This window comes from Silurus meridionalis, chromosome 1 (genome assembly GCF_014805685.1).
Source record: "Silurus meridionalis isolate SWU-2019-XX chromosome 1, ASM1480568v1, whole genome shotgun sequence".
Taxonomy (NCBI): Eukaryota; Metazoa; Chordata; class Actinopteri; order Siluriformes; family Siluridae; genus Silurus; species Silurus meridionalis.
In genome coordinates, this window is record NC_060884.1 from 31,223,488 (window position 1) to 31,367,666 (window position 144,179).

General features: G+C 38.2%; 6 protein-coding genes and 1 non-coding gene across 20 annotated transcripts in view; 2 read left to right on the forward strand and 5 right to left on the reverse strand.

Annotated features, from left to right (window-relative positions):
• The window catches only part of sema5bb (sema domain, seven thrombospondin repeats (type 1 and type 1-like), transmembrane domain (TM) and short cytoplasmic domain, (semaphorin) 5Bb), a 74,456-nt gene extending 45,246 nt beyond the window's left edge, over positions 1-29,210 (reverse strand). The window contains exons 1-2 of one of the 5 annotated variants that reach the window (XM_046851930.1): positions 29,141-29,210; positions 5,600-5,658 (exon numbers count right to left, since the gene is read on the reverse strand). The gene's annotated coding sequence lies outside the window, so the exon portion shown is untranslated. Of the gene's footprint in view, positions 1-3,942; positions 3,962-5,284; positions 5,304-5,599; positions 5,659-11,158; positions 11,181-29,140 lie in introns of those variants that run through there. The other 4 variants (XM_046851936.1, XM_046851942.1, XM_046851949.1 and 1 more) reach the window with 4 other exon arrangements.
• A 15,509-nt stretch (positions 29,211-44,719) lies between these two features.
• On the forward strand, positions 44,720-53,981 carry unc50 (unc-50 homolog (C. elegans)). 2 transcript variants are annotated; one of them, XM_046852391.1, is made up of 7 exons: positions 44,720-44,881; positions 45,055-45,148; positions 46,711-46,991; positions 48,499-48,619; positions 49,955-50,094; positions 53,058-53,165; positions 53,535-53,981. In XM_046852391.1, the coding sequence occupies exons 3-7, from the start codon at positions 46,712-46,714 to the stop codon at positions 53,669-53,671; spliced, it is 786 nt and encodes a 261-aa protein (XP_046708347.1). In that variant the 5' UTR covers positions 44,720-44,881; positions 45,055-45,148; position 46,711; the 3' UTR covers positions 53,672-53,981. The 2 variants fall into 2 exon arrangements, with proteins under 2 accessions (XP_046708347.1, XP_046708339.1); XM_046852383.1 differs by lacking the exon at positions 45,055-45,148 and having other exon boundaries at positions 44,722-44,881.
• trnag-ccc lies at positions 50,525-50,597 on the reverse strand. The gene has a single exon. It is a non-coding gene; the product is annotated as a tRNA-Gly (tRNA).
• A 5,131-nt stretch (positions 53,982-59,112) lies between the features above and the next one.
• Positions 59,113-85,001, reverse strand: LOC124387561 (GTPase IMAP family member 8-like). The gene is made up of 5 exons (XM_046851973.1): positions 84,801-85,001; positions 76,644-76,694; positions 68,760-69,425; positions 60,492-61,118; positions 59,113-60,022 (listed from the first exon to the last, which is right to left on the reverse strand). The coding sequence occupies exons 1-5, from the start codon at positions 84,814-84,816 to the stop codon at positions 59,226-59,228; spliced, it is 2,157 nt and encodes a 718-aa protein (XP_046707929.1). The 5' UTR covers positions 84,817-85,001; the 3' UTR covers positions 59,113-59,225.
• Positions 85,002-96,281: 11,280 nt separating this feature from the next.
• Positions 96,282-110,420, reverse strand: LOC124382772 (GTPase IMAP family member 8-like). Its single transcript, XM_046845007.1, is given in 8 exon segments — positions 96,282-97,373; positions 97,376-97,547; positions 98,184-98,307; positions 98,309-98,972; positions 99,721-100,361; positions 101,936-102,545; positions 103,983-104,033; positions 110,260-110,420. Coding segments are annotated over 8 exon segments (2,538 nt in total). The 5' UTR covers positions 110,276-110,420; the 3' UTR covers positions 96,282-97,113.
• Positions 110,421-115,786: 5,366 nt separating this feature from the next.
• On the forward strand, positions 115,787-136,041 carry slc25a12 (solute carrier family 25 member 12). 4 transcript variants are annotated; one of them, XM_046851996.1, is made up of 18 exons: positions 115,787-115,842; positions 116,519-116,572; positions 124,900-125,045; positions 126,477-126,592; positions 126,882-127,021; positions 128,239-128,385; positions 129,159-129,297; positions 129,520-129,613; positions 130,237-130,321; positions 130,554-130,635; positions 130,778-130,936; positions 131,228-131,280; positions 131,745-131,825; positions 132,526-132,666; positions 132,793-132,931; positions 133,218-133,376; positions 133,643-133,733; positions 134,164-136,041. In XM_046851996.1, the coding sequence occupies exons 1-18, from the start codon at positions 115,831-115,833 to the stop codon at positions 134,357-134,359; spliced, it is 2,034 nt and encodes a 677-aa protein (XP_046707952.1). In that variant the 5' UTR covers positions 115,787-115,830; the 3' UTR covers positions 134,360-136,041. The 4 variants fall into 4 exon arrangements, with proteins under 4 accessions (XP_046707952.1, XP_046707944.1, XP_046707960.1 ...); XM_046851988.1 differs by lacking the exon at positions 116,519-116,572 and adding an exon at positions 119,682-119,735 and having other exon boundaries at positions 115,825-115,842; XM_046852004.1 differs by lacking the exon at positions 115,787-115,842 and adding an exon at positions 116,394-116,414.
• A 2,338-nt stretch (positions 136,042-138,379) lies between these two features.
• Positions 138,380-144,179, reverse strand: part of dync1i2b (dynein, cytoplasmic 1, intermediate chain 2b) — a 14,740-nt gene continuing 8,940 nt past the window's right edge. For all 6 annotated transcript variants that reach the window (XM_046852052.1, XM_046852043.1, XM_046852048.1 and 3 more), the window contains 7 exons: positions 143,641-143,787; positions 142,856-142,969; positions 142,555-142,688; positions 141,741-141,885; positions 141,450-141,590; positions 140,927-141,052; positions 138,380-140,628 (listed from right to left, as the gene is read on the reverse strand). In XM_046852052.1, coding sequence (XP_046708008.1) covers positions 140,515-140,628; positions 140,927-141,052; positions 141,450-141,590; positions 141,741-141,885; positions 142,555-142,688; positions 142,856-142,969; positions 143,641-143,787 — 921 coding nt within the window. In that variant the 3' untranslated portion in view covers positions 138,380-140,514. The remainder of the gene's footprint in view (positions 140,629-140,926; positions 141,053-141,449; positions 141,591-141,740; positions 141,886-142,554; positions 142,689-142,855; positions 142,970-143,640; positions 143,788-144,179) is intronic.

Below are 144,179 nucleotides of genomic sequence, written 5' to 3' on the forward strand. Positions count from 1 at the left end.
GTTGTTATTGATAAATTACAGAAATACCCCACAGAAGGCCATGCCCCCAAAGCATTCTCCATGCAAGCAGGCTATCCATGTTCAACATCACTCAACATACAATTCAATTACTGTTCAATAGATACAGTTTTACTTGAATAGCGCTTTCAGTATTGGGCACTGTATGAAGGTGTTCACATAGACATCCTAAAGATCAATAAGATTACTGTGGAGAGTTAAATGCAAGAACCATGAAGATGGTTTGGGACATAAAATAATATAAACAGTCTGCAACAATGGCTCAGGACTACCATGATTACCCTGAAAGTTTTGCACTTAGTGTTCATCAGTGAACAGTTGATCACCTCAGCAGTGATGGAATATGGATAGCCAGCAATGAATGGATATTTGATGCCACACAGATGAGAATGGGTTCCTTTTTGAGTCTGGTTGCTTTCTGGTTCATCTTCCTCATACCATCTCAGCACGTTTTTACTTGCCACTGTCACTACTGCCTCAATCATTAGGGACTTATTTATTTTCATAGTCTATTTAATTATGTAAAGATGCTTTGAGACAATGTCTGTTGTATAATTGAATTCAATTCAGTTGAATTGTCACAAAGCCACTATACAGAAATAAACAAATTGAAATACACCTCCTTGTTTTTGATTGGTTGGATTGTATTTCTTATCTTTTTCTTTTTTTTACCTCATATTTATGGATCCTGATACAGGCAGAGACCAAAGGTTTAAATTAAAACTTATTTATCTCTGAACAGACATTTAATTAAATTTATGTAATTTTAATTAGCACATTAAACATAAATGATTAGCGTTCCCAAATCAGATTGTATACTGTCATTTCATAAAAAAGGATTTTATTTGAAAATAAAGTTTATCATTTGAGCAGTTAATTGTTTTAAACTCATGGGACAGAAACCTGAGTTAAATACATTAAGTAATATAGTATTACAGCTCTGGTGAAAAAGCTGTTATTGTATTGATGGAAAGAGCTAAGTACATAATTCAGCAATTCAGTATTAAATATAATTGATAATGAAGAATTATTGTTTGAATTTTTTTCCCCCGAGTGTATTACACACTGGATATGGTTCTTCATCTTCATCCTACATGCAACAATAGATTAAAAATCTATTTATTTGCAAGTAATATCTAATCGGATCTGAAGGCAGGCACATGTGAAAAGTGGTTTCTAGCATCACCCAGGACCATCAAAGAAATTTTAATGGTATACACCAGAAAAACATTACAAACCATCAACCATTAATGGTTTAGATTATGTAATCTGTTTGTGTACATCATTAAATCGTCATCAGAACAAAAAAAGCAATATAGAAACATATTTGATGCTTAATGCCCTATTGGACCTTACTGGTATCCATTAGATACCAGCAGGCCATCTATAAGCTTCCCAGTGTGTTCTGAGTTTCTTCTACGGTATCCACTAGACATAGCATGCCCCTAATAGACCAGTAAAGGCCCACTGGTTTACACCATCATAGTTTCCATTAAAACCAATATAATTTCCAATAAAGCCATTACAAATTACATTTTATTCTTTTTTAGCCTTTTAGGGCATTGTTCCAGATCAATGAGAAGCTTATGAGTAGCTAACATTAGATTGATGTTTCAGCCATGTTTTCATTCACCTTTATCCTTGAATGATATCCAATTCAATCATAGGTATGATGGTAGCTTAGTGGTTAAAGGCATCTGACTTTGAAAGTGAAGGTCCTGAGTTCAAATCCCAGCCACACCAAACTGTCACTCCTGAGCCCCTGAGCAATGCTCTTAACCCCACAGCTGCTTAGTTAAATGAATGAGATAAATGTAAGTTGCTCTGGAGAAGGGCATCTGCCTAATGTCATAAATGTAAATGATATATTAAAATGTCCTCACAGTTACACCAATAAGTTTCGCTGGCATAAGTAGGTTCATTCTGTTTGGGTTTGACTTGCTGTTGGGATTATTAACTAGAAATTAGAGCACATTAGTACACAGTTAATGTGTGTTTCAGATCTGCACCAATGTAAAACACTGTGTTATTTCTGCAGAGTAAGCATGAGCACAGAAGTGTTATCTCCTTACCAACAGAGCATTATCAATGAACGTGTAACTGATGATAATCTTTAAAAAAAAAAAAGGAGACCATGCTTGCAGTCTGTTTTGATAACAGAGAAACTGCGATTGCCTTGAAGCTAATTCATTACATTTCCACACCTATATTCCTAAACACAAGTCAAGAAGCTTTTTATTGTCATTTCAACCATATACACCTGCCGCAGTACACAGTGAAATGAGACAACGTTTCTCCAGAACTCTGGTGCTCCATAAAACAACATTAAGCTACATAACAGAAATCACAGAGCTTCTCGAGGAACAATCAATGTTTTACTTAGTGCAGTTCATGGGGAAGTGGGAGCTCAGTGGTTAAGAATCTGGGTAACTAATCAGAATATCAGGGTTCAATCACCAGATATGCCCAACTGTCCACTGTTAGACCCTTGAGCAAGGCCTTAACCCTCTGTGCTCCATGGGTGCTGTATCATGCCTGACTCTGTGCTCTGCCCCTAGCTTCCTATCACCACTGGAATATGCAAAAGAAGAATTGCTGCAATGTAAATGTGACAAATATAAAGCAGTTTTGGTTTTAGATTATCTGTAGTTTCTACATAGTGTAAGTCATGTGATTTACACTCCTTGAGTCAGTGAACATTTCAGTCATGGCCAAGATTTGCTACGGTCTCATCCAGAAAATCAGTTAAGTCAACAAGTCTTTCACTCCTGGTCATATTCGCTTCTGTCTCGTGCTAAATGATAGGTGAATTGTTAGAAACATGATGTGAATCTTTTAGTCATGGCTGAGATTTGCTTTTCTCTAACAGGGAAGTGGTAGCTCAGTGGTGAAAGCTCTGGGTTAATGATCGGAAGGTTGGGGGTTAAAGCCCCCTACCTCTCTTTGCTCTAGCTGAATCATAGCTGACACTGTGCTCTGCCAAGCTAGAAGGATAGATGAAGAAAGCGTTTCACTGTGCTATAATGTACATATGACAAATAAAAGCCCTACTCTAATTTACCAAGTCGGTGAATCTTTGCATATTTACTCAGTAACTCCTTTCCAATTCAGCGAATCAGTTAAATAGGTGACTCTTTCAGCCTCATCCAAGAGTGAATCAGTTGAGTCAATAAACCTTCCAGTACCCTCTCATTGAGCAAATCTTTCAATTATAGCCAATATTTGCTCCTGCCTCATTTATTTAATTATTCGAAACAACAAATCTTTATGTAATTGAGTTTGATTTTAGTCTGCATTTGCGAATCAGTCGAGTCTGTGACTCTTTTTGTCCTAAGTTATAGTTGCTCCTATTACATTCAACGATTTACCTGAGTCAGTGAAACTTTCAGTTCTAGCCAAGATTCTCTGCACTATTCTTCAGTAAATCAGTTAAATTACACTAATGGCTCAGACCTGCTCCTTTCTCATTCAGCAAAACAGTTGAGTCATTCAAGCTTTCGGTCGAGGCGGAAAGTATTTCCGCAACACACTGAGTCAGTGAGTTTATTTTAAATCAGATTGGGGTCAGGCAATCAGAGCTGACATTATTCCCAGTGACTGGCATGATGTTAAAATAATTCTTCTAAATATGAACCTGTCGTAAATTAAATCAAATACAAAATCATTTTTAAATAAAATATCTTATACAACTGAGGGACTCAGTGAACAAACCTGACCCAAACATCCCAAACACACGACAGGGTTAAACATATAACTAAGCAAAATAATGTGCCTATTATATAACTATTATATACATAATGTGATTTAATTATTAATTTCTAATTCTTCTTTCGGCTCCTCCCCACAGCGAATCATCCGTCTCCATACTCTCCTGTCCTCTACATCTGCCTCTTTCAAAACAACTACCTGCATGTCTTCACTCACCACATCCATAAACCTCCTCCTTGGACTTCCTCTTTTCTTCCTGCCTGGCAGCTCAATCCAGCATTCATCTAAAGATTAATTAAATTATTATTTAATTATTAATTTAAATGATTGCATATCTCACAAAAGTGAGTACACATCTCACATTTTAGCAACCACTGTAGTATATTTTCTCAAGGGAGGGACAATACCACGTGTGTGTGTGTGTGTGTGTGTGTGTGTGTGTGTGTGTGTGTGTGTGTGTATCAATGCATGGAAAAAATATGTGGCTGAAAGTTGCTTTATACTTGTCACATGTACTTTACAGAGCAGTAAAATTCGTTCTTCGCACATCCCAGCGATGTTCGGAAGCAGGGGTCATCCATGATAGAGCACCCCTGGGGCACTGAGAGTTGAGGGCTTTGTTCAGGTGTGCCAAGGGTAGCAGCTTAGTGATACCAGGGCTTGAACCCAGATCCTTTACCACTAAGCTACAAGTGCAAGAAATTAGTGTAGGTGGAAGTGGTCATCTTTCAAAATATGCAAAAGTCCGTCAAATGGAAAAAAATAAGAATTAAAAAGCTTCTCTCTCTCTGTGCAGTCTGGGACCAAAACAATACAGAACGTGGTTCCAGTCCACGGCCCGGTGGTTGAGGAACCCTGATTTACCTGGACTCAAATCCAGGTCTCTAATCTGTCTCTCAGGGTCCATAGGTATTATTCGATAATCACATGAAGTTCAATGTGATTAATGTGCAAAAGATATTCATTTGCATGTCTTGTTTTTTTAAACCCTGTCACCAGTCATCTGTTGTTTTTTAATATGATGAATTGTCCTGCTTGTGTATAGGACTTTTTTATTCTTCGATATAAATTGTACATCCATTATGTCATGCATTTCTGCTTGCTTGATGGATAGAGCTATTGAAAGTGACATAATACATAATTCACTTTGCTTGACTAGGACAGGGATTTTTTTTTTTATGCTAGCATATTGAACAACAATAGACTAGACTCTGTATTCCTCTCAAGATATACTCTAGCTTTCTTTACTTTCCCCGTTTTCTTTTGTGCACATGTAGAGAGAAAACACTTGCATGAAGAACACAGGTTTAAAGTTCAGCCGTTTTTTTTTTTTACATTATATGATGTAGTATGCTTTTTTTGCTTGAGTAATGTGGACAGAGTGAGAACTGACAAAATCAAATATGATCAGGTGTTTCGTTTACAGAGAGAGAGAGAGCGAGAGAGAGAGAGAGAGAGAGAGGGAGAGAGAGAAAATGAATGCCGTGAGACCACATGGACAACACTGATTCATTCTTAAACAGTGTTTCTGTCAATTCAAACACACACACTCACTCACACCATCCAAATGGGCACACACAGGAGAGAACAAAGAGAACCAGACACAATGGGGACGAGTCGAAGACCAATCTACATAAACATAGAGAGTAAAAGATAGAAAAACAAAAAAGACAGAAAAAATAAATGACAGAGAGAGAGAAAGAGAGAGAAGCATATAACTGAGGAAGAATGCAAGGCATCAAAAGAAGCTTTTGAATGATACAAAGAGGTAAAAAGGCGGGAGAGAGACTGAAAGCAGAAGAAACAGACAGGAGAAAGAAAAGCAGGGAAAAACTGAACAGATGAGTGAGGAAAAACAAAACAGTGCACTCACCAGCCGAGCATCAGCATGGACTCGTTCCAGTGGACAGCGTCCAGCACACATCAACACCTCTGTGGGGGAGAGGGAGAGAGAGAGGGGAGATAGAGTGAGAGAGAGAGAGAGAGAGAGAGAGAGAGAGAGAGAGAGAGAGAGAGAGAGAAAAGATGGTGATATTTTACTCTGCCTTGTGTGTGTGTGTGTGTGTGTGTGTGTGTGTGTGTGTGTGTGTGTGTGTGTGTGTGTGTGTGTGTTCACTGAAGCACTAAGTCTCATGAAAGACAAAATGTTAACTTTTTATCCTAGAGGGGGTTAGGTGGCCTGGGGGATTTGTTAATCAATGCACATGAACTCTGTATGTGTGTGTGTGTGTGTGTGTGTGTGTGTGTGTGTGTGTGTGTGTGTGTGTGTAGAGAAAACACATGTTTCTTTTTAAGATTATCTGTTGCATTAATAATGTTTAAATGGAAGGATTTAAAGCATCAAAGACATTAAACCTCCCTCACTTGAACCAAAGGACATGCAGAGAGGTCACGCCTCCTTTCTGTTGCCACACCTATTTTTAAAATGACAGAAGGTGTTCAGAAGCTCCGCCTCCTTCCCTTGAACTGGCAGAATATACACAGAAGCCATGCCTCCTTCTCTTGAAAGGATATGACAGGATATGCACTAAGGCCGTGCCCCCTTCTCTGGTACTGTCAGGACATACACCTAAGTCACACCTCCTTTATTTGACTGACAGAACATACACAGAGGCCACGCTCCCTTCCTTTAAACTGAACTGAACTAAAACTCCTTTTTTTTTAATTGACAAGACATACACAGAAGTCATGTCTTCTTCTCTTGAAAGGATATGACAAGATACGCACTAAGGCCATGCCCCCTTTTCTTGAACTGACAGGACTAGACAAAAACCACGCCTTCTTCTCTTTAAATGACAGGACAGGCACAGAGGCCATACCTCCTTCACTTTAACTGGCAGAACATGCACAGAACCCACGTCTCCTTCTCTTGAAAGGATAAGACAGGATATGCACTAAGGCCACGCCGCCTTCTCTTGAACTGACGGGACATACACAGAAGCCACGCCTCCCTTTTTTGACTGACAGGACAGAGGGCTCTGTGTTTACTGGTAAACAAAAAACACACATGTTATGCATATAAAGGGTTAAAATTCTTCTGGCCTTTTCTGGGCACTGCTGGCAGCCAATAAGTATCTGTGTGTGTGTGTGTGTGTGTGTGTGTGTGTGTGTGTGTGTGTCTGTGTGTGTGTGTGTGTGTCTTCTCAGTGAGTGAGATCTTTGCTTGCTCATTAGCTAGAAGTACAACTGAAATCCTTGGCTGACCTTGTTTCTTTCTGTCCCTCTCTCTCTTTTACACACACAAGCCTGTCAATCATACACTTAAAAATTCTTAGATTTAAAATAGCTTCTACTCATTTAATGTAAGATAATAATATGCCAGAACACACACACACACACACACACACACACACACACATAAATTGACATTACAGCTTTGATCTAACCAACACAGAGAGCTCTTTAGCTAACAGTGAGTGTACAGTTTTCTTTTACTATTTGCATGGGATTCCTCCTGGTTTTCCAGTTTTCTCCAACCTCCCGAAACATACAACAGAAGGTTACTAGGTTCAAATCGAGTTCCTGTAGCTGACCCTTGGTTTTACCAAGTCAGATTTTGGGGACTTTTTAGGACCTTTGTAAGACCATTAAGAATTAAATTTAAGACCTACTGTATATCATGATATAAAACACACACACACAAACTCTTTGCTAGCAACTGTAACCAATCCCTAAACAAATTTCTTTCAAGGCAAGCATTGCTTAACTTGCACTTCGCCATAGCTAAAAAATAAAATATAATAAAATCCGTTTTACGCCTGTGGAACAATTAGCGCCAACAACAGAAAGCTGATTGGCTGTTGGTTTCATTTGTAGTCATGATACAGTGAATTACACGGAAACGTACGAACAAAAACAATTTAAAGTGCTGCCTAAGACCTGTTTAAAATTATTTAAGACCTAGAACTAAACATTTAAGAATTTTTAAGCGTGAAATCTTTTTACACTTTTAAAGACCCAGCAGAAATCCTGTAATATTATATGTCTATTATAACTGGCAAAGTTGACTAAGTGCTACAGTACACAGCTTCTCTGAAACAATTTCTGCCTATAGACTGCTTTTCTGTATGAACATGAATGAAAGCTGACACAGGAGTCGCCTAACCTTCACCTGGTGTTGCCCTAAGGCCAACACCATGAGCCCTGCGGGCTTCAGTATAAACTTTGTGTTGCCTGAAGCTGTTGCTTTTTGACCATGATGAGGCCCCGACACAGCCGTCCAAAAACATCTGCATTTTCATGTCCTTTAATTAGATGGTCAGAGAGTGTGCCAATCAGAGCTCGCAAGCCACATCTGGAGCAAACTGCACAAGCTCAAATATATTTGTGCGGATTTATTAGCTGTTTTTTTTTCCATTCCACAACAACTGACAAAGGAGAAGAAATAAATTTGGTCACTGATACTGTACAAGGACATTTACAAGACACTGGACATCGTGAGAAAAGGTCAGTAAAAACAGTGCGCAAAAGTCCTTACGCTTTTTCATGAACCGATTATAGAATTTGCATAAAAAACACGATTTGCCTGAATTTCAAATCCCCAGGAAAACTGCAAAAACTCATGGTCATTTCATGATCTAGTCTCTGCTAAAGGGGAGGGTGGCCCAGTTGTGGCTGCAGTGAAAGGAGATTTGTTGAATTGTGTTCATTGGTTTTCTTGCTGTAGTAATGACATTCATTCTCGCTGTATAAAATTTCTTTCTGTTATACTGCGTTTCTCTATAATACTGATGGTTTATGTAGCTGTGGCATCATAACGATGATATTAGGAGGTGCATCGATTCAGGCAGGACACCACTGAAGGCCTGTGTGTGAAATGAACGGCTTGCCACTGATCCTGAGAAATAACAACGGGACAGAACATAACCTCAAATTTGAATTAACTGACAGCCAAGAGACGATGGCAAGCATCTTTATTCTGTATCCCGTCTGTCTTGTACTTCTTTACATGTTGATAGAATTCGACAGCGCATGTAGGACGTTTTGGAGACAAGGTGAGGGAGGTGAGATTGAGATGGTTGGAGCCGCCGGGAAGGAGGAAAGGCCAAGGAGGAGGTTTAGGGATGTAGTGAGGGAAGACATGCAGGTAGTTGGTTTGAAAGAGGCAGATGTAGAGGACAGGGGTGGTATGGAGATGGATGATCTGGTGTGGCGCCCCCTAATGGGAGAGGTCGAAAGAGGTAGAAGAAGAAGAAGTCGTCTTCGGCACTCTACTTAGCCCCGTATTTCATTCTGGCCCCCTTCATGAGTGTGTTTGAGTGAATATATGTGTGCACCGTATCCACCACGTCTCCGAACATTATTTAGTAATAAAAATGAATTTGTTCATGCAGTCACCCTTCTGAATATGAATTTAGCATTGACTTAAATATACACCCTAGAAAAAGATAGCATAAAAGTATAAAATAATAGGATTTGCACATAAAACACTGCATGCAGCCTAATTAATTGTCAGGCTTTGTATCAAAAGCATTAATTCAGAACTGTGTTAGAATGTTTTAAGTTGAATTCCACTGCATTTATGATGACATTTTCATCAAAACGGTTTAATTAGAGCTTTAGCTTTTAACTTTTTTTGCGAAATCAAGTGACGTTTATCTCAAAGGTATACGAGAAGGAGTGCGTGGAAACATAATTATGAACAGATCCAAGAAATAAAAATTTTTATGTATGAAATGAAAGAAATAAAATAAATAACGTAAACTGCCTTCCGTGTTGCTCCCTCCCTGCTTTTACAAACTCTAGGTAAGTTTAAGGCAATATGTTACAGTTTTCGGTGTGTGTGTGTTTGTGTGTGTGTATAAAACTACTGTGAGAGTGAGACATACAGAAAAGTTATTCTCGGTGAACAGATCTGCGAGCTGTCAATCAGAGATTCTCGAAGAACACACGAGACTCTTTGGCTTGGGTCACATGGCGGGTCTGATACAGTGCGTCTCCACGAGTGGCGCGTAATCGCACGGGAAAGGTGGAAAGATATTTGGCAGAGTAAACAGGTTTGTTTTAGAAACTGTGAAAAACACCGAGGAGCATGTGGAACATTCACACAGAGGTGAGCTTCACTCCGCACAGCTCGCTCGCTGTCTCGTTTTTCACGTCTTACATCGCACATTTCCAAAGAATTATGGAGTGTACGAAGATTGGAAATCGGCCAATAAATTTAAAATGCAAGAAATTTTTTTTTGGTATTTCATAGAAATAAATTGGAATGTAATCTTTTCATGCAATTTTCTTCGATCACATCATCCAGATAACACACATCTATTTCAGCTTTCCTCATACCATTCTGCTTTATCAAACCGTGCAACCAAACAGCCCCAAGGCACCACAAAGCCAAATAATAAAAGGAGGATGTCTTTTCCTCTTAGAAAAATAAGAAGAGAGAATGAAAGAAGCCCTGGTCTGCTCTCAAGCTGGAAATAAGACGAGCATAAGAGCATCCAAGGCTGCATTACAGAGCAGAGACAAGCTACGATCATCTCTCAAACTCCTGTGTTCATGTTTCATCATTATCTCTTTCTTTGAGCTTTTGTTATCGCCTGCTTTAAGAGCAAGCTGACTAACGCTGCTACCTGAAGTGGAACACAATACCACTGTCCATATCTGTATCTGTTTAGGTCTTTTTATTACAATCCTGTTTGCACAGATATCATTTTTTCAGATCTACCCGAAACAATATCTAAGAGATATATAAAAAAAAAATAGATAGATAGATAGATAGATAGATAGATAGATAGATAGATAGATAGATAGATAGATAGATAGATAGATAGATAGATAGATAGACAGATAGATGGGTGGATGAGTGGTGAACTGACAGATCTATCTATCTGTCTGTCTGTCCGTCCGTCCGTCCGTCCGTCCTTCCATCCAAATATTCTACATTTGATTATAAAGGTTATCTAAGTTGTCTAACAGACAGACAGACAGACAGACAGACAGACAGACAGACAGATAGATAGATAGATAGATAGATAGATAGATAGATAGATAGATAGATAGATAGATAGATAGATAGATAGATAGAAGGATGGGTATTTACAAACTAAAATATTCAGCATTTGATTATCATGGTTATGTTCATGGTAATGAAAATGTTAGATAGACAGACTGATCTATTTATCTGCAAACTAAAACATTTTACATTTACATGAAACATTACACATATTTACTTTTTTGTTACTGTACAAATCTCTCCAACCTTTTTTTTAGACTCGTGTCTATTTTTGACTCTACAAAGTTCTTCTGTAAGTCTGCTATGAATAAGGGTGTCTGCTAAATGCTATAAATGTAACTCTAAATGTACCTGTAAATGTTTACATGCTATTGACTTTACTATGCTGACGTTGCAGACTAAATTGACAACAGAAATCTTTGTGTGACCTAAAAAAGTGCCTAGTTGAGCAAAGAAAAACAATTCAACCACACTCACAGCATGGAGTCACAGTCCTGCGAGACGGGTAGATGGAGGAGATAATATGAACCAGTGACCCTGCCATGGCAGAAAGTAAGAGTGGTGAGTGACACTTACTGAGCAGCAACACAGGCCAGGCTTGTAGATTGAAATATAGATAATTAATTAGACTTTGCTAATTACCTCGGCTAACAAGGGAATACCAGCTTCAAGCTAGCAGGCACCACTTTGTTATAGAGTTTCACTGGAGCAAGCCACTCACAATGTACAGTGAGGAAAATAAGTATTTGAACACCCTGCTATTTTGCAAGTTCTCTCACTTAGAAATCATGGAGGGGTCTGAAATGGTCAACGTAGGTTCATGTCCACTGTGAGAGACATAATCTAAAAAAAAAAATCCAGAAATCACAATATATGATTTTTAAACTATTTATTTGTATTATACAGCTGCAAATAAGTATTTGAACACCTGTCTATCAGCTAGAATTCTGACCCTCAAAGACCTGTTAGTCTGCCTTAAAAATGTCCACCTCCACTACATTTATTATCCTAAATTAGATGCACCTGTTTGAGGTCGTTAGCTGCATAAAGACACCTGTCCACTCCATACAATCAGTAAGAATCCAACTACTAACATGGCCAAGACCAAAGAGCTGTCCAAAGACACTAGAGACAAAATTGTACACCTCCACAAGGCTGGAAAGGGCTACTGGGAATTTGCCAAGCAGCTTGGTGAAAAAAGGTCCACTGTTGGAGCAATCATTAGAAAATAAAAGAAGCTAAACATGACTGTCAATCTCCCTCGGACTGGGGCTCCATGCAAAATTTCACCTCGTGGGGTCTCAATGATCCTAAGGAAGGTGAGAAATCAGCCCAGAACTACACAGGAGGAGCTGGTCAATGACCTGAAAAGAGCTGGGACCACCGTTTCCAAGGTTACTGTTGGTAATACACTAAGACGTCATGGTTTGAAATCATGCATGGCACGGAAGGTTCTCCTGCTTAAACCAGCACATGTCCAGGCACGTCTTAAGTTTGCCAATGAACATTTGGATGATCCAGAGGAGTCATGGGAGAAAGTCATGTGGTCAGATGATACCAAAATATAACTTTTGGGTCATAATTCCACTAAACGTGTTTGGAGGAAGAAGAATGATGAGTACCATCCAAGAACACCATCCCTACTGTGAAGCATGGGGTGGTAGCATCATCTTTGGGGTGTTTTTCTGCACATGGGACAGGCGACTGCACTGTATTAAGGAGAGGATGACCGGGGCCATGTATTGCGAGATTTTGGGGAACAACCTCCTTCCCTCAGTTAGAGCATTGAAGATGGGTCGAGGCTGGGTCTTCCAACATGACAATGACCCGAAGCACACAGCCAGGATAACCAAGGAGTGGCTCTGTAAGAAGCATATCAAGGTTCTGGCGTGGCCTAGCCAGTCTCAGACCTAAACCCAATAGAGAATCTTTGGAAGGGAGCTCAAACTCCGTGTTTCTCAGCAACAGGCCAGAAACCTGACTGATCTAGAGAAGATCTGTGTGGAGAAGAGGCCAAAATCCTACCTGCAGTGTGCGCAAACCTGGTGAAAAACTACAGGAAACGTTTGACCTCTGTAATTGCAAACAAAGGCTACTGTACCACATATTAACATTGACTTTCTCAGGTGTTCAAATACTTATTTGCAGCTGTATCATACAAATAAATAGTTAAAAAATCATACATTGTGATTTCTGGATTCTTTTTTTAGATTATGTCTCTCACAGTGGACATGCACCTACGATGACAATTTCAGACCCCTCCATGATTTCTAAGTGAGAGAACTTGCAAAATAGCAGGGTGTTCAAATACTTATTTTCCTCACTGTATAAAAATACACTCACTGAGACAAAAAGAGGACATTACCAAACAAATCTATTAGTGGAATATGGTGATACATGTCTGCAAATGGATCATTTTAGGCATAAAACTCAACACTTATCTAAACTTTTTTCCTTTTAACAGCCAAAGACCTGACATTGTCTGGACCAAAATCTCAGAATGGCCCGGTAATACACACATCTAACAGAATAACAGCCCAGCATGGCATGTGGGGTTAATTTAGGCGGTTAGATTGTTTCATATTGATTAGCATAAATAGATTGCTAGTAGTGCAACAACAATACAGTTTATAATGAGCTGCCACAATTATGCCATGGGCTTAGTTTGATTTGCAAAACACTTTTGGCACATAACCAGACTCATCAGACTGTTTCAGGAACATTTCTCAGGGGGATATCCTAATTTACGATTCTTTAACCCCTCCTCTTTCTGATAAATGTTTTCAGAGACATTGGGAATGTGCATGCTAGGTAATCTAAGTAGTAATCAGTGCAGATTGGACATTTAACCAAATGACTATATATGGACACATGTTGTACTCGAACGTTGTTTCCAAGAAGATTTCACATTTGTCTTATAAGCCAGACCACCAGAGAGCCTGATATATTCGCTGGTATGTTTCATCAATAAACACAGCCAAGAACCGCCTGCTTCTTGCAGATTGTTGGCAAACATGAAGAATAATGTGTTCTCTCACCAATAAGTGCCTAAATACAACTCTTGAAAAAACTCTGGCTGATGAAACTCCATCAAAGTTTTCTAATCAAGATGTGACTCCATCGTGCTGGGAAAGGCTTGTAGTAATGCAGTGTTTTCCTGTTCTGACCTGGCCCACAATAGTGTGTGTGTACACAGAAGACTCAAAGGGTCATATAAGTCAACATTCTAAAGTTTGTTTCCAGAAAAGTGTACAAAATATATCAGACGTTCCACACAATGTAGACGGATCCTAATGTAGCATTTAGTACTTTGAATTTCATAACTTTTCTACTGATGTGATGTAAGAACAAACATCCCTCATTTCCCAGAAGTCCAGGGAGTCTGCTGTATATTGGCAGCTGCTGCTTGACAATTATAAACAATTTCAATGGAATCGAGAGATATCAGATAATTCATAATAATAGGTAGAGGTCGATCGATTTGTCGGTTTTGCAGATTAATTGGCATCGATAATTGATTGTTGGAGATATCGGCTATCAGAAAAAAATTCATACCGATCGTTTTTCCGGGTAGCATCCGTTGCTGGAACGGCTGAGAAAGTCTGTTGTCAATAGGAAAGTGGCCTCTAGAGGTAAATCACTGACAACACATGCTGTTTGTTGCACAGCTGTGTGAGCACAGTGCACAGAGAGCACTATATAATATTCATTAATTAACATTTATTATTTATATAGTTATATTTTTATATAATTTATATATTTATATTTATTTCATGTAGCACATTTTTTTTTTGATTCAGTCCTTTTTTATTTTTGTAACAAAGTTAATACTTTATTACTTTATTTAAAAGACAGGAGGTGGAGCTGAAGGTAGCATACCTGAAGTTGCTGAGATTTTAATTGAGTAACAACGATGGACAGGATTGGAAACAGTGCATTAGGGACAGCATATATAGGACGTTTTGGTGACAAAGTGAGAGAGGCCCGATTGGACATGTGCAGAGGAGGGACATGGGGTATATCTGTAGGAGAATGCTGAGGATGGAGCCACCAGGAAGGAGGAAAAGAGAAAGACCAAGGAGGAGGTTTTAATTATGTGGTGAAGGAAGACGTGCAGATAGTTTGTTGGAAAGAGGCAGATGTAGAGGACAGAGTAGTATGAAGACGGATGATCTGCTGTGGCGACCCCTAATAGGAGCAGCCAAAAGAGGAAAAAGAAGAAAGTTCTGTATTATTTTACATGCAGCAATTTTTTTTATACAGTATCAATTTTAAAAACTACCGGTTGATTTATCGGTTATCGGCATGTCCAACCTAGAAATCGGTATTAGTAAAATCCACTAAAACTCTAATAAAAGGTGTGTTTGGAAAGAGCGAGTCACAAAGCATAGCAAGAGACTGGTAGAGAAAAAGTGTATGCTAATTCCTGCTACAACAGTTATGAGTTTTCTCTCTGAGGTGGGCTTTACAGGTGACCTCTTTCTGTCTTCATCTATCAGTTCAGTGTACCATTGTAGTGTCCTGCACTGCTGTGGCAGAGTGTCCGAAAAAATTTAAATACAAAATATCACAGACTACATTTAAGTGGATCACTGCTTATAGGTTCCAGCTGGGTGGGACGGCTGTAATGATTTTCAACATGGTCTAAGTTCAAGGTAGAAGTACAGTACCATTGTCATTTTAGCAACATAGAACCTTAGCATAGTATTCTACCAACTGGTTTCTGAGAAATGTTGACCTTCTTCTTGCGTATGTACTGTATTTACATTTATTACATTCGGCAGATGCCCTTATCCAGAGCAAATTTAAAATTCATTCATGGAACTGAGAAGTTAAGGGCCTTGCTCAACATCAACACTTCAAAATACTCCCACTTCACTACCATTACCATTTCGTTATTTCTAGTGCCCCAGAGCAAAAAAATAACCTTAATGGTTAGCTAGCTAGTTAGTTTATCAGTATCTAGCTAGCAATGTGAAAGAATGTAAATTCCAAGAGACTAGCTAGTTACCAAGCAGAATTTTTACTTGCTATAAAACTTAAACCCACACAATGACTAAATACATAGTTATTGTTTTTTTACATTACCTTTTATTCACAAACACTGGAAGCTAACCATTTATTTTGAATCAATTCAAGTTTATTTGTGTAGCCCTTGTAACACTGCACATTGTCCCAAAGCAGAATTATAGAAGTAAAAAAAGTTTATCTCTAATGAGTGAGTCAGTGGCAACAATGGCAAGGAAAAACTCCCTGAGATGGTATGAGGAAGAAACCTTGAGAGAAACCAGACTCAGAAAAGACCTAAGCTAAGCTACAAAAAGCAAAGGAAAAAAACAAGCGTTTGTTTTATTACTTCTCTCATTCAACTTTCAGTCAAAAAGTTGCTAAAATTACATTAAAAATAAAGTTCTCGCCTGGTTTAGAATGCAAAAGAAAGAAGGTACTGTATGTGTCCTAGACATAAACTGTTCTGTCATTCAAAGTGAAACATTGCACAAACTGCTTTCCCATAATAAATTGAATCTCAGTGTGGAATCAATGTTCCAGTTTCACTAAAAGACATGTCCTGGTGTCACTTAGAGCATGTCCGAGCAACAGAATGAGATGCCAGTCTTCATCTGCAAAAAAAACCTGACAGAAAAAAAAAAAAACAGGAGCGAGATGGCCAGGCTGACCCAGCAGGCAGCAGTAAACATGATGGCAATTACACGCTTACATCCTTCACCACACATCATTAAAATACGACACGGATGCAGTGGAGCGCAGGACAGGAGCAGCCTGGCATTATGGCATTCCGCTAACCTTTCGAGCCTCAAGTCGCAGCTTAATTCATCTTTCTCAGGAGCAATGTGCTTCAGACGCCGAGGCCCAGAGATGCGTGGGTGGCGAGGGTAAAGGGTGACATGTGTGAGTTTTATAGCAAATAAGAGAATGGTGTAAATGCAATGATATTTCCATGCACCTGACATGGGTCTAGCAAAATTTTCAAAACAGTTGCCATTTTTCATATCAATTTGTTTAGATGATCTCATGTTGTTCTTCATTGGTGACTTAATACCAGTTCAAAACAAAATTCAAAGGAGGAAAGTAATGAGGAAACCAACACACACCAATTTAAACTCTCAAGGGTACCAGAGGTACCAGTAGGTTAAAAGTTGACCGAAAGTGGATTTTGCTGACACCGATAGCAAGGTTGGATCATATTTGCCAGTTTAATCCACCAAAAAATAAAAACAATCATAACACTCTATGTAAAATATTACTGAACATTATTATTAAAATGACAAATTTAAAACAGTACTAAATCATGAAAATGTGCTAAATGAAAATGAAATAAATATCTCTATATATTTATTAATAAATATTATTGTATAATTAATAAATTACAATTGATAAATATAATATAGTTTCATATGTAAAAACAAACAACACAGTAAATCGCCTCTAGAGGCCGCTCTTCTAATGACAGCAGACTGGAAGCCGGAAAAACTATCGATATGGATTTTTGCTCATAGCCGATAGTTTCAGCAATGAAATATCAGTGCCAATTGAATGGGATAAAACTGGTTAAATGGTCAACCTCTAGAGTAGGATTCCATGAATTTTCTAGGTCATCATAATATGTTTTTAATGTCACTTTTATATATAAATATGCTTATCTTAAAATAAATTTTAATAACATTTATAATTTTCAGTACATAGGACTATAATTACCATTTAAAGGTCTGACATATACCTTCGTAGGTAAAAGATACAGTATACAAAAAGTGTACTCTTTGGCTTACCACATCACTGGCAAAGGAAAGTCATGTTAAGTATTGAAATTGAAACAACCCACCAATTTAATTAAAGTCTCAGATGACTGACTACCAGGATAAAGTTGGTCTAAAGGTGCACTGGGTAGTATTTAGGTTTCTGTGGTTATAAGGCAGGGCAGTCTCACCCCACAGCGTCACATATCGACGCTGTGGATGTTGCGTCGAAGGGTTTCCCGTCCCTCTACGTCGAAAAGCGATGCGAAGGGGGTACCCTCGACGTCGGATGTGGACGCCGTCCGACGCAACATCCACAGCGTCGATATGTGACGATGTGGGGTGAGACTGTGTTGTATAAGGATGTTCAGCAGGCAGCGCTGCAGTCTCACAGCTTCAGAGTCAATGGTTCAATCCTGAGCTTTCTGTGTATAAGTCCACCAGGTTTTCTGATTTCCCTGACCTCCTAAAACATGCCGAATGATGGACTGACGACAATAAACTGCCCAAAAGTGTGCATGTGAACCCACATGGTATCCTGCGATGGACTGGTCACATTTGTAAGGCCCTTATCCAGAGCAATTTATACTGTGCAGCAAACAACTAACATAAATGCTGTGTAACAAACTGCATCCCAAACATTCAACTAGATTAAAAAAGGGAAAGAAAAGGAAAAAAACATCTGTCTTTATGTACAGGTGGTCTGTATGAATGAGCGCAGTCATCTAAGGGTATGCGCGTTCATTACAGCCGGCTTTGATCAGATCGCGTTAAGTGTTCGGGTTCATTTCCTAGGAAAAATATGTGCAAGCTGAGACAACTAATTCAATCAAAAAATACGTGGAGGAAGAGAGGAAACACAAATGAACATGCTACAATGCACACAGATGTGCTGCCATGCCAAAACACACAAACACACACACTCACACACATTCATAGCTTTAACATATGCCATGGAAAAACATGTCTATGTGTTTATTCTGAAACATTGCAGGGTTTCCAGTCCACTCAATACTTACCTTGTTCCTCACACACCATCCCTCTCTCTCTCTCTCTCTCTCTCTCTCTCTCTCTCTCTCTCTCTATACACACTTTAGAATTTACTGTAAAAACATTTAGCTTAACTCATACTCAGCACCATCAGTCTCTCTCTTACACACACACACACACACACACACACACACACACACACACACACACACACGATTTTTCCTCAGTTTTTCAGTAAATCACTGTATTAGAGCTACACACTACTCTGTAAAGGAGGCATGGCTTTGAAGCATGTCACTCACAGATATGTGGGCGTGGCCTCTGAGATGGAGTGAATGTTATGAAAAGGTCAACTGTGGTTCACCACTCCTAACCCCTCCACACGTTTTACCTTTTTCCATAAGAAGAACACCATTACCATGAATAAGCTTCTCCACTTCCTGACCGCAGACCCTAAATGGGTCTCTCTCTCTCTTAAACACACACAGACACAAAGCTGCTAGTGTGCTACTGAATGTGAAGTGACCAGTGAAGTTAGAATGAGGAGCTCTGTAGCCTTGACCACCATAGCTATCCATATTGTCATGTCGGAAAATGAATCCATGATCCCAACAACCTGAAAAGTGTATTGCGAGTGGAAAACCGGCTTTTTTTTTTTTTTTGGACCGGTGCATAATTGTGTCAATACCAGACTACCGACAAGCTTCAGGATAATCGATACTGTTATCGTTTTAGTTTTAACTTTGGTTTAATGGTGAATTAGAAGACACTGCCTGCCAATTTTCCACTCCTGAATGATGTCATCACATGGCCAACGTTTGCTCGACGTACTTGTGATATGCGTACGCATGTGCGGTGTGTGTTCGTGCTGTCAGTCATGGCAGCAACGTTAAAACGTTCAAAAGTCGCAAAACTAGGCGACACCAGTGTCAGCAGCGGTGTAATAGTGAACAAAGGAGGCAATGCTAGTAATATAATGTAACAATTACAAACAAAACACCGCATCTACCTCAAGCAATGCGCTGTATTTACTATGTCTCTATCATCTCCAACTCAAACTCTCCTGCCTCAGCCTATAGAGAAGGTAACATTCATTATAAAATAAGTCTTTGGTTAGTACTAGTCGTCTTTTGGGACACCACGTTGGTTTTAAAATGTAAATCTAAATATGAATAACCCCACAAGAAACGCTAAGCTAGAAAAAGTTTCAGGTTCAACTTTGAGGAAAGAGACACGATCTCGTTGAGACACCCAGAAGCAGCTCATTCTCCAAAGCGATGTGTGGGAAGATGAATCCAGAAAAAAATGGAAGCATGTCGTAGGGCTGTTACTAAATTAATAGTGAAAGATTTATTGCCTACAGTGGAGTCAAGTTGGTTCAGGTATAGTAGGCAATAGATAAGTTAGCCTAATTGCTAGAGATGCCAGAATTCACTATTACATTCTGCTGGGCTTCTTTACACATGCTGTTTAAACATGTTGTTCTGTGGTGTGCTGAGGAAATCTCTCGCTCTCTTTCTCTTATTTCAAAAATGTGCTTTGTTGTGTGCCTTTTTCTGTTTGCTAAGAGGCATTTGTAGACTGCAGTACTAAAGTTCAGCAGTAATAATATAACCTGATCACATCATGTTGGATGAAATTATAGAGAGTAGTATTGATAACGGTATGATAACAGCCAAATGTTTACATGGACTGTATTTATTTTTTATTTGCATATGGATAATCCATTTTGCACAACCTGCTGTACTGTACTAGTTGACGCTATCCCCTTTATGCACTAAATGTTGCACATGTGCACTTTGTGTTGTCAGTTTAGAGTTCTGTGTAGTTCTGTGTTCATTGTGTTCCTTTAGTTTATTTATGTTGTTTGCTGTAGCACCTTGGTCCGGGGGAAAAGTTTTGCTTTACAGTGTACTGAACTGTATATGGTGGAAATGACAATAAACACTTGAACTTGAACTTGAGTACCAGTATCAATAAGCAGTATCGTTATCGGGACCAGTATCGACAAAATGTAAACACTACCCATTTGTAATTATTGGTGTTCTACATTCATTTGGACACTAGTTTGGACATTGCAGTGCACAGTGGGAGTTCAATATTTTGCTAAATGTCTAAACACTACTCCACTTCACTTTTTAGTGATTGATTATACAAACGCTCCACACTTTACAAGCATTCACTTTACAAACTTTTGCGGATACAAACAAACCTGTGTTCGAAATTTGTTCGTAGTCGGAAAAAAGAGCCGCCGCAAGCTAGTCATCAACCGTAACGAGTCTACACGATGCGCACTGAACTCGGGCGAATTCATTTTTGTTAGCAATTTTATTACTTAATTCAACATATTGTATATAGTATTGCGATTATTACGATTTGTTTTAGTATATTTAATTGTTTATTTAATAGTATTTATAGCTCATCCATCATCAGGAGACATGCGTAGTGAATAACAAACACAGTAACCGCTTACGAACAAATTCATGGTACGAACAGTCGTTCAGCACATAACTCGTTCGTAAGGTGAAAAGCGTCTGTATTTACGGTTGTACACGTGACCTCGTGCTACAGGAATCAATGTTTTTTTCTCACCAAATGTAGTGAAAGCAGAGTTTCTTGTGACTAGATCTCAAAATGTCAATAACGCTGCACCTTTAAAACCTCAATTTTGCAATATGTTACCATGCCATTTTTAGCCATGAGTGGATGATGATGATGATGATGATGATGATGATGATGATAATTTAAAGGTGCTTTCTTTCGGATGCTGAATTTAACAAGGTGTAAACACAGCCTGACTATGGAACTGATTAATGATGAATATACATGGCCTGCACTCAGGGAGGTTTACATGTAGCAGCAAGTCGTCCCAAATAGATGTGGGATTGATTTGTCATTTAACCACCATTACCACCAAAACATTAGTCATGCTCTCGAGTTCTTCACACACACTTTTCCCCTCGAAGTGTGTTGCTTTATTGCGTTCCTGTCTAAGTGATGATGAATGACATTACAGTAAGAGGGCAGCGTTGGGGTAAAAAAAAATACCACATAGTTCATTAGTGCACTGAGAACAGACATCTGCTGGAAGTTTTACACACTGTCTATTCTAAACTTGGACACAGCAGCCTGTGTGGTACTCTGGGAACATTTTAACAGATTTTTCTGGGTCTACTTTGATTAGACTGTAATAATACAGTAAAACACAGTCTTTTATGGCTTTTGAGGGACACATGCAGCTCCTTTTGTTTCTTTGCAAAAAACTCAGTCATTTAATAGTATAAAGATTTACAAAGCAAATATATAAATGTACAGATTTTCAGCATATTTTGTTTGAAAAATGCTTTTTAGCATGAATAACAGCTTTACATATGGATATACATATGTAATACATATTATATATTATAGATAGTTATATTTATATATTTTCATGCCACACATGGGATCAATAAAGTATTTTGATTCTGATTCTGATGATTTACACTCTCTCACTCTCTTATCCTTTGCTATGCCTCTTGTACAACTTGCCAAAGTTGTTCTTCACCAGTTGGAGATTACTTTCTTGCAATCCAGATCATCCTAGAGCAGGTCAATAGGATTTATGTGTGGTGAATTTCCATGATAGATATCACTCCAGATGACTGTTTGCTCTCTAAATAACTCTTACAGAGCTCAGACGTACGCTTCGGATCTTTGTCTTGTTGTATAGTGAAGTCGGTTCCATTAAACCGCAGTCCAGATACAATTGTATGGTGTTGAAGCCTGGAATAATGAAATATGTCTCCAGCCTTCCCTGCTAGAATAAGTCTCCCCGAATAAGTCTCCAGCCTCCAAAAAACAAACCCAAACCATTAAGCTTCTACCTCCATGTTTGACTTGTGTTTGGGGTATGAGGCAGTCTAATCACATCTTCTCTCCTGTTCTCTATCTTACACAAGTTCTTGTTTTTGCCTACCAAATTTGTTGTACAGAAACAAAAGGAGCATGCATGTGTCTCATAAATAATAAGATATTAGGTGTTTCCAAACTTTTGACAGCCACTGCATTATTTTATCATGCTAAGTTATTAAAAAAAAAAAATCTCAGTAAGTGCAACAGGTTCAATTCAAACCTGTGATAAACCCGGAAACTAAGACGCGTCACCAATATTTCATTCACATAACTTTTTTTTTTTTCCGTGGTGACCTGCTGATCCTGTCACCGTGTAATTTACAACTCGTGAAGGGTAGTGCGTAAACTCAGCGTGGTATTTATTATAGCTAATCCAAAAATCACTGTTGGAGTTTGTACTGGGGGTCAGAACACAAGCAGACAGCAGCAAACCAGATTAATCCGTAATCAACACACGAACATGGGGCTTGAAACAAAGCTCGGCACAGAGTATGATAAGACCTTGCAAGGAGGAAGAGAAACAACAAGGTATATGAAGAATAGAACTAATCATAGACTGGGGGGTGCATGAGTCCATTAAATGTGCACACAGTAAGAGGAATTAATGCCTGAGATGAGAAGATGAACACAGTAAACACAGGAGCTTAAAGCAAAAACAAATGGCTATAACATTACAAAAGCATGTGACAGACAAATACCCCACTGTTTTTCTTCTTCACCACAGCTACAGCGGATCATTCGTCTCCATACCCCCCTGTCCTCTACATCTGCCTCTTTCAAACCAACTACCTACATGTCTTCCCTCACCACATCTATAAACCTTCTACTTGGTATTTATTTTTCCTCCTTCCTGGTGGCTTCATCCTCAGCATTCTCTACCGATATACTCCATGTCCCTCCTCTGCACATGTCCAAATCATCTCAATCACACCTCCCTCACTTTGTCTACAAAACGTCCTACATGCGCTGTCCCTCTAATAACCTCACTGTTCATATTGTAAATTGTAGCAGTTTTTATTGCATAATATTTTATTTCAAAATTTTTTGAATTAATTAAAAGGTCATTGTGTAAGATTTTTTAAAGGAGTTAATTAGTTAGTTAGATTTTGAAAAATGTAATCATATTTTATTCGCTCCACTTTTCCTCCCACATACATAAAGCCCTCCTAAACTACAGTTACCATTAGCACTAATAGTGTGCAGGACTCAAACTCATTTCCCATCAGACACCACATCCTTTAAAAATGGTCACCCTGAAATACATCTCCCAACACACACTTTACAATCACACTCATACTGATTGGTCACACCTGTTTCCACTCACACTTTCCCTCACAGTTTAAAAGTACTTGGATAATTTTTTTTTTTTTTTTTTTTTTTTTTTTCATTTTTAGATATGATGCAATAAAGTTACAAATCCAAAATAATTTCTCAGAACAATCCTGTGGTCCAAAGGGTTGGACTTCTGATTGAAAGAACCACCAAGTAGCCACTGTTTGGCCCTTGAGCAAGGCCCTTGACTCTCATGTAACTTAGTCTAGATAAGGGTGTCTGCCAAATACCATAAATGTAAAAAAAGTCTATTTCTTTGATTTCCCACAAACTTTAGTTCCTACCTGCAATTAGTAGGTATTTGAAGTGGAGTGAAAAGCATATCTTATCTTCTCCTGACATACAAAGCTCTCATTAAAGGTTTATATAAAGAAAAATTAAGTTTGCTAGAAATTAGCAAAGATCCTCAAAGTGTACATAGTTAGTACAATAATGTAAGTGATAGCTCGTTGGTTAAGGCTCTGTGTTACAAATTGTGAGGTCAGGGGTTCCAACCGGAGTACTGCCAAGATGCCGCTTTAGCTGCCAAGGCCCTTAACCCTCTTTACTTTACGGATGCTGTACCAAAGCTGCCCCTGAGCTCTGACAACAGTTTTCCAACAAGCTGGTATAAAAATTCTTTTTTCTTCACAAAAGTGATGTCTATAAAATGACAAGTGAGAGATGAGCAGCTTGAGTGAATGCAGAGTCAATCTACATAATACTCGAAATAAAACACTGAATGCTAAACAATTTATGCTGACCCAGCATCCTACGAAGCTAACTCCACACCACTAAAAATTCATCCTCATCCGCTGTTCAATCATGAATGACTTTTTTTTTCTCAGAGGAAAAAAGCGCCACATTGTTTTTTTTTCATATCTAATCCCGTATTTAACACCAAATGTATAATAACCACCACACCTCCGATTACGAACGAGCGTAGTGTCGGATTAGCACATGAAAAGCAACGCCAGCAACAAGCTGAACCAGGAGCGAGTGTGGATGTGTAAATATTCATGACCCCATGAGGTGAATTTTTGCACTCGGGGCAATATTAGGCCTGGACTACATCAGTAGGATAAGTGTGAAGAGTGATGTGACTTCTGGCTAGCAAATAGCATTCTATAAAGATTAGCATGACCGATTCATGTTTTAATGTCTCAAGGAATAAATGTAAGAACCAGGAGGTGTGTGTGTGTGTGTGTGTGTGTGTGTGTGTGTGTGTGTATTTAGCAATAAGAAATGCACGTTTCCTTCATCTTTTCAGAGTAGAAAAGAATCCATTCTGTCTGTGTGTGTTAGAGAAATGTCCGGAATGCTAATACTGACAAATACAGATTCACTATATTCACTCGTCTGCCTTCAGATGCAAATGAACTTGAGTAACATCTGATTCATAATCCATAGGGTTTAATATGATATTGGCTCCTTTGCAGTTATAACAGCTTCAACTCTTCTGGGAAGGCGTTAATGAGACTTTTTGACCATTCTTCCAGAAGCGCATTAGTGAGGCCAGACACTGATGTTGGACGAGAAGAACCTGGATCACTGTCTCTGCTCTAATTCATCCCAAAGGTGTTCTATCGGGTTGAGGTCAGGACTGTGTTCAGGCGAGTCAAGTTCTTCAACACCAAATTTACTCATCCTTGTCTTTATAACCCACAAGGAAGTCCCCAAATTGTTCCCATAAATCTGAGAGCATGAAAAATGTCTTGGTATGCTGAAGCATTAAAAGTGCTTTCACTGGAACCAAGGGGCCAAACCCAACTCCTGAAAAACAAGTCCACATCATAATCCTGGCAACCGCCAAAGCCAGACTCGTCCTCATGAAGTCTGGAGGTCTGTAGATGTTGACTCTGCAGAAAGTCGGTGGCCTCGGCATCCACTGACCCACTCTGTGATTTTATGTAGAAGAACACTTCGTGGCTGAGCTGCTGTCGTTTTTCAATCGCTTTCACTTTGTTATAATAGCCCTAACAGTTGACTGTGGACTTTATATTTCTTTCAGTGCCTCCAATACGCTCTCTTCCCTTTTTCTTTTCTTCCTCTCTCTTTCTTATTTTTTTCTGCTTGTCATCTTTGTTCTCTGGTTCCTTTTTCTTCCCTTCATTTTCTTCACTCTTTTTTTTCTTTTCCTCTTCTTCTCTTAATTTTTCTTTCTTGGTCTTCCTTCTCTGTCTCCTGTCTATTGTTTCCATTCTTTCTTCTGTCCATTCTTTCTTTGCATTCTGTTCTTTTCCTGTCTTTCTTTCTCATCTGTTCCTTCTCTTATCTTCTCTTCCTTTCTCTTTTCTTCTAAACCTTTCTCTTTCTTGGTGTTCCTTTATCACTCTTATCTCTTACTTCCTTTCTGTTTCTTTTATTCTCCTCTCAGACACTGGCTCTTCCTTTCTCTCTTCTCTTCCTTTGTCTTCTCTATCATTCTCCTGTCTTACTTTTCTTCTCTTATCTTCTCTTCCTTTGTCTTCTCTTTTGTTCTAATATATTCTCTTCTCTTCCTTCCTCTTCTCTTATCTTCTTAGCTATTCTGTTCCTCTTCTTCTTCTGTCTTGTATTATTTCCTCTCCTCTTCAGTTATTTTTCTTTTCACCATGTGGTCATGTGACTACATAATAAAACATGCCTAATAGATTCCGTAAGTCACCTGACTTCCATTTTAAACTTTCAAGTTTCGATATTTCTAAAACAAATCACACACACACACGCACACACACACACACACACACACACACACACACACACACACACACACTACTGGATTATTATTATTTTTTCTATTCAGTAAGCGCTTCATCCTAGTCAGGGTCTTGGTAAATCCAGAGCCTTTTCCAGGAATACTGGGTGTGCGCACACACTCTCACACAAACACACACGCACACACACACACACACACACACACACACACACACACACACACACACACACACTTACTCACAGGGCCAAATCAGAGTAGCCAGTCCACTCACCAAAAGTAGAAGGAAACCAATGAACCCAATGGAGAACATGTTTACGTAAAACTAATAACAGAAGGTGAAACAGAAGAAGAAAACTTTCATAAAGTTTTCTCGAACTTTGTACTTCCTTTACTTTCTTTGCACGTCTTAATATATTTGCACTTTTTAAAAATACCTCTTATCATTATATAATATATTTTCTCATATCTTCTCTTACTTTTATTTCCTTTATTCTTTTATATTTATAGACCTTTTACTTAATGCATGATTTCTGAGCGGCCGATCGGGTTTGTATTCGGCATGAATTAAAAAATCTTGAAAACTAAAACTCTTATAATGAGCTGCATAATGAGCAAAGAGTCATAGGGCTATAAACAGAGTGAACATAGGAGCATCTGTTCCCATCAACATCATTCAGCTCTGAAAATACACACACACACACACACACACACACATACACACACACTCACACACTTACACACTTCAAAACAGCTCCATGCCTATTTTACAAGTAATTCCCCTGTTCACATACATCCTATTTTTATGATGCTTATCTTCAACCCTTTGTCTTTTTCTCTTTCACTAATTCTATCCCTTCTTTTATTCTTCTTTCTTGTTTAACACTGTAGTTTTTTCCCCTTCTTCTTGATTTCTCTTTCGCTTTCCTTCCCCTTCCTTTTCCACATCTTTATCATGTCTTATAATGTATTTTCATTTCTTTCATTTTATATTTTGCATTGCACTACATTTACATGGTTATATTATATTATATAGTGGCAGCTTATAGTGCTATATATATATATATATAGTGGCAGCTTGGTGATGCTGGGATCTGAATTCACGACCTTCCAATCACAATTCCAACATCTTAACCACTGAGCACCACTTTCTATTTTCTCTTTTCTTTTTTTTTTTCCCTTTAATATTGTAGTCATGAATATTAAATGTCAATTATGTAAATATTAATCCTTAGCATTTTTTTATATTCGCCATTAATAATTCAATTAAAAAGCATTAAACATAAATGTGATTTTTAGTCTTTTTTCCTTTCTGTAAAAGAGTGAGGTCTTTTACAGCACCATCACAGCTTTTTATTGAGTCAGCAATTCTTTGCCATAAATATAAAATAAGAATGTAAAAAATATATAATATAATATAATATAATATAATATAATATAATATAATATAATATAATAAATTGGTTTATAATAATGACATTTATAAAAAAAAAAAGGTTTCTCTTGCATATTGAAATAAATGCTAAAAAAAGGATTAATACCTTACAAAAAAAAAAATAATAGAAAACACACATGTTGCAAAGCTGCTTTCTGTTTCAGACTCACTGCCACCTAGCGGTCATAAGTGGAAGTGAACAATACATCTATTTTTGATTAGTTTATTGATTAGTTTGATTAGTTTATTGTATATAATTTAGAGTCTCATCTAAAGCACTATAACAAACAGTTTTGTGTGATAAACTAGGATTGAACAACTTCCAGTAATCTAATACAATAAAAATGTATTCATTTATCTTCAGAGTCATTTGTCCTGATTCTACAAACATATAAACATGCAGCCGAGTGCAAGAAACATACAGATTTTTCTCCAAAAGTCAGTCATCATTTTGCATCACTGATAACATTGTCAACTCTTGAAGAAACAGTTGGGACATATATACTATATATAGTGCATTATCCTGGTCAGTGTGGCAAATAAATGTAAATCCAATCTATATAAATCACACCAGTCCATCACAGAACTGTACAGAATATTATATATGCAATATAATATGGCAAGGATCAATTAAAAACTCAGACTGACATATTAAAGATTGTAAAAAAAAAAAAAAAAAAGCTTACCTGATCCATTTTCCAATCTTTAACTGTAGTGTTATGGAATGCTTTTCTGCTCACCACTATTGTAAAGAGTGATTATCTCAGTCACCTTAGTTTTTTTCTGCCAGCTTGAGAACTTATACTGAAGCTTTTGTCCTGCATCCGTTATCATCAACTGCTGACACCTGATTCTTTTTTTTTTTTTTTTAATGGATAATGGCCCGAATGCACAGATATACAGGTGTTCCTAATATAGTGGACGGAGTGCATGTACTAAAGCAGTAATACTCATGTTACATAGGATATGCTGCATGTTGGACTCTAAGGAGTGTGTGTGTGTAAAGGAAGTGAGAACTAAACTCTTTTTGCATTGCCTTTTGCATTTCACATAAGCAAACCTAAATGCAAAAAAAAAAAAAAGAAAAAAAAAGAAAAATAAATTAAATAAATAAATAAATTTTATATATATATATATATATATATATATATATATATATATATATATATATATATATATATATATATATGATGTATACATTTTTATTTTGCATTTATGTAAATTGGACAGTTTTTAAATTTCCATTTTGTAAAATATGGATATTTATAAACTGAGAAAAACCTGTAAAAAGTTGCTAAAGATTTCTTAGTAAACCCCGGACCCAGAAAAAGTGCGCCCTCACCTGTAAGAATAAAATAAATTATATAAAATATATACATTACCTGTGTATGAGCAGCTCCAGGACTCGGCTCAGTCTCTGCACAACACAACACGGTCATGCGAACTCCGCGCGCTCCCGACGCCAGTGTGCGCGCACAATGAACCAAACCAACATCACTAAAAGCGGGGGGAGAGAGAAAAATCCCCATGGACTGGAATACTGGTTAAACCCTCCAGGTTGCAGCTTTATAATAAAACAAGGACTGTCTTAATAATCAATACACGTTAATTGTAGTTTAATCGCTCGGACGGACACGTGTCACACCCCTTTGTGCGGTCATGGTCTCTTCCTAGTCATTAAACACACTGGGACAGGAGTTTCTCTGGAGGTTATGATGAGCAATAACCTTCTTATGAATGATGGATGAAAAAATGTATGAAATGGATAAAAAATGTAGATGCCCACAGCTTTACATGGCTTCTCGAAATGATATGCATTATGTAGTGTTTTTCTCCATCACTGTAGGAATAATAAATGAGAATTAGACTGTAATCCATACATTTTTGGAGGAAACACTGGGAAGGATAACAAACACTGACAGAATAGACAGAATAAACTGTGACAAAAACTGTCTCTTCTGTGTTCCTTTACTAATTATTACACACAGGCTTATATATATATATATATATATATATATATATATATATATATATATATATATATATATATATATATATATATATATATATATATATTTATTTATTTATTTATTTATATTTATATATCCACTTAGGTGAAGAAAATCAATTTCACTTTCAACTGAGCAGTTAAGGATTAGGGGCCTTGCTTAAGGGCCCAGCAGCAGCAGCAGTTTGTTAGTTTAATGCTTTCAACTATTACTTGATTAGTTTATAGCTAAAGCTAAGACCATTTGAATCTAACAATCAATACAAATACAAAAGAAATCTACTTGATATTTCTTTTTCTCTTTCCTTCCCCTTCCTTTTCCACATCTTTATCTTTATCATATATTTTACTGTCTTTTCATTTCTTTAATATTAAAATTTTATATTTTGCATTGCAAAACATTTACAGGGTGACTTACAATTATCTTATTTATACAGCTGAGCAGGTCAGTGTTAAGGGCCTTTCTCAGGGGCCCAGCAGTGGCCGCTTGGTGATGTTGGGATCTGAACTCAAGACATCACATTTCCAACATTTAACCACTGAGCCACCACTTTCTATTTTCAAAATGTTTTATTTAAATTTTTTCCTTTAGTATATTAGTCATGAATATTAAATGTTAATTATGTAAATGTTAATTCTTAAAAAGGTTTTTTTAATGTTTTGCCATGAATATTGATATTAAAAAGCATTAAATATAAAAGTGATTTAAAAAAAAAATTAACATGATTAAATGGCGAAAACTTTTTATTTTTAATGCTTTGAACTGAGTGGTAGTGGGGGAGTGAGGGGAGTGGTAGCTCAGTGGTTAAGGCGCTGGGTTACTGATCGGAAGGTCGGGGAATCAAGCCCCGGTATCGCCAAAACCTGTCACTCTTGGGCCCTTGAGCAAGGCCTTTAACCCTCTGTGCTCCAGGGGCGCCATATCATGACTGACCCAGCGCTCTGACCCCAGCTTATGATCAAGCTGGGATATGCGAAGAACAAATTTCACTGTGCTGTAATGTATATGTGACGAATAAAGGCTAATCTATCTATCTATTATTAGTTTATGGTTAAAGTTATGACCATTTGAAATGGTCCACCAACATAAGACACAAGTACAAAGATACTAAGGATATAACAGGAAAAGAACAGATTTGTATTTGCTCTTTCAACATCCAATTCCACGTTTATTCCCCATCTGCTTTTATATTAACCTCCACTCCTCTACATTGATATTCTCCTAGATTTTGGAGTTGCTTTTGGAGGCTTGCGCTTATTCAGTCACAAGAATGTTAATAAACTCAGGTAGTGATGTAGGTGAGGTGAAGATGCCTGGGGTTCAGTCAGCGTTCACATTGATCCCAAAGGTGTTCAATAGGGTTGGGGGTCAAAGCTTTATAGCAGGAGATCTTCCACTTTAAACCATGTAAATTATATTTTCCTGGAGCTGTATTTGTGCAACCGGTTGTTTCTACTGCATCTGAAGACGTCCTATACAATTGTGTGCCTCCAACTTTGTGGTAACATCTTGCGGAAGCACCACATACGTCTGGAAAAGACTTTTTGGCTTTTGGCTTTTGTAGTGTGGAAAAAAAAGACAGAATTATAAGGTATGAAATTGCATTTGAAAAAAATTCAAACTGAGTTAGAAGGTCAGGGTCACACAATTCATACTAAAGGTACAAAAAGTGAGATTGTTCAAAATAAAGGATTAGTATGTCAAAGTAATGGTTTAACAACATACAGTATGTAAGTCCAACTTTGGGTTTTCATGCTTGTGTAGTCATTAGACCAGAGAGCGTGAATCCAAATCAATTCTGAATAGCGCTTTTAACAATGGACATTGTTAAAATTATTTCTATGTTACTGCCTATATGTTTAGTGCCTATAAGGTTACCTATTAGGAGTTTATTCCCAATGAGTGAGCCAGTTGTGACAGTGGCAAGGAAAAACTCCCTGAGACATCATGAGGAAGAAACCTTGAGAGGAACCAGACTCAAAAGGAAACCCATCCTCATCTGGGTGGCACCAATTGTTCCATTATTGCTGAGGTGTTCACTGTCCAGTGAACTGTTCCTCAGCCATTGTAGTAGACTGTTTATATTAATAACAGTCCAAATCCATCACATAGTCTAAATACATTAAAAAAAATAATAAATTATGTCGTCAACCCTGTAACTGTAGCAGCCATTTTTTTTTTCAGTGGTACTTCTGCAGTATTTTGGAAATGCTTTGCAAGATCGACATCCAGGCTGCAGCCCCTCAGTGAACAACCCCTGGCCTGAGCTAACATTTTACTACCATTTCACAAGTGCAAAAGAATGCTGCTTTCTGGATTTACAGGAAATTTGACTGACAGGTGAGTATGTGCCTCCATGGTCTGATTGATTGGACATCGTTGGTTTAGCTTATAAGGTTTTTTCTCCTTTGGAAAGCCCGAGGCAGTGCAGAGGCCACGGATTCTCTTCTGAAATAATATTTTATTGTAGTCGACTGAGTAGAAATATTGCACACACCAGGTTCAGACTGTAAATAAGTTAGAATCCCATTCTGCGAGCTGTAGAAAGTGCAGGCAGTGTAAAGATTACGGCAAACAGAGTTCTGGGACCATGTTGAGCAAATTTCCTCTGCACATATTGTGCTGTCCTGATGGTGTGATTGCGTAATGCATGAATTTTTCACTCCGCCCTGCTGAGATCCGAGAGGCCAGCAGTCCTTCATCCATCACACTCTGCACACGCTGTGTATGTGTGTGTATATGTGTGTGTGTGTTTAAACTCCTTTACAGTATAAGATGAGCACAGCGGAGCAGAGCACAAATGGCGACCATATGTTCATCAGCTCTCCATCTGGCCGATCCAACATCAAACATGTCAGTGTATTTAACGTGTGCTTAGTGTAACTCACTTTAAGTTTGTTCAGTGAACCGCTGAGGTGTAAAAACTTTTTTTTTCACGTGATGGGGAAAAAAAAACTTCCCCAAAATAAAACATGATAAAAAAATACCTCAGGAAAAAAATACAACTGCAGCTCAGCTTTACTAAGACATTTTCGCTTTCTTCCCCTCATTTAAGTCAAGTTCAGTTCAACTGTAACAGTATCCTATGACGTAACACGGTGTTGCAAAATACAACACATCTGTGCACATCTGGGGACACCGTAGTTACATGTATTTATGTGAGCAAAATTGGTAATGAACGATTCGTTCATTTTAAACGAGTCTTTAATGTGACTTAGTAGAACGAGTCGTTTTGAAGATCGATTCGTTTATTTTCTAGCGCACAAGTTAAGCTTCGCAAAATCTCCGTTGGTTATTTACAGTAAACAAAATTAATTAGTTAACCTCTCGATTCCTCTAATTTGTGTCGTTTGTTTTCCCATAGACACTATAAAGGTGATTAGAGGAATAATGAAACAAAATGAACTGAATGACACAAAAAAGATTCCTTCATTTTGATGAACGAGATTCAAAGAACCGAGTCACTAAAATGATCCGATCTTCTCATTACTAGAGCAAACACTTTTAATGAGAGTTGAAAAAGGCAACAAGTTACAAACTACTGAAGCTCGTTTTCTTTTAATCACAATTTTTTTCCCACTATGACGGATTTTTAAATGGTAAAAACGAACCAAAAAAAAATAATCAAGATTCTGCATCCGACTTTACCGAAAGTTGCCATGAGATTTGCATGATAATAATCCCATGATCCATGTGTGATTTCTCACACTTGTGATTTTTCACACATTGTCGCTTAACACCTTTTTCATACTTTTGTTTTACACATTTATGTTTACACAGTACATACAGTGCATCTGGAAAGTATTCACAGCGCTTCACATTTTGTAATGTTACAGCCTTATTTCAAAATGGATTAAATGAAATAGTTTACGCAAAATTCTACAAACAATACCCCATAATGACAATGTGAAAGAAGTGCGTTTGAAATCTTTGCAAATTCATTAAAAAAAAAAAACACACAGCCATTTTCAGATCTCTCTGGAGATGTTCAATCAGAGTCAAGTCTGGGCTCCGGCTGGTCCACTTAAAAACATTCACTTCATCAAGGATGTCTCTGTTCATTGCTGTATTCATGTTTCCCTCAATCCTGACTGTTTTTCCAGTTCCTGCTATTTAAAAACATCCCCACAGCATGACACTGCCACCACCATGCTTCACTGTAGGAGCTTTACATTAGTCAGGTGATGAGCGGTGCCTGGTTTCCTACAGACATGACATGATATATATATATATATATATATATATATATATATATATATATATATATATATATATATATATATGAATATAAATATATAAATCTATATTTAAAAATATTATAAAATAAACAAATAAATAAATAAATACACAGAAGGAATAATAATTAAGTATACAATAAAATGTAATACAAAACAATGAATGGTTAACAGAAAGAAATAGTGCAAAATAAGTTCATTTGTAAACAAATTTGAAACAGTATTAAAGGTGCTATAGCCAGAAAATCTGAAGTGATTTGACAATTCTAACAATAATAAGAAACACAGATCACTCACTGTTCCTAATATTGTGTCAGGCTGACATATTGTGCAGCCCATATACACCCATCTTTATCTCTCAGTCTTTTTTTTCTCTTTTACTTCACGCCTCTTTCTCTGTATTTTCCTTTCTGTCATTCTGTCTCTCACATCTTCCTTTCCTTCTTACTCTGTCATCTGTCGTTTCTTTTTTTCATCCTTTGGAAAATGTGAAACAGAACAGCCAAGTGTGTGTGTGTGTGTGTGTGTGTGTGTGTGTGTGTGTGTGTGTGTGTGTGTGTGTGTGTGTGTGTGTGTGTGTGTGTGTGTGTGTGTGTGTGTGTGTGTGTGTGTAGGGCTGGGTGTGTCAGTACACGAGGCTGTTTAAGGCATAATTCGAACTTGACATCACAATTTTGCACGTTAATACACATGAACTTGTAGTGAGGCAGGGCCTCAAAACATTACATAGCTGCTGTTGGAAAGCAAGAATCCTCACAATCCTGATCATGAGCTCATATTTCTTTCAATAAAAACTCATAAAGTTACCAACGAAGGATTAACAGCAATACCGCTGTCAGAATACATGAATTTGCAAAGACTCAAACGCAGACCTAGAGCAGACTTAGAGCAGATTTACCTCAGATGTCAAGCTGCCAGTGAACATCCAGGAAGCTCTGGTCACACTCACCAAACTTATTAGTATTTACTTTCACACGAGTTAGGAAGCCGTTTGATCACGTAAATCCAGTTACAAACACGTCTCCTGCAGGGATAAAACTGTGAAACAGAAGGACAGGTAGTGTTAAGCTGCTGAGCTTCCTGAATTCTCATTTTGGCACATGTGCTCTGAGACACACTGAAGTTCACCATGTCGGTAATGCACCGTAACTATGGCGCTGCATGGAACAAACAGCAGGAAAAAAAATACTTAATAGATTGTAGGCTGTAGGAATGTACAATGCAATTGACAAGACTTCACAAGAAAGCCACAGGAGTGCATGATTAGACAAATTGATCATAAGTTTAACATGAAGCAGGTGAATGTAATCAAAACATAGCAGAGATAAACCAGAAACAAGACATGAGTGGAGATAAGACTGAACTCAAAAAGCACATCTATGAAAAGGCTATATGAATAAAACAGATCAAGAAGGAAATACAAATAGGGATGCTGTACACACTGGGAGCAGCATTGCACACCGAGATATTTGGAAATAAAGAGCATTTCTTTTATGATTTCTAATAAGACATTTTCAATCTTCCGTTATTTGTATTCAGTCGACAATTGCGTTTCATTTCCGAGTCAGTTCCCATCAATTGACTGGAATCGAATATGAGAAGAACAAAAACCTGAACGGAAATAAATGCTTTATATGTGAAAGTGTCCTTTAAATCGCCCACGCAGCCATTTCCAAAACGTCAAAATACAGGTTAAATGATTCCACTTGTAACGTCCTTTCTTTTATAACAAGCCAGAAACCAGTCAAACAGAGAACAAATTACAAAGAGAAAAGGCACAGGATGCGGAAATAAAAATCATTTCTCCATCTTCTTGGTGAACTTTTACCGTGAAGAGTCATAAATCCTGGAAGCGAGTAGGAAAAAAGAAGGCTGTAAACTACTAATTAGCAGTCATATGTGCTATATCTACTTGTCATGCTGTGTCTGTGACCTTTCCGTTGGCAGACCGGTCCCAAACCGCTTGTGTAGCTCAGAATATAAATAAGAAATAACAGATCATGATCGATATGAAGAGGTTGAAAGAGGGGCAGAGGAGGGGAAAAAGTGATTTCTTTGTTATTGTTTGAAGTGCAGAGCCTTGAGGAATAGAGAACGGGAAAACTGGACGGATCCGGCGTCATGAGCTGTTGTGTACTGTCTGGTGATGTGGAGTGTAGGTGCATGTGCATGCACAATGTCACATTTGGAGGAATGTTGTCCAATACACCGATCAGGCATAACATTATGATCACCTGCCTAATATTGTGTTGGTCCCCCTTTTGCTGCCAAAACAGTTCTGACTCTAACAGCATTAACTTCTTCAGCAATTTGAGCTACAGGAGCTCATCTGTTGGATCAGACCACACGGACCAGCCTTCGCTCCCCACGTGTATCATTGAGCCTTGGCCACCCATGACCCTGTCACCGGTTTACGACTGTTCCTTCCTTGGATCACTTTTGATAGATACTGACCACTGCATCCCGGGAGCAGCCCTCAAGAGCTGCAGTTTTGTAGATGCTCTGATCCAGTCGTCTAGACATCACAATTTGGCTCTTATCAAACACATCAACTTTGTTGACAAAACACTCACTTGCTGCCTTCACTCGTGGCACTAACAGGTGCCATGATGAAGAGATAATCAGTGTTATTCACTTAAAAGTTCATAATGTTATAATGTCGTAATGTCATGCCTGCTCAGTGTATGTGTCTGATACAGGATTTTAGTTGCCTAACAGTTCTGGGTTTCCTTTGTTGTATTTTTCGCATACTTTTTTTTTTCACTGTGCTATCAAGGGCTATTTTTTTATCAAGGGGTATATTGTTATATTTAAACCAAATTTCCACAGAATTTTCAGACCAGTGGTCTCTAAACCTTTATTTCTGTGAAGGCAACATCATTTTTACTTTCTTTAGTAAAAAGGTTTGTCTAAAATAGAAAATGATATGGGCTGGAGTGACTACCAATATTATTGTGGAGATTTTATTATAATTTTAAATGTATTTATTATGCACCTGCCAAATTAATGTATTATTTTGCTCTTCACCGTATGGACAAATGAACATTACTTTCCAAGAGATAAAGCCTATTTAAGGAGCATTATTACTATCATAGTGACATTATTTTATTGTGATTGAAATCAAAACATGCTTATTCATGCTTATGCATATGCACATAATTGGTAGTTAAATCTAACAAATAATTAGGCTATTAAATAATTATGTAATTAACTAGAGATCGATGGATAGTAGATTTTACTGAAACTGAGCTTGGACTCTGAACTGCGAATTTGTTTCAAGTAAAAAATTGTTACCAGAAAATACAAGATGAATGTCATATTCAGTTGCTTTCTGTATTCTCAGAAGGTCTCTAAAGAAATTTCACATGCTGAAAGTCGTGTTCCTGCAGCTTTAGCTTATTTCATTGCTTGCTATCATCTTATTTATATACTCGCCATCTGTTTAGTTATCAGATTCAGAGAAGTTATCAGATTGGCCGATCAAGTGGCAGCAGCCATCATGGGAAAAAGACTTGCACAAACTGGACAGCTGAAACAAATCTTGTCTTTTAGTTTTCAACAGTCCAGTTTTAGTGAATCTGCACTCATAAAACCTCAGATTCCTGTTCTTGGCTAATAGGAGTGGGACGTGATGTGGTCTTCTGTTCTTGTAGGTCATAATCTTAAAGTGTGATGTCTTGTGCATGCTGAGATGTTTTTCTTCTCACCAGTTATTAAGTGTTCATATGAACAAAATCCTTTCTGGTAGTTAAATCGAATCTGGGATTTTTTCCTCCTATAAACAAGGCTTTTCCACCCACAGATCTGCCACTCATGAAATGTAATTTTTTTTGTTTTTCACACCATTTTATGTCAAATTGAGTGACTGGTTTTCATGGGTGCATGAAACTCCCAAGAGATCAGCAGTTTCTGAAATACTCAACCAAGCCAATCTGTAATCAACCATCTCCAGCAACCTTATTCTCCATTCTGGTGATTTATATAAACAAAACGCCAAAAACCAAAGCTCTTAAACTGTATCTGTGAGGATTTATGCATTGTACTGGAGCTACATGATTTAATCATTGCATAAATGTACAGTTAAAGAGATGTTGCTAGAAAAATAGACAGTGAGTGCAGTATCTCTTGCTTTTAAGCCACTATTCCATTTTTCACTCCATTTTTTCTGTCTCTGATTATTTTTTGGGGGGGGGTTAAAGGTCTAAGAGCTTTTTAAATTCCCTGTTTTGGATGCTGCTACAAAAAGAAAGAAAGAAAGAAACCTGACAACCTCGGGGCAATAATCAGAACGCTGCATGCAGAAATTCGCCTTCAAGGCGGTGATTCAGACATCTTTAATTTCATTTTTATGAATATTGTAATATGTGAGGAAAGACATGCTTTCACTGTGCAGCCCTGAAATTACATATGTGATCATAATGAAGTAGATAGATAGATTGACAGACTGAAATTGCAACGCCTGTGTGTTCAATCATTTCAATTGATAATCATTGATCATGATTCAAATCGATCTCAATCCCAAGGGTTTGGTGCCTGCCTTTTCCTATTTCTCTGTTTAAAAAATTAAGAATCCACAATTTGACACTTTTCTTCTTCTTCTTCTTCTTCTTCTTCTTCTTCTTCTTCTTTCGGCTGCTCCCATTAGGGGTCGCCACAGCGGATCATCCATCTCCATACCACCCTATCCTCTACATCTGCCTCTTTCACACCAAACATCTGCCTCTTTCACACCAAACACAATTTGACACTTTTAAAGCAGCCAAATCCATTTCCAGTGTATTCCAATGCATATATCATTTGCATGTAGTTCTAAGAATAGATAGATAGATAGATAGATAGATAGATAGATAGATAGATAGATAGATAGATAGATAGATAGATAGATAGATAGATAGATAGATAGATAGATAGATAGATAGATAGATAGATAGACTTGATGGCTGCATCAGGTCTCAAAAAAGTTGGAACAGGTCCATGTTTTTTACTGTGTACAGAGGTGGCAAAAGTATACACATTCTTCACTTAAGTAAAAGTGCAGATACTCATGTTTTAAAAGACTCTGGTAAAAGCTGAAGTACTGACTACACGTTTTTACTCAAGTTGAAGTAAAGAAGTTTGGGCTCTGACATTAGTACTACCTGTTTTAGTGTCACGCTGGTAACTGGACGTTACTTCATATTAATATTCGGGCTGTCAATTGATTAAAATATTTAATCACGATTATTGGCATGCGTGTTATGAGTTAACTCAACATTAAACAAAACTCAATCGTACATTTTAATCTGTTCTAAATGTACCTTAAATGAATACTTTTCAAATATAAGTACTCTAATCAACATGGGCATAGACAAATATGGATGTTTTATGCAAATGTATGTTTATTATTAGTGAAACCAAACTCAACATAGAGCATGAAGACTAAATATTCTTGTAAATGTTTTGAAGTTATTGTGGCCTATTAAATTAAATAAAGGTAAATCATCAGGACACCAGACGGAACCTTTGCTATGTTTCCACACGGACGTTTTATGAGGTGATACCGGAGAAACATTACGTCTTCTAACTTTGATACGGATTTAGTTATTTTGATTAAAATGTAACTTATGTGTCTATGAGTGTATACAATTAAAAATAGACCCTTTACAGATTTGAATGATGTATTGATCTTATCTGTACGATCAAAAAAGTCAAAGTGATTTCAGTTCTTTTCAGCGTTATGAGGAAAAAATGCCACAAAAAGACCCCCAGAGGGTTAATTGTGTGCATCATGGCGGATTTTGGTGCTGATTTGAGACTTGGTGCATCAGTAAAACAAATGTTTACCGATTAAAAATACATTTTCGGTGGAATTAATTGTTTATATATATATATATATATATATATATATATATATATATATATATATATATATATATATATATATATATCTGAGTAAAGAAAGGACTTTGTAAACAAACATTATTAACGCGTTTATTTTGACAACCCTAATTAATGTGTTAACTAATGAATGTATCCAGGCTGAACATCCACCATACAGAACACATGCAGAGAAAAGATGATGGTAATCAGGAATGTGTCTGTTCTCAGTCATGTTTAAATCACTAACTCACTCATTCATGTTACCCCCAGACTTCTTGTTGGCTTTTGCCTGCTCACTGTGAGCTTTGTGAACTAGTCTTCGTCTGTGGTGTGTGAGAGACAGAAAATGACAAGAAACATGTTATTCCTGGTTGGTGTATTTACCTGATACAAGATTTTAGTTGCGTAACAGTTCTGGGTTTCCTTTGTTGTATTTTTCGCTTCAAAATGTATCATAATGAAAATGTATGTATCATGCGAGAAAATCAAGATTAAAAACAATAAATTTAACAAATGTATGGAGGTTCACGTATCTTTCCCTAATGGAGATGTTTTTGGTCTATGTAGCTATCCTGTCTCTGTACCTCCTTCATCCTTTACACACCCGAGTGTGAATTTGGCATCACCCTGTTATCTCTTTGTCTAATGTTTGACCTACACACACAACACGGACATGCTTCCTTCTCATGTACACTTCATAATCTGACATAAGACACTGCACTAACTTTGACATCATGCCGAGCCTCTGTATACAAAGTGTAAATATATTTAACATTAAAGATTTAAGTGAAATCAACTTTACAGTCTGCGATTACATAAATCCGTCTCGGCTCATCGACTACATCTGGAGAAAATGTGTAAATTAGATTTTATGTTTTTTTTGCAGAATTTGTTTTACACTTGTAGCAAGCAGCAGGGCTATAAAATGAAAGCATTAAAATTGGATGAAATGTATAAAATATGGATGGAGACGCAGGCGGCTCTTAAAAACACACGAGCTACATGTTTTTATAAGGGTGCAAGCAGAAAGCGGCTTTATGGGAACAGATGCACCTGGAGTGGATGAATCCTCTTTCACTCTCTGCTTAAATCAAACTGAGTGTGAAACGGAGAAAGAGCTTTAAGTGCACCTGAAACATTACATTTTGCACGCATCGTCCTAGACGTCCTTAAAAAGAACACTCCAAGCACTAAACTTGGCTGTATATTTAAAAGGAACAGACATAGCAGTGAAAATAAACCATGGGTGGTCATGGCTTTTGGTTAAACTCCAAAATGTATGTTATTCAGAACTGAAATGATATTAATATCATATCTTGGCCTGGAACAATATGTAAGCAACAGAGCAGACCAAATCCAAATCATATTTTATTTACATATGATGTCCAGTAGTCTATGTTTTGCATGTTTAATCTATCAAAAGAAGATTGAAAAAGATTCTTCAATATTACTGTAACTATCATCCAGATCAATATTAGGTATATAAATTATTATTTAAGGTTCTTTGATGATTCGACTTTGACCCTTTTCTGACAGGGAAACTCTTTTGTAGGGTCCCGCATGCAACACTAAACCCTTTAGATTGCACCTAAGGTAAAAAAAAATGTCTAGGTAGGAAAAAAACACCTTTACCTATAATTAATTATTATAATTATAATCACATTAATTTAACATTTTAAAAGATTTAAATGTGATTGACAGGTTTCCCATCCCAGGTGTAGTCCATTCAACGTAGTAATAGACCACCCCAAACCCCTGAGCAAAATTTGCATATTGGGCTCTGACTGGTCTTTACATTTTGTGACTCAATAACATTTAATTCTAATATGTTAAAACAGTACTTCATAATTTTCACTGAGATGTTCAGGTGTTTTACCACCACTGTGAGGAAAGGAAAGGAAAGGAAAGGAAAGGAAAGGAAAGGAAAGGAAAGGAAAGGAAAGGAAAGGAAAGGAAAATAAAATAAAATAAAATAAAATAAAATAAAATATTTATTCTATACAAACAATATATCAAATCAAAGTTTATTTGTCACATACACATACATACAGGGTACGACATGCAGTGAATATGTAAATATATGAACTTTGTGTTGGTCCATAATGCTAATCAAACACTAATAGATGTTTAGATGCACAATTATGTTTATTGTGTTAACTATTTGTTATTATGTGTCAAACTGTGAATTAATAAATAAGGAAAATGTACGGCTGTCAACCGATCAAAATATTTAATCGTGATTAATGGCATGTTTGTCATGAGTTAAATTGTGAATAATTGCAATTTAATCGCACATTTTTATCTGTTCTAAATGTACCTTAAATTAATACTATTCAGGTTTTTATACTCTATTCAACATGGGCATGAACAAATCTGGATGCTTTATGCAAATGTATGTTTATTATTAGTGATCTGTACTCAACATAGAGCATTATAACAAAATATTCTTGTAAATTTTATAAATTAATAGTGTTTTAAATTACTACTGAAATTATCAGTACACCGAACAGAACTTTTGCTGTGTTTCCACACGGACGGTTTTAATTGCCGGATGTGTGCATCGTGGAGGAATTTGTTGCTCGCTTTGAGACTTGGCGCATCAGTAAAATAAATGTTTAGTGATTAAAAACAGTTTTTCGGTGGAGTTTATTATATTTATTTTTATATCTGAGTAAAGAAAGGCCGTCGTGAATAAATGTTTGTTGCGTTGAGGGTTTAAATTTCACCTCTTATCTATTTATTTATTTATAATTTTTTTTTTAAATGGTCAAACAGAAAAGCATTAATCGCACGTTAATAAAATGAGTGTTGTAAAAATGAATTTGCAATAATGTTATAAACGCGATCATTTTGATAGCCCAAGAAGAAAGTGCAGTTCAATGCAGCGGTAAGGAATGGTACAGCCCATTGTGTTCAAAAATTAATTGTGTTTCAGACACGACTAGAAAAAAATATTTGAATGTTACAAATTACAACTTTTTTGTAGGTGATTTAAATCTGTAATCTAAAAAATGTACTTCCTTTGGTGGGTTTCATGCAAATCATCAAATGCAATTCAGACTGTTGCAAACTCTATATATTTACTTCAGAAATGTATTAAGTGTGTAATCAACTCTGCTGTCCTCACTTAGATGTTAAGTATGTTTTCTGTTCTTTAAGACTCCATAAAGTTTAACATGTGACAGCAAAATAAATTAATAATAGTAATAATTCTGCACGTGCTAATTCTGAACCACTAATCTTCTTTTTCTTCTTCTTTCAGCTTCTCCAATCAGGGGTCGCCACAGTGGATCATCCATCGCCATACCCCCCTGTCCTCTACAAACGAACTACCTGCATGTCTTCCCTTAGCACATCCATAAACCTCAATGGCCTTCCTTCACTGTGCTGTAATGTATATTTGACAAATAAAGGCTATTCTATTCTATCAATTAAAAAAACTCAACATCTTCAGCTCTGCCAGCTCAATTAGTCAATGCCACTGTCTCTAAACCATACAACATCTCAGGTCTCACCACAGTCCTATAAACTTTCCCTTTCACTCTCGCAGATACTCTTCTTGAACCCCTAATAATAAAGATTTTAAATGAGGAGTAGGGAACGTGAGGATATTATAAGTAATCATTCTGCAGTGTTTGGCGCCCCCTAAAGGCTCTCTATGTATGCACAAGCACAGACTGTATATAATTGTAGGACTATTTTTTAAGTATTTAATTATTAAAAGGAGGAGGAAACTTTTATTAAACTTAAAATACATAGTTAAATAATATTTTAAACATGGACCACATGTAAAAAAAATTCATTAGGCTAATTGTATAACAGCCAGAGAACATTATAAGCTTTTGGCATAAATCTTAATATATACTGTATGTACAATTTACTGCAAAAAAAAAATATATATAATAATAATAATAATAATAATAATAATAATAATAATAATAATAATTAATTAAATAAATAAATAAATAAAAAAGATTATGGAGAGTTTTTACATCTGCTTTTCCATCTTTTATGCAAAAATCTTTTTTTAAATTGTTTACTATAATTGGCTGTATAAGTTATTTTAAGATAAGATAAGATATACCTTTATTCATCTGACAGTGGGGGAGTTCAAAATTATAGAACAATAAAATGTATAAACAATAGAATCAGTGTATTCATGTGTATTTTCTGAATTAAAATAAAACTGTAAAATATAAGATATACATATTAAGTGTAAAATATAAAAGACATAAATATAAAAATAAAATGTAAAATATAAGATAATCTGAACATAAACTGCAGTTTTTGAAAAAATTCCAAAATTCCCCCCAAAAAATATTTTTTTCAAAATTAAAAAATAAACATTTTATAACTATTTAACAATTTAACAACTGATTCTCTGAGATGCTCTCTTTTTTACTTTTCTTTTTTTTTTTTTTTTACATATTGAACAGGATATACATATACAATGGCACTAATAAATGCAAATAAAGAAATATTAAGCAGGGCACAGAATACAGAGTACCAGTAGCTTTACATTATTATGCGAAAGCATAGAAAAGAAGAAGAAGAAAAGAAAAAAGGGTGTAAAGACTTCATTCCTCTGTAAACAAATGCTATTTTATTATTTCGACTTTTTTAGGCCTTTATACGTTTTCTATATTGCAATGATGGAAAATAATTATGATTAAAGTCTCTTTTAAAAACACAAAATAATAAGGTTTTGTCTTTAAACATTTGCATTTATGAAGAAAAAAATTCATCAGTAAAATCATCAGTAAATTAATGAAATCAATCGTTTTAAAGCTGTCGGCTATTAGGACTTCATTTCCGGGTAAGATGGCGTACGTGTTCACGTAACGACGTAAGAACGCGATGACGCGATGACGCACTGCTACGTGTTCAGATGGCGACAGGAAGTGTTTGAGCTGCAAGCTGTGATGTGTTGACTTTTGTAGTGTTGGCAAAAGCAAATAGAAGAAAAAGAAATAAAGTCTGAACTGTGTGATCCGCGTTAAGGACACCGCCGCGGCAGCAGGTGTGTACATGATCTGGTTATAAACATAGAATCGTGAATTTGTATGTTTTATGGAGTTTGTAGTAGCGACGTTGTTGTGCTGATGGTAACTCAGGCCTCGGACTTGTGCAGGAAACAGGGGGAGGGTTTTATTATTATTATTATTATTATTATTATTATTATTATTTCCACAGCTGTCTACATCTCATCTTATTATATCAGTAAAGTAGATATCTACAGATCTAGATGAAGAAGCACATGAAGTGAAAAGAGCATTCGAGCTGAAATGTGAGTTGTAAAAGACACTGTGGGGCAGAGCTGCACTTCATCTGACCTGATTTGGGTTCGTGATTAATATGTAAAAAGGCATTTCCGGGTTAATGATGTTTTCAGTGCAGAAATATAACCTGAGCAGGCAGCTAAGGAGAAGAAGGAAAGGGAAAGAATGTGAAATGTGAAGAAGAGAAAAGAAAAAGGAGGGGAAGGAAAAGGAAAATAAGTAAAGGGATATGGAAGGAAAAGAAGGAAGTGGAAAATAAGGGAATTAAAAGAAGGCAAAGGAATGGAATGGAATGGAAAAGAAGTGATGGGAAATAAGGGAAAGGTGAAGAGGGCAAGAAAAAGGAAAAGAAGGTAAGAGAAAGGATATGGAAGGAAAAGAAGGAAATTGAAAGAATATGGAATTTAAATAAGGGAAAGGAAAAGGAGGATAAGGAAGGGAAAGACAAAGGGGAGTAGAAGAAGGCAATTTTGGAAAAAAAAGAAAGGGAATGGACAAGAAGGGAAGGGAAAACAAGGGAAATGAAAAGAAGGCAAAGGGAAGGAATGCAATGGAATGAAAAATAAGTGGAGGAAAAGGATATGGAAGGAAAAGAAGGAAGTGATGGAGGAGGGAAAGATGAAGCAGACAAGAAAAAGAAGGGAAAAGATCTGACAGGGAAAGGGGGAAAGGAAAATAAGACTTCATGTATGTAACTGGATAAATCTCGGGTCGGATATAAAACACTGCTGTTATTGAGTTTGTAGGTGTGAACGCAGCAGTTCTGCTGATTAAGCAGAAACATAGACTTTATCAGATGTGTTTCTTTTACAAATGTTTTAATCAGTGTTTTTTGTCTCATCATCTCTGAAATCCTTTCAATGTTTCCAAATCTTGATACTGACGAGGTGGTTAGAAGATTTTGATTAATTTGTAACCTCATTTTGGAAAATCAGACCACCAGAAATTCAAGACTTTGTCATACATTTGTTACACCATACAATAAAATGATTACGCTGTGAATCCTGTATAAGTTTGACATTAAGAACATAAGGGTGGAAAAAAAGACTAGGCATAAATGACACATTTTATAAAGAAGATTGCTTCAGATTTTTGACCAAAGCAGAAAGAATAATAGCTTAATAAAAATTACCCAGAAAACAAACGATATAAAATGATAAATCCAAATAAAAGCACGGTAGGAAATGAAAATGATAGAACGATATGAAATTGGAATGGAAAAGGAATATATTACGACACTGTATAATAAATGAGATATTATATATAAAAAAATCTGATATAAAATGAAGTAAAATCCAATAGAGATATTGAATGGGAAAAAATGCAATAAGATAAGGAAAGCAATAATAATAGAATATATAAATAATAAGTGAATAAACTCAACAATAAAAGCAGACACACAGATTATTAATGAGGCTGAGGAGGTTTTTTTTTTCTATTTATTGAACGATTTAAATACAAATGACATCATCCTTAGGGCTTGTGAGATGAGTAACTTGTCTCTTGCTCTCACTGTTTTATTTGTAATTGTGTGTGTGTGTGTGTGTGTGTGTGTGTGTGTGTGTGTCAGTATGTTGCCCACCACAGCGTACACCCCCCAGAAACAGTCCAACGGCAGCCTGAATTCCCGCGATGCCGCTCGACACACGGCCGGCGGAAAGCGATACAAGTACCTTCGCCGCCTCCTGCACATCAAGCAGATGGACTTTGAGTTCGCCGTGTGGCAGATGCTTTACCTGTTCACCTCGCCGCAGAGAGTGTACCGCAACTTCCACTACCGCAAACAGACCAAGGACCAGTGGGCCCGCGATGACCCCGCCTTCCTAGTGCTGCTCAGCATCTGGCTGTGCGGTCAGTACTCACACACACACACACACACACACACACAGTGCTGATGTACTTATCAGTTAAGCATCACACTAATATTATTACTGTAGGTTCAGTCTGAAAGGAGGAAGTAAGAGGTTGGTTATTCAGGGAGCATTTAACCTCATTGGTGGTACATCATGATTGTCCTGAGTGAGTCTGCAGCTATCGATTATTCTAGTAATCGATTATTCCACCGATTAATCAGTAATTGGATAAGAAGTAATGTTTCTTTATTAAAGAGCAACACTAAATATACAAGTGAAAATGAGACTGGTCTCATAAAATGAGCGTCATTTGTTTCCTTTTAGAAAAATTATTATTATTTCTTTGCTGAAATTTGCATACAAGAATATCTGTAAAAATCTAAACCTACTTAATGCATTTAATTGTTATAATACATCATATCTAAAAAATATATTTTAAGCAGTGTATGGTGTTTTCTTTGTTTTAGTTTAAAATGATCCCAAACTTTGGATCCTTTCGGTGTTTTCTTTGGTCTGAATCTATAGAAGTTTGTTCCATCACATAAAAAAAGTTTAAGCCTAATTCAGACTTTTTTTCCTTGCAATTCCAACTCTAAGTATGGTATGGTTGTATCGTACTTGCCGATAACCAATTAATCAATCGATAAAAATATATATAATTGAATAATTTTGATTATATAATAAATAAATAATAAATATAATCTAGCGCTCTCCGTGCAACGCACAGTCTCTTGTAAAAACAAACAGCATGTGGTATCAGTGAGTCGCCTCTAGAGGCCGCTCTTTTAATTTTAACGAAACTTCTAGGACACATCGGTTTGTGTTTTGCAGATAGTTAAGACAATTAACTCTCGGTGCCAATTAAAAAAATTATGGTCAACCCTTACACAACTATATATCAGTTTAAATCAGTTTTATTTGTGTACTGGTTTTAACAATGGACATTGTCCAAAAAGTTTATCCCTAATGAGTGAGCCAGTGGCATCTGTGACAAGAAAAACTCCCTGAGATAGGACGAGATAGAAACCTTGAGACCAAATCTTCATCTGGGTGGCACTGAAAGTCCATTTATTACTGTTCCATTGTTGCTGAGGTGTGCAGTTCAGTCCTTAAACACAAAATTGTTCATGCAAATTGTGGTCCTGGATCATTATAGCAGACTTTTTATATTAATTAAACCATCCTCATAGTTCTTGAGTTGCTCAGTAACTTTATGGAGCTGTATCAGTTTGCAGGTGGCAGATATCATGATTCGTTTAATAGATTTGCTTCAACGGGGGGTGAATGTTTGTTTGTTTGGAATTTTTTGCCCTAAATCAATTAGCCATGTCCAGAATTCATGGCAACCTTGGCTTTAAGATCATCCTGAAGGATATTAAGAATGTCTTAGTGGTTAATTAGTTTAATATCATACTGAAAATATGAAAAAAAAGCAGACTGTGTTTAGTATGTGAGGTGAAAAGGTTCATTTTATAATTTGAATGTAATATCTTTCCCCCCCACAGTGTCCACAGTAGGCTTCGGTCTGGTGTTGGATATGGGGTTTGTGGAGACGCTGAAGCTCTTACTCTGGGTCGTGTTCATCGACTGCATCGGCGTCGGCCTGCTCATCTCCACCTTCATGTGGTGAGTCGGAGCACACGCGTGAATATGAGCATGAATGTGAACGTCATGGCACTTCATATAAACCAATATGAATTCTAGTATATTTGATTCCTTTATAACCACTTGGATTCAACTGTATACAATAACAACTAAAACTTTATGGTTCCAGCATGAAAAGGAATCAGACGATGAATAGATAAAGCACTTTAAAATACGAAGGCTGTGTAGACGCCATACATACAGCATTCACCACTGAAACAATCAGGAAAAACTGGTGCCTCTACTCTTCACTCGCGTTATGTGTTTGTCTAGACAATAAACTCCGCCCTGTTTGACCAGAAGTCGTGCATCTCATAAAGGGGTGTGGCTTTATGGTAAAGGGTCCAGATGCATATTAAATAAGTGTCAGCAATTTTATAGCGATGTCCAAATTCTGAGTGAAAACTCCCCTAATGTTCACTCGGTAACGAAATACTTCTCCTCCTGCAAGCCGACTCGGTGCTAAAGACAATCTCATTTACGCTTTTCTTTATGGCATTCAGAAGACACCCTTGACTTAACGTTGTTCTTATTCAGAGTGGTTAAGGAAGTTGCTCAGAGGCCAGCACTGAGAGTTTTCTTAAGCTGTGTTTTGAACTCAGGACCTTTTCAATTCAGATCCCAGTCACCAAGCTTCACATTCATCCCACAGGTGTTCAGCAGGGTTACGATCAGAACTCTATTGCAAGATCATCCTCTCCAAACCATGTAAACCACGGGGTCTTCAACCGGGGTTCTGCTAATTGATGATGAATCACAGATTAAACATGAGTAAAAACATCAGAGAGAAAGTATTTAATAAAAAATATATATGATAATTACATTAAAGTTCAAATTAAAGATGAAGTTCATATAAATATATAATATTTACATGAAATCACCTGACAGTAAAAGTAAAGATTATTGGTTTCTGTTAATATCAGTGGCTATGTTTGACACATTTTGAATCACATACATGTCTCTATCACCTAGGGTGTCCTTCATCTGAAAAACGTTAAAGACCCTTAATGTACACAGGGGCATTGCAATGCTGAAACAGGTTCAGGTTTCCAAGTTCAAGTGAATGCAAACTTTTATTATACCGCTCCCAATGGCATCCGACACAATTGTGTGGTAACAGTTTGCAGAAGAAGCACATGTGGTAGTGAAGATCAGGTGTCCCAATGCATATGTCTATATAGTGTCTTTATCATGTTTATACACATTTACACCTAGTGCACCTTTTACATAGCAATAATTAATACTGCAGTATCATGAAAATAACTGTGTGTGTGTGTGTGTGTGTGTGTGTGTGTGTGTGTGTGTGTGTGTGTGTAGGGTTGTCAGTAATAAATACCTGATGAAGCAGCCGAGTAGAGATTACGATGTGGAATGGGGATACGCCTTCGACGTGCACCTGAACGCTTTCTATCCTCTGCTGGTCATCTTACACTTCCTCCAGCTGTTCTTCATCAACCGTGAGTCTTCAGTCACTTTTTCTGTTTGTCCGTACTACATCCAAAGTAAATGGACAGACTGTTCTTGGGCCGTGGTTGTAATTATTCATTTTCAAGACATTGTCTGTAACTTATTTGCCCAGAGAGCACAAGTGGGAGGAGGCATTCTCTTTCTCTCTGCTGTCAGTCACAGGGATGCCAATCATGAGCGTCTGCACGATCACGTATTTTCATTGAAAAATCCTCCCTTAGCTTAAAGAATGACTGTGTACACTCAGCATCTAAGTTCTTTACTCCAAACTTTCTTTCGGCTTCTCCCGTTAGGGGTCGCCACAGCGGATCCTCCGCACGTTTTGATTTGGCACATGTTTTTACGCTGGATGCCCTTCCTAACGCAACCCTCCCCAATTTATCCGGGCTTGGGACCGGCACTGAGAGTGGCTGGGGATGGTTCCCTGACCGGGAATCGAACCCGGGTCGCAGCGGTGGGAACGCTGCGTCTTAACCACTAGACCACCAGGGGACCTAAGTTCTTTACTCCAAACATTCAGCTGAAATACTTTCACGTGCCTCTTGTAAAACCTGCCAGCGATGTTCTTCACTAGTTCCTTGTGATCCAGTTCATCTCGGAGCAGTTCAATAGGATTTACAGTTGTGTTCAAAATTATTCAACCCCCAATGCTGTAAATGGTTTTAGGGAATTTAGTGTACATTTGTAATTGTATTCAGAATGAAATCCTACAAGGACTTCTTAAAGAACCATATGCAACTAAAATGACATCAATTAGTTTTGTAATACAGTAGTAAATGTTTCTTTTGTGAATTCTTCATTGACATAATTATTCAACCCCTTAAAGACTACCACTCTGAAGAACAGAGGTTCAATGAAGTGTTTTCAATCAGGTATTGAAAACACCTGTGGATATCAGGGAGCAGCAATAAAGCCTAATAAGCACCAATTAGGCAGCTTTAAAATGACTGTGATACTCAGCTCCTTCTAGACATTTACTGGTGTGGTTACAAACATGGTGAGGTCAAGAGAATGGTCCAGGAAGACAAGAGAACAGGTGATTACTCTTCACAGGAAGGGCAATGGCTATAAGAAGATTGCAAAGATGTTAAACATACCAAGAGACACCATAGGAAGCATCATTCGCAAATTCAAGGCAAAGGGCACTGTTGAAACGCTACCTGGTCGTGGCAGAAAGAAGATGCTGACTTCGACTGCTGTGCGCTACCTGAAGCATAGAATGGAGAAAAGTCCCGTGTGACTGCTGAGGAACTGAGAAAAGATTTGTCAGATGTGGGTACTGAAGTTTCTGCTCAGACAATACGGCGCACCCTGCGTAATGAAGGCCTCCATGCCAGAACTCCCAGGCGCACCCCCTTGCTGTCCCCAAAGAATAAGAAGAGTCGACTGCAGTATGCCAAAAGTCATGTGGACAAACCACAGAAGTTTTGGGATAGTGTTCTGTGGACTGATGAAACAAAATTAGAACTGTTTGGGCCCATGGATCAACGCTATGTTTGGAGGAGGAAGAACAAGGCCTATGAAGAAAAGAACACCTTGCCTACTGTGAAGCATGGCGGGGGGTCAATCATGCTTTGGGGCTGTTTTGCTTCTGCAGGTACTGGGAAGCTTCAGCGTGTGCAAGGTACCATGAATTCTCTTCAGTACCAGGAGATATTGGATGACAATGTGATGCAGTCCGTCACAAACCTGAGGCTTGGAAGGCGTTGGACCTTTCAACAGGACAATGATCCCAAGCATACCTCCAAGTCCACTAGAGCATGGTTGCAGATTAAAGGCTGGAACATTTTGAAGTGGCCATCGCAGTCACCAGACTTAAATCCGATTGAGAACCTCTGGTGGGACTTAAAGAAAGCAGTTGCAGTGCGCAAGCCTAAGAATGTGACTGAACTGGAGGCTTTTGCCCATGATGAATGGGCGAAGATACCCGTAGATCGCTGCAAGACACTTGTGTCAAGATATGCTTCACGTTTAAAAGCTGTTATAACTGTAAAAGGATGTTGTACTAAGTACTAAGATTGAATGTCACTTGGGGGTTGAATAATTATGTCAATGAAGAATTCACAAAAGAAACATTTACTACTGTATTACAAAACTAATTGATGTCATTTTAGTTGCATATGGTTCTTTAAGAAGTCCTTGTAGGATTTCATTCTGAATACAATTACAAATGTACACTAAATTCCCTAAAACCATTTACAGCATTGGGGGTTGAATAATTTTGAACACAACTGTAGGTGCAGTGACTGGGCAGGTCATTCCATGATAGATATCACTCCAGACGACTGTTTGCTCTTTAAGGAACACTTACAGAACTTGGACGAATGAAATCGGTTCGAAAAAGCCACAGTCCAGAGGGAATTGCATGGTGCTGAAGTATAGAATGGTTGCCATGTTGGTTTGTGTCACCCGGAATAATTCCCAATATTCCCCACCCCAAACCATCAATCTTCCACCTCCAGTCTGCCAATGATCATCTCTCTTGTTCTGCATCTTACACAAGTTCTTCTTTAGAGTCCAAAATGTCTCATTTCATCTATCTAAAGTTCTTCCTTCCAGTCAGTCAGTGTCCAATTCTTGTCGTGTTTCCAGATTTGACATGTGTGGTATCCATCATTCTATCTGTCTATCAGTCTGTAAGTAAATCATATTTCTTTTTGAAAACATTTTTTTTTATTGGATGACGGTTTTACATGACCCTCAGCGTGTACAAAGTTTTCACTTCCAACAGTTTTTACAGTTGAGTCAGTGTGATTACTTGAGCAGTTACAGGAAGCACAAGGAGCACACACATGCTGGCATAAGCACTACCAGATCGTACCATTATCGCAGTGCGACCAGTAGAGGGCACTGTGTGTACAGAAGAATTTGCATTTGGTCCACAAAAATAGAGCAATCTTTAGATGAGAATGATCGCAGTGTGTGGAGTAAATAATGTTTTTTTTTGTTACAGATATTGTGGTGATCAACTCAGACTGGTTTGTGGGATATTTTGTGGGCAACACCTTGTGGCTAATCGCCATTGGCTACTACATATACATCACATTCCTCGGCTACAGCGGTAAGTGTGTGTGAGTGTGAGTGAGAGTACAACTTTAACTTTTTTGACTGTTACAAAGCACTGGAGACTCCACCCATAAATGTCTTACCAGATTTTTTTTTTAGTTGCAAACTTTTTCATTCAGTAAAGTCTCACATATACAGTTTCATACAGCCATTATATTCTACATCTCTATACCAATTGTAGATACACTGTCTATCACTTTTGTATAACACATTCTAAATTTCTATCTATCTATCTATCTATCTATCTATCTATCTATCTATCTATCTATCTATCTATCTATCTATCTATCTATCTATCTATCTGCGATATGATGCAACAATCATTAATGAACTTGAACTTCCTGTTTACCTCTATGTGTTTCAGCTCTACCCTTTCTGAAGAACACGGTGGTTCTGCTCTACCCGTTCGCTCTGCTTGCGCTGCTCTACGTCCTCTCTGTGACACTGGGCTGGAACTTCACTAAAGGTCTCTGCTGGTTCTATAAGTACAGAGTGCAGTAGAGGACCAACATGCTTAAAAGCACTTTCAGTGTGGATTCTTCTACTCTCAGAGACTCGTACATTCTCACCCGTCACTTCCTGGACTTTTGTATACTTTGTAAATAAACTGTTTGTAGGTAAAGACAAGAGAGAAGAATGTGGGAAATGTTTATAATGTGTTTATTTTATGCTTGATTTATTTAACTGATCTGATTGGGTGAAAAGCTGAGGTTCGAATGTAGACTTTATTGCGTTAAAGGAACGGATGGAACGAGGATATGTCATGCTTCTCTGCCAGAACAAGTCTAATAAACAGATTTTTACACTTCCACAAGTCTTCACTTTTACTGGTCTTTATTTTTTGTACATTCCTCATTACAATTTATAATCTGATATCTGTAAAACAGAAGAAATATCCAATATAATATTATTCTCATGAATATATGGGGCATCCCTGAAGTAAAACATATCTAAAGAGTAATAATTATATTAAATGTCATTTAATTAGCATTTATAAATTGGTAGCTTTATCTAGTGTAAAATTCTGTTTTCTCCTACATTTCTAATTCCTACAAAAGAGACTGAGAAATCAATGTAATTATGTATGCTGATTATTAGAGATCGACAGATTTATTGGTTTTGCAGATTAATCTGCACCGATAGTTGATTGCTGGAACAAGCGGCTATCAGCAAAAATATATACCGATTTTCGTTTATATACTCGGATTCTGATGTTTTTCTCCCAATTTTGAGTATATAGAACGCAATTCTGACTTTTTAACTTGCAATAGCAATTCTAGTGCAGTTCGGACTTTTTCGCTATTGCAAGTTTATGTCTCACAATTCTGAGAGAAAAATTCAGAAGTGTGAGATAAAACCCTCCATTCACAAATATTCAGTACAAGGACTTAAGTAAAATACACCTCTTTTAAAATGGAAAACATGTTTAAAATCATTACACAGATTTAGTCCTAATAAAATTATCTACATATAAAAATAGACTATAATAGTTTTTAACAGTGTAAAAAAGCTTATGACCAGATTTTACAATACCATATTTCCACTGACACTATTTAGTTCTTCCAACCGAGGCCTTCAAGCTAAAAGTATTTCTATTTAAAAGGTAACTTACCTAAAATATTAATTTAATTAAATATGAATTCCCCATGTGAAAAAGGAAATAAAGATTTGCTGAAACAAATCTAGTCTTTGAACATTTATTGTAGAAAGATCTTTACAAAGAAAGTTGCAAGTACAGATAACTTTGATTCTTTCCCAAATAACTTTCCTCAACAGTTTATATCGCCATTGAGCAAATCTTCTAACCAGCTTTCCATATAAGGAGATGTTTCCTTTTACAGAGGCAAAAAGGATGCTGAGGCAACATCTGAAACTGAAAAGCGATAAAACAAGATGTACAGTCCCCTCGTAGTGTCAGTGATTCGCCTCTAGAGGCCGCTCTTATAATTTTCTCTCGTAAAATTTGTAATGTCGGTGAATCGCCTCTAGAGGCCGCCCTCGTAATTTTCTCTCGTAAAAATCGTAGTGTCAGTGATTCGACTCTAGAGGCCGCTCTCGTAATTTTCTCTCGAAAAAATCGTAGTGTCAGTGATTCGTCACTAGAGGCCGCTCTTGTAATTTTATCTCGTAAAAAGCGTAGTGTCAGTGATTCGCCTCTAGAGGCCGCCGCTCTCGTAATTTTATCTCGTAAAAGTCGTAGTGTCAGTGATTCGCCTCTAGAGGCCGCTCTCGTAATTTTATCTCGTAAAAATCGTAGTGTCAGTGATTCGCCTCTAGAGGCCGCGCTCGTAATTTTCTTCAGCCGCTCCCATTTGCGACACTTTCTGGCAAAGCTCCATAGAAAACCAGGAGCTTAATACATAATACGGGAGTTACCTTTTTATTGTAAACAGAGTTTTGTATGCCATTTTCCCGACAAGATTTGGCCATGTTTACACTTTGACATGAAAATCCTTTTTCCATACGATTTGCGTGTTATAATAAATATAAAAATCTGAAATCTGACTTTTTTTCGTAATTCTGACTTTTGTCTTGTAATTCTGACTTTTTATTGCAATTATGACATTTATTTAGCAATTGTGAGTTTATATCTTGCAATTATGACTTTTTTCTTCTTGCAATTGACATCTTTCTCGCAATTCTGCCTTTTTGCTCGTAATTGCAAGTTTATATTTCGCAATTATGACATTTTGTTCAGCATTTTGTTTCTCTCTGACATTCTGACTTCTGACTTATTCTCAATTGTGAGATAAAAAGGTCGCAATCATTTTTTTTATATTCAGTGGCAGAAACGGGCTTTCATAAGGGAACAGATAAAAATGGAGAGATAAACAGAGCCTGTGATTGTGGCAGTTTTTTTTTTTTTTCGCTGGTGAACCTGTTGTTAATCTCTTCAGTTACACAACCATGTTTGACTTCACACCTTCCATGTAATATATTAAAATAGTGTAACACACATCTACTGTTACATATTTATAATACAAGGCTATTAGAAGTAAAGGACATTCTAGTATTTGACGGCTGTTTTTAAAGATCTCAATAATGGTTAAAAAGTGTGAAATAAAACTTATTTATGAAAAGTTTTGTCATAAAATAATGTTTCACAAAATGAACAAAATCGTTTTTGCATTATCGTACAGACCTGTGAAAGGGTTTTGATCATTTTGTTGCTCATAATTTGCCTTCTGTTTTTCAGCTCCTCTTCTAGCATCCTAGCATTGTTATGTTGTCAAGAAACAGAAAGAAGCAAGACCAGACAAGGCTGATCACTCCGTTTCTCTTTCTTTCTTTTTTTCCACAAAATCACTTCTATTTTCCCCTAATGGTCCCTGTAAGCACAACAGGACACGGCACGACTCAAATTTATTCTCCATTTCTATTATTTTCTCCTCATAGACATTTAACATTTCCCATTTGGTCTCCATTTTTTCTTTATCTTTTTTCTTTCTTTTCACATTTTTGCTGCCATCTTTTCTTTTAGTTTCTGTAGTCTTTATCTATTCTTTTCTTATCTTGCATCATCCTCTTTTGTTCTTTATTTTATTGCAGCCCCCATTCTTTCTGCTTCATTTTAATATCATTATTTTATTTGTATTTATCATTTGTATTATCTATTTTCTTTCAGGTTTTTTTGGTGTTCTTTCTTATCTATCTTTTTTAAATATATATTTCTCTCTGCCCATCTTCTGTTCTTTGTACCTTATTGTGTTCAATATGGGGGAATTGATAGCTCAGTGGTAAAGCCATTGGTTACGATATTGGCCTTCAGATCAGAAGGATGAAAGTTAAAATCATAAATGATAATTGTCAAAAAAGTCACTATAGATAAATGTCTGTCAAATGGCAAGAATGTAAATGTGTTTCTTCTTTTTTTAGCTTTTATTGACTGCACCACTGTTTCAAACATTTGCAGTAAAATAATTGTCCCTGTCAAAATATTTAATCATTTGGAAATGCTCACTAACTTCAGTAAAATACAGTCAGGTTGCAACAACCAAAAGCAGTAAAAAAAAAATCAGTTCACATTTAAGAAAGGAAAAATTCTAAATCTTCTCAGAAAAAGCACATCAAAAAACTAACTTAGGACTAACTTACACTTGAGAACATGAGGGAAAAAAGCCAGGAGACTTGGGAAACCAAACTCAGGAAAAAACAAACCACACAACATCACAATGTACAAGCAAGAAACAGACACAAAAGGGGAAGTTACATCCACTCAGGCTAACAAGATTCAGGTGCAAGATTCAAAGTAGCCACAAAATAAACAATTTTCAATAATACACAGGTTTTGTGTGGACAAAGATCATCACATGCCAATGAAATACTATGATATGACAGTTAATCTAAGTGTAGCAACATATTAATTTCTAAACAATATGACGATTCTCACTCTGCACTGAAGTATTACAAAATTAATAAATGTACATTATGATTAACACACATCTCCATTACATCCTCACCATCTCAAATGTGCTTCCTTTTAAATTAGGAACCAATCAGATTCTTTCTGTATCCAATGTCAAATTAAGAACAAATGCACAGAAATCCTTATGATAACAGAAGACTGAACAGATGCCTCTCCATGGCCTCTGTGCCACAAAGTCAACAGGTCTATTTGTTCTGGATGCTGTAGGCAAAGCAACCTGTCCATCTGGAGCAGGAACATGATCACCTATAGCTGCATTTAAAATCTTGGCCAATGGGTGAAATAAAATTGAAGCGTGAAATAAAACAATGTTTTCAGTTTTTGGTTTCTGGAGGAAAAAGTAACTCTGTGGTTAAGAGTTTGAACTTTTGATTAAAAGGCTGTGAGTTGGTTGTGGTTGTGACAGTCCCTCTGAAAAAGTGTCTGCCAAATGCCATAATTGTTCAGTCTGGATTAGCTGTAAAACGTTTGTAGCTTCTTCTGATGAACAGTGAATAAAGCATTGTAATAAAAAAAATGTGGATTATTTTGACCCATGTGAATGTAAACGCCCAAACAGCATCATCAATCATCTACTGAATAATGCAATTCTTTTGTTTAAACACATCTAACTCTTGTTTTGTACTTTTATACAAGTCTTCTAAAAGTTTATAATCAGTTTCATGCTTGTTAATCAATTCTTTAATGAAATCTTTATAATGTGCCTCTAAGTCATTCATCTGCTCAGCTTGTCTTCTCGCCTCATCCTGATACTTGATGTCTGTTTCTTTCTTTTTCTTCTCATAGTCATTTCTCATTTGCTCCCATTTTCTGGTTTCTTTTCTTTTCTTTCTTTATCTTCCTTCTCTCTCTTTCTAATCTCATCTTGCCTTTCTGCTTCTATCTTCTTTTCAGGCTCTGTATCTCTTCTTCTCTTCTTGTATTTACCTCTTGGATTTTTCTATTCCATTCTTCTTTTCTTAATTTTCCTGTTCCTCATACTCCTGCTTTATTTTCTTTTGCTTTCATCAAACTCTTTCTCCATTTGCTCCTTTTCTTCCTTTCTGTTTCTTGCCACTCATTTCTCTCGTTCTCTTTCTTTTCAAAGTTTTTCCTCAGTTGATCCTGAATTTCTTCCTGTTCTCTCAGTTGTTTATCGTGTCTCTCTTCTGTTCTCCTGTGTTCTTCATCTCTCTCTAATCTGCTCTGTCCATTGCAGCTTTTGTTCTCTCAATTTCTTTTCAATATCTTCCTTAATTTCTATTTTATCATTTTCTGCTTCCTTCAATTTTCTCTTCCACATTTCTGTCTCTTTTCCTGTTCTTCTCTTCTCTTTCGTTCTTCCTCATCCCTCTTTCTAATCTCTTCTTGCTGTTTGAGTTTCAGTTCTGTAATTTCTTGACTTTGTTGTTGTTTAAAGCGTTCATTAAATTCTCTTCTCTCTCTGCCCTTTTCTCTCCTCCTCATTTTGCTGCTGGAGAAATTTTGTTTTTGATTTTCTATTTCTTGCTTCATCTCATCCAACATTCGTTTATTCTCTGCAGTTTGTCGTTTTCCTCTTCTTCACGTATTTGATTCTCTTTCAACCATTTTTCTTTCAGTTCTTCTTCTTTCCTCTCATATTCTCGCTGCAGTGCTTCTTCTCTCTCCTTAAATGTGTTTTCCGATTCGCCTATCTTCTTCCAACCTCTCTCTCTTTCTCCATTTTTTCCTGAGCTGTTGAAGCTCTTCTTCAAATTTGGCCTTCAGAGCCACTTTCTCAGCTTGCATCTGTTCCTCTCTCTCTTTCAGCATCTCCTTTTGTTTCTGTTGTATCGACATCTCTGCCATCTCAAACATCTCATTAGTAAAATAATTGACCCTGTTAAACTTGATCATTTGTTCAATCTTCTGAAGGAGATCGCTAACTTGGGTGGAATCTTTTACAGTGTTATTGAACAAGTGAACTCTTCCACCACAGTCCCTGATTAACCTGTTCACATATGGATGATCACTGGTCTTGATATAATTTTCTATTGTTTTACCTTTCAGTTTATCTCCTCCAGTAAACAGCACTATAGTGTATTTTGCAGCCTCAGCACCAAAGATCTTCTTAATCATAGACAATGTTTCCTTCTCTTCCACAGTGAACCTTCCCACACTCAGCACAATGATAAAGGCATGGGGTCCTGGTGCCAGCAATGAAATGCATTTCACAATTTCTTCTATTACTTCTTCATTTGATAGTGTGGCGTCAAAGAGTCCTGGAGTGTCCACAACAGCTACTGATGTGCCCTGAACTTCTGCAATTCCCTTCTGGCACATTTTTGTAACAGATTTCATGCTGACATCACTCTCAAATGCTTCTCTTCCTAGAATGGTGTTTCCTGTGGCACTCTTCCCATTTCCTGCTTTTCCAATCAGTAAAATTCTCAGATGATTGAAGTCAGAGTTTTCACCTTCAGCACCTGAAAATGACACAGCGGTTTAATAATTCAGTGTCTGATTTCAAATATCATATATTTAATTATAGTGTTTAACTGCATTTTAATTTGTGTGACAATTTTGACTTGGGCCAATTTACAAATTTTAATCTTCATCAGGAACTGGTTTTGAGTGTGTGTGTGTGTGTGTGTTTGTGTGTGTGAGTAAGTTGGTTATTTGTAGTTGTAAAACAGCTAATGATATTTGGACTAGTAAAAGAAAGAACTACAACACCAAGGAAACAACAACAAAAACATTCTAAAGTGCTGTGGGGGCATTTCAGTGAGCATTAGAAGTAGTTATAAATGGACAATCAGACCTGTTTAAAATTATTTGAAACATAGAACATAGAAACCCTGGTAAATAGATTAAAATGTAAAACATTTAATATAATTATCTAAAATAAACATTTCATTATTTAGGTTTTACACATTTAGGCTTTAAACTACGCACCTGCTTCCTGTGGTTTAGCTTGAAGTTGTTTCTTCATTTCAGACAGTTCATCCTCTAGTGGCTTTTTAGCTCCATCTCTCTGTGCCCCGATAAACATTAAGAGAGAATAAATCTTTATATTTGTTACTTCGTCTAACAGTTCTGGTACCTGTTTATGTCCTCGATTTTTTTCTTTCTCTAAGATCATATATCTGTTTCCACACAAGCGTCGAAGTTCTTCCAATTCTGAATTTTGCTGAACAAAGTTAATTGTAGCTTCATTAATGTTCTCGCTGGTAAAAATAACTATACTGTGATCACACACACTTGGACTAAAGATTCTTTGAATCATCTCTATTTCTGTTTTGTCGTCATCAGTGAGAGGACCAACAGGAATGATGAAAAGAAAAGCATGGACAGGATTATCCAGAGAGATAAAGTGAAGAATCTTATCCACCACTTCGTCATCTGAGAGTTGAGTGTTATAGAGAGTTGGCATCACCATCAGCCTGAGACGGCGTCCACAGACTTCTGCAGTCTTCACATTTCTCTTGCCCAATATGAGATCTGATATGGAGGTCTTTAGTGCTTCATCACTTCCACACAGCACCAGGTTTAACACTGGCAATGAGGAATCACTTCCCAGCACTGAAATGAAAAGAAAATCAATAATATTTAGAAGTGTCTGTCTATTAAACTCTAACATTTAGGACTGATGTGCTGTAGATGTTTAAAACAACATATAAAATATAATTCTCGGGGGACTTCCGGTATGCCTTGTGGTGATTAGACGTAGGTGGAAGTTGCTCCGTGAACATTAGTCTTTTTTTATCCGCAATCTTAAATATTTTCTACAACATACTCATAAACAAGTCCATCTATAACGGGCATCATCAAATGGCGGACCGCGGTCCAGGTCCGGACCGAGTGACGAGTCTGCCTGGACCCGGTAAAATCTTTGATATTAATAAAAATACAAATCATTTGTTCATGCGCAGCTAATCTACTAATTACGACAGGAGTGTCATCAATAGCCAAGCCAATCAAATCGATTGTTTACCTTTCAGCAACAGCGAGTGTGAGAGAGATAGAGAGGAGATGAGAGAAAATGGCTTGCTCAAAATGAGAAAAGTAGATGCTGAAAACCGAACTTTTAAAGATGAATGGACGGACAAATACAAGTGGCAACGTTAAGCGTCACTATGAGACCAAACACGGGTCGTTTGAGGAAATGTCCGCAGAAGTCCGCAGTGAGGGCAAGTAAAATTATCGAATTGAAAGCACAGTATGACAGGTCTACTCATGTCATCACGCATGCATTTACAGGGCAGCAACGTGCAAATGAGTGTTCGTTAAAGATCACGTGGATTTTGGCGCAACACAAGAAAGCATTCAGCGATGTGACAATTGTAAAGGAGTGCTTAAATGCGGCTGCAGAAACTTTACTTGACGGTAAACAAGAAGACGACATGTGTGAAAAAATAAAGTACCGTTCTAGGCTCACCAATGAGCATCTCCACATGAGCATGAGACTTGCACTAACCCCATTTAAGCCAAGATTCAAACTGCTGGCAGGACAGTTACATGCCCATTTCTCTGCACTTTTCTTTTATTCAGTAAATTCTGCCCTGTTCTATTTTACTTGAAATGTAGGCATTCGCCTAAGTTTCCTGTGTTATTTTATTTAAAATGTAGTTCATGTTTTAAAAAGGTGGCAGCTCAAATGTCTTTTGTTTATTTTTTTTCATGAAGATTAAAAGCACTTTTATTTTATTTAAAAGATTCTGAATGTTTTACATTACTTGAAATAGGCCCTAAGTTCAGGCTACTCAAAGCTGTGTTTGCACTTTTTATTTATTTTATTCAGAATAATTTCACTGTCTGTTACTTGACATGTAGTAAAGACAACTACAGTATTGTTTTCCATTCAAGTGGCATACAAGTTCAGACCTTTCGGTATGTTAAAAGCATAATATTTTGAAAACACTTGAAATTTAACAATAAATTATATAGAAATGTATGTGCGTTATTGATTTTATTAACATCAGGGTACACTATTTTAAGTGACAACATAAGATCCGGACCTTTGCTGGGAGAACATTTTAGTAACTAGACCTCTTTGAATTGTAATTGAATACCCCTGATCTATAACATATCTTCAAGAAAAATGCCTAAAGTGGGGAAGCAAGGATGAAATACAGCAGAAATGTTAACTGAATCGGGAAACGAGCAAGCAGCTAACGCTATGGCTATAGCTGAACCGGAGGCTGAGCTCACACCTGCTTCTTTGAGGGAATTAATATAATTCACCATTCGTTCAGAAATTTCAACACTGCGATTTGAATTTCTATCTGAGATTCGTTCTGCCATGTCCACACTGCAAGCAACCCTTTCATCGCAAGCTCAGAATATTGGGGACATTGAAACGGCACTTAATGACTCAGACAGCTGATTGACAGTGGTGGAGACGATGTGCAACGCGTTGAAAGCAAAGAACAACAGCTTAAAACTCAAGCTGGACGATTTGGAGAATCACTCACCAAGGCAAAACCTAAGGATAATTGGAATACAGGAAGGATTAGAAGGCCACAGCCCGGTCACTTTCATTACTTTTTTTCTGACTTGTTCGGGAGTAGTGCCTTCACGAGACCCTTAGAAATTGACCGCGCGCACCGCGTTGGTCAGAAACCACAATCAAACACCTATCCTAGGCATATGCTTGTCCGACTCCACCATTTTCAAACTAAAGAACTTATATTGAAGCTTAGTCATGAAGGGGCTCTCTAGAATCCAACGGGGAGGTGATTCATATTTTCCCGGACATGTTGGCTGAGGTGGTGAGGCGCCGTTCTGAGTTTATGGACGTGAAAGCTTCTCTTCGTAGCATGAGTGTCACCTATGGAATGCTACATCCGACTAAACTTCGCGTCGACTTTCAGGGACAGCAACATGTTTTCCACACTCCGCGGGCAGCGATGGATTTTTTCACTGCTTCCATCAAGACTACATCGAACAGGGCCTGACGAGCAGAATTTACCCGAAGCTTATAAAGTAAAGTAGAAGTAAAAAAAAAGTAAAAGTAAAAATAAGAAGAGTAAAATTTGGTATTCTGTCTGCATTTGTTACGTAGGGCCACGTTAATTTAGTCATGTGTAACACACTGCTGATAACTTGTACATATCGTAATTCAGTTCACAGAGCACTGCCGAAAGGGCAGCCAATAATTGAAGGAACCTGTTAGTTGTTTTCTTTTGTATCTGACTGTTTTCATTTAGGTTTGTAGTAGCTATGGGTGTTAGACCCTATGTCCACTCTGGATGTTCGGAGGGGATAGGGCTTGTTTATGCTTTTATTTTTGTTTGTTTGTTTTGTGCACCTTCGATCATCTTGTTTTTGATTGCTCTTCTCTTTAATGCTCTCTCTTTAAAACCCCCTGAACAATTTATTGACTCTATTAAACCTTTGTTGACTAAAAATGCCTGATATGCACCAAGCTACTGGGGGCAGGGTTAAAATGATTAGTTGGAATGTCAAAGGCTTAAATAATAAGGTAAAGAGTGTAAAAGTATTTTCTCATTTAAACAACCTAAAAGCCAACGTATGTTTTTTACAGGAAACTCATTTAAAGATCTCTCGCCACAAAAGCTTGCTCAGGTCCTGGGTGGGACAGTTCTTTCATTCGCGATATAATTGTAAAGGTAGAGGTACCGCCATCCTAATCAATAAGAATACCCTGTTTAGCCCCTCAAATGTTATTTCAGATCCCAATGGTAGGTATGTGATTGTCTCAGGCTCCCTTTATAATTGCCAAGTTACTTTGGCAAGCATTTATGCGCCTAACTGGGATAATCCAGACTTTTTTATTAAGCTTTTCTCTAAACTTCCAGACCTAAATCTTTATCAACTAATTATGGGAGGTGACTTTAATTGTGTTCTAAACACTGTTTTGGACAGGTCATCTCCAAAATCAGCTCTCCCATCCCAATCTTCGAAAATAATTAACTCTCTCTTAGAGTTGTACGGAGTACCGGAAGTGTGGCGTCTTCTGAACCCTCTTTCTAGAGTATTTTCCTTTTTCTCTCCAGCTCACCACACGTATACACGTATTGATTAATTTTTCATTGACAGTAAATTCATCCCTTCAGTAAAGTCTTCCTCTTATGAAAGTATAATTATCTCTGATCATGCACCAGTAACTCTCGAATTGGCCCTCCCTGGCTGCTATAGGTCCTTATATCCTTGGAAAATGAATGTATTACTTTTGTCAGATAACCACTTTGTTCAGTTCTCTCAAAAAAGATCTCTACATTTCTTGAAATTAATTCAACAGAGGGAATCTCTACATCTTTACTTTGGGAAACAGTCAAAGATTATTTACGTGAAGAAATTATTTCTCACGCTACTCATATCAAGAGACTCCGTAATAAGAGGCTCTGAGCAAATTGGCATGTTAGATCAGGATTATGCGAGCCACCCAACTCCTTCGTTATATAATGAAAGGGTCTTTTTGCAATCTGAATTTAACCTTCTTTCCACCTTTCAAGCTGAACAGCTTTTGCTTAAATCGCGACACCATTTCTAAGAGTTTGGCGATAAACCGGGTAAAGCACTGGCACTACAACTTAGACTTAAGACTGCAAAAAACATTATTACCCAAATCCAAACCCAAGAAGGTATTATTTTAACAGATCCTCAGGAAATTAATAACGAATTCAAATCTTTTTATTCCTCATTTTATCAGTCAGAATCTTTTAAGGATCCTAACGCTATCAGTAGTTTTTTTGATAATCTTAACGTCCCCCAAATTGATAGCGAATCATAAACCAAATTGGACGAACCGATTATCTTAACAGAAATTATGCAATCTATATCACAAATGCAGAGTGGAAAATCTCCGGGCCCAGACGTATTCCCAACAGAGTTTTTTAAAAAGCTTTCCCCGCAGCTTTCCCCACTGCTCCTCTCGGTCTTTGAAGAGTCTCTGAACGACGGTTACCTACCCCCCTCTTTACGTCAGGCGTCAAATTCTCTCCTTTTAAAGCCCAAAAAGAATCCATTGGACTGTGGATCGTCCCGCCCAATCTCACTCCTCAATGTAGATGTAAAGATTTTGACAAAAGTTCTCTCTCTTGGATTAGAAACTGTTATGCAAGACATAATTCACCCAGACCAGACCGGCTTTATTAAAATTAGACAGGGTTTTTTTAATATCAGACGGTTGATGAATATAATTTACACTTCATCTGACTCTTCTTTGCCTGAGGCCTTGGTTTCTCTCGATGCAGAGAAGTCATTCGATTAGGTTGAGTGGGACTATTTATTTTTCCATTAGAAAAATTTGGATTTGGTGATAGATTTGTGTCCTGGGTAAAACTCTTATATTTCTCTCCCTTGGCGTCCGTGAGATCGAACGGTGTTAGCTCAGGTTATTTTACTCTTTACCATGGCACCAGACAGGTTTGCCCACTATCCCCTCTTCTGTTTGCTTTAACCATAGAACCTCTCGCCATCTCCCTTCTTAATAACCACAATATCACTGGTATTATTAGAGCGGGAAATTAACAAAAGATTTCTCTTTATGAGGATGACATAGTTGTGTATGTTTCAGATCCAGAATCGTCTCTTCCCCACATCTTAGATATTTTTAATCAGTTTAGTATGGTCTCTGGCTATAAATTAAACTTACATAAGAGTAAACTTTTTCCAATTAATTTTTCAGCAAAATCTATTCCAATATCAACATTACCATTTAAATTAGCCTCGGACAACTTCAGATACTTGGGAGTAAAAATAACACGGATGTATGGTGACTTATTTAAGCATAATTTTATTGCATTGTTAGAGAAAACCAAGCAAGATCTTGACAAATGGACGACGCTTCCACTCTCTCTGGCAGGTAGAATCAATAGTATAAAGATGAATATTCTTCCCAAATTTCTTTTCCTGTTTCAATGTATTCAAATTTTTCTACCAAAAACATTTTTTAAGACTTTAGATTAAGCAGTATCCAATTATATTTGGAACGGAGGTCCAATAAGGATCCAAAAATCATTTCTTCAACGGCCCAAAAAACTAGGTGGGTTTGCACTCCCTTACTTTTTAATATATTACTGGGCAGCAAATATCCATAGTATTCTCTACTGGAGCTAGTCACATTATTGCCTGTGCCAATGGGTTCTGTCATGGGTTGAGATAGAATGTAGTTCCTGTACTCATGTGCCTCTGCATGCTTTATTATGCTCTTCATTAGTATTGAAGACATCCAATTACTCCTCCAATCCTTTAGTTCTACAAAGCCTTAAAATCTGGAAACAATTTAGAAAACATTTCGGTTTCTAGGCGGCATCAAGTCTGTCTCCTGTATACAAAAAACCCTCCTTTCTACCATCTATTTCGGACAGATCCTTTGGAAAAATTCAACCTCCCTAAAACTAATTTTTTAGGTCCGGGAATCGGACCTCAATTATAATTTCACGGATGAGGAATGGTCCAAGGCCCTTGGTCGTGTACATACCTCCTCTATATGCGCCTGTCATTTGTTAATACAGTTTAAATTGTTGCATAGAGTGTATTGGACAAAGACCAAACTATCTAAGATTAACCCTGGTTTGGATCCAACTTGTGACCGATGTCGGCAGGCTCCAGCTACTCTTTATCATAATTTTTGGCTTTGCCCGGCCTTGACCTCTTTCTGGACATCAATTTTTAAATCAATCTCTAAGTACTTCATTTTAGATATTAAACCGTGTCCCCTAATGGCATTATTTGGACTCAACCCCACATATCCCTCCTTGTCATCCTTACAATCAAACATGCTCGCCTTTTGTTTTATAGTAGCAAAGAGACTTATATTACTGAATTGGAAGAATCATCACCCACCCAGTTATTCTCGTTGGATACATGACCTGTCGCAATTTATTCAAATAGAAAAGATCAGATTTACATTACTTGGTATTACGGAAAAGTTTTACACCACCTGGCAACCATTCTTATTGTATTTAAGAGAAAGAGGAACGGGAAAATAAAATCCTGTTCTCTTTGTTTAGCCTTCTTGAGCTCTTTCCCTTGCCCCTGACTTCTTGGTAGATGTAGAAAGGAAAAAGGAGAACATATATCTTTGAGAGTGTTAATGTACTTAGGTGCAAATCTTTTATTTTATTTTGTTTTCTTTTTTTCTTTCTTTCTCCTGTTCATGATGCTCACATTCATGATTGTGGTTGTATGTATAACTTAGGAAGAGAAAGACACATTTTTTGTTGTTGGACTAAATGAACCACTGTTCCATTGTTTCTTTCGCCTAAGTGTCTTTCTGTTTGAGTGCATCAATAAAAAAAGATTTGGACTAAAATATAAAGCTCTGATGTGAAACTGCTTTATTTAAATCCATAATCAATTATGTAAAAATAAAATATATATTTTTTAATACATAGATAATAATACATTGATTAAATAATAGGTGGGTAATAAAAAAAATCTAATGTGGTAAAAATGTAGACAAAAATCTCAGTATTAGGAGAGGGTGCTATATTGGTATGAACAATACTGTTACATATTCATGAATTCTATTTTTGCATTTATATTGTTTTGTTTAATTTAGTACTTTTTACAACTTTTAACCCTATTAATATCAATACAGAGTCGTGGCTAAAAGTTTTGTTTTATCAAACCCTGATAAAAGTGCAGGTCTTTGTGATTTAAATAATGTCAGATTGTTTTCCACATTTTCGCATGTGGTCCAGCAACCAAGACAAATGTAAATCTTTCTTTTCAAATATTCGTTGTGTTTTTCTGCTTTAAAATGTTTTAAAGGTTTGTAATTTAAAAGTACAAAGATCCTGACTTTAATTAACTGTTTAATTTTTCTTACCAGTCATTCTTTTTTAAATCGATTTTTCCTTTTTGAAAAAGCATTTTTGTACCTCTACCAATTCTTTTTAGCAGTAACTTATATTCTCACATCGCAAGTGTTCTCCAGTCTTTTGCTGTGGTAGAAATTTACTTAAACCTTGAAGTGAATTAATAAACAAGTTAAGACATTATCAAATTGGTGTTGTGTTTTTACATTTTAATGACAAAGCTTTCAGCCTCAATGAGGTTTTGTTCACCCCAAATAGTCACAAAAACCACCAAGCTTCACTTGACAAAACTTAACAAAAATCATAACCAACATAACTAACCAAAATTAAGGAAAAATTAAGGAAAATAATATGCATAACCTTGTGATTTTAGCTTAATACTCACAAAGGCAAAGTATGTTTTATTTTTATTTATCATCAAATAAACACTTACCATAACCTATGACTTTTCCCACTAAAGTTGATTTGCTCTTCTCTTTTGTGTGATCTGGAAGATCTAGTGTTCTCTCTCCCAGTCTTGCAGGATTATCATCAATTTGGACCGATTCCTCAGAGACGTCACACATGAGACATTTTTGGTCGACCACATAACTGATGTGCTCAAAAAGCTCACGACATGAATTCTTTTTTTTAAGCTGTTTATATTTATAATACCGCTGACAGCAGTCGTTTATTAAACTTTGAAAAGCATTCGACTTTTCTCCAGACTTGCCTCCATTAGAATCCTGCTCTATACCAATGACAAAGGTGTAGTTTAGAGCTTGCTCACTGAAGTAGTTTAGTAACAATCCCAAGTGGCTCTTGTCCTCCTCTGTGAAGCTGTGAGGTTGTATCACAAGTAAAAATGCATGAGGTCCAGGGGCAGAAAGATGTACACACTCTTTCAGTTCCTCTGGTTTTAGTTTCGGGTTAAATAAAGGAGGTGCATTGATGAGAGTGATGTGCGTTCCTTCAACACATCCACTGGCTCTCTTACTGCACTGCTTGACTGAATGTGAAGGACCTTCAGTCTCAAATGCATCTTTTCCCAGGATAAAATTTCCTACCATGTAGGTATGTTGCAGACTTTTTCCCATCACAATGATCCTCAGCTCAGACACTGTAAAAAGGATAGCAAAAATACATAGAAGCTATTATTTATTAATATGCAATATTTACATGTTCACTTACAGTTTAGTAAATGGCAACAGAAAACAATCAAATAAATAAATAAATTGCATTAATGACACAGATTTTAATGCAATGCAATGTGAAGTAAATGCAATATAATAGGGAATGACAAAAAAAAACCCAACTCTCTCTCTCTCTCTCTCTCTCTCTCTCTCTCTCTCTCTCTCTCTCTCTCTTTCTCCCTCTTTTAGAAAGCTCAGTCTTTTTGTATGTCTGTACATGCCCGAGTTTGAGAGAAAGAGACAGATTTATAACTGTTGGAAAGCAGCCAGCCTTCAGCCCTGGTACCAGATGCAATACAAGTATGCAAGCTCAACATCAGTCCAAAGAGTTTTTCAAGCTGTCCGGTGTCTTTTTATAAAATAGTCACAACTAAATGTTACTGTAGAAGGTCCCTCACTGTGTTGTGTTACAAGGAATCCATATATTTACCATTAATCAGCACTATTTGTTACAACATTGCATACACTAGTGGGCAAAAAAAAAGCTTCAAAATATAGTAAAATTTAACAGTGGACCGATGAGCCAGCTGCAAGCTCCTCCTTAAGCACCTTCTGCATTGGACTGCATTGGAATACTTCAAATTATGACTTTAAGCAGGTGGCCATGACGAGATTTATGAATGGGTGACATGGGCAGCCACCCAGGGCACAGAGCATCCAAAAAAAAAGGGTTCTTTTTCTAACTTCGCTCGGTGTTTCACTATGGGAATCGCTTTGGGCGTGACCAACTACGGAAGCTCTAATGACACCACGTCTGTCTTGACAGACAGGTCGACCTGAGATCAGGCTCCGCCCCACCTTTATCCCTCAGGTCGACCCCTTCTAACATCATTCGCGCTTTCTTCCCGTGAGGGACTACACTTAGCTCTCTCAGCACTTCCAGTTCTCGGCTGGTTTCGCTGAACTGTTCATCGTGTGGGCCGTCATTGGATTCCACCACCGAACGCGAGGTCAGTCGTATGGAATCGTGCTGAGCGACATCACGGAATAGCGTCCGCGTCGAGGCGAGCTATTCCTATCCCAACCTGCTGTGTATTAAATTACACGGTAGGGACGTAGTAGCGTCAAGCTATTGCAGGCTTAGCGCGTCAAGGCGAAGCCTTCAGAGGGCTAACTACCCTGCGAACATCGGCGGACTAACGTGTTGTGACGAGTCTAATATTAACCCCGTACTCAGCCATGTCTATGATCATCCCCCCCACCAAAGGGAATGAGTCGAAGATCAGGGAGGTTGTATCCCGCCCGTGTCCATCATCATGTGGAGCGACCATCTCGGCAGGGACCTCACCCGATGTGCATCACGTGCATGGGCCCGGCACGCCAAACGCCGCCGCGGACCCTCAAGCATGCGCCACCGCGCGCCGCTGCCGGTGAAACATCTGGAGAGACGGCTGAGAGTAGCGGTGGCTAACCAACAGGACCCGTGCCTGTCCGGCGCCGCCGCGAGGTCTACGGTCGCCGAACATCAGCCGCGAGCTTCCACGAGCTGGGCGGACCTGATGGAGGCGAATCGCGGTCATGCCGCCTCTGTTTGATAACCTCCTCGCGGAGGATGAGGAGCGACTGCGGCGACGAGGACGCAGACGCGAACTCAGACCTCCTCGACTTGGATATGGAGGACGAGGATGAGGACGACAGTGGTCCCTTCCGCCCAACAGTCGAGACCCCAGAGCGGGCGATGCAACCTCACAGGCCGAAGGTAACCTGCACGAGGTATGCAAACGAGCCGCGCGGTTAGGACTAGCTTGGCCCGCGGCCCAGGACGCGGAGGGAGCTGTGAGAGACCTTACGACGGGAAAAGGCTGCCGCCTGCTCAACCCGCCGCTAGACAGCTCCTGCCCGCCGTGCCAGCTTGCATGAAGGAAATGTCTCGCTACTGGTCTAGCCCCTTCAAAAGCAAGCTTCCCGCAAAAGGGTGCTCCAAGCTGGAGATTCAAGGGATGGAGGAGCTGGGGTTGGCGGACCCCAGCCGTGGAACATTCAGTGGCTTATCACCTCCATCCGAATCGGCGTTCCATATCTGCCTCCTCTCAAATTGCGCTGCCTGGGAAAATCGAGATTGACGGCGCCCATCCATCAGAGGGTGTACAACACGCAGCGCAGTCAGTGTGCTCGTTAAACGCGGTGACTTTGCTGTCCGCGTACCAGGCGGAGATTTTAGAGGAGATGGGACGACAGCTCGACACGGAGTACCGAACCCGGTACTTTGGGACGAGATCTGTGTGGTGAACGACCTAATTCTCCGCTCTTCACGAGGCGCAGTTCAGGGCTGCGGCCGCGTGATGGGTTTGGCTGTGTCAGGTGAGAGAGCGTTGTGGCTCAACCTGTCAGGCTTGGGTGACACACAGAAAGCGGACGTCATGGATGCTGCCTACGACCCCGCTAAAGGTCTGTTCGGTCCTGCTCTGGAGAAGATGAGAGAAACCAGCACTCTCAGGAAACAGGAGGACGAAGCATTCAACCTCTGTTTGCCTCATAAGCTGTCTCAGAGCACGCCTCAGCCAGCGCAACGGGTTTTGCCGCAGCCGCGGCTGCGAGGGGAAGACCGATAAACGCTAGGAGCTCAAGATCGACTCTCGGCGGACAGCAAGTTGGTCAACGTCCGAGATCGGATGGATCGGGATCGTGGGGAAAGCATTAATTTGCGGCCGCGGCGGCTAAAAAACGTCCGCCCCACCCCGAGGAGCGGAAGAAGAAGCGTGCGACCTGACACGCGAATGTTCTCCTATCCTCCTTTCTCCGCTGGCGAAGAAAAGGAGAAGGAACGCAGCCCGGTTCTAAGTTCCGTAAGGGCTTCCTCTCTAGTTTTCCTCGAGTTCGAGGCTTAAGGAAAATGTTCAGTGTCACCAAGCACTCCCGACATTTGTTCTCTCGCACGTCAGTTCAGACGATTGCGCAATAAAGATCATCGCATCCAAGCCACGGGCTGAGGGCGATGTGTTCGACAATACAAAACACAATAAATGTGGCACTTTCGCATCCAGGCGATCAGCCGAGGGCGATAGTGTGCGAAAATCCCGAGATTCCAGCGTGCACCCCCCCAGTTTTACCACTGGAGGGCGCGCTCGCTCTGTCAGCGAAGCCCTGCGCGGCGACGGTTGTGATGTCATCAATGCGCGACCAGAGTTGTGTACGCGCAGGTTCCTTTCTGCACACCTCGTCAATTGGCGCATGCGCGGTTCCTTCGTGGGTTTTAAACACGGTTTCACGGGGATACAGGCTTCAATTCGCAATGAAACCACCCAGATTCAACGGTGTGTTGATCTCGGTGGCCGAAGGGGAGTCGGCTCGCGTCCTAACGACCGAGATCGACTCTCTTTTGAGCAAAAGGGCAATCAGAGTTGTTCCGGAGGCGGAAAGCCGTCAGGGTTTTTACTCCCGGTACTTTGTGATCCCGAAGAGAGGGAGCGCATCTCTCCGTCCGATCTTGGATTTGCGTGTGTTAAACAAACACCTGAGAAAATATTCATTCAGAATGTTGACACACAAAGCACTCTGTCGGTCGATCCGTCCAAACGATTGGTTTGTGACGATCGATCTGTCAGACGCCAGATTTTCACATAGACGTTTACCGTCACACAGAAAATATTTGAGGTTTGCGCACAGAAGCACTGCCTACGAGTTTCAAACCATTCCGTTCGGACTGTCTCTCGCTCGAGAACTTTCAGCAAGTGTGTGGAGGTGGCTCTTTTGCCGTTGAGAAACAGCGGATTCGGATTTTGTCTTATATAGACGATTATCTGATATGCTCCTCGTCAAGAGAGCAAGCGGTCAGAGATGCGGTGAGCGTAGTCACTCATCTCTGCAGCTTGGGTTTCAAAATAAACAGGAAAAGAGCGCTTGTGTCGCGCGGTGCGCGGAATATCTGGGACTCAGTATAAATTCCTCTCTTATCGAGTCACGCTGACAGAGAGGAGAATCGCATCTCTCATTCAGTGTCGCTCCCGTTTTCGGGCTGGGTCTATGGTCCCGTTCCGAGTGTGCCTACGAATGCTGGGTTTAATGGCCTCAGTGATTTCTGTGGTGCGCCTGGGACTTCTCATGATGAGAGATTTTCAGAGATGGGTCGCGGTTGCGCTTATGTCCCCGACGTCATCTCAATCGGCCGGTCAAAATAACACATTTGTGCGTCTTAGCGCTCCGCCAATGGGGATGCCCCGCGACTCTTCGGTCGGGGATTCCCTTGGGGGCGGTGTCGTCGCGAGTTACTATGACGACGGACGCGTCTTTGAAGGGCTGGGGTGCGACCCTTATGGGCAGAGCTGTGAACGGCGTGTGGCCACCACAGCTGATCCCGACACATATAAACTACTTGGAGTTGTTGGCAGTATTTCTGGCACTGAAACACTTTCTGCCTTTCATAAAGGACCGACATGTGTTGGTGAAAACAGACAATTCCACAGTGGTCGCAGACATCAACCGGCAGGGAGGTGTGCGCCCTCCAGCTGCATCAGTTGGCGAGGAAACTGATAATGTGGTGCGACACAAGGTTTTTGTCCATCAGGGCGACTCATGTTCCAGGCGTATGGAACAGGGTGCAGATCTATTGTCCAGGGAAACCCTCTGTACGGGAATGGAAACTGCACACTCAGGTGGTGGAGCAGATATGGCAGAGATACGGCCGGGCCGCCAGAGATCTCACGCCCGCGAGAAAACGCCAGTGTCCTCTGTTCTTTTCTCTAAGGGACGAAGATGCACCGTTGGGTGTGGATGCGCTAGCCCACCCGTGGCCAAACGTTCTTCTCTACGCGTTCCCTCCGCTGAGCTTGATTTCCCCCACCCTGGCCAGGGTCAGAGAACTCAGCTTGTCACTGATTCTGATAGCTCCACGTTGGGCTTCCAGGCACTGGATCGCAGAAATAGTTCAGCTACTGTCGGATCAGCCTTGGCCACTCCTCCACGGAGGGACCTTCTGTCCCAGGCGGGCGGGAGATTTATCATCCGCACCCGGACAGAATTGCTCTCTGGGCCTGGCCCGTGAGAGGTGGAACTTGAGTGTGGCTGGTTTGCCCCAATCGGTTATACACACTATCCAGAGTGCCAGGGCCTCGTCTACTCGCACGCTTTATGACAATAAATGGCGGGTTTTTGAGGAGTGGTGTGGCCGCGGTCACATTGTCTCTTTCCAGTGTTCTGTGGGAGACATTTTGTGTTTTCTCCAGGATTTGCTGGAGAAAGGGAAAGCTTTTTCTACTTTGAAAGTGTATCTGGCGGCTATTTCCGCATGTCACGTCGGGTTTAATAACGAATCTGCGGGTCGGCACCCTTTGATTAGCCGGTTTATGAAAGGTGCACGCCGTATAAGGCCGGTGTCTCGGCGGTTAGTGCCTCAGTGGGACCTGTCCTTGGTTTTGGAAGCCCTTTCTCATCACCCCTTCGAGCCGGTGGATGGCGTAGGGCTGAAATTTCTTTCTCTTAAGACGGTGCTGCTTGTGGCTCTAGTGACTGCTAAGCGTGTGAGCGAGCTGCAAGCCCTGTCTGTCAGTCCGTCCTGTCTACAGTTCGCCCCTGGGCTCACGAAGGTTTCCTTTCGCCCTAACCCGGCGTTCGTGCCTAAGGTGGTGGATTCTTCTTATAGATGTCCCGTTACGGAACTTTCGGCTTTTCACCCACCTCAGGAGGAGGATGGCTTGAGTTCCTTGTGCCCGGTGCGGGCCCTCCATACGTATGTCAGGAGAACAGCGGGTTTCAGAAAATCGGACCAGCTGTTTGTGTCTTGGGCTACCCCTCACAAAGGGAAGCCGTTGTCGAGTCAGCGGCTGTCCCACTGGATTGTGGAGGCTATATCTATAGCGTATGAATGCTGTGGTTCTCAGGCTCCCACGGGTCTGAGGGCCCACTCTACTAGAGGGATGGCGACATCATGGGCCCTGCTTAAGGGTGTCTCTGTTCAGGATATTTGTGCGGCAGCTGGCTGGGCCACGCCGCACACCTTTGTGCGGTTTTATAGACTAGATGTGTCTGAGTCATCCTTGGCACATGCAGTGCTGAGTGCCAGGCGTTCTGAGCCTATGTGATTGACCTGTGCAATCCGGGAGCAGTCTATATCTCCCATAGTGAAACACCGGCGAAGTTAGAAAGAACGATGGGTTACTTAACGTAATCCCGGTTCTTTGATAACAGAGTGAGGTGTTTCACCAGCACTTCCCTCCTTGCACGGGGACGGGAAGAAATCTCGCTGCAATGATGTTAGAAGGGGTCGACCTGAGGGATAAAGGTGGGGCGGAGCCTGATCTCAGGTCGACCTGTCTGTCAAGACAGACGTGGTGTCATTAGAGCTTCCGTAGTTGGTCACGCCCAAAGCGATTCCCATAGTGAAACACCTCACTCTGTTATCAAAGAACCCGGGATTACGTTAAGTAACCCATCGATAACTTTTTTTTAACGCTCATTTGCAATGTCATATCAATTATAATATTATGTCACCATGTGGCATAAATTAACCTGGTCAGGGCTCGGATTGTGCACCCACTGCTCGGAGAAGTTCCCTCACTAATACACTGAGAAAGAAGAGGTGGGGGTTGGGTGACATCACCTCAGTCCTCAGGATTTCCAGTGGGAGAACTGACGAGACCTGGAGTGACGTAAGGAGAACTGAGCCCAAATTAAAATTATGGATGCCAAATAAGGTCTAAGCCATTAGACCGTCTAAGCCATGGTTGCAGGAGCACCATTCATGCTAGATACAAAGAAAAGGAAAAAAAAATTCACATTTGTTTTGGCAATGGAAGTGAGAGTAAGAGACGAGAGTTGTGTTCATTAGTAATAATGTGGTATCACTATTTTGAAGCAGGAAGTGAAGGTTAAGTGGCGGAAGTGACGATATAATATTTAGGTGAACGTGACACATGGTGAATTAATTAAACAGTTAAAATGAATGAAGTTTCATCCTCCTGTGCCTTGCTAATTAATAACTCCTGACTATTCTAGAGGGCAGTGGTTTCTTCACAGAATGAAACACAGAGGACTTCTCTCGGCAAGGTTGCATATCACTTACCTGAGAACAAGAAAGTGAAGATGATTAACAATTAACATTTTCAAAAAGAAAAAACACTGGTGTATTAGTTACATTTTTGTAATAATTTTTAAAAAGGGTTTTCTCCATACTTTTGGCTGTGTTTGAAAAACAATACAGCCTCACTTACTTCTTGGTGGTGGGCTCAAACTACATTTCCTCCTCCTGCGCTTTGCCGAATCTGTGAAATAAATAGCTAACAGATTAATCAACATAACAAATCTAACTTAACGTGTAAATTATATATATATATATATATATATATATATATATATATATATATATATATATATATATATATATATATTTGGTAAGGGTTCATTGGTTCAATAAATTGAATGTTAATTCAATGTAGTGTGTAGCACCGGTAATTATGTTGATCATATCTAATTCGATTAGTTTGGGCAGTGCCCCTGTGACAACAAACTTGCCCCCACTTAAATGAGAAGCATGGATTATTATTATATCCTACCACTTTTGTGTAGGGGGCCACTGGGAGGAGTTTGTGTTTTTCTCTGAACTGCTGTGAGAGAACTGACCCCATGCCTGTTTCTAAGGGATCTACCTCAACAATGAAGGGTCTGGGTGCATAAGAATGGCCGTTGTGTTAAATATTTTTCTCTGATGAAATTCTGGAAGTGTGAGATAATTTTAGACTATTTCCTGCAGGCTGACTTCTACGATGAACAAGAACTAATAGGAGCCCTGAACCTAATGACGTGTTCAGTGCGACAACTTCAAACCACCTAAGGGGAAATGTTGAAACGAGTGAGGTGGAAAGTACAGAAAAAAAGAAAACTTATTGAGTTATGGAGGGAAAATGAGTGTTTGTATGATGTTTTTATTATTCCACATATGTTTCGGGAGGTGGTTAAGGCATTGGACTTTGGATCTGAAGTTCACAAGTTCAAATACCAGGACCACCTGGGCCCTTGAGCAAAGCCCTTAACTGCTTGATTGTAAGTCGCTCTGGATAAGGGTATCTGCCAAATTTGTCAAGATCTTCCGGTTTCACGGCGCACACTTCCGGTTCCGTGGCTCGCACTTCCGGGTCGGCGGCAATCTTGAAGTTTTTACCGCGCCTCCCGGTATTTAAGGACACCCAAGACTTTAGATTGGCACCAGATTTTGCCTGCTCTGGTTCCTGCTCTTGTTCCTGCTCCTGTTCCTGACCCCTGTTCTGCTCAGCTCTGGTTTTGAACTCTGGACTGGTTTTTGGTTTGTGTTTCTTCCCTGCCTATATTGTTCTGTTTGCTGGCTTTTGGATTTTTTGGACTGTTTAGGATTTTGGTTTTATCTTTGCCTCATTAAAGCTTGTATTCTCCTTACCCTGTTGCATCCTGCATTTGGGACCTTCCCTCCCACCACTTAACCAGTCACACCCACACTCATCTATGACAGCATAATCTAGCCAAAGATGGACCCAGCGGATATATTAAAACGTTGGGCTTGCTCCACCGCAGACAGGCAATTCAGAGACCCAACTGAGACGTCGATATTTTGATGCTCAGGCCCCAGCACAGAACAGAGTATTTCCAGGTGCGTCAGGAACAATCTATAGCAAACCAAAAGGTTTTTAATAACCTCCTAATTCGACTGTTCTCAGCCTTCCTGCCTGACTGGGGATGTCGCCCCATTCTTCCGACCTGCCAAGATCGCCTCTATGCCTGTCTGCCTTGCCGAGCATGCCCCCGGTCCGCTCCACAGTCCCGCCGCTCCGTGCCCAATCCTTGCTGACTATGCTGCTCCACCCCTGGGTTTCTCCAAGGTGTTCGTCTGGCCCCTGGGTGTTGCTGACGACGTTCTGCCTCAGTCCTCCGCAGAGGGCGTTGCACTGCCTCAGACCTCTGCAGAGGGCGTCGCTCCACCTCATCACATCGGCCAGAAAGTGCTTGAGGCAGCCACCTGGAGGCTCGCTCCACGCTTCATTCGGCTTTACCTGACCTCATAGGCGTTCTACCCAGTAGCAGTTCGCCTCAAGTCCCGCTGTATCCGTCGCCGGCACCCAACTTTCCTCGTGCCCCAGGATTTTTGTGCCTGTCTAGTATTTCTAAAACTATTTCTCAGGTTTGTCAATTTGTCTTCCAGCTGACTGCACATTATCTCTCTCTCTCTCTCTCTCTCTCTCTCTCTCTCTCTCTCTCTATCTCTCGCTCTCTCTCACACACACACACACAAAGTTTTCAAATAACATAATATGTTTTATTATTGGAATAATTAACTTTAACATGGTTTTGCTTGTTACTTGAAAATGTTTTTTTTTCTTTTACCAGTATTTATATACACACAATTTAACATAGTGAAAACCCTGTCTGTGCACACATTATTTGTATCATTTAAAGGAAAAAAAAATAATTTGAATCTGATGGCCACAACAAGTCTAAAAATAATGTCTTCTTTGTTGTATTTTTCATATAATGATGTGCCAAATGTTTTCAATCCATGAAAGTCAGACCAGTTCAGCACACAGTCTATTCTATATTTATCTGAGCACAGAACAGTTGTCCCACTTTGCTTCAGTCTATTTTTAATTGAGCTTTGGCTGAGAATAGATCAAGTTTCTGAATCATGTTTACATATGGCTTTCTCCATGTACGATTGAGTTTTAGAATGCTTTTATGAATGACATGGCAAAATGTGTTTGCAGACAATGATTTTTGGAAGTGTTTTTGAGCACATGCAGTGATTTTCATTAGAGAATCATGTCTGTTTAAAAAGCACCTGAGGGGAACCAACATCGATTTCCACCCTTGTCCCCGGTGTACAGAGATTTCTCCAGAGTCTTACAAATTTTTTTACTAAAATATTCCACAATTTGCAGACAGTTTTTCATCTGGCCATCTTTACTTCTGGGAGACTCTGCCTCTTTATGATCCCCTTTTCATAATACTTACTTTTCCATCCTTTGGTGCCGCATCCCATATTTTAAAACCTGTTGCGGCCATCATATTTTCTATCGTGCTGTATCTGGAAGTTAAGTTAAATCAACTGGACTTCTATCTGGTTAGTTTGAAATGTTTCACCACTTATCCGAGCAGCTTCTTTAGTGTGAGGAAAGTTGGCTGGATTCCACATATTTGTATGTCCCAGAGTCATTGATGAAGGAGAGAGTGGGAAGGAAATTATTCTGTACATTCTGTATTTATTTCTTTGATTGTTTGTTTATTCAGGTTTTTTTGCATAGCATCCCAACTTTTTTTGCCACTGTGGACTTATGTAACCAATCGCTGTTTTGGGGTCAGTTACAACATTAGAATTTGTATATGTTGTGACTATAGATGTATTCTGTAGCCACTAGTTGGCAATAGTAGAAAAGAAAAGTAAGTAAAGAGAAAAAGAGAAATATGTTTCAAACAGCCCAAAACGACAAAACACGATAAACAGACGCCACCCCAAAAATGCTTTTTTCTTATTGTGTAATCCGTATATATCATCCTCCCACACACTTTAAACACACACAGAAAACGTTTGCAAGAATATAGCGAGATGAATTTTGGGTTAATTCATAGAAATACAGTACTCTGCATCACATTTATGGTGAGTACATGTACTGTACATGTTACACTATACAGTTCTGTAGTAGTGTAGCCTATGCATAGGTTCTCTGCTTGTTTATTGGTTGAAGTGGCCTATGATATAAAAAAAAAGGTTTAGTTAAAGGTACACGTCAACACATTCTTTACTTTCAAAGGCTAAATCTGTTGGCGTATGTCTTTAAATCCGCCATTCTGTGACATCCGAAGACACTTCAACCAATAAACAAGCAAAATACATACCATTTTCTGTACTGTAATGCTACTCATTTCTAGTGGTATGTAGGGCTGGGCGATATGGCCTAAAAAACAAATCCCTGTTTTTTTCACAAAAAATCTGATTTGCGATTTAAATAGATTTTTTTTTCCCCTGCTTAAAATCAATCTGCATATGACAAATAAAATGTAAAAAAAAAAAAAGTTTTCACTTTATTAAATAATGTTTATTTACCCTTTTGGGATTATAACCCACTTTGGGTTAAAGTGCAATCAGAAACAACAAGCCAAAAATACAAGATGGCGGCCCTGCCATTGTAAATTGTGAAAATAGAACATAACATAAAATGAGCAAACCTACAAAGAAAAATCTTTTATGAGTGTTTAAATGTGGAACATGATTGAAAATGCACCTGAGGTTTTGAGTGATTTTGCCTTTACTTTTTTCCAAAACTTCACAGTAAAATGAGATAAAATTTAACAGAGTACTAGACAGGGACACTGTTAATAAGAAGTAGTTGAAAGATTGAGCAAACCTACAAAGAAAAATGTTTTATGAGTGTTTGAATGTGGAAAATGGTTAAAAATTCAGTGATGCTTGGAGTGATTTTGCCTTCACTTTTCTTAAGAACTCCACAGTAAAATAAGTTGAAATTTGAAATAAGAATATAATAAACAGGGAGATTCTAAATAAGAATTATTTGAAAGATTGAGTAAACCTCAAAAAAAATGTTTATGAGTGTTTGAATTTGGTGATTCAAATGCTCTGATTTTTGGTTCATTTCGTAGGGCCCGACATCTCTCCCACTCGACAGCATGCCTCTGTTGGAGGTGCTGCAGTAAATTGGTTTACTGCTAACTTTGCTTGCAACAGCCTTCAAACACATTTTGCAGCGGGGTATTGTGTGTGTGTGCTGCGTCTGACGCAGCAAAACCGAATCAATTCCAAATTACAGATGACGCTGTGCCTTTCTTGGGAACGAGTTCTTCTCTGCTTGCTGCCATGTTGTTTGTGTATCTATGGCAAATGCACGGGAGGAGGGCTGAGTTCGTTTGAAACTATGGGAGCCCAGAGGGGAATGTCGGCGGACATTAAAGAGAAACCCGATTTTTATTAAAACAAATCGATGTAAACTACACATTCGAGTTAATCGATAAAATCGATTTATTGCCCAGCCCTAGTGGTATGTACATTGCCAAATAAGGAACTGCTTACTGTACTGTATTAACATTTTACTTCATTTTAATTTAATAATATTTTATTAATACATTTAATTATTTTATAAACTCCATAAAAACACTTCCCTATAAGTTTTTTGGTCTATCGTGCTGTCCACGAGAGATCGGGAAAATCAGCCAAACAAAATAGTTATGTGACAAATGCAATTCTGAGATAAACCAGGAGCACGAGATTCAAACCGCTGTAAAGTAGGGATTACAGTATTGGTGTCTGTGTCTACTTCTTGGTGTTTTTTTTTTTTTTTTTTTTTTTTTTTTTTTATAACACAAGTACAGTTTTATAAACTGTATATTTCTTACCATATGTACACGTTGCAGCAGTGTAGGAGGGTAGCTGGCAAATGTGGGTGTTACATTTTGTTTTTCCAATACAAACTCAAAGAAATGCAAAACAGCAAAAATAATAATTTAATGGCATAACTGCGAAAACCACTTTTGGCCATTCACACTGCACCCGTATTTATTCTGTATATAATTTATCATACATACATTAATACATGTACATATATTTATTATATAATTTCTTTGCACAGTTATATTAATATATATACCCTTATTTACACATACCATATATTATAACCAACTGCAACTTCTGTACATTATTCACTCTCACCCCATGCACATTTGGACCCCATACACTTATTTATCATACTGCTATTTATTGTAAAAAGGCCACTTATGCACTTCTGGTTAGATGCTCAATACATTTCATTAGTCCTGTACATGTACGCTGCACTATGACAATAACACTGAATCAAACCTAATTAATATAAAAATGCACGGTCAAGGAGTCGCATTTCACCTGCGCGTCTAATCGTGCACTTACGGTATGGGTACTGGGAGCGGTCAAAATGGAAGTAAAACCGCTTCATAGCGGCGTTTCTTTTAGGCTTTTGCTGATATTTCAATGGATTGCTGTTCACGGTGACCCAAAATATTAATAATAATAGAATAATATGATTAAATAAATAAAATGTGGTTTAACAAAAACAATTTATAATTAGTATTGCTATTTTCCATCAGAACACAAATAATAAAATTTCATGATTTTAAAATACTTTTACTTTGGATTTTAATGTCAAATCAAGGCTTTTATTGACATTTCAAACATATACAGTGCAACAAACAATGTTCCCAAAGGACCAAGGTGGTTAAACGACATTTTATGCAGTAATATTTTGGGTCACTGTGAACAGCAATTCATTGAAAATATCAGTAAAAGAATGAAGGAAACGGCGTTAGCCAGCCATTAAACAAATAAATAAATACATAAAATATCAATACATCATTTTTTTTTTCATCAAAGCACAAATAATACAATTTATTGTTTGTGGTGTAAATATATATATATATAATCAAGGCCCATATTCAAACATTCTTAAAACATCTTTACTCTGTAGTGTTTGAGACTCTATAGTAAAATGTAAAGCAAAATCACCTTTATTTTACCTTCCTTTAAATGCTTGCTAATTCATTCAATTGATCTTTACTCGTAGTGACTCTGACTATCACTGAATTCATGTTCTACTGTACAATTTTTTTAAAACATGAAAATCAGTGCATTTGAATGACTATAGTCAAACACTCACAAAACATTTTGTTTTATAGGTTTGCTTAATCTTTCAAATAATTCTTATTGAAAGCATCAATGTCTATTATTTTCAATCATGTTCCACATTCAAACACTCATAAAACATTTTTCTTTAGCGGTTTGCTTATTCTTTTATATTATTCTTATTTAGAGTGCCCCTGTGTAATATATTATTAAATTTCATCCATATTACTGTACAGATTTTGCGAAAAGTAAAGACAAATTCACCCCAAACCTCACTGCATTTGCAATCATGTTCCACATTCAAACATCCACCTTTTTTTCATTGTATTAATTAAAGTCGTTTTACTGTAAACTTTTGGTTCAAATTAAATGCAAATATCAAATGCAACTTGTAAACATATTTATTTTATTTTTTGAGCAAACCTATAAAGGAACATGTTTCATGAGTGTTTGAATATGATTAAATATACAGTGATGTTTGGAGTGAATCAGTGTTTACTTTTCTCAAAAACTGTACAGTAAAATGACTTAAAATTTAATAGAGTAATAGACAGGGGCACTCTAAATAAAAATAATTTAAAAGATTAAGCAAACATATAAAGGAAAATGTTTTATAAGTGTTTGAATATGAAACATGATTGAACTGAGGTTTTTAATTTTAGTTCAAAACTTTTTGGTTTTCTTTATAACAGAAACGCCTTTCTGAAGCGTATTTACATATATTTTGGCCACGCCCACCAACCATACCGTAAGTGCAAGATTAAACGCGCAACCCAAAGAAAAGTGCGGCTAGCTGTCAAAAATGACGCTAATTCTAACACACCCCTTAGATAAAAGACATTTGGTTCTTATCTAGCAAACGAACGGAAAATTACCAGACAGCAAAAAGGAATTTTATATTTTATATTTTCTATAAGACATGTGGTTTCAAAAGTGAAAGCAAGAAGTTACACATTCTTCAAAAACAACACGACATGCCCAGTTTGTCTCTCTGCCGAAACTACACATGACATGCACAAGGCAGGATTTCAATACTAAATATAGAAACCCTAAGCATGATAAATATAGAGTTAAAACCCACACATATTTTTAGGTCGATATCACTACTAGTGTTATTTTTATTCGGGTCAATTTCATTTCTTCCTTTTTCAAGAAGAGTTGCATTAAGCAATCTCTGTGTATATGAGCATATCTTAGTGACTATGTGATTATTGTATGTTTAAAATGCTTAATTAATTTTTTTAGTCCTGATCATAATAACTATGATTTCTCACAATTGTTAATTATCAGCTTTATTATACCCAATCAAAATATATTAATATGACTTAATAACAAACCATGGAATCGGATGTACGTGCAGATAAACAGACAAAAGCAGAAAACAAAACCCAAAGTCGAGATAAACCTTGAAATAAAAATGTGGGTTTAATGTGTTACATTTTTGTTTTTCCAATACGAACTGAACTAAATGCGCAGTTCGTCCTGTAGACTTTACCCGCAGTGACTTTTGCGACACTGAAATAAAACCTGCGCAGGCTGTATTTTATTATTAGACATTGATGTAATGATCCTCTAGAACTTCATTATTTATCTTAAGAAAAGTGAAATAACAGTTGCCTCGTTCTGCAGAATGTATAACAGTCCTATCGGATTTTCCAAGCACATAATAAAGACCCTCTTCTAAACACATGCCTCAGTTACAAGACATTTGAGTTCTATCTTAATCTAGCAAAAGTTTTCTTACCTTTATACGATGCCATTTTCAGATGTGTGGTTTCAAAAATGAAAACAAGAAGTAACCTAAAAGTAACCTAAATAATAACATGGATTCTGTCTATTCTGCATTCTTGCAAAGCATAGTTTGTTATGAGAGTGAACTGTAAAAAGTTTAGGTGTATGCCTATACTGATTTATGTGAGCTGTGGGTTTATAAGGCTTGTGTGTTTATAAGGCTTGTGTGTGTGGGCCCCCACCACACACACACACACACACACACACCCCACCCCACCCCAGCTTCACGCATGCGCGAGTTGAACTATCCAGACATGCCTGTTTCAGTTCTGCAGCTTCACTGTAACTGAGTTACACAGAGTCACGTGGAGCTTTAACTCAGAAATGTTTCTGTGATAATATAATACCACATTTGTAACAGTCGTACCAAGCAGAACAGCAATTTGCTATCAAAACTTTATTAACTTCTGGAAGCTTGTCATTTATTTAAATGAAAATAGACATTCTGCACATAAGCAATCATATTAAAGAGCTCACACACTTGTGACACTTGTAATCTGACAACATCTGTCAAGTTACGACAATTTGCACATTTCATTATTTTTCTTTATTTCTTTTTGGCCAGTTGCACGTAGCATCATCTAACAATATTGTATTTATTTATATGTTACAATTATTAAATTACATTCTCCTTTTTTATTTTATTTTCTTTTAACCCTCACAGGATCAATAAAGAATATCTAAGTCTATTTAAGTCCAAGTCTTATGCAACACATCCTACTAAGGGCGGCTTCACCTGGTTAGAAAACTGTAACACTGGATCTGAAAGTCAAGGAGTGGAGACTGTAGCAGGTTTAGACTGTTACATAGCTCCTTTAATGCACATTTTCGGGCCTGTTATGAGATCCATGCTCCTTAGTGCAATTCCCTTATCCACTTTGTAAAAGTTGTGTCTCTCTTTACTACTGTTGTCTTCACTCAGAGTTCATCAGAGTTATGTTGTCAGGAAACGTAAGATCCAGTACAGTAGACAAAGTCGTGCCACCAGACTTTCACTTGTGTAAAAGCGACACTCTGTGTTGGACCGCTTTTACATTCTCCTGACTTATCTTTCAACTTTGTTTTGCAGACCGATGTGTTAGACAGGGGGCTGGGGTCCTTGTTATCCCAGGTGGTGGAGGATTAGAAGCGCCATGTGCTGTACATCAGCTGTAAGCTGTCAGTGCGGGAGAGCCGGTACAGCACCATAGAGAAGGACTGCCTGGCCATCAAGAGGACAGTCCTCACTTTCCGATATGATCTGTTTGGACGGCCCATTAATCTCTGTTCGGACCAACCACTCTGGTATATGGCACATCAGTCATTTAAATTCAAGGTGGTGGGATGTGGTGGGAGTGCCAGTTTGTGAATTGAGGGCGAGGCCAGAGGAGACAAGTGGTAAGAATCACACACCTGTTTGGGAAAAGGATAAGAGGAGTGAGAGAAGAGTGCCTTGAGAAAAAGAGACACAGAGACGTGTGTGTGTGTGTGTGTGTGAGAGAGAGAGAGAAAGCGCATAATAGAATTTATAAATCTGGTTCTGACAAACCTTGTCGTCACCCCGCTGCTCTTCCTTTCCCGAACCGAACGCTCTTCTAAATCTCTTCTCAATATTATTAACTCCTCCATATTTTTAAGTCATATTGTATTGTCCTTTGAGAAGTGCATTCTCACATTTATCTCCGGAACTTTGCAATAGCCTTCCTAACAGTCCTGACATCACATATCACATATCATAACCTTGTGCTCCAGTACATATGATCAGATGTACATTATCAACTTGTGCTCCAATTGTGTCTCACCTCATGAAGATTATGGACTTTCAAAGAGTAGATGCCGACCCCACAAACATCTTGAACCATCCAGAGACGTACCAGCATTATTTAAATCCCACTTCATGTGGAGTTTGGACATTGAACTTGGAGGAGAAACAACCTCTTAACCGCAACTAAAAAAACAACATTCTATATATGCTGTTACTCCAGAATTGAACATTTAAAAGCTCTGGCATGGAAAAGTTGGTGTTGGATCTACAGAAATAAACCTTTAGATAACAATAACAATACTTAATAATCCACATTTCTCTCACCTGTCATTATATATATATATATATATATATATATATATATATATATATATATATATATATATATAGAGTAATTATAATTTCACTTCACTTGTGTGTGAGATTGCCCACATCCTAGTGCGGGGGTCGGCAACCCGCGGCTCTAGAGCCGCATGCGGCTCTTAAGCGCCGCCCTAGTGGCTCCCTGGAGCTTTTTCAAAAAAAAAATATATATATATAATATAATATTATTTCAGTACGATATAAATTAATAAACATTCTTAACGTTTTTCAACGTTGTAAAAATGTGTATAATAAATATTTAATTTCAACACTTCTGTCAACGAAGATTTACGTAAAAAAAAACTGCGAAACACGTTTCTATGGCCTATGCACGTTGCACATTTTGTTGTATTTTCGAATCCTAAAGTAAAAATGACATCAAAAATCAGATTTCTTTATTGTATTTCTTTAATTTCATCAATGCACTGAAACATAATACATTAAAATTATAATGGAAGTTAAACTTAAAACACCATCGTACAGCAGAGTAGTCACGTGGTGCGTCATTCTCTCCAGGATGCGCTGCAGGGAAAATAAACATTTAATCATGAATGCTCACTATGTATTTGTAGCCTACTTATCATTTTGATACTAAGGGGGTAATATAGACGCTTACATTACCTTCATTATAAGGCTTATATAAGGCGTTTAATTTTTTGCGGCTCCAGACAGATTTTTTTTGGTCAATATGGCTCTTTCAACATTTTGGGTTGCCGACCCCTGTCCTAGTGTAAGGTAACCACAACCAGATGGCGCCATCTGGTGGTCCAGAAATTAAAATTTCAATATGGTCATTAGAGTAGCTGGAGGGAATGATGAAGTGGATGCTGAAGCTTTATAGACAACACTGATCATAGATTCTTTATTATGCTGAAATCACTGCAGCACTTTCAGTACACCACAGACATGAGATCTATTTTTCCAATCAAACTGTCCAAATCTTCCACTTTCATTAGAAAAGTAATCTCTTTAAACTAAAAGGCTGGTCAGTATTCAGTCAGTAATTATTTTGCATATTTAGATGTTTTTTGTCTTTGCACAACTTTTACAGTTCTTGAATAACATTTCTAGATTTTTATTTTATACTAGTGTGTATCGGTCAATATTTTTTAATTCATATTGATTTCTTATCATATTCAATCATTTGTATTGTATCATTTGTATTCGCAAACACACTTTTCTAAACCATTTACTGGAGAATTCTATGTTCTACATGTTGTGTCCTGTTTTACATGCTATGCTTCAAAAGACCTCTAGAGGTAATAAAGAGAATACAGAAGAAGAATGGTAGAGAGATGTAGATGGAGATTAATTAGGTCTGTATTAACAATTGATTAGGATTGTTTTCAAATCAAGTGTCAAATACTATTTCCATGGCATCGCTTCCCTTTGTCCTGGTAACACAACACTATACACCTGATTGTTTTTATTTCCAACACTAAAATGAAGAAAAAGCCTTAATTTGTCAAATAGGATTACAGTGAAATTAATTAATTTCATTTTATTTTATCTTTGTTATGCAACCTGAAAGCGGTGTGGAAATGGTGTGGATGGTTGGATGGTGTGGAGATGGTGAAGCAGGAAGTGGATAGGATTAGTAAGGAGGAAGTGAGAGCAGCGATTAAGAGGATGAAAAGTGGAAAGTCGTTAGGACCCGATGACATACCAGTAGAAGCATGGAGATGTTTAGGAGAGACAACAGTGGAGTTTTTAACAAGATTGTTTAACAAGATTTTGATCTTTAAGCATAAGGGAGATGTTCAGACCTGCAGTAACTACAGGGGAATAAAGTTGATCAGTCACACCATGAAGTTATGGGAAAGAGTAGTGGAAGCCATGCTGAGAGAAGAGGTGACCATCTGAGCAGCTGCATGGTTTCATGCCAAAGAAGAGCACCACAGACGCATTATTTGCTTTGAGAATATTGATGGAGAAGTAAAGAGAAGGTCAGAAGTAGTTGCATTGTGTGTTTGTGGATTTAGAGAAAGCGTACGACAGGGTGGAGAGAGGAGTTGTGGTATTGTATGAGGAAGTCAGTTGTGTGAGAGAAGTATGTGAGGGTGGTGCAGGACATGTATGAGGACAGTGTGAGAGCAGTGAAGTGTGCAGTAGGAACGACAGTGTACTGTCCTCAACATGTGTTAGTGCCTAGACAGTCAGATAAACTCCCTTCCCTCACACGACTCTGAAGACAAGAAGTTTATTTGCCTACAGGTTTATTGGTCTTGGGTATGGAGTGAAACTACAAATGAACAAATAAATATATTAATAATAATACATGTGACACTAAAGCACAATGTGGCTAATGCAATAGCCGGATGGAAAATTATAAAAAGAAAAGTATCAAACCACAACACCACTCATATGCATGTATGCAAGGCATTAATGAAGCTAGATGTGTCTAAAGATTCAATTAGCTCAATGTGCACAGCTCTTACACTCATGCAGGTAAATATTACTGCCCACCTTTTGCTCTGTATATGACCACCTCTGGTACGTCGTGCCGCCACACTCCATGGGCCGAAAACATCTAATCCCACATTCGTAAACGGAGGATCAGTAGACACACGATCTGCTGGAAGGTCAGCCATTTTTTGAGTCTGAGGTTCTCTTCGTAGTTTGCGGCATGTAACACATTCATGAATGACACTGCAATCACGTCTCTTGCCACCAACTATCCAATAACCAGCAGCACGCACTGCACCCTCTGTGTAATGTCGTCCCTGGTGTTGCACTTTCTCATGATGATGTTTAATTAAAAGTGATGCAATGTGATGTTTTCCAGGGATGATAAGGGGCCTTTTTAACGTCAAGTTCAATCTGTGCTTCTGCCAATCGTCCTCCTACTCTTAGCAGGCCATCGGCATCTATGAACGGGTCTAAACCTTTAAGGAGGCTCTTTTTGGAGAGCTTGTTCCCCGTTTTTAAGTCCTTATACTCTTGGGCATATATCTCCTGTTGGACTGCTTTGACGATGATATTTTCAGCACATAAGAGTTCTTCAACTGTTGGCGCATTGAAACAGTAATGCCAGCCCTTGCAGTTTGACCTTTCTGTTGTAGAACCTTTATGGAACTGATGAGATATATGAAGAAGACGTGCAATGGCATGAGTGATAGACTTCCAAGTGGAAAATTTGGACAAGCGTTGTGCTCCAAGACTCTTGTTCATCATTGTGGTCTTCAATGTGGAGACTTGAGGACGTACCTCTGAATCTAAAGAAGGCTCCACAAGCTTATATGTGTTCTCTTCAGGTAGTGTCTGGAGGTTGTTTTTCAGAAACTTTGGTCCATATAGTCAATTGGTGTCTTGGAGATGAGCAGCAGTGACAGACCTTGTTGCAATGTCTGCTGGGTTCTCATCTGTGTGAACATACTTCCATTGATTTGGATGTGAAGACTTGCGAATCCGGAGGACACGGTTGCTGACATATACATAGAAGCGTCGGGTCTCATTATATATGTAGCCTAGCACTACCTTACTATCTGTAAAGTAAGTTGTGTCATCTAAAGGTATGTCAATTTCTGAAGTAATGAACTCTGCCAGTTCCACTGCTAGAACCGCAGCACACAACTCAAGACGGGGAACTGTTTGTTCAGGGCTGAGTTTCGCCTTACCCATGATGTAGCCGACATGGTTTATTCCCCATGAATCTGTCAATCTGAGGTAGGCCACTGCCGCTATAGCCTCAGCTTTCCGTTCGTCTTTATCTTTGTCAAAATGAACAGGGGATGATACACTTATTTTGTTAACTGAGACTTCTCTTGATTTGCTTGGCTTGCAGATAGCCTTGTCCGTCTTTTGAAATGAATGTTTGGATAGAGAGGTTGAACCCTGGGTCATTCCTTATTCTAGCTTGCTGACTAATAAAGTCAACCAAGACCTCGAAGGGGGGAAATGAAACACGATACTTCTCTTTGTAACCAGATCCATGTGACAACCACTTTTCTTGTAGGTTAAATGGTAGCTTCTGAACTATGGGATTGATACCCCTAGCTGTATCCAGATATGACAGGCCTGGAAGGTATCCATCAGCCTTGGCTGATTCTATTTCCATAAGAAGATCACTCAATTCATGAAGCTTTGAGTATTCTTTGTTTGAAATTCTTGGAAAATTCTCAATACGCTTGAAAAGTGCTCTTTCGATAACCTCTGGAGCACCATAACACTCTTCCAGTCTAGTCCATATCATGTCAAGCCCCTTCAATGGCTGATTAATGTGTACAGACCTCATGCGTTTAGCATGCACAGCTGATTCTTTTCCCAACCATTTGACTAACAAGTCCATTTCTTCACTAGGTGTCAAGTTCAAACCACTTACAGCGTTTTGAAAAGAACGCTGCCAAGCTCTGAAACTTTCCGCTTGGTCATTAAACTGTCACGAGTTCACGGCGAGCAAAAAATTTGACAAAGTCTGAAATGTCTGTCTTGTTTTGTTGTGAAGGTTGAAATGTCGGACTTGCCATTGAGAAAGGTGATGTGCTGCTTTGGGCGAAACGTGTGTGCTTTCTGTGCTGTTTATCACCTTGAGTGTTACCAGAAGGATGATCCATGGCTGGTGAGAACTGTGGTGGTTGAACAGAATCTTTCTTTGGTTGCATGTGATAAAATTCAGCATCGTCTGAGCAACTCTCCGTCTTGAAACGTGTAGCATGAACAGAATTTCTGACAACTAACTCTGTGTGAGGCTGTGTGGTTTCATCTGGAGGGAGTGTTTCTGCTTTTGTTGCTGATTCTGTGACTGCATGTAGATTCATCTGTTCAACGTATTCACATGTCCGCTGCATAACGTCAACAGGCGATGTTTCCAGTGGAGGATCTTGTTTACAATGGACGCTGGTTTCAACAGCTGCTTCTAAAGCTTCTGCTTCGGCCACAGCTGCAGCAGTTTCTCTCTCTAACACCATTTTATCCATTTTTGCTTCCAATTTGGCTTTCTCCACCTTTATTCTTTCCTCCTCCTCTGCATACATTAAACGTGCCTTGGCTGCTTCAGGTTTTTGCTCTGGCCATTGCAGCTGCAGTATTTGTAGAAGAGCTACCTGATCGTGGATATGACAAATAAGATCTGGTTTTGAGTGAGGGTGTGGATTCCATTGTGCACACAATACTCGTTCAATTTACTTGAATCTTCTCAAACTGTTGTTGTAACTTTTCCTGCAGCCGCTTTTTCACTGTACTGTCCTCAACATGTGTTAGTGCCTAGACAGTCAGATAAACTCCCTTCCCTCACACGACTCTGAAGACAAGACGTTTATTTGCCCACAGGTTTAATGGTCTTGGGTATGGAGTGAAACTACAAATGTACAAATAAATATATTAATAATAATACATGTGACACTAAAGCACAATGTGGCTAATGCAATAGCCGGATGGAAAATTATAAAAAGAAAAGTATCTTAAACCACAACACCACTCATATGCATGTATAATGTACATCCATGTCAATTATACAAATACTTACAAGCGATGCTGTCGCAGAGTTAAAGATTACACAGATATATGGCGATTAAGGAGAGCCATCAATACCGATGCATGCATGGAACACTTACTACTTCCTGATTCACGTGAATACCGGAAATAACAATTATAGCGACATCGAAAACTTGCCACTAGAGGGGGCTCTAAACCAAAATGAACTGAACAGGCTATTTAGTGCTATGGATGTCAAAGAATTCCAGACATTAAATTACTAAATGTGTTATCAAATTAAACACAAAATAAAGAATCTATAACATAAACATGTTCCAACACAGACAGACTGGTTTAAAGTGGAGGGTGAATTGCATTAAGGATTGGCTCTGAGCCCTTTCCTGTTTGCAGTGGTGATGGACAGGTTGAAGGATGAGGTCAGACAGGAGTCTTTGTGGACCATAATGGTTGCAAATGATATTGTTATTTGTGGTGAGAATAGGGAGCAGGTTGAGAAGAGCCTGGAGAGGTGGAGATAAGCGCTGGAGAGAAGGGGAATGAAGTTCAGTAGGAGTAAGACAGAGTACATGTGCGTTAATGAGAGGGAGGGCAGTGGAGTCTGGTTGCAGGGAGAAGAGGTGGAGAAGGTGGAGGAGTTCAGGTACCTGGGGTCAACAGTGGAGATGGAGCGTGTGTTAGAGAAGTGAAGAAAAGAGTGCAAGCAGGGTGGAGTGGGTGGCGAAGAGTGATAGCAGGCGTGATTTGTGAAAGAAGAGTATCTGTGAGAGTGAAAGGGAAAGCTTATAGGACTGCGGTGAGACCAGTAGAAGAATGCTGAGGATGGAGTCACCAGGAAAGAGGAAAAGAGGAAGACAAAGGAGGAGGTTTATGGATGTGGTGAGGAAAGACATGCAGGTAGTTGGGTTGAAAGAGGCAGATGTAAAGGACAGGTGGGTATGGAGACGAATGATCTGCTGTGGCGCCCCCTAATGGGAGAAGCCAAAAGAAGAAGAAGAAGATATTTCCACTAACACCATTTAATTCTTTCAAACGAGGCATGTTCACCCTTCAATCTAAAAGTATTTCTGTTTAAAAGGTAACTTCCCTATAATATGAATAGTTATTGAAATCGTATTAAATTTCCACATGTGAAAAAGGAAATAAAGATTTGCTGAAACAAATCTAGTCTTTGAACATTTTTTGTAGAAAGATCTTTACAAAGTAAGTTACAAGTACAGATGACTTCGATTCTTTCCCAAAAAACTTTCCTTAACACTTTATCTCCACTGAACAAATCTTATGAACAGATTTCCATATAATGAGATGTTTAGTTTTAGAGAAAACTGAAAAGCGATAAAACAAGATGTACAGTCCCCCTCGTAGTGTCAGTGATTCGCCTCTAGAGGCCGCTCTTGTAATTTTCTTTCGTAATGTCACCAGGCTTCTCAGCCACTCCAACAACGGACACCCGAAAAACTTATTTGCGACACTTTCTGGCGAAGCTCCATAGAAAACCAGGAGATGAGGTTAATACAGAATATCTGAGTTGGGGTTCCACTGTACTGATTTTTTTTCTCATAATTATGAAAAAAAAAATTTCTCGCAATTCAGACTTTTCATTTTCTCGCAATTATGATTTTTTTCTCGCAATCCTAACTTTTTTTTAATATCAAGTTTATATCTGGCTATTATGACATTTTTCTTCTTGCATTTGACATTATTCTCGCAATTCTGTTTTTTTCTTGCAATTGCGAGTTTATAACTCAAAATTCTGACCTTTTTCTTCTCGCAATTATGAAATTTTATTTTCTTCTCACAATTCTGCCTTTTTTCCTCGCAATTGCGACTTGTTTTATGTGCCAGAAATGGGCTTCCATAAAGGAACAGATAAAAATGGAGAAAGAAAAGGAGACTGTGATTGTGGCAGTTTTTTTTTCGCTGGTGAACCTGTTATTAATCTCTTCAGTTACACAACCACGTTTCAATTTACACCTTTAATATAATATATTAAAATAGTGTAACACATTTAGTGTTACATATTTATAATACAAGGCTAGAAGTAAAGGATATTCTAGTATTTGATGGCTGTTTTTTAAAGATCTCAATAAGGGTTAAAAAAGGGTGAAATAAAATTTATTTATGAAAAGTCTGTCTTTCTAGTCATAAAAAGTGATAAAGATCCAGCTTTTATTAAATAATGTTTCACAAAAGAACTAAATCTGTTTTTTGCATTATCGTACAGACCTGTGAAAGGGTTTTGATCATTTTGGTGCTTATAATTTGACTTCTGTTTTTCAGCTTCTCTTTTAGAATCCTAGCGTTGTTATGTTGTCAGGAAACAGAAAGAAGCAAGACCAGACAAGGCTGATCACTCTTTCTCTTTCTTTCTTTTTTCTTTCCCCAAATCACTTTTCTTTCCCCCTAATGGTTCCTGTAAGAATAACAGGACACGACACGATTCAAATGTATTCTTCATTTCTATAATTTTCTCCTTATAGACATTTCTCATTTCCCATTAGGTCTCCATTTTTACTTTATAATTTTTATCTCTTTTCACACTTTTGCTGCCATCTTTTCTTTCAGTGTCTCTTTGTTTATTCTTTTCTTATCTTGCATCATCCTCTTTCATTCTTTATTTTATTGCAGCCCCCATTCTTTCTGCTTTATTTCAATATTATTTTATTTGTATTTATCATTTGTATTATCTATTTTTCTTCAGTTATTTTTGTTGTTCTTTCTTATCTCTTATTTTTTAAATATATCTTTCTCTCTGCCCATCTTCTGTTCTTTTTACCTTGTTGTGTTCAATATGGGGGAAGTGATCGCTCAGTGGTAAAGCCATTGGTTAAGTTATTGGCCTTCAGATCAGAAGGATTGGCCTTCAGATCAGAAGGTTAAAATCATAAATCATAATTGTTAAAAAAGTTACTAAAGTTCAGTGTCTGTCAAATGGCAAAAATGTAAATGTGTTTCTTCTTTTCAGTTTTTATTTACTGCACCACTGTTTCAAACATTTTAAGTAAAATACTTGTCCATGTGTCAGGGATCCACCAGCCACACCCTCACTTGAGCCACACATTCCTCCTAGCAGCTCCTCGTCCTACTAATCATGCACACCTGACTCTCATCAGCTCACACTATATAAGCACACACTTCCAAACACTCCCTGTCCGTTCTACCGATTAGTCTGGAGAACATCACTGGACCTTCTGACTACTCATTCTAAGGATTATCTCGTTGTTAATTGTCACCAAGGACTTATTTCATTGTGGTTCTACTCTGTGGATATATCTTATGCCCTTTGCCTGTGCATTCAGTAATTCCGTGCTTACTGCTGGTTTAGTTTATCTACATTCCCTTCATCATTAAACACATCTTTGTTGTTTTGAACTTCGGCTTCTGCTCGTTCTTCCAGCCTGACACCATGTTAAACTTTGTTTCCATTCATTTGGAGATGCTCACTAACTTGGGTAAAATACAGTCAGGTTGCAACAACAAAAAGCAGAGAAAAATCAGTCTACATCTAAAGCATAGAAAAATTTGAAATCTTCTCAGGATCTCAGGAAAAAAAGTTATTCTCAGAAAAAGCACTGCAAACAAATTAACTTTAAAACATAGCTTACACTGGGGAACACGAGGAAAAAGCCAGGAGACTTGGGAAACCAAACTCGGGGGGGGGGGGACAAACCACACAACATCACAATGTACACCCCCCATTAAAACCAGAACTCTGTTAAAATATAAAGATGAAATGATTTATTCAAAAAGGAATATACAGGACAAATTAGTCAGTACAAACATTAATATTTCATTTAGCAGATTTATTATTCACATATGAGTTTTTGATTGAGAGTATTTTCTTATCAGATTATTTTCACATATTGTCTCATCACATTTTTTCCCCTTGCAATCAAATGTTAGTATAAAACTGATGAAGTACATAATACGAAATTATAATAGAATGAAAACATCATGAAAAAAAATGTATAGTGCTCATAGTATTCCAATAATATTGAGATTGATAAAACGTAAAAAAAAAAAATAATGAATGGAGCATCAAAATAGCCACAAAAACCTTTTTCAATAATACACAGATTTTGTGTGGACAAAGATCATCACATGCCAATGAAATACTATGATATGACAGTATAAGTGTAGCAACATATTAGTTTCTGAACAGTATGACGATTCTCACTCGGCACTGAAGTATTACAAAAATAATAAATGTACATTATGATTAACACACATCTCCATTACAGTCTCACCATCTCAAATGTGCCTCCTATTTCATCAGGAACCAATCAGATTCTTTCTGTATCCAATGTCAAATTAAGAACAAATGCACAGAAATCCTTATGATAACAGAAGACAGAACAGATGCCTCTCCATGGCCTCGGTGCCACAAACTCAACAGGTCTATTTGTTCTGAATGCTGTAGGCAAAGCAACCTGTCCATCTGGAGCAGGAACATGATCACCTATAGCTGCATTTAAAATCTTGACCAATGTGTGAAATAAAATTAAAGGGTGAAATAAAACAATGTTTTCAATTTCAGAGTTGCATAAATATAATAATTGTAAGTAACATTGAAAATGTGTCTGCCAAATGCTGTAATTGTTCAGTCTAGACTAGCTGTGAAAACTTTGTAGCTTTTTGTGATGAACAGTGAATAAAGCATTGTAGTTAAAGAAATGTGGATTATTTTGCCCCATGTGAATGTAAACGCCCAAACAGCATCATCAATCTTCTAGAGAATAATGCATTTCTTTTGTTTGGGCTCATCTAACTCTTGTTTATCTTTATTCGAGTCTACTGAAAGTTTAGAATCATTTTCATGCTTGGTAACCACTTTTTGAATGGAATCTTTATGTTGTGTCTCTAAGTCATTCATCTGCTCAGCTTGTCTTCTCGCCTCATTCTGATATTTGGTCTCCATTTCTTTCTCTATCTTCTTATAGTCATTTCTCATTTGCTCCTGTTCTGTCTTCTTTATCTTTTCTTTCTTTATCTTCTTCTCTCTCTTTTAATCTCCTCTTGCCTTTCTGCTTCTATCTTCTCTTTCAGTTTCTGTAGTCTCTGTCTCTCTTCTTCTCTTCTTGTATTTTCCTCCTGGAATCTTTTATTCCACTCTTCTTTTCTTACATTCTCCTGTTCCTCATACTCCTGCTTTATTTTCTTTTGCTTTCATTAAATTCTTTCTCCATTTTCTTCCTTTCTGTCTCTTCCCACTCATTTCTCTCTCGTTCTCTTTCTTTTCAAAGTTTTTCCTCAGTTGATCCTGAATTTCTTCCTGTTCTCTCAGTTGTTTATCGTGTCTCTCTTCTGTTCTCCTGTGTTCATCATCTCTCTCTCTAATCTGCTCTGTCCATTGCAGCTTTTGTTCTCTCAATTTCTTTCAATATCTTCCTTAATTTCTATTTGATCATTTTCTGAATCCTTCAATTTTCTCTTCCACATTTCTGTCTCTTTTCCTGTTCTTCTCTTCTCTTTCGTTCTTCCTCATCCCTCTTTCTAATCTCTTCTTGCTGTTTGAGTTTCAGTTCTGTAATTTCTTGACTTTGTTGTTGTTTAAAGCGTTCATTAAATTCTCTTTCTCTCTCTGCCCTTTTTCTCTCCTCCTCATTTTGCTGTTGGAGAAATTTTGTTTTTTGATTTTCTATTTCTTGCTTCATCTCATCCAACATTCGTTTATTCTCTGCAGTTCGTCGTTTTTCCTCTTCTTCACGTATTTGATTCTCTTTCAACCATTTTTCTTTCTGTTCTTCTTCTTTCCTCTCATATTCTCGCCGCAGTGCTTCTTCTCTCTCCTTAAATTTGTTTTCCGATTCGCCTATCCTCTTCCAACCTCTCTCTCTCTTCCTCCATTTTTTTCCTGAGCTGTTGAAGCTCTTCTTCAAATTTGGCCTCCAGAGCCTCTTTCTCAGCTTGCATCTGTTCCTCTCTCTTTCAGCATCTCCATTTGTTTCTGTTGTATCAACATCTCTGCCATCTCAAACATCTCATTAGTAAAATAATTGTCCCTGTTAAACTTGATCATTTGTTCAATCTTCTGAAGAAGATCGCTAACTTGGGTGGAATCTTTTACAGTGTTATTGAACAAGTGAACTCTTCCACCACAGTCCCTGATTAACCTGTTCACACATGCATGATCACTGGTCTTGATATAATCTTCTATTGTTTTACCTTTCAGTTTATCTCCTCCAGTAAACAGCACTATAGTGTATTTTGCAGCCTCGGCACCAAAGATCTTCTTAATCATAGTCAATGTTTCCTTCTCTTCCTCAGTGAACCTTCCCACACTCAGCACAATGATGAAGGCATGGGGTCCTGGTGCCAGCAATGAAATGCATTTCACAATTTCTTCTATTACTTCTTCATTTGATAGTGTGGTGTCAAAGAGTCCTGGAGTGTCCACAACAGCTACTGATGTGCCCTGAACTTCTGCAATTCCCTTCTGGCACATTTTTGTCACAGATTTCATGCTGACATCACTCTCAAATTCTTCTCTTTCTAGAATGGTGTTTCCTGTGGCACTCTTCCCATTTCCTGTTTTCCCAATCAGTAATATTCTCAGATGATTGAAGTCAGAGTTTTCACCTTCAGCACCTGAAAATGACACAGCGGTTTATTAATTCAGTGTCTGATTTAAAATATTATATATTTAATTATAGTGTTTAACTGCGTGTGACAATTTTGACTTCATTGGGACAATTTAATAATTTTCATTAGGAACTGAATTTGAGTGTGTGTGTGTGTGGGTGTGTGTGTGTGTGTGTGTGTGTTCACGTTGGCAACTGGCCTTAATCAAGCTCAAAATGTATTATATTTAAGTCAAGTATTGCTAAATTTTCATTTCGCCATAGCTGAAAATAACATTCGTTTTACGTCTGTGGTGCAATCTGAGAAAGATAACAGAAAGCTAATTGGCTGTTGTTAGTTGGTTATATGCAGTTGTAAAACAGCTAATTATATCTGGACTCCTGAAAGAAAGAACTACAAAACCATGTAAACAACAACAAATACATTCTAAAGAGTTGTGAGGATATTTCAGTGAGCATTAGAAGTAGTGATTAATAGACAATCAGAAATTAAGACCTGTTTAAAATTATTTAAGACATAGAACAGTAAATTTAAGACCTTTTTTAGGCTTAAATTTTTATTTTGAAATTTTAGACTTTAAATCCCCATAGAAACCCTGGTAAATAGATTAAAATGTAAAACATTTAATATAATTATCTAAAAAAAACGTTTCATCGTTTAGGTTTTACACATTTAGGTTTTAAACTACGCACCTGCTTCCTGTGGTTTTGCTTGAAGTTGCTTCTTCATTTCAGACAGTTCATCCTCTAGTGGCTTTTTAGCTCCATCTCTCTGTGCCTCAATATACATTGAGAGAGAATAAATCTTTTCATATTTGTTACTTGGTCTAACAGTTCTGGTACCTGTTTATGTCCTCGTTTTTGTTCTTTCTCTAAGATCATATATCTGTTTCCACACAAGCGTCGAAGTTCTTCCATTTCTGAACTTCGCTGAACAAAGTTAATTGTAGCTTCATTAATGTTCTCGCTGGTGAAAATAACTATACTGTGATCACACACACTTGGACTAAAGATTCTCTGAATCATCTCTATTTCTGTTTTGTCATCATCAGTGAGAGGACCAACAGGAATGATAAAAAGAAAAGCATGGACAGGATTATCCAGAGAGATAAAGTGGAGAATCTTATCCATCACTTCATCATCTGAGAGTTGAGTGTTATAGAGAGTTGGCATCACCATCAGCCTGAGACGGCATCCACAGACTTCTGCAGTCTTCACATTTCTCTTGCCCAATATGAGATCTGATATGGAGGTCTTTAGTGCTTCATCACTTCCACACAGCACCAGGTTTAACACTGGCAATGAGGAATCACTTTCCATCACTGAAATGAAAAGAAAATCAATAATATTTAGAAGTGTCTGTCTATTAAACTCAGTAACATTTAGGACTGATGTGCTGTTGATGTTTAAAACAACATATAAAATATAAAGCTCTGATGTGAAACTGCTCTTATTTAAATCCATAATAAACAATCTAATATTATATATTTATTTTCTTTAAATTCATAGATAATAATACATTTATTAAATAATAGGTGGGTAATAAAAAAATCTAATGTGGTAAAAATGTAGACAAAAATCCAGAATCTTGTGATAAAGTGTGAACTCTGCGTCTCTGTGTTGTTGACAGATTGGCCTGGGTTGAGTATTTCAGAAACTGCTGAGCTCCTGGTAATTCCACAAATAACACTCTCTAGAGGTTACACAGAATGATGCAAAAAAAAAACATTTATGGCGTGACAGGTCTGTGGGTGAAGATGCCTTGATGAGAAATCAGAGAAAAAGGCCAGATTGGTTTCATCTGACAGAAAATATATAGTAACTCATATAATCACACTCTACCACCACCTCACTATCTACCAAATCTCAGTACTAGGAGTGGGTGCTATATTGGTATGAATGATACTGTTACATATTCATGAATTCTAATTTTGCATTTATATTGTTTTGTTCAATTTGGTACTTTTACAACTTTTAACCCTATTAATGATGATACATGAGTCATGGCTAAAAGTTTAACTCTTTGTCCCTTACTGTGACCAACACCTTACTACACAGGCATTAGTAATCAAACATGAAGAGCATTATACCAGTCCAAATTAATAGAGCACAAACTGCCTACTGGAGCACTGGCTATAATATTTATGCTGTGGATCTCGTATCTTGTCTCCAGAGTTTGGCTGCATAAATGCAAGATGTGCCTATTAAAGTGGATAGTAAGTGTATACAGTGGATATAAAAGTTCACATTCTCCTGATAAAACTGCAGGTCTTTGTGATTTAAATCATGTCAGATTGTTTTACTAATTTTCAAATGTGGTCCAGTAACCAAGACAAATGTAAATCTTTCTTTTCAATATTCTTTATAATTTGTTTTAGTAAAATCTTTTCAAATTTGTTTTGTTGTGTTTTTCTACTTTAAACTGTTTCAAAGGTTTGCAATTTAAAAGTACAAAAGATCCTGACTTTAATTATCGGTTTAATTTTTCTTACCAGTCATTCTTTTAAAATTAGTTTTTTCTTTTTTACAAAACATTTTTGTACCTTTACTAATTCTTTTTAGCAGGAATTTGTAAACTCACATCTCAAGTGCTCTCCAGTCTTTGTCTGTGATAGAAATGTTCTTACACCTGAAAGTGAATAAATAAATTCATAAATTTATTCATTTTTTCATAAATGAATAAAAAAAGCTTTCAGCCTCAGTGAGGTTTTCTTCACCCAAAAAGTCACAAAAATCACAAAAGCTTAATCCTAACCAACACAACTATTTAAAATTAAGGAAAAATGCAGTAACAGTTCTATTAACCTTATAAACACAAAATATTATGCATAGCCTTCTGATTTTAGCTTAATACTCACAAAGGCAAAGTAGGTTTTATTTTGATCTATCATCAAATAAACACTTACCAAAACCTAAGACTTTTCCCATTATTGTTGATTTGCTCTTCTCTTTTGTGTGAGCTGGAAGATCTAGTGTTCTCTCTCCCAGTCTTGCAGGATTATCATCAGTTTGGAAAGATTCCTCAGAGACGTCACACATGAGACAATGTCCTCCGTTCTTTTGACCACACTTCTGATGTGATTAAAAAGCTCACGACATGAATTCTTTTTTTTAAGCTGTTTATATTTATAATACCGCTGACAGCAGTCATTTATTAAACTTTGAAAAGCATTCGACTTTCCTCCAGACTTGCCTCCATTAGAATCCTGCTCTATACCGATGACAAAGGTGTAGTTTAGAGCTTGCTTACTGAAGTAGTTTAATAACAATCCCAAGTGGCTCTTGTCCTCCTCTGTGAAGCTGTGAGGTTGTATCACAAGTAAAAATGCATGAGGTCCAGGAGCAGAAAGATGTACACACTTTTTCAGTTCATCTGGTTTTAGTTTTGGGTTAAATAAAGGAGGTGCATTGATGAGAGTGATGTGCGTTCCTTCAACACATCCACTGGCTCTCTTACTGCACTGCCTGACTGAATGTGGAGGATCTTCAGTCTCAAATGCATCTTTTCCCAGGATAAAATTTCCTACCATGCCGGTATGTTGTAGACTTTTTCCCATCACAATGATCCTCAGCTCAGACACTGTAAAAAGGATAGCAAAAATACATAGAAGCTATTATTTATTAATATGCAATATTTACATGTTCACTTAGAGTTTAATAAATGGCAACAGAAAACAAACAATCAAATACATAAATAAATTCATGACACCGAGATGTTTCATATGAAGTAAATGCAATATAATAGGAAATGACAAAAATCTCTCTCTCTCTCTCTCTCTCTCTCTCTCTCTCTCTCAGTGAGCTGAGTCCTTTTGTTTGTCTGTATGTGCCCGAGTGTGAGAGAAAGAGAGATTTAGAGCTGTTGGAAAGCAGCCAACCTTCAGCCCTGGTACCAGATGCAATAAAAGTATGCAAGCTCAAGATGACTCCACATGAGTTTTTCAAGCTGTCACATGTCTTTTTCTAAAATATTCACAAGTAAATGTTACTTTAGAAGTTCCCTCACTGTGTTGTGATCCATATATTTAAATTATGACTCCTAGCAGGTGGCCATGACCAGTGGCAGATTTATGCATGGGTGACATAGGCTGCCACCCAAATTGCCAGGTAGCAGCACAGGGGCATCCAAAAAAAAATTTGAATCATTTATTTTTAACGCTCATTTGCAATGTCACATCAATTATAATATTATGTCACCATGTGGCATAAATTAACCTGGTCAGGACTCGGAGTGTGCACCCACCGCTTGAAGAAGTTCCCTCACTAATACACTGAAAAAGGAGAGGCGGGTGTTGGGTAACCACAGTCATCGGGGTTTCCAGTGGGAGAACTGATGAGACCTGGAGTGACATCAAGTCAGTAAGGAGAGCTGAGTCCAAATTTTAATTATGGATGCCAAATAAGGTCTAAGTCATCAGGAGCCCAATTCAGAATAAAGAGGAATAAAGTATGGGGGAAACCTTCTAAAGATAAAGGTGTGTATACAGCTCTATCACTCCTCTCTTTCTGAGGATAGTAAAGACTAATGCATTTAATGAAATAGGCTGTGATATATTAAGGGGGTCGGGGGGGAATGCACCATACATGCTAGAGCCAAAGAAAAGGAAAAAAAGTCACATTTGTTTTGGCAATGGAAGTGAGAGTAAGATATAAAAATTGTGTTGATGAGTAATAATGTGGTATCACTATTTTGAAGCAGGAAGTGAAGGTTAAGTGCTGAAAGTGACGATATAATATTCAGGTGAACGTGACACAAAGTTCCATCCTCCTGTGCCTTGCTAATTAATAACTCCTGACTATTCTAGAGGGCAGTGGTTTCTTCACAGAATGAAACACAGAGGACTGCTCTTGACAAGGTTGTATGCATAAAACCATATCACTTACCTGAGAACAAAAAAGTGAAGATGATTAACAATTACATTTAAAAAAAATAGTATTAGTTAAATTATTGTAATAATTTTTAAGTGTTGCCTCCATACTTTTGGCTGTGTTTGAAAAACAATGCAGCCTCACTTACTTGTTGGTGGTGGGCTCAAACTTTGTTTTCTTCTCCTACGCTTTGCTGTGTCTGTGAAATAATTAGATAATAGAAAAATCAGATCACAGATTATTCAACATATCAAATCTAAATTAAAGTGTAAAATAAATATATATTGTAAGGGTTCATTGGTTCTATAAATTGAATGTTAATTCAATGAAGTGTGTAGCACCGGTAATTATGTTGATTATATATAATTCGATTAGTTTGGGCCACTGGGAAGAGTTTGTTTTTCTCTGAACTGCTGTGAGAGAACTGACCCTATGCCTGTTTCTAAGGCATCTACCTCAACATTAAAGGGTCTTCAGGGTCTTGGTGCTCAAGAATGGCCGTTGTGTTAAATATTTTCCTCTGATGAAATTCTGGGAGTGTGAGATCATTTCAGACTCTTTCCTGCAGTCCAACTTATAAGAACTAATAGGAGCCCTGAACCTAATGACGCGTTCAGTGCGACAACTTCAAACCACCTAAGGGAAAATGTTGAAACGAGTAAGGTGGACAGTACAGCAAAAAGGGAAACTTATTGAGTTATGGAGGCAAAAATAGTGTTTGTATGATGTTTCTTTTATTCCACATATGTTTAGGGATTGTGGTTAAGGCATTGCAAAAGCAAAGCCCTTAACTGCTCGATTATAAGTTGCTCTGGATAAGGGCATCTGCCAAATGTGTCAGGATCTTCCGGTTCCGTGGCTCGCACTTTCGGGTCTGCGGCCATCTTACAGTTTTTTCCACGCCTCCCAGTATTTAAGGACACCCAAGACTTTAGCTTGGTGCCAGATTATCTCATTGGCTTCCAAAGTCCCTTATGAATATTCTTGCCACCCTGCCTGCTCTGGTTCCTGCTGCTGTTCCTGCTCCTGACCCCTGTTCTTCTCTGCGCTGCTCTGGTTTTGGACTCTTGACTGGTTTTTGGTTTGTGTTTCTGCCCTGTCTATATTGTTCTGTTTGCTGGCTTGTGGATATTTTAGACTGTTTGGGATTTTGGTTTTGTCTCCCCTGCATCGCCCTGTTTCCCTGGGTTTAGACCCTGAATGTTTATTGGCCTTTGTTTTTGGCTTTGACCCATTAACCTTGCTGCTGGCTCTATTGTTTGCCTGTGCCCCATTAAAGGCTGTATTCTCCTTACCCTCACCACTCAACCAGTCACACCCATGATAATCTCTTACAGAATAATCTAGCCAAAGATGGACCCAGCGGATGTATTAAAGCGTTGGGCTTGCTCCGCCGTAGACCGGCAATTCAGGGACCAAACTGAGACGGTCGATATTTTGAAGATTAGCCCCCAGCAGAGAACTGAGTATTTCCGGTTGCGTCATGAACAATCTATGGCAAACCAAAAGGTTTTAAATAACCTCCTGTCCCCTATTGTCCCAATAAAGTCGACTGTCCCTCTGGCCCCTGAGCTCTGCCGATCCAGTTTTATTGAAAATCTTAAAAGGAAGTAAAGGTAATGATACTAAGGATCAAAGAGATAAGGAAGAGAAAATATAAAACAACAGTGTATGTATACAAGAAAGTGGTGAAAGAATATTATAAGTATATCAGAGTAAAACAGCAGAAGAAAGACTGAGGGAAAACGAGAGGGTGAAGCAAAAATACATTTAAAACTACTGTTTAGGTTTTTAAAACTATTTTTCAGGTTTCTCAATTTGTCTTTCAGCTGACTGTGCATTATCTCTCTCTCTCTCTCTCTCTCTCTCTCTCTCTCTCTCTCTCTCTCTCTCACTCACACACACACACACACACACACACACACACACACACACACACGCACACAGTTTTCAAAAATATTATAACATATATAAAATTATTATTACATTTCAGTGTCTTGATTAGAAAGAATATGTTGTATTGAAATGATTAACAATGTTTTCTTGTTACTTAAAAATTTTTTTTTTTTCTTTTACCAGTCTTTATCTATACACAATTTAACCCTGAATTGAAAACCCTGTGTGTGCACACATTATTTGTACCATTTCAAGAGAAAAAGGCAAATTCGAATCTGATGGCCACAACGGGTCTGAAAAAAGTGGGCTTCTTTGTTGTTTTCCTATCATGATGTGCCAAATGATGAAAGTCAGGCCAGTTCAGCACACAGACTATTCTATATTTATCTGACCACAGAACAGTTTTCCCACTTTGCTTCAGTCTATTTTAAATGAGCTTTGGCCCAGAACAGATCAAATTTCTGGATCATGTTTACATATGGCTTTTTCCATGTAAGATTGAGCTTAAGAATGCGTTTCACATATTTGTATGTTCCAGGGTCAAGGATGCTCCCCTTCCTGGATAGACTCATTAGGGGACAAGAGGAGGAGAGAGTAGGAAGGGAATTATTCTGTACATCAGGGGTCACCAACCTTTTTGAAACTGAGAGCTACTTCTTGGGTACCAATTAATGTGAAGGGCTACCAGTTTGATACTTCTGAAATAACAGATTTGCTCAATTACCTTTAATTATATGTTATTATTAATAAGAAATGATATTCATCTATATCTAGTATCTATATTTTAATATTGTCATTTTTAAATTCACACTTATGCAAGTGTCATTTGGTCAGGGAACCTCCAGCCATGCCTTCCTCCAAGGCTGTAACTCTCACTCAGCCTCTCCCTGCTCTAATCACCTACATCTGATCCCCATTACCTTTCCCCTTTATAAGGTCCCGATTCCTCCTCACTCATGGTCAGATCTACTCGTTGCCATGATAGATCTACCGGACTTCCTACCACTAGTATTTCCCCCTACTTCAATGCTCCTGTCGCCCCTTTGGAGAAGCACTCAAGATGGGTTTGCCTTTAACAGTTCACATTGGCGATCATCCCTGGACTACCCGCATTACGGATTCTAACCGCGCTCCGGTTCGTACTTCTCCTCAAGCCTCTGCCTGGTATAGGTTCAGACTAAATAGAGACAAGGTGTTTAACCATACTACGGTTTCAGACTCTTGGTCTATCCATGACAGATTTAAAATATATAAGAATAGCAAAAAAAAAAAATTAGATGCAGCTCACTGGTAAGTGGCGCTATGGTGAGCTATTTTGAGAAAAGGCCCGCGGGCAACTCATGTAGTCCTTGCAGGGGACCTGGTGCCCGCAGGCACCATGTTGAGGACCCCTGCTGTACATTCTTTCTTTCTTTCTTTGTTTATTCCGGTTTTTTTTGCATAGCATCCCAACTTTTTTGCCACTGTGGACTTATGTAGCCAATCCCTGTTATGGGGTCAATTACAACATTAAAATTTGTATATGTTGTGACTGTAGATTTATTCTGTAGCCACTAGTTGGCAATAGAAGAGAAAAGTAAGTAAAGAGAGAAAGAGATATAAAGTAATCCCCGGTTTAACGGCTCTCTCAGCATGCATGCTGGTTTTACAGCTAGCACCGCTAGCGTGGTTAGCTGCAGCCTTGAAGCGAGCGTAAAATATGTTTAGCTCGTCTGCCACATTCCCCATTCTAGAAGATGGTGTTCTATAGTCCATGATGTTTCTTAGTCCCTGCCCCAGGCTCCTACAGCCACCGTGTTGGGACTGTGACTCCAGTTTCCTCCCGAAGCACCGCTTTGCATCCTTCACCACTCTGCGAACACTGTAAGACGCAGCCTTGTACTCTTCTATGTCCCTGGTTGCCAGCCCTATGTTTTAGGCAGCGGAGCGGGATCTTAGAGCGTCGCAGATGGTTTTATCCACCCACGGCTTCTGGTTGGGAAACGTTCTGATGGTGGTTTTCTGCACCGTATTATTCGCTAGTTTCCCTATGAATCCCACAGCCGCTTCCGTAAACATCCGTTGACGTCATCAGAGCAGCGCCTGAACATGTCCCAGTCTGTGTCATCCAGAGCGTCCTCCGATTGGTCAGTCCAGCGGGCGACCGCCCTTTGAAACAGAGCTTCTTGTTTCAGCCTTTGTTTGTAAACAGGCATGAGAAAGATGGCGGCATAGTCCGATTTCTCGAAAAATGGACGTGATTGTGCCTTGTAGCTGTTCTTAAAATGGTGTGTAACAGTGGTCCAGTGTCCTTTCGCCCCTGGTGGGGCAGGTGATGTGGTGCTTAAAGTTCAGTAGTGCGCCCTTGAGGTTGGCACTGTTAAAGTCTCCCACCACAATGAGCGCAGCATCCCGATGCTGTGTTTGGTGTAGTGTTATTGATTCGTGTAAGTCCCATACTGCAGTGTCCGTGTCCGCTTGAGGTGGAATATAAACGGGACTGACTATGACCGAGCTGAATTCCCGAGGTAGATAGAAGGGCCGACATTTGATGGTCAGTAGTTCCAAATTTGGTTTGCAGGAGCATGAAAGAGAAATGATGCTCGCGCTGTAGCACCAGTGGTTGTTCACCATCAAACACACTCCACCTCCTCTTCACTTCCCCGACTCCAGTGTTCTGTCCATGCGGTAAACCGAGAAAAACTCGGCCGGGCGGATGGCGTGGACTGGTACCGCTGGGTTCAGCCATATCTCGGTAAAGCAGAGAGAGTTGCAGTCCAGAATGTCCCTCTGGAACTTGACCATTGCCCTGAGGTCTTCGACCTTGTTTTCCAGTGACTGGACGTTGGCTAACAGGATACTAGGTAGGGGAGCGCATTTCCCTCGCGGACACCGGTACGGATTTTACACCAATAGATATAAGAGTCTCTGTCATATCTAATGATGTCTGTCTTGTGTAAATGGAACGGTAACTAAGTAAATAAAAATATTAATTAAACAAAAAAAAAACGTGTAACCAGAGCAGTCGTGACGGCAGCCGACCTCACCGGTGCCATCATGAATTCTTGTATCATACATACATTAATACTTGTACATATCTAGATCATAATTTCTTTGCACAGTTATACTCTCTATACCCTTATTTACATGTCATATATTATTAGCTACTGCAACTTCATTATACATTATTCACTCTCACCCCTGTACATTTGGACCCCATACCCTTATTTATCATACTGCTATTTATTGTAAATAGGCCACTTATGCACTTCTGGTTAGATGCTCAATACATTTCATTTAAGACTTTTGCTGATATTTTCAATGGATTGCTGTTCACGGTGGCCCAAAATATGAATAATAATAAAATAATAAAAAATATATATAAAAATAAAAACACCATAAAGAGACATTTAAAAAATAAAGTATTGCTATTCTCCATCAGAACACAAATAATAACATTTTGTGATTTTAAAATACTTTTACTTTGGATTTTAATGTCAAGTCAAGGCATTTATTGTCATTTTAAACATATACAGTGCAACAAACAACGTTCAAATAATCCGGTTTCATTTCCCAAGACTAATAATGATGTTTATTCTAACACATCCCTTAGAAAAAAGGCATTGGGTTCTTATCTACCAAACCGAAAGGTAAATTAACACACAATAATAAGTAATTTTACTAAAGATAAAGTTTTATCTTAAATTTTATTCGACGCCATTTTCTACCAGACGTGGTTTCAAAAGTGAAAGTAAGAAGTTACACATTCTTCAAAAACAACACGACATGCCCAGTTTGTCTCTCTGCTGAAACAGCACACGACATGCACAAGGCAGGATTTCAATACTAAATATAGAGTTAAAACTCACACATATTTTAGGGTCGATATCACTATTTTATTGTTATTTTATTCGGGTCAATTTAATTTCCTAATTTTTCAGGAAGAGGTGCATTAAGCAATCTCTGTGTATATGAGCATATCTTAGTGACTATATAAATATTGTATGTTCAAAATGTTTAATTGAATTGTTTCCGCATGATAACTATGATTTATCACAATTATAATTGCTTGTAATAATCAGCTTCAATATACCCAGTCAAAAGATATTAATATGACTTAATAACAAACCACAGAATCCGATGTACGTGCAGATAAAACATATTTCCAAATCGAAAGCAAAAATTGTAGTTAGAAGTCAGAGGATGTGAACAGAATCCAACAGACAAAAGCAGAAAACAAAACCCAGAGTGGAGATAAACAGTAAAGAGAATTTAAAAAAAAAAAGACCTACAGGAGGGTTGAGAATAAAAAAAGACCTACAGGAGGGTTGGTAAAGGCCTTGAAACAAATCACTGAGAAGTAGAGAAGTCATATCGGATTCAACAAACAGCTTACATTTTACATTTTCACAGCTTTCTTTATCAGCTTTTCAAAAAACTGCCCTACAAATCTGTTTCGTTTTTCCGAACACATTAAAAGACACTTATTTTAAACACATTCCTAAGTCACAAGACATTTTCGTCCTATCTAGGAAACGACGTTTTCTTACCCTTTTTCGACGCCATTTTCAGATGTGTGGTTTTAAAAGTGAAAGTAGGAAGTAACCTAAATAATAACACGGATTCTGGCTATTCTTTATTCTGCATGGATTCTTGCAATGCGTCAGAAATTCCACTATAAGCATAGTTTGTTATGTAGTGTACTGTATAAAGTCTAGGTGTATGCCTATAATTATTTATCTGAGCTATGGGTACAAACCACCTGCTTCAGGTTGTTTTATTTGTTTGTGAAGGGAGATGACACAGCAAAGAGCGCCCCCTGTCTGTTTACTTTATTTTACAAAAGCACAGCATTTTGTTGTAATTATAAGTGTATGCAAATAAAAGTAGACATTTACAGATTCTAATGATGTATTGTTTTTATCTGTATGATCAATAAAGACAGTAATTTAGGTTTGTTTCGCCATTATGAGAGAAAAACTCACGAAACGCCACCCAGAGGGTTAATTGTGTGAAACATGGCGGATTTGGTGTTTGATTTGAGACTTGGTACATCAATAAAACAAATTTTTACTGATTTAAATATTTTTCGGTGGAGTTTATTTATTTATTTTATATTTAAGTAGTAGAACACAAGCGGAGAAAAGATGGTGATGATCTGGTGATCAGAAATGTCTCTGTTGTCAGTCATGTTTACATCACTGACTCTCTGTCTCATCTCATCTCATTAGCTTTACTTCTTGTTGCTGTCTGCCCTGCTCATTCTTAGCTTCGTAAACTAGTCTAGGTCTGTGGTGAGTGAGAGCCAGGACTTTATACACCAGTGGACTGAAAAAGACACACAATGACAAGAAAATCAGTTGGTGGGCTGAAATCAGTTGGTGGTGCGCAGTGAAAAGAAAATTTACATTTTACCAAATAAATGGATAAAGTAAAGAGCCGTTTTTTAACATGTAAGAAGTACAAAGTACAGATATTTGTAAATAATAAATGAATGAGTGAAAGTAAAAAGTTGTCTGAAAAATAATTAGTGAAGTAAAGTACTGATACCAGCCTTCGCTTCCGCACCTTGGCGGCAACTAGCAGATGGAATGAGGTTGCACTCCTGGGAGCATATCGGATGGGTTTGAACCAGGAAGTTCGGCTAGCCATGGCCATTTATGATGACACGTTGGGCTTAGAGGCGTTCATTTAAAAATCAATTTGTAACCTCAATGCTCTAGTCAACTTCATCTCCCAGATGTGCCTAGACCAGCTGCGGCTTCGCCGGGAGAGAGGGGCCCAAGTCCGGGCTGGGTAAAATATTGCGATCACCCTCCAAGTTGGCCATGGCTTACCACACATGCCCGAACTGTTCTTGGGACACCTGCAATATCCTGGAATTGAGCCCAAAATGCAAAAAACACTGCCTCACACACCTCCCTTCTCCCTTCCCGTGACCTTGCCTGCGTGACCTTACCTGCCGCTACGCACGTCAAAGATGCTCCAACCACCAACCCGGGTGGAGATCCTGGTGGAGTATTGCACCTTTGCGGACGTGTTCAGCGAACAAGCCGCCACTCGATTTCCCCCTCATCCGGCCTTGGGACTGTGCTATCGATCTGGTGCCTGAAGCCAGTTTATGTCTCACATCTGGAGAGCGTTCTTCCTTCTCCTGGGAGTGTCAGTCAACCTGTCTTCCGGGTACCACCCACAATCCAACAGACAAACGGAACAGAAGATTCAGGAACTAATTCAGTAACTAGGAACCTATTGCCATCAGGACCAGATGGAATGGAGCCATTTCCTCCCGTGGGCCAAGTATGCTCAGAACTCCTTGCACCAGGACACTACCGGTCTCACCCCCTTTTAACGCATGCTGGGGTTTCAGCTTCCCCTGTTCCCATGGTCGGACGAACCATCCCATGTGCCGGCCGTGGACTATTGGTTCCGGGAGAGCGTACGGGTATGGGAGTCCGCACACACCCAACTTCAATGGGCCCTTCGCGACACACGGAGATACGCGGATGCGCGGTGGGTGTAGGCCCCTTCTTCCAACCTGGGTATCTATTGTGGCTGTCTACTAAGGACATGAAGTTACGGCTTCCATGCCGAAAGCTGATCTCAATCTCAAAGCACACTTTAGTTCACAGGCCGAACAGGATAAACATTTATTGAACACACTAAAACAATGTTTTTTTTTAACATAAATATGAATAAAAACAGACAGGTATAATATTCCAGAATAAATCAACTTAAAATAAATAGCTCTCAATAAAAATATCTCCTGTCAAAATTATACAAGTTAGAAATATGAACATGCTGCAAAAAAACCCTGAACAAATAAATAAAAATTGTGCTTTTAAGTAAACGTTAAAATCACAACAAATCAAAACAATCAGATTTCTTTGCTCTTATGCCATTTTATAAAAAATTATCTTAAACTTTAAATAACTTTAAATATTTTGCTCTCCATAAAAATATCTCGAGTAAAACACCAGACGTCTCACAGCTTCATCATGCAGCTCTTCAGAAACTCTCCCTCAGAAAATAACCAGCTGATGTGAGTCTGGTTTCTCCTCTGTTTTCACACCAGCTTCACTTTGTGATTTTGCTCTGAAGAAAAACATCTGCTGAAATGTCAGATTCTTCTTTAAATCTTCTACTTTCTGTCTCTTCTGCTCTGCATTCAGGTTTTTCAGCTTCTCCTGATGTTTTGTCTCGTTGTTCCGTCTTAGATTCAATTCCTTAATTACAGCCACATTCACTCCACTAATAAGACACACATGTTTACAGGCAGTGTCAGTAAACATCTACTCAAAATCCCATCGATTTTAAAAGGCTCTGTTTTTAGAATCAACTTTTCTTCACAATAACTGTACAATAGGGTTAAATACATCAACAGAAGCTCGACTTGATTGAAATGTTCCCAGGTAGTCTAGAGTTCAGTAAGGCAGCTGAAGCGCTGCATTATGGGATCTGTAGTTTGTGTTATCAGCGCTTCATATCGCTGGGAAATTAATAATGAACAATAATAATAGATCTATATCAAATCATCTCGTGGGCCAGATATAATTGTACGTCGGGGCGGATTTGACACTGAGTTTGACACCCCTGAGCTATGTGAAGACACTGATCATGTTAATGATTTCTCACAATAATTATCAACAATGATTTAACAAGGTAGGAAACAGCTATTTTTAGAAAAGGCTCGCGGGTGACTCATGTGGTCCTTGCGGGCGACCTGGTGCTCGCGGGCACCACGTTCGTGACCCCTGCTATAGACTTTCCCGGTACTGCCGCTGCCTTTCTCTGCTCTTCTTTATCGAAAAATCATCAAACATTGTAAAGTGCTATTTCGGCTTCCGCCTGTGTTTGTCTGGCCTGACAATATCACAACAGCATATTTATTTAGTTATTTTATTTTGAATTATTTTGTGTTATTAAACACAAATTATTATTTATTCCTAATTATTTTTTTCTATTCTTTTCATGTTTTACTTTATTACCTTACAGTTTTTCTTTTTGCTTGGATTTAATGGCAAATATAATATTTATATTCTAAATAATATATTACCTACAATGTTTGTTAATTAATATAGAATTAATATAAACGGTATCTTAATTGATAGGTAATAAATAAGTAAATGTAACAATTGTTAATAATTTTTTTTCCATTAGCATTTTCTTGATTAAGCTTAATAAATCTAAAATATGTATACATATTAACCCAGGTTTGCAGCAAAAAAAGATTCAAATGTGTGTGAGAACGCCCTCTGGTGGTCTAGAAAGGGATAGTTCAATATATATATATATATATATATATATATATATATATATATATATATATATATATATATATATATATATATATATATATATATATATATATAAGGTACTGAATATAAACTGTACCTGTACTGATTAATCATCATTCATGCAATAGTATGCAGAATTATGATCCTACTAAACAGCTACTTCAATCAGGGTACAATATTCAAATATTTTTTTTTAATTACTGTACACCTATTTGGAAGTTGAAAACAAACATTTTAGCATTTAAGCTATTATTAAATGATCAGTATGAAAACTGGCAACCTTCACTTTTCTTACCTTCACCAACTTCTTGCATATACTGTAGATACATTTTCTGTTCTGATCTGGAGAAGTATGGGCGCCAACCAGAGGCCAACTTTTTATGATGTCATCTTGTAGAACTTCTTACAAAGTATTTTACAGTATTTTAAATCTAAGAAAATACAAAACACTAAAGTATTTGATACACAATATGAAGCCATTTTCATCAACCCTTCCAAATACAAAGTACAAAATATTACTTTATATTTGAAATACATATTAGAAATAATGCCTATCTCTGTAATTGCAAATGTATAAACATATCAGTATTTTACTTCACTTCAATTTATTTTATAGACAACTTTTTACCTTCATTCGTTACATTTATTTTACACAAATATCTGTATTTTCTATTTCTTACATTTTAAAACCAGACTTGTTACTTTAGCCTTAATCAATTTGGTGACAATATTTTTTTCTTCTCATTGCGATATTTTCATCCCATCAACCTATTCTTGTCATTGTGTGGCTTTTTCAACCTACCACTGCACTGGTGTATCATTTCCTGGCTTGTACACACTACAAACATAGGCTAGTCAATGACGCCAACAATAAGCAGGTAGAAGGCAACAAAAAGTCTGACTAACATGGATGAGACAGAGTGAGTCAGAGTGAGAACAGAGACATTCCTGATCACCTGATCATCGTCATCATCATCTTTTCTCTGCTTGTGTGGTGGTTGTTCAGCTTGGGTACATTCATTAGCTAACAACATTTGAAATTATTTCATATCAATATATTAATATGACGTGAGGTCCAGTTACCAGCATGACACTGAAACGGGTAGTGATAATGACTACATTTTATATAAGTAAAACCCATACTTAACTTTAACTTGAGTGAAAAAGTGTGGTCAGTACTTCAACTTTTACCAGAGTTGAAAACATCAGAATCTGTACTCCTACTTGTACTTGAGTGACGGATGTGTGTACTTTTGCCATCTCTGATTGAGGGTGACCCCGAATAGTCGAATATATGATGCTTCAATAGGAAGAGTCTCACAATCGAATATTCGTAGAGGTGTTTTAAAACGAGGATCATACCATTTTGATTATATGGGGTTACGTTAATATACAGCCCATTATTCTAATGTTTTAAATTAAAATGTGAAAAACAAAGAATCTTTTCATAAATATTTGTGACGAGTTCACCCAAATAAATCCGATCCTCCTCCTGTGATAGATTTACGTTTCCCTTTCCATTTCCTGTGATCTACACGAGTTAACAAAGTCTGAGATTCTGTAAATGTACATTCTGCTCTAATGTAATTATGTACATTAATTTTACACCACACACACGATTCTATAGGCAAGATAATGTTCTATATATAAAATGTGAGAAGTGTTAATACCCTGGGGATAAGGGTTAAGTACACCTAGGTAGGGAGCATCAAGGTGTTTGATTGGTTCCTGGGCAGGAAAAAGCGAGATTTGTAGTGTTGGAGGTGAAGTATCACTGCGCATGCGTTAAATTGCCAGTTCTGCGCTTGTGACGTCAGGAGCAGCATGGCGGCCAAGGTGACTCCGGCTTTCCACACCCGCTTTATCTAGGAAATAAATGTTTTTGTGCAGGATTGCAACCTTTGGGTTTGTAAAGACAGTCAGGTGTTTCGATTGAGTCTGAGAATGTAAATGCATTTCTGCTGTGGGGGTTTTCGGCTTCGCTGCGGTTAGCTAGCTAGCATGCTTTCTGTACTCCATTAGCTATTAGCAGAGAAAATATTGAACCTCTAGAGAGGAAACAGGAGGTGCACCAGGGTTCAACTTCAGACCTCCTGAAGTTTTATTTGAGATATTTTTTGCTAAGATAGATAGAGTTAATGTTTGTGTTTGCATGTTACTCTAAACCTCTAACGTCCCTCACATTCACTTGCTGTAATGGGAGTTAAACTTTACCTCCAGTATGTTCATCATGTCTTCTAGTGTGTGCTTGGTGTCTCTATAGTCAGTAAATATGGATCGAGTTATAGATACAGAATAACATCTTCACCACTCAGTATTGGGGTGCTTTCTGTAAGCTCGTTCAGGTACAGGAAGTGCCCTTGGTGTGTAGGATTCCTTCAAGGTTGAGGGCATCAGGCCTAATGATTGTGTGTGTGTGAGAGACACAAGTGACAGAAACTAAAAGCAAGAACACTAAACTCTGTTTTGATCAATACAACACCCTGAAGTTCTTTTTCTTTTCTTTCTACAGGTGCAATCAACTAAAAGGGCCGACCCCAATGAGCTCAAGCTTATCTTCCAGAAGGTAAAACTCCATTTCTACCATGTTTTGCTTTCTGTCTGATGAAGATCGTCATGTGTTTACATTCAGACTGAAAGCATTTGAGCTGTCACGTCTTCCGAATTAGACGTTCGAGTCAAAGCTGCGTCTCCACATTCACAATTGTTAATTAGAATATAATAATAATGTGATTATAATAGATTGTGTCCTTAAACAGACCACTCCTTATAAATCCATGACAGGTCTCCTTTAGGGGGGGGTTGCTATAGTTACAGGAGCATCAAATTAGGGGTTTTTCTTGTTTAACTTGGTGTAAAACCGAATAAATAAATAATTTGTATAATGTTTATTTGTTTTGCTTGACCTTAGTGCAGATTTTGACACTTTTGATCACACTATACTGCTTTCTAGACTGGAGAATTTTGTTGAAATAAAGGGAACAGCTCTCTCTTGGCTCAGGTCTTATTTGACGGATCGCTATCAGTTTGTTGATGTAAATGGTGAGTTCTCCACACTCTTTGAGGTAAAGTTTGGTGTTCCGCAAGGATCTGTCTTAGGCCCACTGCTTTTATATATATGCTGTCTCTGGGTAAAATTATCCATAAACATGGTATTCGCTTCCATTGCTATGCTGATGATAGACACCTGTATATTTCAGCAAAGCCAGATGAAAGAGATCAGCTTAACAATGTTGAGGAGTGTGTAAAGAGCATTAGACAGTGGACGCTTGATAACTTCCTTCTGCTTAACTCAGATAAGATGGAAGTGCTTTTACTAGGACCACATGCAGCTAGAAGCAAACTTTCCGTTTACGTAGCATCTCTGGATGGTGTTTCTGTTTCAGTGTGTACCGCAGTCAAAGATCTTGGTGTTATTATTGACCCGAGTCTTTTCTTTGAGGCTCACGTGAATAATATCACCAGAATCGTCTTCTTTCACCTTAGAAATATTGCTAAAATTAGAAATATGATGTCGTTACAGGATGCAGAAAAACTAGTTCATGCATTTATTACATCTACACTTTAACGCTTTAATGTCTGGGTGTGCGAGTAAGTGCAGAAATAAGCTTCAGTTAGTTCAGAATGCAGCAGCAAAAGTAATCACTAGATCTAGGAAATACGACCACATCACCCCTGTTTTAATCAGTCTACACTGGCTCGCAATTAAATCTCGCATTGATTATAAAATATTACTACTGATGTATAAAGCACTTAACGGTCTCGCACCGCAGTATTCTGTACCAGTATGATCCTCCACGCCTACTTAGATCAAAGGGTGCAGGCTATTTGTTGGTACCTCAAATAATGAAGACTACAGCAGGGGGCAGATCTTTCTCTTATAAAGCCTCACAGTTATGGAACAACCTTCCAATCAGTGTTTGGGACTCAGTGTCAGTGTTTAAGTCGAGGCTGAAAACATATTTATTTAGTCTTAAGTCTTTTATCTGTAGATTTGTCTGTGGTAAAGGAGCAGATCTGGAGGGATCATGGATATTGGGTGTTTGGTGAACTGGGATATTTGTATGCTGTCATCCCCTCACTCTCACGATCTCATGATCTTTTCTCTGCTTGTGTAGTGGTTGTTCAGCTTGGGTACATTCATTAGGTAACAACATTTGAAATTCTTTCATATAAATATATTAATATGACGTGAGGTCCAGTTACCAGCATGACACTGAAACGGGTAGTAATAATGATTACATTTTATATAAGTAAAACCCATACTTAACTTTAACTTGAGTGAAAAAGTGTGGTCAGTACTTCAACTTTTACCAGAGTTGAAAACATCAGAATCTGTACTTCTACTTGTACTTGAGTGACGGATGTGTGTACTTTTGCCATCTCTGATTGAGGGTGACCCCGAATAGTCGAATATACGATGCTTCAATAGGAAGAGTCTCACAATCGAATATTCGCAGAGGTGTTTTAAAACGAGGATCATACCATTTTGATTATATGGGGTTACGTTAATATACAGCCCATTATTCTAATGTTTTGAATTAAAATGTGAAAAACAAAGAATCTTTTCATAAATATTTGTGACGAGTTCACCCAAATAAATCCGATTCTCCTCCTGTGATAGATTTACGTTTCCCTTTCCATTTCCTGTGATCTACACGAGTTAACAAAGTCTGAGATTCTGTAAATGTACATTCTGCTCTAATGTAATTATGTACATTAATTTTACACCACACACACGATTCTATAGGCAAGATAATGTTCTATATATAAAATGTGAGAAGTGTTAATACCCTGGGGATAAGGGTTAAGTACACCTAGGTAGGGAGCATCAAGGTGTTTGATTGGTTCCTGGGCAGGAAAAAGCGAGATTTGTAGTGTTGGAGGTGAAGTATCACTGCGCATGCGTTAAATTGCCAGTTCTGCGCTTGTGACGTCAGGAGCAGCATGGCGGCCAAGGTGACTCCGGCTTTCCACACCCGCTTTATCTAGGAAATAAATGTTTTTGTGCAGGATTGCAACCTTTGGGTTTGTAAAGACAGTCAGGTGTTTCGATTGAGTCTGAGAATGTAAATGCATTTCTGCTGTGGGGGTTTTCGGCTTCGCTGCGGTTAGCTAGCTAGCATGCTTTCTGTACTCCATTAGCTATTAGCAGAGAAAATATTGAACCTCTAGAGAGGAAACAGGAGGTGCACCAGGGTTCAACTTCAGACCTCCTGAAGTTTTATTTGAGATATTTTTTGCTAAGATAGATAGAGTTAATGTTTGTGTTTGCATGTTACTCTAAACCTCTAACGTCCCTCACATTCACTTGCTGTAATGGGAGTTAAACTTTACCTCCAGTATGTTCATCATGTCTTCTAGTGTGGGCTTGGTGTCTCTATAGTCAGTAAATATGGATCGAGTTATAGATACAGAATAACATCTTCACCACTCAGTATTGGGGTGCTTTCTGTAAGCTCGTTCAGGTACAGGAAGTGCCCTTGGTGTGTAGGATTCCTTCAAGGTTGAGGGCATCAGGCCTAATGATTGTGTGTGTGTGTGTGTGTGTGTGTGTGTGTGTGTGTGTGTGTGTGTGTGTGAGAGACACAAGTGACAGAAACTAAAAGCAAGAACACTAAACTCTATTTTGATCAATACTACACCCTGAAGTTCTTTTTCTTTTCTTTCTACAGGTGCAATCAACTAAAAGGGCCGACCCCAATGAGCTCAAGCTTATCTTCCAGAAGGTAAAACTCCATTTCTACCATGTTTTGCTATCGTCATGTGTTTACATTCTGACTGAAAGCATTTGAGCTGTCACGTCTTCTGAATTAGACGTTCGAGTCAAAGCTGCGTCTCCACATTCTTAGTTGTCAATTAGAATATATTAACAATGTGATTTATAATAAATTGTGTCCTTAAACAGACCACTCCTTATAAATCCATGACAGGTCTCCTTTAGGGGGGGTTGCTATAGTTACAGGAGCATCAAATTAGGGTTTTTCTTGTTTAACTTGGTGTAAAACCGAATAAATAAATAATTTGTATAATGTTTATTTGTAGATCACTTTTAACAATGAACGTTGTCCAAAAGCAGCTTTTCAGAGATTATTGTTATAAAATATGAATTTGTATGATGGAGCCTATAGGTTTAACGTTAATAAGCAAACAAGTGCTAATGAAGAACTCACTCAGATGGTGTGGGGAAGAAACTTTGAGAGGAACCATAACATTAGTGAATCTGTCGTAATCTGTTTGGCACAAAATATCCTTTTATTATTGTTGATCACTGTTGAGGTGTGATGTTCAGTGATTGGTCCTCAAATGCAGAACTGTTCATGCAAACTGTCAAGTCTTTGTAGCAGACTGTTGATATTAATTACAGTCCAAATCCACCCTCGTAGTTCTCTGGTTGCTCAGTAACTTCATGACTCTTTAGGCTGTTCATGTGGAATCATCCTCAGCTGCACACTTAGTCTCTAATCGAAGAGAGAATCGTCTTAAAGTAAATGTTGTTTTGTCCATCAGTTGCTTATCAAACCTTCATCACAATCACAATCTTTTGAAGTATCGTGATGTTTTTTTTGACGTATCGGACCATATTGGATATTAATTTATATTAAGTGTTAAAACATATTATATCTACACAATGCTTCCAGATTAAACAGCTTAAAGATCCACAAGGTTGCTATGGAGTTTAATCTCCAGAACCATGAAGATGGATTTGGGCTGTAATTATATAATCACCATGAGCAGTTCTTCTGCACTCAAGTGTCCTCCAAAATAACGGAAGAACAATGAACGGACATTCGGTGTCGCCCAGATGTTTCGTCACCACTGGCTCGCTCATTAGTAATACACTCATAAGGACTTATTTATAATAATATTCGTAATCTGTTAGTTCTGCTTTGGGACAGCATCCGATTTTAAAATCGCTATACAAACAACACTGAAGTGAATCGAATGTCTAAGTGCAGAGAAATTCCAGTATTTTGATGGAAATAAAAAAAATGTATATGAAGTGATATTGAGTTGAGGATGATGTTTTAAAGAAGGAGAAAATGAAAAATACAATAATTATGATTTTTAGAATAGTTTTGTGGAGTCGAATTTGCAGAATAAGTGTGGACTGCTTTTAACTTAAGGTTTTTTTTTTATTTATTATTATTAATTTTAATTATTATTATAATTTGTTTTTTTACTGTTTTTATTCTTATACAGTGCCAATGAGTGAATGTGCAGTTCCACTAATTTTGGCACTCTTGTAAAATGTGAGCAAAATATTAGAAGTCTGTGAATATTGTTTTTATTTAAAAAATTTAACCAGTTGCAAAAATTACAGTTTTGTAAAATATTTTTTATTTAGGTACATATACTCACATGTGATTATACATTTTCCTGTGCCTAGTAACGGCGCACACAGTGTATTTTTTTATTTTTTTGTTTGTTTGTTTGTTCACTAAAACTTGTTTGCAAATAGTGTTTAATATCCACGAGAGCAGAGTCTTTCTGTGAATTTCTTTTAAAGAAAATATCAGAAGCTTGACTTTTTTTTTTCGTTCCAGACACCATTGTTCATTTTGACCACTAGTGCCAATAATAACGGAGGAGCACTGAAATATTAGAGCTACACATTTCTCCGTGTGGAGTGTGTTGTGTGTTGGAGGAAATAATACGAGTTCAGAGCTGTTTGAGGTTTAGGTGCCTGTTCCCTTTGGGGTTTTGAACAAATGATCTTTTTACTTTTATGAACAGAACATTCTGCATCGGCAACTATTTTTGCATTGCACGCCCTCTTCTCTCACACACACACACACACACACACACACACACACACACACACACACACACACAACAATACAAAAACAGGTTTGTGAATGTTATATATAGAAAAAAAAGCTATAATTTTCCTTTTTCTGCAGTAGATTAGACGTAAGAAATGAGAAAAGAGTGCATTATGTGGATTAGGTGTATGTGGAAAATAAAGACAAGTCCAGACGTGTTTCTGTGACGCTCGCTATCGCTATTGTTCTGTGCATCGTATAGAGTGCATTAGATATGGAACAGTGATGTTTAAGTTACTATGCTCACACTTTGTGTCTAACAAGGATTTATACATTGGAAGTGTAACTTGAGGTGTATGTGCTGTTATTAAATGTTGTGTGAAATATTTATAAAGTGTAGCTCAAGTTATATTTAGGTTATATTTATTTTTTTTCTTCTTTTGGCTATTCCCATATATAGTGTGTATCAGTTATGGATTTAAATGCACAAAAGAGAAATCCAACACATGGATATTTGGTGTGACTACGCTTGGTCTGCAAAACAGCAACAATTCTACATTCACTTGCACACTGTTTTTGAAGGAAATTGTCAACTTGGTTATTCCAGACATCTTAGAGAATGGATGTAGGCTGCCTCAAATTCTTCTGTCTCTGTGTATGGAATCCCAGACAGGCTTTATGATGTTGAGATTAGTGATCTGGAGGTGCCAAAACTATTACTTCCAGGACTCCTTGTTGATCTCTGTGCTGAAGATAGTTCTTAATGTTGTATGGCTGTATATCTGCATTTATTTCCCAGCATTGAGAGCACCATCAACACTGACACACAGATAGATAGATAGATAGATAGATAGATAGATAGATAGATAGATAGATAGATAGATGGATAGATGGATGGATGGATGGATTGCACCATGTAATTTACACTTAGCTGGTCACTTCATACCTGCATTTTTATTATATAAAGTGATATTTTCAATATAAATGACATGGTGTGTAAATATAAAGGTGAGTGGTAAAAAGGTTTATAGGTACAGTGACTATTTGGAGATCATGTAGTAATTGTGCTATGATATTTTAAATGGAAGATCTCAGAATGGAGATGTACAGATCAGTGTCTGAGTTCAGGATGAGCTTGTGACGGTCATGTACACTTCAGTATCCAGGGTCAGATTTTAGAAGGACGACAGCTGATGGAAAGAAACTCCTCTTTATTCTGCCGGTGCGACAGCAAAGACTCGTGTAGCGTTTAGAATTTGAATGAAGCTCAACCCCAGCGCTTGTCCGACTGATAAATGTGGTGTACAAGCTTTTCACTTTTATTATTTTTATAACACAAAAATAACATTTCATTGATTTTTATATTGCTATGTGAAATGGCATTTTTTTTTTTCTCACTTTTTTTTTTTTTTATATATTTTAGTTTTTTCATATATATTTATCTTCTTTTTTTAATGATGGATTTGTACTTTTATTTGCTGCATTCGTATTTGATAATTTACAAAAAATTTCAAAACTATAATTTATTCCTTGTATTTTGTATGGGTTTTTTTTGTTCTTTTCTTTTTTTTTTTTTTTTTTACACATTTAAACTTTGTACTATAAATGCAAATTTTTGTGCAGTAAATGATAATTTTATTTATAATTTTATATATATATATATATATATATATATATATATATATATATATATATATATATATATATATATATATATAATCCTAGCTAAACCTGATAAACAAGTTGTCCATCAGTTAGTGGTCTGCCTTGTGTGTTATAGTAAAGCTGAACCCTCTCTCACTGAGGAACAATGTGACTGAGCAGGATTTTCTGGATTAGCGTGAAAGTTTATTATATATTAATGTTTTATTAAGAAAAAAAATTGTATATTCAGCACCGTGTCTTTTGGAGTGTTTAACATTTACGGGAGTGTTTGCAGGACAGTAACGTATGAGATCATACCATACATCACACTTTTGATCCTCCATGAGATTAAAAAATCGGATTTACAATCTGAAGCTGCCGCCATTAGCGTTTATCCTCTAATTAGCGCCTGCAGTTCAGCTACATTCTCTCTGCACGGTGACCTTTTATAAACTCGTGAGTTAAGCCTGCATGCTGTATATTGCCAAAGCATCAATAGAAAATTATTCTAGAGACGAAATGCAAGATAAAAGTAAATGATGCAATAATGAAATATAAGATAAATACTGCAAAATAAATGAGAAATATTCAGCTGGTTTCTGAGCATGTCTGAGCTCAGAGCTGAGTTCTCCTGAGAAAGGAGTCAAGCACAAGCAAACTCTTTCGTATCATTGTTTGGTGGTGATGTTTTTGTAGCATCATATCTAAAGTTGTAGAAGTTGACTGTATTAATTGAGTGATAAAAGTTCCCGAGCATTTGATAGTTTATATGTGCCTCATGAGTAGAATTGTCTTTTCACGAATGTCTTCGAATCTCTTTTCGAGAAATCTTATCTCAAGAGAAGTGCATCTGTGCTGAAAAAAGAGCTCGAGTTAGACTTAGTGTCCTTTAAGATGCATTTAAATTCATGCCGTGGGACACAGTGACCAGGCTGAAATATTTTTCGCTGTGTGTGTGTCAGTGTGCAGCAGCTTTTTTTTTTCTCAGCTTTGTACACACACACTAGGAAAACATGGCCATAAACCAGCAGAATGTTTGTGTTTTTTTTAAAACCTGTGAATTTCGCAGGAGGAACCTGGTTTAAAGCTCATATCAGACCTTTTCTCTTTGCTAACACACACAGAGACATGAGTTGGCTTCCGTTTTTATTTGTTCCGAGTGTGTGTCTGTCTCGCGCTACATCCACCCTGCAGGTCGTCGGTCATTGTTCTGTGAAATTGGCGCTTGATGTTCCTGTTTACATCAGCGAGCGATTTAGACAGCAGGAAAGAGACCTGCGTGAAGTCTAGCGTATTTGCAAGTCAAACTTTTTCCCATTACATTAGTCCAGACTGAAACGTGTGGTGGTGTTTTTTATTTTTTATTAAATTTTTTTCTTTTATGTGCTGGTTATACTTTTCTTTAATTGCTATATTGAATATCAATTAACGCTGCGCGCGTGTGTGCGCGTGTGTGTGCGCGTGTGTGTGTGTGTGTGTTTAGTATGCCAGTGTTGTGGATAAAGATGGAGACCGCTTTATGACCCCCAGTGACTTTGTACAGAAGTATTTGGGTCTCCATACTCAGATCCATCACAACCCCAAAACCGTACAGCTGCTCGCTGGAGTGGCAGACACCACCAAGGATGGGTAAGACTCGAAACCATCCAAACTCTGCCTGGTCTCAGCTCATCTTTCCTCTATCTATCTCTTTGGACTTTTCTCCATTTAGTCCATATTATGGTCATTTTACTTTTTATTCCTGTAGTCTCCTTTTCTCTTCTATGTTCTTTTCTTATTTCAATTCTCTTTGTTCTAATCTCTATTCCTTCAACAGTACTCATTTCTGTAGTCCCACTCCCATCTCAGTACTTGTGTGGTCTCACCTCTTTTCTCATCATTTCATCTCATTCCCTGTGGCCTTACCTTTAGCTGATACCTTCTCTCATCCTGTCTGCTCTCACCTCCATCTCGATCTCTTCTCATCCTGTCTGCTCTCACCTCCATCTCGTATCTCTTCTCATCCTGTCTGCTCTCACCTCCATCTCGTATCTCTTCTCATCCTGTCTGCTCTCACCTCCATCTCGATCTCTTCTCATCCTGTCTGCTCTCACCTCCATCTCATCTCTTCTCATCCTGTCTGCTCTCACCTCCATCTCATCTCTTCTCATCCTGTCTGCTCTCATGTCTGAATTCTTTCTGTCTTATCTTCATCTTGTCTCTAGTCTTATTCTCTCTGCTCTGTGGTCTCCTCTTTCATATCTCTCCTCTCATCCTGTCTGTCACTGGGCTTATTTTTTAGGTGTGTGAGATTTATATTTTCTGCTGCTTTATGTTGCGTTCTTGCAGGTTGTTGTAGCAGCATGTTTATAGTTGTAAAACTGTGCAAAAGTGATGTCTCGCTGATCTCCTTGCTGTCTTCTGAAGCTGCACAAACTACTTTTAATCTCCCACATCGCAATTATCATACACACCTCAAATAACTTAAATCTCTATATTCGAGCTGTAGAAAGGTTAGAGAGAGCAGTACTGAAGCAAGTACAAACATGTGCTTCCTTCGGCAACATTGTTTCTTTGTTTGTAAATCACTCCTTATACAACAGTAGGATCATTTTTAACTATAACTGTAATTAAAAGGTAATTAACAGTAATTAAATAATGACAATTTGGTAACACCTACCTGATATTTTAGTGATTACTTGAGCAGACATTACATAAGCAACCTTTGTGTTGCCCTTCGCCCTAACATTCAGGACGCAGTTGATTTTGCTGGAGCGCACACGTTAAACAACAAAAGTCAGGTGTCCCAATAATTTTGGCAGTTTAGTGTATGATGTCTGCATCATAGAAATGTTATTTTGGTTGTTTTTGTTTCTTCAATATAATTATTTTTCTTCTCTCCCAAATCTTTTCTGCTCCGAGTCTTTCTGAGGTCTAATTACAGTAATATGTGCATCCTTTCTAATGATAAGTTCAGTGTTGTCTTTCAGGAACATCCAGTAAACTGCTGGACCGTAATATTACCATTAATCTAAATTAATCTCTCTTTTTCTCTCGTTTTGTTTTTCTCTCAACCCACAGGCTGATTTCATTCCAGGAGTTTTTGGCTTTTGAGTCTATACTCTGTGTGCCAGATGCTCTGTTCATCGTGGCCTTCCAGCTTTTTGATAAAACCGGGACTGGAGACATCTCTTTTGGTGAGTGTGTGCACATTATTCTTGCCCTTTCCTGTTTTTGTTCATTTGCTCAGGATTGGATCTATAATTTTGTTTTCCTCTCTCGTTCTCATTCGGTCTTATTTTATCATTCTATTGTTCACTATTGTTTGTCATTCTCTTTTTTGACACTTTCTTTTTTTCTTTCTCTACTTCACTTTACTTCACTCTGTTTTTCAATTCTTCTTTGTCTCCTCTATCTTCATCTCTCTCTATTTGTCTATTCTTATCTCAATCTGGTCTCTCTCGTTTTTTTTTTCTTCGTCTGTAGAAAATGTGCGTGATATATTCAGCCAGACGACAGTGCATCACCACATCCCCTTCAACTGGGACTGCGAGTTCATCCGCCTTCACTTCGGCCACGACCGGACCAAACACCTCAGCTACCTGGAGTTCACCCAGTTCCTGCAGGTACCACACACACACACACACTCCCATCAGGCATTTGGACACAGCTGGTTCATCACCTGTGTGTGTTCCCCTGCACGTTCATAAGGAAATTTGCGTTATTACTCACGTTAATTAAAAAATCGCAGACTAAAAAGAAAGGTGGACCGGGACAGTTGTGAGTTCAAATCCCAGAAAATCACCAAGCTGCTACTCCTGGGCTCTTAAGCAAGGCCCCTCAACTGCTCTGTTGTATAAATAAAATAATTCTACTGTAAGTCCATGTTGATAAAGTTATCAACCAAATGTAATGACGATTCCTCGAGTAACTCAAATACAAAAATGCTTCATTTAGTCCATTTAACCGCACACAGCACTGCGTTTCCCCACGGATAATTATTACTGACGCACCACCCGCTGAACTCGGGAGCGCTCTGGACAGGTAACACAGAATATACTGCAGAATGGGGAGAAAACGGAGAGGGGCGAGGAGAAGATTCAGGCCAAAGATAACGAGAGTTTCCAAAGCTTGGGATTAAAATTTTTTTGTAAATTATTTTTATATATATATATTTGTTCTTGCATTTTGATGTAATATGGCAATTAAATGCACGAAATGGTTTTAGTTTTCACAGATATTCTCGTGTGCAATTTCAGCAAAATATCAATTTTTCTAAAAAAGGAAACATATTATCTTGTTCACTTTAAGAGACCCGTCTTATTTTCTCTTGTATATTTAGTATTGATCTTTAAAAAATAAACAGTACTACTAATTCGATTAATCGTTAGAATACTCGATTATTAAATTAATCGATAGCTGCAGCCCTAAATGAAATAGCGTGTGTGTGTGTGTGTGTGTGTGTGTGTGTGTGTGTGTGTGTGTGTGTGTGTGTGTGTGTGTGTGTGTGTGTGTGTGTTCGTTGGATCTCCTGGAGTATGAAAGTTGTGAGGAGTAAAGGAACATGAGATAAATGTGGATGGATGGTATAAAGTCAGTAATAAGTTTGTAAAGCTGTGCTTGAGTCATGTCCTAAATTACATCCTACTGTCCTACATATACTTTCATATCATCACAACATAGATTAAGACGACCCCCAAATCTCATGCCGTCTATTGACTGTAGTAAATGAAGTTGTGACTTTGTTTCTGCTTAATAGATATACGTTATTTAATTAACAGTGATGCATCTGATTATCCACCTTATCTTTTTTCTTTTTTTTGTCCCTTTGTTGACGCTGTAGGAGCTGCAGTTGGAGCACGCCCGTCAGGCGTTCGCGCAGAAGGACAAAGCTAAAACCGGGATGATCTCTGCTTTGGACTTTAGTGACATCATGTCCACCATCAGACACCACATGCTGACCAGTTTTGTTGAGGAAAATCTGGTTTCAGTAAGTGTGTGTGCGAGAGAGGTGTATTTTTACAGCTTGTTCTCTGTGTCAATCCTCTAAAAGACATCTTTACCAAACACACAGAAACTCATGGCTCAGGAGACCTACAGTGGGTTTTTACCTCTAGCAATTGCTAAAGCTTATATTTAAAAAAAGGCCAGTTTGACACACAAATTGGTACCAGCTTTTCTGTTATTTTGTTACACATTTGGACCACTGGCAGTAAAATACTTTGTATTCAGCAGTACAGAGCCAATAAAATGGGTTGGAGTGGAGATTCAGTGTCTGAGATCAGATTGCTGATTCATCGTTTAGGAATTGTGAATCAGTATTCATGTTCTATAATAATACTTTACCTTAATCTACAAGTGCAGTGTCAGGAAAAAAATAGACAATGCAATAGATGTTATTCATTAAATGTGGCTTGTTTAATTGGAAATCCTGGAGGCATTATAAAATTGTGTTTGTGATATTAATCTAAAGGAATTATTAATATGGAAAGGTTCTTGATGGTAGATTGTGTTTTTAGTGGTAGGGCTAAACAACACATTCATGCCATCATCAAAACATGATCATGATATAAACTTTTAGGAATGAGGGCAGTGACTGAGGGCAGAACTTCTCATTATCCTATTTATAATATCCTACTTGTACATCTGTATGCAGATAATGACCAGATATTCTACATGCTCTCTAAATATTGGTTTGTATGTATTTGTGTTTGTTGTATTTGCTTTAAATGATTTTGTTGTGAAATTGCTTTCTGTTTCCAGGCAGCAGGGAGCGGAACCTCTCACATGGTCAGCTTCTCCTACTTCAACGCTTTCAATTCACTCCTCAACAACATGGAACTCATCCGCAAGATCTACAGCACGCTCGCCGGCAGCCGCAAGGATACACTTCTGACTAAAGGTACGACGGCGTTCAGTGTGCACACTGTGTGTGTGTGTGTGTGTGTGTGTGTGTGTGTGTGTGTGTGTGTGTGTGTGTGTGTGTTATTATTATTATTATTATTATTATTATTATTATTATAAGAAGTGTGTTTTGAGAATGGTTGGGATTTTCTTTTTATGTGATCCAGCATTCTTTAACTGTGTGTTTGTGTTTCTCTCTTCTTTATTTTTCTGTCTATAGAGGAGTTTGTTCTTGCTGCAAACAAGTTTGGTCAGATCACTCCTATGGAGATCGATATCCTGTATCAGCTCGCTGGCCTCCACTCCCAAACTGGGTAATATATTATATATTATATATATATATATATATATATATATATATATATACACACACTACATGGACTACATTTATTACGCTTTTTCCAGCCACGTGTGTTTCTTTCAACCCATTGGATGCGGTAGCATGAAATTTTCAATTTGAACTAGGAGGCCCAAACCTGTTCCAGCATGACACTACCCCTGTGCACAAAACCTGCTTCATGCATTAGAGTGGAAGATTGTTTGCTATAGAGCTCTGACCTCAACCCCTTTTGAACACTTCTTTTTGATGATCTGAAACACTGACTGTACCTCAGGCCTCCTCACCTCATCTATATCAGTGCCTGACTTTACTAACACCCTTGTGGCAATGAACCTCCACAAGCACACCCCAAAATCTAGTGGAACATCTTCCCAGATGAGTGGAGGTTATTGTAACTGCAAATGTGGACTAAATATGAACTAAGAAGTTCCAAAAGCACATACACAGGTGTCCACAAACCTGAATATGAGAATAACACAAACCTAGTATATGTTTAGAGATATAAATGGCTTTGTGTATGTTATTGCTCTCAGCTCATCGAGACTCGTGAGAACACAGGATATTTCATCATGTGCTTTACATGTGTTTTCTCTCTAGGCGTCTGAACCTGGCTGATATTGAGCGGATCGCTCCTCTGGAGGAGGGCGCGTTGCCTTATCACCTTGCAGAGGCACAGAGACAGGTGGGCTTCCTGATTTAACCACACCAACACTGAATAGAAAAAAAACAATGCGTGAGTATATGTGTAGGTTGTAGACATGTCTGTGTAAAAGTCATTGTGTCTGAGAGGCAAAATGTATCGTGTTAGCCCTGATGATTTCAGCACATTGGTCAGGACCTGTTGCTTTTTATCTGCTGTGATACGAGCAGGCATGTTTTATTAGTGTCTCTATCCACCTGTCCGTCTCTTTCAGATGCATGGTGATGCGTCTCGTCCCGTGTGGCTTCAAGCTGCTGAGTCAGCATATCGCTTCACCCTTGGCTCTATTGCTGGAGGTGAAACATAACACACACACACACACAATGTTCAAGTCATGCAAAGCACTCAATATGCAGCGTATTTAAATTTCAGTCATCATAGAATTATGTAAACCATGTTTAAGAAAAAACATATTTAAGAAAAGACTTTTGCCTGCAGCGACGGGAGCGACGGCAGTGTACCCTATAGACCTGGTGAAGACGCGGATGCAGAACCAGCGCTCCACCGGCTCCTTCGTAGGAGAGCTGATGTACAAGAACAGCTTTGACTGCGCAAAGAAAGTCCTGCGCTACGAGGGTTTCTTCGGCTTTTATAGAGGTAAAACGCAGCAAACCCGGTGATTGAAAATTCAGCACACGCTGACGTGTACACGTGTTGAAGCCGACTTCATCAGGCAGTTGAAAACATTTCCAGCCATATGTGGTTCTTTACCAAAGTTGCACACATTCAATTATAAAGGACATCTTTGGATGTGGTAGCATGAAAATTTCCCTTGAAGTAGAAGATCCAAACCTGATGTGTTAGATATGTAATGTTGTTAATATAAAGCGAGTTTGTTTATCTGCGATTGTCTCATGTTGTGTCTCTGTATGTAACTGTTCTCCTCAGGTCTTGTTCCCCAGCTCATTGGTGTGGCTCCAGAGAAAGCTATCAAACTCACTGTAAGTGTTTTTCTTCTTCTTTCCAAGCCAGCTATGCTGTTTTTTTTTAAATGTTCTACTCTGAAGTGCACACGGGAAAAGCTGAAATTAAAACAGCTCAAAGAATCAAATAGACACTAATGCAAAGGGGATTGTGTTTATTATTGATTGGTCCGAATTCTAAGTCGAACAACTAGTCTATTTTACATTTCCATGTTGGAGGTAAATTTTTTTAAATATTTTTTTCTCCAAATGATCGCTAAACGACGTTGTAGGGGGCACTGAAGACGCTTCACACATTGCAACAAAAAAAAAAACTACGTTAATGTGAAAACTAGGAAATAATTGATGTAAATGTATTAATCATACTTTTGCATAATTTATTGCTGCCTTAAATGTCTTTTTTTTATTTTTTTTTATAAACATTCTGAACTAGAAATAAAACGCATTATTGGAGTTTAAGCTTGACTGTTTTTATCTTGCAGATGAACGACTTTGTGAGAGACAAATTCACTGAAAAAGATGGTTCAATTCCTCTGCCTGCTGAGATTATGGCTGGTGGATGTGTGAGTATCAGGGTGTGAGGGTGTACGCTCAGTTATTTCCTTCGATTCAGACAAGGGGATTAAAAATCCCAAAAATACCTCAGTAATGATTAATTAATTACCACCTCCGCATGTAAAATTATTAACGGGACGCTTTAAAGAGTTGATCTGTTTGAGGTTGTGAACTTGTGAATTGGGCTTCATGCACCTAAAACGTTTCTCAGAATAGTTTACCAAATGGAAGGGGTGTCAGCTTAGTGGTTAAGACTTGGATCAAATCCCAGCCACACCAAGCTGCCACTCCTAGGCCTCTGAGCAAGGCCCTTAACCCTATAGCTGTTCAGGTGTATGAATGAGATAAGTGTAAGTTGCTCTGGTGTCTGCCAAATGCTGTTCATGTTCATGTAATTAATGTAAATGGCACCTTTTTGAAGGACTGTTCTGGGAGAGCTGTCCATGGTGCTGAAACCACAGTGCTCAGGTTCACATTGGCAAGGCAACTGCTATAACATCAACACAGTTATGCGACAACTTATGAATGCGTTTTAAGTTTGAGTTTTTTAAATCACCTTCCCCATTTATGCCATTTTTTTGCCTATTTTCTTGCTTTCCAATCGCTTTCATTCAAGATTTATGTAACTTAATGTTTCTTAATGGCCCACATTGAAAGTACAAAGTAATTGATATTGTAGAATTAACCACCTCATTCCTACACCTATAGGCCGGCGCCTCTCAGGTGATTTTCACCAACCCTCTTGAGATTGTGAAGATCCGTCTCCAAGTAGCCGGTGAGATCACCACTGGCCCCAGAGTGAGCGCGCTCAGTGTGATCCGAGACCTTGGATTCTTTGGTCTCTACAAGGTAACGCACTCTTCTCGTCTGTTATAGAAAAAAAAACAAGAGTATAAGGACAAGAATCAGTTTAGAAACAGTTATTGAATAAATTACCTTTCCTCTGATTATTGGTTTTATTCTGTGTGTGTATAGGGTGCAAAGGCTTGTTTTCTGCGCGATATTCCCTTTTCTGCAATCTACTTCCCGGTGTATGCGCACACCAAATCATCGTTCGCTGACGAGGACGGAAGACTCGGCCCGCTGCAACTGCTCACCGCCGGAGCCATCGCAGGTCACCACTTCACCCATCCATCACTCGTTCACCTTTACATCACTTTATTACAGTCTAATTTGTCAGAGTACAGAACCCTGTGATGCAGCATAGCAGGTCTCATCTGCCGTCTGACATAGAAATCTAGAATATAACAATTTTAGCATAATGTAACATTTAAAAAGCAGTATGGAATAATCTTTGAGCTGATTGGTCAGAAATTGGACATGCCTCTAACATTGGTTTATGAATAAATCCTGACTTTTCCTGGTAGTTTACATGTCACTGTGGCCACTGTTTTGAACAGGAGTCCCAGCTGCGTCGCTGGTCACTCCGGCTGATGTCATCAAAACGCGACTGCAGGTGGCAGCTCGAGCAGGTCAGACCACCTACACTGGTGTTATCGACTGCTTCCGCAAGATCCTCAGAGAGGAGGGCTTCAGAGCTTTCTGGAAAGGAGCTGGAGGTAAAACAACAGCCACTGAGACCCACACACACACTCATACACATACACACCTGGATGGCAGGGAAAACCTGAGGTGAAGGGTTTTGTTAATAATGCACACATACATGTGCTTTTTAAAAAAATAGATTTTAGAATTTGAATGAACACAGGACCGTCTTTGATCTAATGTACTACAATAGCCACATAAGAGACTGCTCCATGCTGATCATTTCAGAAACGCTGGTTTATAACACCATGCTTTCTCTCTTCTTCTTTCTCCCTGCTAGCTCGTGTTTTCCGCTCATCACCTCAGTTCGCCGTGACCCTGTTGACCTACGAGCTTCTTCAGAGATGGTTTTACGTCGACTTTGGTGGACAGTAAGTACTGATCTGATGAGTCCTTGATCATCTTGGTCTTCATCATGACTTAACTATAACTTGTGGTGGCTGTAAAGAGGCATCTGCTTCTATCTTTGGATTTCCTTGAGTCTTTTTTTAATAAGCCTGAAGTCAATTGCAGGTTGCATTTTTATGCTTTTTCATGTTTAAGACCAGGAGTCGTCATCTAGCAAAAGTATTTGAGTGCAACAAACTGAGTACTTGAGTGGAAAAATACTGTCGTAAAGCTAATTGATGAACAAAAGATGTTTGGGATTTTATTCACCGATTACATTTTGATGTTTCCATGGAGGAAAAAAATGTAAACATTGTTGACTTGAAGCCCCACTAAAACACAAACACTGGCTTATTCATAGCCATTAATAGATCTGAATAGATCTTAACTCTGATCTTTCTTCTCTCTCTGCAGCCGTCCGTCCGGTTCAGAGCCGACCCCGAAGTCCCGTATCTCCGAGCTCCCCCCGGTGAACACCGAGCACGTCGGAGGCTACCGTCTCGCCGCCGCAACGTTCGCTGGCGTTGAAAGCAAATTCGGACTCCACCTGCCCAAATTCAAATCGTCCGGCGTGGTCAGCATCCAGCCCGCTAAAGATGCGCCATCTTAAGCACGCCACGCCCACTCCGGGCCTGCTCTCCAGCAGCTGTGTCCATCATCCAGCCTGCTTCTCTCCTGTTTTTAGTTCCAGTCTGTCGTCAGTGTCGTCGTGTGGTGGGGGAGATGGTGGGTTTTATTTACTGATCGGTTAATCAGTGCCTGCTCGGTTCCGACTGAATGTCTCAATTACAGCGTTCTAATGAACTGCGTGAGCCTTTTTTGTTTGTTTGTTTGGGGTTTTTCTTTCTGTTTTTCTTCGCTTTTTTTCCTTTTTTTAATCGGACTGTTTAAAAACAGAACGTTCTCTCCATCAACACAACGAGCTCAGGTGACTTGGGACAGTCTGGGTTGCCAGATCCTCATCAACTCCTTATCACATGCGTGTATATGTATACGTGTGTATACATTATATAGATATATATATATATATACTTATTGATTAGACATTTAAAATGTTAAGGTATTAACAAAAAACAGCTTAAAAATTGGCCTCTGTCGCTTTCTGATCAATTTGAATCGTGGTTCGTGTTTGTTTGTTTTGCCTGCTTTTTCTTGCTTTTTTACATTCCATTCCTGCTACTGTTACATAAAATATACCTCCTCTTGCTTAATACGAGACCAGTAGAGCACTGAGTAGGCTGTTACTGATGGAGTACTGTTTTATAAGTATATAAGGGTACATAAGGATGTCTTTACTGATTTGTTCATGGTTTTTTATTTTTTATTTATGAGACTAAGATGCTACTAATGTTCCCTCGAAGAGTGACAATTTCGCACAAAAATAAACGCTCCGTCACTTTTCTTTAGGGGCACAAATCGAACGCACAGCAGCGGATGATGTGTCCGGTTGATGGTTCTCATCAGCGTTGCACTAAATTCAGATTTGGGAGTAAAAAGTATGTAAAGATTCTTTTATGCAACTGATGCTAAATTGATGACTTCGCTCGATGTTATTCTGGCTAGAATTCCCCGTGTCTCCCACAATGTCAGACATTTTCCGAAAGTGGGGAAAAGTCATGTTTTTGTTCCGTTTTTCTCCACGCTAACAGGCAGCTATCATTCACTTTCCTTTTACGATTATAAATCATTTCACTTTTCGTGCCAGCATTACAGTACTAAAATATATGCGCACAAGTTTCATGACGGATTTTTCTCCTCCTGTCCCACTTGACCTGAGGTTCCCCATGCTCGTATGTGTAAAGGCTGCGTCTGATCTTCTCTCTTCACCTTATTTCTATTTTTATCATCATTATTATTATTTTGCTGGTGTTTAGGAAGCTTCCTCCCTCTTTTCCTCCTCCTCATCCCTTTCCTGTGTTATTAAAGCATGCTCTCTGTAAAGCCCCGCCTCTTCCTCCTCCTCCTCCTCTTCCTCTGCTTCCATAATGCTTTTTTTGCGTAGCTTGCACAGGCCCTGTACATAGTTGTACATCTCTTTTGCACAGAGGAGCATGGTGCAGTGGTCTTCATCTGGGCCTCACCCCCCACCCCCGGCACGTGTACAGAGATTCCCCAAATCCAATGACTGATCAAAATCCCACAAGCGGCAAAATTGTCAAATATAAAAAAATAAATGAATAAAACTATAAGATGGAAGAAATTGACCTGATCATGTTTAGGAGATAATTTAAATGCATTTCATTCTTGTAATTGTATTTTATTGAAATAAATCCTGAACAGTTAAAATTTTAACCCCGGACTGAGCTTTATTTCAGTACAATGGAATGAGTTTGTGATTCATTTGACGTTTCGGTTCGTATTTGAGAACGATGAATAAACATGTAGAAGGTGGTCCTTTGTACTCCCATCCTCGTGTTTGCTGTTCTTTTTTTTCCCTGATTATATAGTAGATGCTAGAAAACTGTTTTTACAGAGGCCTCCTCTCTACACACACATACATGCCGGTACTTCATACAGTTTCATTAGAAATAGGAGTGAAATAAATGAGCTTTTTTTTTTTTTTTTTCAGATCATTAATGGGGAAGTTGTAGGATTTTTTTTTTCCTCACTATGAGGAGACAAGTTCAGGAAGAGGAAGCTCAATAGTTAAAATGTTGAACTTTGATCAGAAGCTCATGAGGTCTAATCTCTTGACTACCAAGCTGCCACTTCCTGTTTAATATTTGGGTTCTGCAGATGGCCTCATATCAGTGTTAAATTCTATGAATGAGAAAGGGTCTGTATTGTATTATTGCTCATTTTCAGTTGGGGATTTTGTACAGTGTGGTTTATTGATCAGTGCAGCAAATACACTGCTTATGCTTCTACATAGTGTGTGTGTGTATACACACACAAAACATTTTGTGTGTGTTTATATATATATATATAATCTCAATTAAATTTCAAGGTGGACAAACTATTAAAGTTGTATAATACAATGCTTGTGTTGATGGATTTTAGTCTTTTCACCTACACCAAGCTTGTGCTTTAGTGCCATGTAAAGGTAAATAAAGTCAGTATGATTTATGGGTTTAATCCTGAGAACGTTCCTGCTAACTCTGAGACCACATGTTCTCATATTACGTGTTTTATTTCTCTTTCAGCACAGCAAGAGTTTCACTTGATTTTTCAACCACATAGAAACCACATTGCACAGACTAATTTTTTATATACAGTACAGAGCAAAAGTTTGGACACACCTTCTCATTCAAAGAGTTTTCTTTATTTTCATGACTATGAAAATTGTAGAGTCACACTGAAGGCATCAAGGGCTATTTGATCAAGAAGGAGTGATGGGGTGCTGCGCCAGATGACCTGGCCTCCACAGTCACCGGACCTGAACCCAATCGAGATGGTTTAGGGGTGAGCTGGACCGCAGAGTGAAGGCAAAAGGGCCAACAAGTGCCAAGCATCTCTCAGGGAACTCCTTCAAGACTGTTGGAAGACCATTTCAGGTGACTACCTCTTGAAGCTCATCAAGAGAATGCCAAGAGTGTGCAAAGCAGTAATCAAAGCAAAAGGTGGCTACTTTGAAGAACCTAGAATATGACATATTTCAGTTGTTTCACACTTTTTTGTTATGTATATAATTCCATATATAATTCCACATGTGTTAATTCATAGTTTTGATGCCTTCAGTGTGAATCTACAATTTTCATAGTCATGAAAATAAAGAAAACTCTTTGAATGAGAAGGTGTGTCCAAACTTTTGGTCTGTACTGTATATATATATATATATATATATATATATATATATATATATATATATATATATATATATATATTTTATGTATAATGTATTTAATAATGATGAACATCTGCAAAGTAAGTGATTATTCATGTTATAGCAGCTATAAAAGGCCTCACCAAATACTCTCCTTTCAGTTAAATAAAATAACTTATCCTTAAGACTTGATGATAAACTTTCTATATAGTGCCCTTAAAAGTGTCTAAAAGTGCTTTAAATAAAAATAAATAAATAATAATAAAAAAAAATTAGGTATATATATCAACCATGCAGTTAAAAGCTAAGGTGTTCTTTTTTTTATTTTTACCTTTATGTTAAAAAATATATATATATATATATATATATATTTTTTTTTTTGTTGAGGTTGAATTCAATTGAAATTAACATTAATTAAATTTTAAATAATTATATGACTTTCTCTGATTGTTGGTTCCAAAAGTTCTATTATATAGGCAGACAAACGTACAGAATATGTCTGGATGTGAATTGAACTGGAAGACCCAAACATCTTCCAGCATTACAGTACCTCTGTGCACAAAGCCAGTTCCATGAACATCTGCTTTACATGGTTTTTAGTGGAAGATCTCCTGCTGTAGAGCTCCAACCTCAACCGTATTGAAGGCCTTCTCACGTCACGTACGTCAATGTGTGTCTGAACACAAATCTCCACAAAATCTATTGGAACATCTTCCCAAAAAAGTGGTGGTTACTATAAGTGCAAATGGGATGATATGTGGAATGGGATGTTCAACAAGCACTGATATAAATCCTGTGATTTTTCAGTGATACTAATGAAATTATGAATCATTAAAGAGAAGCACATAAACATGACAAATTCACAACTGGAGTAAAAAGTGCCTTTATTATAGTAAAAGGTGTGTTTAAAACCAGTGCAGGATCGAAACACGGCCTATTAGCGTGTTCACGTAGCATTCGAATCGCAGAATGAAGTCCTCGTCTATTCGCGTCAGTGACGTCTGATTGGACATTTTAACCCTGTAACAATTAAGATTAGTCTCAAATCCAGATTATAAATCAGTCCTCATTCTGTGACACGATTCTGACGTCACATGAACACGCTAAAGGCAACTCGGAAAACCCTTTACATATTTTCTCTCTGAAAGGATTAACTGTGAAAAAAGTCAAGTAAATGTATATAAATATATAAATATTAGTGGTTAGAAGGAGGCATTAATGAACACCGACCGATACACTAAATGTATTAAAATCATTTTAAATTAAGATACTTAAAAAAATTTCAGTTTTAGTCAAAACAAAAGGATCAAATTGTGCTGAAAGTAAATTTTTTCCCTTTTTTTTTTAAATTTGAATTTTTTTTATATATACATATATATATTTACTTCACGACTTCGTCTCGAATCACACACTATTCACTACACGTGTGTCTCAAGAAAACAACAACTTCCACAGAACTGTTTAACACAAAATGGCCGCCGTGAAGAGTTTCATGACGTCCACGTCTCAATCACATTCCTGGTTCAGTGATCAGGGCACTGATTAGGGAGGTGGCCATTTTGTCTCAATCAAAAAATCATTCATTCTGTCCCTACAGAAAAATCCCACAATGCAGAGCAACAATCTGGAAGGGTTCGATCGATGCTCACTGTGTTCCCTTACTGGAAGCATTTATAACATTTTCTAGAAATTTCTCAGCTGAAAAAAATTAATAAAAAAAGGTTTAAAAAACACGATCCTGCTCGAGGGACTGTGATAGAAACGTGTGATTTGTATGTCAACATTTGATCTATTGAGGGTTTTATTCTAACACATCAGGAAATTTAATTTGTTAGAGGTTGTGTCCCAATCTGTATAACAAGTAGTGCCTGAACAAGTGTACACTCTGTACTGATTGACCACCTAGAAAGCTAGGGATCGAATTGAGACGCACCCCAAGCGTGTTTAGTGTGTCGGCCATTTTGAAAAAGTGCGGCTTCTTTCGTACTTCATTTCATTTCTTGGTGGTTTTTAGGTATTAGTTGAACATTAGTGTAAAGACTGTGTGTGTGTGTGTGTGTGTGTGTGTGTGTGTGTGTGTGTGTGTACAATTTGTCCCCGCATTGTGCTGTATAGAAATTCAGTGTTAATCTAAACTGGTCCATCAAAGAAAACAGTAACACACATACACTTTATGGACAAAAGTACTGGGACACCTGATGTTTTTTAGCCATATATACAATTCTTCCCCAAAATGAAGCTTGTGGTCCTCCAAACCACAAAGTTGAAATTTTACTAGGAGAACCGAACCACTTCATGAAGATCTGCTTTACATGGAATCTCCTGCTATAGAGCTCTGACCTCAACCCTATTAAACTTATAAACTTCCTCACGTCACCTACATCGGTACCTGATATTACTAACACCCTTGTAGCCAAATAAACGCAAATCTCCATGAGCGCATTCCAAAATCTAGTGCAACATCTTCCCAGAAGAGTGGAGGTTTTTCTAACAGCAAATGTGGAATGTTTAAAAAGCACATACAAATGTCTACAAACGTTTGTCCATACAGCGTATCATAAGATATGCACACCTACTTACGTTTAAGCGTTATCCCTCGATATAAAATGATAAATGTTAGCCACATGAGTGACACTTTAGCTCACCTAGCTAACATTACCAAGTCCGCTAAACACGTCCAGGACTTCACCCAGGTTATATATTAGTCTCAATCCTACAGTCATGCTAATTTTGCACACAAAGCAGCAAATCATCATAAATATCCGAAACAAGTGAGAATTTCACGCTAAAAAAGGTGAAAAATGTAAATAAGGAAATAAAGATTACTGGAAAATGGAGTAGTTTGCGAGCACACCGCATAATATCATGGTTTCGAGTTGATTAGTGTGAGCTTCGGCTATCGTGATCACGCCTCTGAATGCTGGTTATTGTAATCATCCCGTGGCTGCTTGTTACCACGCTATTCCCCGACAGTGTGGGTGTTTCAGCTTGAAAAACTCCAATTAGGCAGCGAGACGCTGGGTTGCCAGATCCTCCGCCTCTTCCTGGTTCTCGCCGAGTTCACTGAGGGTTTTAAGGAAGCGTGTCCACTCGTCCTGCCGGGGCACGGCGATCTGCTGCAGGGGGTAAAAAATCCATTCCGTAAGCACTTTACGTACATAATTACGTAATAATTATTATATACGTTCTGCAAAACCTGCAGCTGTCACAGTTCACGATATTTTTCCGTCGTTGTGAAGAATTCTTGATTAGGGTTGTTGAGAGATAAATTTCCTTGCAGACATTTGATTTTTCTACAATGGAGGTATCATTTAATAGATTTTTGTCTCAAATGGTGCTAATCTAGGACCGTTTCCTTTTCACCATAAAAAAAACCCCAATACTGGCTGGACAATAAGGTTGCGTGTGTTTTACCTCTCCTACATCGTAGATGTGCACACGGCCCTCAGAATCGCCCACGGCAACCTCTCTGCCCGAACTGGCCCAGCGCACACGGTTTAGAGCGGGGTTCCCCTCTACTGTCACTGACGCCGAGGGAACCTGACAAACCCCCCCACCCAAACCACACACACACACACACACACACACACACACACACACACACACACAATATAGTAAAAAAACTCACAATTAAAAGCTGTATGATGTGTGTGTGTGTGTGTGTGTGTGTGTGTGTGTGTGTGTGTGTGTATAGTCATGTTTCTCTGCCTTGAGTTTCTTTTCTCACAAAACAAAAGATTTTGACCTTTACGGGGACGCTTGTTTGGTCCCCATTAAGAAAACTGCTTTACCTAAGAACTTGATCATGATGAATGAAGATGAATTCATTATTACTATGTTTGCATTCATAAGTATATCTGTGGGAGGTCCTTATAAGAATAGCTTGTGTGTGTGTGTGTGTGTGTGTGTGTGTGTGTGTGTGTGTGCATGTGTGTACCTCAGTCTCGTTGTTAAGATTCCACAAGTCAAGATGTCCGACTCCGTCAACGCAGGCGAAGAGCGCAGGGTGAGCAGGAGACCACATGACATCATACACGTAGTCAGAGTTATCCTCGAATGAGTATAGCGGCTTAGTGTTCTACACACACACACACACACACACACACACACACACACACACACACACACACACACACACAGGAAACATGGACACATCGTCTCAAAGCCGCTATTTGCTGAAAGTGTGTGTGTGTGTGTGTGTGTGTGTGTGTGTGTGTGTGTGTGTTACCCTGGTGCTCCACAGCTTGACAGTCCAATCGAAGGAGGACGTCACAAACAGGTGAGAGAAATCGACAGGTCCAGTGGCCGTGTGGCAGTCGAGCCCCGTTACTGGGCCATGATGACCCTCGAACATCTCGCTGATTCCCGCTTTACTACACACACACAAACATACAAACATACAAACACACAAACACATAAACACACCGTTCCATCATTTGAATCTGCAGATCTGGATCAAGCCTGTACAGTGTTTACTTATTCAACACAAGGACTTTTGTGTTGAGATCACATTCTGCTGTTACTACACAGTAATTACAATGTAATAAAATAGATATAACCTTTAACATGATCTTTGCAGGTATATAGTGGCGCAAACTGGCAACCCGTACTATTTAACCCAAAGGCCATATTCACATTAACACAGTTTAGTTAGTAAAAACGTATTTTTCGCTCTGTTCGCTTCATGCGCAGTACAGGGACATACGTGTTTTCAGACGTTTCAATGTGGACGAGCAACTTTCGGGAAACGATTGAAACTGGAAGTGTGGACGCAGTGTGTTATTAGACGAAAACTCTGTTTTGAAATTTATCTGGATTAATATAATCTCTATTAGTGTAGACGTAGCCAAAATGGCCACAGCTTTTACACTGTTTATTAATCCAACACAAAAGTTTTAGTATTTAAAGCTTTATTACATTGTTATTACACAGTATTTACAATGTAATAACACTGTAATAACCTTCACCTGGGATCACTGCAGGTATATAGTGGTGCAAACTGGCATGCAGCTTAACAAAAGAAAAGAGTTTTACACACACACCTGCCATGTCTGCATGCGGTATAGACCGTGCCGTCCTCACTGCCCACCACAAAGTTATTAACGTCACCCAGAGGAAACGCCATGGATGTCACTGCTACTGGTTTAGACTGCTTAAACACCAGCTCTAGACTGTCCTATACACACACACACACACACACACACACACACATTAGATCATGTGGGTCTCTCCAGGTACCCACAAGTTACATAGTAATTGATAGTGCTTATAGATGCATACTCTTGTCTGTATGTGTGTGTGTGTGTGTGTGTGTGTGTGTGTGTGTGTGTGTGTATGTGTTACCTGAGGTGTGGAGAGCATATCCAGGCTCCAGGAGCACATTTTTCCATCAGTAGAGATGCTGATGAGGTTGTGAGCATTCTGAGTCCCCACTACGCTCACACAGTACACCGGGTGCTTTAAGGAGAAGGAGAGGGTGAGATGTGATAGTTTCATTCAAAATGTATTTTAAATTATGGCTGTAACTATTCCTCGAGTAACTCCATTACAAAAATTAATCGAGGCAAATAATTTCCAAACTTAATTATTATTAACTAAACACAGAGCATTGCGTTTCCCCACGGACCATTATTACTGATGCACCACCCGCTACACTCTGGAGCGCTCTGGACAGTTAATAGAGAAGATGCTGCAGAAGTTTGAGATCATTTCAAAATAAAACATTTTTTATATATAACTTTATTTTTATTTTTTAAGTAATCTGAAATGTATTTTTATTTATGATTTTTTAATGTATATATTTGAATTTACATTTTGATATAACATGGCAATTGAATGGGTTTATAGTCCACAAATATTCCTGATGCAATTTCCGCAAAAAAAAAAAAATAAATAAATAAATAAATTCTTAAAAGGAATCAAGTGACTTGTTCATTTTAAGAGAACTGTCAGATTTTCTCTTGTATATTTACTGTTGCGCTTTAATAAAGAAAAAGTACGATTCAATTAATCGTTAAAATAATTGGTAGAATCCTCGATTACTAAAATCATCGATAGCAACAGCCCTATTTTCAATAATGATAATGATGGTGATGACGATGGGAGAGAAGGAATAAGGTAGTGAGTACCGTATGTGCCGAGGCAGAGAGTGGTGTCCTCTGCACTGGTGTCCTCTTGTTATTGCGATTGTCCCAGAGCACGATCTGTCCCGAGTATGTCCCACCCACGACCAGGTTAGGATGGAACTGTGCAAACGCTGCTGACATCACCGCCGACTGAAATGAGAAAGTCAAAAAGAAGTGAGAGGGAGGGAGAGGGAGAAATGTGAAAATAGATGAGGATAAAAGAATACAAATGAAAAAAATTATGATTTTTATTATAGAAAAGAATGTAATATGATTTTAACAGACATTTTAAAGAAGAGAATAGAACAGTTGTCGGGTCACAGCAAACAAACTCTCACTCATTCACTCACTCACTCAGTTACTCACTCACTCAAGCAATCATTTACTCATTCACTCACTCACTCACTCACTCAGTCATTCACTCAGTCACTCACTCAATGACTCAATCACTCAGTCACTCACACACACATACTCAGTCACTCACACACACATACTCAGTCACTCACTCACACACACTCAGTCACTCAATCTCTCATTCACTC

Coding starts and splice junctions, on each gene's coding strand:
- LOC124387561 (XM_046851973.1), bottom strand. Junction 69,426..76,643: donor TTTGAGCCCACCACCAAGAA/GTAAGTGAGGCT, acceptor TCCTTTTTACAG/TGTCTGAGCTGAGGATCATT. Junction 60,023..60,491: donor AGCTAAACCACAGGAAGCAG/GTGCGTAGTTTA, acceptor TGTCATTTTCAG/GTGCTGAAGGTGAAAACTCT.
- slc25a12 (XM_046851996.1), top strand. Junction 126,593..126,881: donor GACTGGAGACATCTCTTTTG/GTGAGTGTGTGC, acceptor CTTCGTCTGTAG/AAAATGTGCGTGATATATTC. Junction 128,386..129,158: donor TTGAGGAAAATCTGGTTTCA/GTAAGTGTGTGT, acceptor TTCTGTTTCCAG/GCAGCAGGGAGCGGAACCTC.
- unc50 (XM_046852391.1), top strand. CDS start 46,712: ATGTTGCCCACCACAGCGTACACCCCCCAGAAACAGTCCAACGGCAGC. Junction 50,095..53,057: donor CCAGCTGTTCTTCATCAACC/GTGAGTCTTCAG, acceptor TTTTTGTTACAG/ATATTGTGGTGATCAACTCA. Junction 53,166..53,534: donor CACATTCCTCGGCTACAGCG/GTAAGTGTGTGT, acceptor TATGTGTTTCAG/CTCTACCCTTTCTGAAGAAC.